The sequence below is a fragment of the Hordeum vulgare genome, chromosome 7H (assembly GCF_904849725.1).
Source record: "Hordeum vulgare subsp. vulgare chromosome 7H, MorexV3_pseudomolecules_assembly, whole genome shotgun sequence".
Lineage (NCBI taxonomy): Eukaryota > Viridiplantae > Streptophyta > Magnoliopsida > Poales > Poaceae > Hordeum > Hordeum vulgare.
Genome location: NC_058524.1, coordinates 1,972,982 through 2,117,160, shown reverse-complemented (window position 1 = coordinate 2,117,160; position 144,179 = coordinate 1,972,982).

Here is a 144,179-nt window from a genome sequence, read left to right as displayed (position 1 = left end):
TAACTTGACGCGCAACTGCGAGTGTTATAACTCGACATGCAACTGCAAGTGTTGTAACCCGACACGCAACTTCAAGAGTTGTAACCCGGCGCGCAACAGAAACTGATTTAATACGACTCCAAGTGCTATGCCCCAACGCGCAACTATAAGTGTTGGAACGTGACGCGCAACTGCAAGTTTGGTAACCTGACATGTAACTGCAGATGCTGTACCCTGATATGCAACTGCAAGTGTTGTAACCCGGCGCGCAACTGCAAGTGTTTTAACTTGACGCGCAACTGCGAGTGTTATAACTCGACAGGCAACTGCAAGTGTTGTAACCCGACACGCAACTTCAAGAGTTGTAACCCGACGCGCAACAGAAACTGATTTAATACGACTCCAAGTGCTATGCCCAACGCGCAACTATAATTGTTGTAACGTGACGCGCAACTGCAAGTTTGGTAACCTGACATGTAACTGCAGATGCTGTACCCTGATATGCAATTGCAAGTGTTGTAACCCGACGCGCAACTGCAGGTGTTTTAACTTGACGCGCAACTGCGAGTGTTATAACTCGACATGCAACTGCAAGTGTTGTAACCCGACACGCAACTTCAAGAGTTGTAACCCGACGCGTAACAGAAACTGATTTAATACGACTCCAAGTGTTATGCCCCAACGCGCAACTATAAGTGTTGTAACGTGACGCGCAACTGCAAGTTTGGTAACCTGACATGTAACTGCAGATGCTGTACCGTGATATGCAACTGCAAGTGTTGTATCCCGGCGCGCAACTGCAACTGTTTTAACTTGACGCGCAACTGCGAGTGTTATAACTCGACATGCAACTGCAAGTGTTGTAACCCGACACGCAACTTCAAGAGTTGTAACCCGACGCGCAACATAAACTAATTTAATACGACTCCAAGTGTTATGCCCCAACGCGCAACTATAACTGTTGCAACGTGACGCGCAACTGCAAGTTTGGTAACCTGACATGTAACTGCAGATGCTGTACCCTGATATGCAACTGCAAGTGTTGTATCCCGGCGCGCAACTTTAACTGTTTTAACTTGACGCGCAACTACGAGTGTTATAACTCGACATGCAACTGCAAGTGTTGTAACCCGACACGCAACTTCAAGAGTTGTAACCCGACGCGCAACAGAAACTGATTTAATACGACTCCAAGTGTTATGCCCCAACGCGCAACTATAAGTGTTGCAACGTGACGCGCAACTGCAAGTTTGGTAACCTGACATGTAACTGCAGATGCTGTACCCTGATATGCAACTGCAAGTGTTGTATCCCGGCGCGCAACTGCAGGTGTTTTAGCTTGACGCGCAACTGCGAGTGTTATAACTCGACATGCAACTGCAAGTGTTGTAACCCGACACGCAACTTCAAGAGTTGTAACCCGACGCGCAACAGAAACTGATTTAATACGACTCCAAGTGTTATGCCCCAACGCGCAACTATAAGTGTTGCAACGTGACGCGCAACTGCATGTTTGGTAACCTGACATGTAACTGCAGATGCTGTACCCTGATATGCAACTGCAAGTGTTGTAACCCGGGGCGCAACTGCAAGTGTTTTAACTTGACGCGCAACTGCGAGTGTTATAACTCGACATGCAACTGCAAGTGTTGTAACCCGACACGCAACTTCAAGAGTTGTAACCCGGCGCGCAACAGAAACTGATTTAATACGACTCCAAGTGTTATGCCCCAACGCGCAACTATAAGTGTTGCAACGTGACGCGCAACTGCAAGTTTGGTAACCTGACATGTAACTGCAGATGCTGTACCCTGATATGCAACTGCAAGTGTTGTAACCCGGCGCGCAACTGCAAGTGTTTTAACTTGACGCGCAACTGCGAGTGTTATAACTCGACAGGCAACTGCAAGTGTTGTAACCCGACACGCAACTTCAAGAGTTGTAACCCGACGCGCAACAGAAACTGATTTAATACGACTCCAAGTGCTATGCCCAACGCGCAACTATAATTGTTGTAACGTGACGCGCAACTGCAAGTTTGGTAACCTGACATGTAACTGCAGATGCTGTACCCTGATATGCAACTGCAAGTGTTGTAACCCGGCGCGCAACTGCTGGTGTTTTAACTTGACGCGCAACTGCGAGTGTTATAACTCGACATGCAACTGCAAGTGTTGTAACCTGACACGCAACTTCAAGAGTTGTAACCCGACGCGTAACAGAAACTGATTTAATACGACTCCAAGTGTTATGCCCCAACGCGCAACTATAAGTGTTGTAACGTGACGCGCAACTGCAAGTTTGGTAACCTGACATGTAACTGCAGATGCTGTACCCTGATATGCAACTGCAAGTGTTGTATCCCGGCGCGCAACTGCAACTGTTTTAACTTGACGCGCAACTGCGAGTGTTATAACTCAACATGCAACTGCAAGTGTTGTAACCCGACACGCAACTTCAAGAGTTGTAACCCGACGCGCAACATAAACTAATTTAATACGACTCCAAGTGTTATGCCCCAACGCGCAACTATAACTGTTGCAACGTGACGCGCAACTGCAAGTTTGGTAACCTGACATGTAACTGCAGATGCTGTACCCTGATATGCAACTGCAAGTGTTGTATCCCGGCGCGCAACTTTAACTGTTTTAACTTGACGCGCAACTACGAGTGTTATAACTCGACATGCAACTGCAAGTGTTGTAACCCGACACGCAACTTCAAGAGTTGTAACCCGACGCACAACAGAAACTGATTTAATACGACTCCAAGTGTTATGCCCCAATGCGCAACTATAAGTGTTGCAACGTGACGCGCAACTGCAAGTTTGGTAACCTGACATGTAACTGCAGATGCTGTACCCTGATATGCAACTGCATGTGTTGTAACCCGGCGCATAACTGCAGGTGTTTTAACTTGACGCGCAACTGCGAGTGTTATAACTCGACATGCAACTGCAAGTGTTGTAACCCGACACGCAACTTCAAGAGTTGTAACCCGACGCGCAACAGAAACTGATTTAATACGACTCCAAGTGTTATGCCCCAACGCGCAACTATAAGTGTTGCAACGTGACGCGCAACTGCATGTTTGGTAACCTGACATGTAACTGCAGATGCTGTACCCTGATATGCAACTGCAAGTGTTGTAACCCGGTGCGCAACTGCAAGTGTTTTAACTTGACGAGCAACTGCCAGTGTTATAACTCGACATGCAACTGCAAGTGTTGTAACCCGACACGCAACTTCAAGAGTTGTAACCCGGCGCGCAACAGAAACTGATTTAATACGACTCCAAGTGTTATGCCCCAACGCGCAACTATAAGTGTTGCAACGTGACGCGCAACTGCAAGTTTGCTAACCTGACATGTAACTGCAGATGCTGTACCCTGATATGCAACTGCAAGTGTTCTAACCCGGCGCGCAACTGCAAGTGTTTTAACTTGACGCGCAACTGCGAGTGTTATAACTCGACAGGCAACTGCAAGTGTTGTAACCCGACACGCAACTTCAAGAGTTGTAACCCGACGCGCAACAGAAACTGATTTAATACGACTCCAAGTGCTATGCCCAACGCGCAACTATAATTGTTGTAACGTGACGCGCAACTGCAAGTTTGGTAACCTGACATGTAACTGCAGATGCTGTACCCTGATATGCAACTGCAAGTGTTGTAACCCGGCGCGCAACTGCAGGTGTTTTAACTTGACGCGCAACTGCGAGTGTTATAACTCGACATGCAACTGCAAGTGTTGTAACCCGACACGCAACTTCAAGAGTTGTAACCCGACGCGTAACAGAAACTCATTTAATACGACTCCAAGTGTTATGCCCCAACGCGCAACTATAAGTGTTGTAACGTGACGCGCAACTGCAAGTTTGGTAACCTGACATGTAACTGCAGATGCTGTACCGTGATATGCAACTGCAAGTGTTGTATCCCGGCGCGCAACTGCAACTGTTTTAACTTGACGCGCAACTGCGAGTGTTATAACTCGACATGCAACTGCAAGTGTTGTAACCCGACACGCAACTTCAAGAGTTGTAACCCGACGCGCAACATAAACTAATTTAATACGACTCCAAGTGTTATGCCCCGACGCGCAACTATAACTGTTGCAACGTGACGCGCAACTGCAAGTTTGGTAACCTGACATGTAACTGCAGATGCTGTACCCTGATATGCAACTGCAAGTGTTGTATCCCGGCGCGCAACTTTAATTGTTTTAACTTGACGCGCAACTGCGACTGTTATAACTCGACATGCAACTACAAGTGCTGTAACCCGACACGCAACTTCAAGAGTTGTAAACCCGACGCGCAACACAAACTGATTTAATACGACTCCAAGTGTTATGCCCCAACGCGCAACTATAAGTGTTGCAACGTGACGCGCAACTGCAAGTTTGGTAACCTGACATGTAACTGCACATGCTGTACCCTGATATGCAACTGCAAGAGTTGTAACCCGTCACGCAACTTCAAGTGTTTTAACTTGACGCGCAACTACGAGTGTTATAACTCGACATGCAACTGCAAGTGTTGTAACCCGACACGCAACTTCAAGAGTTGTAACCCGACGCGCAACAGAAACTGATTTAATACGACTCCAAGTGTCATGCCCCAACGCGCAACTATAACTGTTGCAACGTGAAGCGCAACTGCAAGTTTGGTAACCTGACATGTAACTGCAGATGCTGTACCCTGATATGCAACTGCAAGTGTTGTAACCCGGCGCGCAACTGCAAGTGTTTTAACTTGACGCGCAACTGCGAGTGTTATAACTCGACATGCAACTGCAAGTGTTGTAACCCGACACGCAACTTCAAGAGTTGTAACCCGACGCGCAACAGAAACTGATTTAATACGACTCCAAGTGTTATGCCCCAACGCGCAACTATAAGTGTTGTAACGTGACGCGCAACTGCAAGTTTGGTAACCTGACATGTAACTGCAGATGCTGTACCCTGAAATGCAACTGCAAGTGTTGTATCCCGGCGCACAACTGCAACTGTTTTAACTTGACGCGCAACTGCGAGTGTTATAACTCGACATGCAACTGCAAGTGTTGTAACCCGACACGCAACTTCAAGAGTTGTAACCCGACGCGCAACATAAACTGATTTAATACGACTCCAAGTGTTATGCCCCAACGCGCAACTATAACTGTTGCAACGTGATGCGCAACTGCAAGTTTGGTAACGTGACATGTAACTGCAGATGCTGTACCCTGATATGCAACTGCAAGTGTTGTATCCCGGCGCGCAACTTTAACTGTTTTAACTTGACGCGCAACTGCGACTGTTATAACTCGACATGCAACTGCAAGTGTTGTAACCCGACACGCAACTTCAAGAGTTGTAACCCGACGTGCAACAGAAACTGATTTAATACGACTCCAAGTGTTATGCCCCAACGCGCAACTATAAGTGTTGCAACGTGACGCGCAACTGCAAGTTTGGTAACCTGACATGTAACTGCAGATGCTGTACCCTGATATGCAACTGCAAGTGTTGTATCCCGGCGCGCAACTGCAGGTGTTTTAGCTTGACGCGCAACTGCGAGTGTTATAACTCGACATGCAACTGCAAGTGTTGTAACCCGACACGCAACTTCAAGAGTTGTAACCCGACGCGCAACAGAAACTGATTTAATACGACTCCAAGTGTTATGCCCCAACGCGCAACTATAAGTGTTGCAACGTGACGCGCAACTGCATGTTTGGTAACCTGACATGTAACTGCAGATGCTGTACCCTGATATGCAACTGCAAGTGTTGTAACCCGGTGCGCACCTGCAAGTGTTTTAACTTGACGCGCAACTGCGAGTGTTATAACTCGACATGCAACTGCAAGTGTTGTAACCCGACACGCAACTTCAAGAGTTGTAACCCGGCGCGCAACAGAAACTGATTTAATACGACTCCAAGTGTTATGCCCCAACGCGCAACTATAAGTGTTGCAACGTGACGCGCAACTGCAAGTTTGGTAACCTGACATGTAACTGCAGATGCTGTACCCTGATATGCAACTGCAAGTGTTGTAACCCGGCGCGCAACTTCAAGTGTTTTAACTTGACGCGCAACTGCGAGTGTTATAACTCGACAGGCAACTGCAAGTGTTGTAACCCGACACGCAACTTCAAGAGTTGTAACCCGACGCGCAACAGAAACTGATTTAATACGACTCCAAGTGCTATGCCCAACGCGCAACTATAATTGTTGCAACGTGACGCGCAACTGCAAGTTTGGTAACCTGACATGTAACTGCAGATGCTGTACCCTGATATGCAACTGCAAGTGTTGTATCCCGGCGCGCAACTGCAGGTGTTTTAACTTGACGCGCAACTGCGAGTGTTATAACTCGACATGCAACTGCAAGTGTTGTAACCCGACACGCAACTTCAAGAGTTGTAACCCGACGCGCAACAGAAACTGATTTAATACGACTCCAAGTGTTATGCCCCAACGCGCAACTATAAGTGTTGCAACGTGACGCGCAACTGCAAGTTTGGTAACCTGACATGTAACTGCAGATGCTGTACCCTGATATGCAACTGCAAGTGTTGTATCCCGGCGCGCAACTGCAGGTGTTTTAGCTTGACGCGCAACTGCGAGTGTTATAACTCGACATGCAACTGCAAGTGTTGTAACCCGACACGCAACTTCAAGAGTTGTAACCCGACGCGCAACAGAAACTGATTTAATACGACTCCATGTGCTATGCCCAACGCGCAACTATAATTGTTGTAACGTGACGCGCAACTGCAAGTTTGGTAACCTGACATGTAACTGCAGATGCTGTACCCTGATATGCAACTGCAAGTGTTGTAACCCGGCGCGCAACTGCAGGTGTTTTAACTTGACGCGCAACTGCGAGTGTTATAACTCGACATGCAACTGCAAGTGTTGTAACCCGACACGCAACTTCAAGAGTTGTAACCCGACGCGTAACAGAAACTGATTTAATACGACTCCAAGTGTTATGCCCCAACGCGCAACTATAAGTGTTGTAACGTGACGCGCAACTGCAAGTTTGGTAACCTGACATGTAACTGCAGATGCTGTACCGTGATATGCAACTGCAAGTGTTGTATCCCGGCGCGCAACTGCAACTGTTTTAACTTGACGCGCAACTGCGAGTGTTATAACTCGACATGCAACTGCAAGTGTTGTAACCCGACACGCAACTTCAAGAGTTGTAACCCGACGCGCAACATAAACTAATTTAATACGACTCCAAGTGTTATGCCCCAACGCGCAACTATAACTGTTGCAACGTGACGTGCAACTGCAAGTTTGGTAACCTGACATGTAACTGCAGATGCTGTACCCTGATATGCAACTGCAAGTGTTGTATCCCGGCGCGCAACTTTAACTGTTTTAACTTGACGCGCAACTACGAGTGTTATAACTCGACATGCAACTGCAAGTGTTGTAACCCGACACGCAACTTCAAGAGTTGTAACCCGACGCGCAACAGAAACTGATTTAATACGACTCCAAGTGTTATGCCCCAATGCGCAACTATAAGTGTTGCAACGTGACGCGCAACTGCAAGTTTGGTAACCTGACATGTAACTGCAGATGTTGTACCCTGATATGCAACTGCATGTGTTGTAACCCGGCGCGTAACTGCAGGTGTTTTAACTTGACGCGCAACTGCGAGTGTTATAACTCGACATGCAACTGCAAGTGTTGTAACCCGACACGCAACTTCAAGAGTTGTAACCCGACGCGCAACAGAAACTGATTTAATACGACTCCAAGTGTTATGCCCCAACGCGCAACTATAAGTGTTGCAACATGACGCGCAACTGCATGTTTGGTAACCTGACATGTAACTGCAGATGCTGTACCCTGATATGCAACTGCAAGTGTTGTAACCCGGTGCGCAACTGCAAGTGTTTTAACTTGACGCGCAACTGCGAGTGTTATAACTCGACATGCAACTGCAAGTGTTGTAACCCGACACGCAACTTCAAGAGTTGTAACCCGGCGCGCAACAGAAACTGATTTAATACGACTCCAAGTGTTATGCCCCAACGCGCAACTATAAGTGTTGCAACGTGACGCGCAACTGCAAGTTTGCTAACCTGACATGTAACTGCAGATGCTGTACCCTGATATGCAACTGCAAGTGTTCTAACCCGGCGCGCAACTGCAAGTGTTTTAACTTGACGCGCAACTGCGAGTGTTATAACTCGACAGGCAACTGCAAGTGTTGTAACCCGACACGCAACTTCAAGAGTTGTAACCCGACGCGCAACAGAAACTGATTTAATACGACTCCAAGTGCTATGCCCAACGCGCAACTATAATTGTTGTAACGTGACGCGCAACTGCAAGTTTGGTAACCTGACATGTAACTGCAGATGCTGTACCCTGATATGCAACTGCAAGTGTTGTAACCCGGCGCGCAACTGCAGGTGTTTTAACTTGACGCGCAACTGCGAGTGTTATAACTCGACATGCAACTGCAAGTGTTGTAACCCGACACGCAACTTCAAGAGTTGTAACCCGACGCGTAACAGAAACTGATTTAATACGACTCCAAGTGTTATGCCCCAACGCGCAACTATAAGTGTTGTAACGTGACGCGCAACTACAAGTTTGGTAACCTGACATGTAACTGCAGATGCTGTACCGTGATATGCAACTGCAAGTGTTGTATCCCGGCGCGCAACTGCAACTGTTTTAACTTGACGCGCAACTGCGAGTGTTATAACTCGACATGCAACTGCAAGTGTTGTAACCCGACACGCAACTTCAAGAGTTGTAACCCGACGCGCAACATAAACTAATTTAATACGACTCCAAGTGTTATGCCCCGACGCGCAACTATAACTGTTGCAACGTGACGCGCAACTGCAAGTTTGGTACCCTGACATGTAACTGCAGATGCTGTACCCTGATATGCAACTGCAAGTGTTGTATCCCGGCGCGCAACTTTAATTGTTTTAACTTGACGCGCAACTGCGACTGTTATAACTCGACATGCAACTACAAGTGCTGTAACCCGACACGCAACTTCAAGAGTTGTAAACCCGACGCGCAACACAAACTGATTTAATACGACTCCAAGTGTTATGCCCCAACGCGCAACTATAAGTGTTGCAACGTGACGCGCAACTGCAAGTTTGGTAACCTGACATGTAACTGCACATGCTGTACCCTGATATGCAACTGCAAGAGTTGTAACCCGTCGCGCAACTTCAAGTGTTTTAACTTGACGCGCAACTACGAGTGTTATAACTCGACATGCAACTGCAAGTGTTGTAACCCGACACGCAACTTCAAGAGTTGTAACCCGACGCGCAACAGAAACTGATTTAATACGACTCCAAGTGTTATGCCCCAACGCGCAACTATAAGTGTTGTAACGTGACGCGCAACTGCAAGTTTGGTAACCTGACATGTAACTGCAGATGCTGTACCCTGATATGCAACTGCAAGTGTTGTAACCCGGCGCGCAACTGCAAGTGTTTTAACTTGACGCGCAACTGCGAGTGTTATAACTCGACATGCAACTGCAAGTGTTGTAACCCGACACGCAACTTCAAGAGTTGTAACCCGACACGCAGCAGAAACTGATTTAATACGACTCCAAGTGTTATGCCCCAACGCGCAACTATAAGTGTTGTAACGTGACGCGCAACTGCAAGTTTGGTAACCTGACATGTAACTGCAGATGCTGTACCCTGAAATGCAACTGCAAGTGTTGTATCCCGGCGCGCAACTGCAACTGTTTTAACTTGACGCGCAACTGCGAGTGTTATAACTCGACATGCAACTGCAAGTGTTGTAACCCGACACGCAACTTCAAGAGTTGTAACCCGACGCGCAACATAAACTGATTTAATACGACTCAAAGTGTTATGCCCCAACGCGCAACTATAACTGTTGCAACGTGACGCGCAACTGCAAGTTTGGTAACGTGACATGTAACTGCAGATGCTGTACCCTGATATGCAACTGCAAGTGTTGTATCCCGGCGCGCAACTTTAACTGTTTTAACTTGACGCGCAACTGCGACTGTTATAACTCGACATGCAACTGCAAGTGTTGTAACCCGACACGCAACTTCAAGAGTTGTAACCCGACGCGTAACAGAAACTGATTTAATACGACTCCAAGTGTTATGCCCCAACGCGCAACTATAAGTGTTGTAACGTGACGCGCAACTGCAAGTTTGGTAACCTGACATGTAACTGCAGATGCTGTACCGTGATATGCAACTGCAAGTGTTGTATCCCGGCGCGCAACTGCAACTGTTTTAACTTGACGCGCAACTGCGAGTGTTATAACTCGACATGCAACTGCAAGTGTTGTAACCCGACACGCAACTTCAAGAGTTGTAACCCGACGCGCAACATAAACTAATTTAATACGACTCCAAGTGTTATGCCCCAACGCGCAACTATAACTGTTGCAACGTGACGCGCAACTGCAAGTTTGGTAACCTGACATGTAACTGCAGATGCTGTACCCTGATATGCAACTGCAAGTGTTGTATCCCGGCGCGCAACTTTAACTGTTTTAACTTGACGCGCAACTACGAGTGTTATAACTCGACATGCAACTGCAAGTGTTGTAACCCGACACGCAACTTCAAGAGTTGTAACCCGACACGCAGCAGAAACTGATTTAATACGACTCCAAGTGTTATGCCCCAACGCGCAACTATAAGTGTTGTAACGTGACGCGCAACTGCAAGTTTGGTAACCTGACATGTAACTGCAGATGCTGTACCCTGAAATGCAACTGCAAGTGTTGTATCCCGGCGCGCAACTGCAACTGTTTTAACTTGACGCGCAACTGCGAGTGTTATAACTCGACATGCAACTGCAAGTGTTGTAACCCGACACGCAACTTCAAGAGTTGTAACCCGACGCGCAACATAAACTGATTTAATACGACTCAAAGTGTTATGCCCCAACGCGCAACTATAACTGTTGCAACGTGACGCGCAACTGCAAGTTTGGTAACGTGACATGTAACTGCAGATGCTGTACCCTGATATGCAACTGCAAGTGTTGTATCCCGGCGCGCAACTTTAACTGTTTTAACTTGACGCGCAACTGCGACTGTTATAACTCGACATGCAACTGCAAGTGTTGTAACCCGACACGCAACTTCAAGAGTTGTAACCCGACGCGTAACAGAAACTGATTTAATACGACTCCAAGTGTTATGCCCCAACGCGCAACTATAAGTGTTGTAACGTGACGCGCAACTGCAAGTTTGGTAACCTGACATGTAACTGCAGATGCTGTACCGTGATATGCAACTGCAAGTGTTGTATCCCGGCGCGCAACTGCAACTGTTTTAACTTGACGCGCAACTGCGAGTGTTATAACTCGACATGCAACTGCAAGTGTTGTAACCCGACACGCAACTTCAAGAGTTGTAACCCGACGCGCAACATAAACTAATTTAATACGACTCCAAGTGTTATGCCCCAACGCGCAACTATAACTGTTGCAACGTGACGCGCAACTGCAAGTTTGGTAACCTGACATGTAACTGCAGATGCTGTACCCTGATATGCAACTGCAAGTGTTGTATCCCGGCGCGCAACTTTAACTGTTTTAACTTGACGCGCAACTACGAGTGTTATAACTCGACATGCAACTGCAAGTGTTGTAACCCGACACGCAACTTCAAGAGTTGTAACCCGACGCGCAACAGAAACTGATTTAATACGACTCCAAGTGTTATGCCCCAATGCGCAACTATAAGTATTGCAACGTGACGCGCAACTGCAAGTTTGGTAACCTGACATGTAACTGCAGATGTTGTACCCTGATATGCAACTGCATGTGTTGTAACCCGGCGCGTAACTGCAGGTGTTTTAACTTGACGCGCAACTGCGAGTGTTATAACTCGACATGCAACTGCAAGTGTTGTAACCCGACACGCAACTTCAAGAGTTGTAACCCGACGCGCAACAGAAACTGATTTAATACGACTCCAAGTGTTATGCCCCAACGCGCAACTATAAGTGTTGCAACATGACGCGCAACTGCATGTTTGGTAACCTGACATGTAACTGCAGATGTTGTACCCTGATATGCAACTACAAGTGTTGTAACCCGGTGCGCAACTGCAAGTGTTTTAACTTGACGCGCAACTGCGAGTGTTATAACTCGACATGCAACTGCAAGTGTTGTAACCCGACACGCAACTTCAAGAGTTGTAACCCGGCGCGCAACAGAAACTGATTTAATACGACTCCAAGTGTTATGCCCCAACGCGCAACTATAAGTGTTGCAACGTGACGCGCAACTGCAAGTTTGCTAACCTGACATGTAACTGCAGATGCTGTACCCTGATATGCAACTGCAAGTGTTCTAACCCGGCGCGCAACTGCAAGTGTTTTAACTTGACGCGCAACTGCGAGTGTTATAACTCGACAGGCAACTGCAAGTGTTGTAACCCGACACGCAACTTCAAGAGTTGTAACCCGACGCGCAACAGAAACTGATTTAATACGACTCCAAGTGCTATGCCCAACGCGCAACTATAATTGTTGTAACGTGACGCGCAACTGCAAGTTTGGTAACCTGACATGTAACTGCAGATGCTGTACCCTGATATGCAACTGCAAGTGTTGTAACCCGGCGCGCAACTGCAGGTGTTTTAACTTGACGCGCAACTGCGAGTGTTATAACTCGACATGCAACTGCAAGTGTTGTAACCCGACACGCAACTTCAAGAGTTGTAACCCGACGCGTAACAGAAATTGATTTAATACGACTCCAAGTGTTATGCCCCAACGCGCAACTATAAGTGTTGTAACGTGACGCGCAACTACAAGTTTGGTAACCTGACATGTAACTGCAGATGCTGTACCGTGATATGCAACTGCAAGTGTTGTATCCCGGCGCGCAACTGCAACTGTTTTAACTTGACGCGCAACTGCGAGTGTTATAACTCGACATGCAACTGCAAGTGTTGTAACCCGACACGCAACTTCAAGAGTTGTAACCCGACGCGCAACATAAACTAATTTAATACGACTCCAAGTGTTATGCCCCGACGCGCAACTATAACTGTTGCAACGTGACGCGCAACTGCAAGTTTGGTACCCTGACATGTAACTGCAGATGCTGTACCCTGATATGCAACTGCAAGTGTTGTATCCCGGCGCGCAACTTTAATTGTTTTAACTTGACGCGCAACTGCGAGTGTTATAACTCGACATGCAACTGCAAGTGCTGTAACCCGACACGCAACTTCAAGAGTTGTAAACCCGACGCGCAACACAAACTGATTTAATACGACTCCAAGTGTTATGCCCCAACGCGCAACTATAAGTGTTGCAACGTGACGCGCAACTGCAAGTTTGGTAACCTGACATGTAACTGCACATGCTGTACCCTGATATGCAACTGCAAGAGTTGTAACCCGTCGCGCAACTTCAAGTGTTTTAACTTGACGCGCAACTACGAGTGTTATAACTCGACATGCAACTGCAAGTGTTGTAACCCGACACGCAACTTCAAGAGTTGTAACCCGACGCGCAACAGAAACTGATTTAATACGACTCCAAGTGTTATGCCCCAACGCGCAACTATAAGTGTTGTAACGTGACGCGCAACTGCAAGTTTGGTAACCTGACATGTAACTGCAGATGCTGTACCCTGATATGCAACTGCAAGTGTTGTAACCCGGCGCGCAACTGCAAGTGTTTTAACTTGACGCGCAACTGCGAGTGTTATAACTCGACATGCAACTGCAAGTGTTGTAACCCGACACGCAACTTCAAGAGTTGTAACCCGACACGCAGCAGAAACTGATTTAATACGACTCCAAGTGTTATGCCCCAACGCGCAACTATAAGTGTTGTAACGTGACGCGCAACTGCAAGTTTGGTAACCTGACATGTAACTGCAGATGCTGTACCCTGAAATGCAACTGCAAGTGTTGTATCCCGGCGCGCAACTGCAACTGTTTTAACTTGACGCGCAACTGCGAGTGTTATAACTCGACATGCAACTGCAAGTGTTGTAACCCGACACGCAACTTCAAGAGTTGTAACCCGACGCGCAACATAAACTGATTTAATACGACTCAAAGTGTTATGCCCCAACGCGCAACTATAACTGTTGCAACGTGACGCGCAACTGCAAGTTTGGTAACGTGACATGTAACTGCAGATGCTGTACCCTGATATGCAACTGCAAGTGTTGTATCCCGGCGCGCAACTTTAACTGTTTTAACTTGACGCGCAACTGCGACTGTTATAACTCGACATGCAACTGCAAGTGTTGTAACCCGACACGCAACTTCAAGAGTTGTAACCCGACGCGTAACAGAAACTGATTTAATACGACTCCAAGTGTTATGCCCCAACGCGCAACTATAAGTGTTGTAACGTGACGCGCAACTGCAAGTTTGGTAACCTGACATGTAACTGCAGATGCTGTACCGTGATATGCAACTGCAAGTGTTGTATCCCGGCGCGCAACTGCAACTGTTTTAACTTGACGCGCAACTGCGAGTGTTATAACTCGACATGCAACTGCAAGTGTTGTAACCCGACACGCAACTTCAAGAGTTGTAACCCGACGCGCAACATAAACTAATTTAATACGACTCCAAGTGTTATGCCCCAACGCGCAACTATAACTGTTGCAACGTGACGCGCAACTGCAAGTTTGGTAACCTGACATGTAACTGCAGATGCTGTACCCTGATATGCAACTGCAAGTGTTGTATCCCGGCGCGCAACTTTAACTGTTTTAACTTGACGCGCAACTACGAGTGTTATAACTCGACATGCAACTGCAAGTGTTGTAACCCGACACGCAACTTCAAGAGTTGTAACCCGACGCGCAACAGAAACTGATTTAATACGACTCCAAGTGTTATGCCCCAATGCGCAACTATAAGTGTTGCAACGTGACGCGCAACTGCAAGTTTGGTAACCTGACATGTAACTGCAGATGTTGTACCCTGATATGCAACTGCATGTGTTGTAACCCGGCGCGTAACTGCAGGTGTTTTAACTTGACGCGCAACTGCGAGTGTTATAACTCGACATGCAACTGCAAGTGTTGTAACCCGACACGCAACTTCAAGAGTTGTAACCCGACGCGCAACAGAAACTGATTTAATACGACTCCAAGTGTTATGCCCCAACGCGCAACTATAAGTGTTGCAACATGACGCGCAACTGCATGTTTGGTAACCTGACATGTAACTGCAGATGCTGTACCCTGATATGCAACTACAAGTGTTGTAACCCGGTGCGCAACTGCAAGTGTTTTAACTTGACGCGCAACTGCGAGTGTTATAACTCGACATGCAACTGCAAGTGTTGTAACCCGACACGCAACTTCAAGAGTTGTAACCCGGCGCGCAACAGAAACTGATTTAATACGACTCCAAGTGTTATGCCCCAACGCGCAACTATAAGTGTTGCAACGTGACGCGCAACTGCAAGTTTGCTAACCTGACATGTAACTGCAGATGCTGTACCCTGATATGCAACTGCAAGTGTTCTAACCCGGCGCGCAACTGCAAGTGTTTTAACTTGACGCGCAACTGCGAGTGTTATAACTCGACAGGCAACTGCAAGTGTTGTAACCCGACACGCAACTTCAAGAGTTGTAACCCGACGCGCAACAGAAACTGATTTAATACGACTCCAAGTGCTATGCCCAACGCGCAACTATAATTGTTGTAACGTGACGCGCAACTGCAAGTTTGGTAACCTGACATGTAACTGCAGATGCTGTACCCTGATATGCAACTGCAAGTGTTGTAACCCGGCGCGCAACTGCAGGTGTTTTAACTTGACGCGCAACTGCGAGTGTTATAACTCGACATGCAACTGCAAGTGTTGTAACCCGACACGCAACTTCAAGAGTTGTAACCCGACGCGTAACAGAAATTGATTTAATACGACTCCAAGTGTTATGCCCCAACGCGCAACTATAAGTGTTGTAACGTGACGCGCAACTACAAGTTTGGTAACCTGACATGTAACTGCAGATGCTGTACCGTGATATGCAACTGCAAGTGTTGTATCCCGGCGCGCAACTGCAACTGTTTTAACTTGACGCGCAACTGCGAGTGTTATAACTCGACATGCAACTGCAAGTGTTGTAACCCGACACGCAACTTCAAGAGTTGTAACCCGACGCGCAACATAAACTAATTTAATACGACTCCAAGTGTTATGCCCCGACGCGCAACTATAACTGTTGCAACGTGACGCGCAACTGCAAGTTTGGTACCCTGACATGTAACTGCAGATGCTGTACCCTGATATGCAACTGCAAGTGTTGTATCCCGGCGCGCAACTTTAATTGTTTTAACTTGACGCGCAACTGCGAGTGTTATAACTCGACATGCAACTGCAAGTGCTGTAACCCGACACGCAACTTCAAGAGTTGTAAACCCGACGCGCAACACAAACTGATTTAATACGACTCCAAGTGTTATGCCCCAACGCGCAACTATAAGTGTTGCAACGTGACGCGCAACTGCAAGTTTGGTAACCTGACATGTAACTGCACATGCTGTACCCTGATATGCAACTGCAAGAGTTGTAACCCGTCGCGCAACTTCAAGTGTTTTAACTTGACGCGCAACTACGAGTGTTATAACTCGACATGCAACTGCAAGTGTTGTAACCCGACACGCAACTTCAAGAGTTGTAACCCGACGCGCAACAGAAACTGATTTAATACGACTCCAAGTGTTATGCCCCAACGCGCAACTATAAGTGTTGTAACGTGACGCGCAACTGCAAGTTTGGTAACCTGACATGTAACTGCAGATGCTGTACCCTGATATGCAACTGCAAGTGTTGTAACCCGGCGCGCAACTGCAAGTGTTTTAACTTGACGCGCAACTGCGAGTGTTATAACTCGACATGCAACTGCAAGTGTTGTAACCCGACACGCAACTTCAAGAGTTGTAACCCGACACGCAGCAGAAACTGATTTAATACGACTCCAAGTGTTATGCCCCAACGCGCAACTATAAGTGTTGTAACGTGACGCGCAACTGCAAGTTTGGTAACCTGACATGTAACTGCAGATGCTGTACCCTGAAATGCAACTGCAAGTGTTGTATCCCGGCGCGCAACTGCAACTGTTTTAACTTGACGCGCAACTGCGAGTGTTATAACTCGACATGCAACTGCAAGTGTTGTAACCCGACACGCAACTTCAAGAGTTGTAACCCGACGCGCAACATAAACTGATTTAATACGACTCAAAGTATTATGCCCCAACGCGCAACTATAACTGTTGCAACGTGACGCGCAACTGCAAGTTTGGTAACGTGACATGTAACTGCAGATGCTGTACCCTGATATGCAACTGCAAGTGTTGTATCCCGGCGCGCAACTTTAACTGTTTTAACTTGACGCGCAACTGCGACTGTTATAACTCGACATGCAACTGCAAGTGTTGTAACCCGACACGCAACTTCAAGAGTTGTAACCCGACGCGCAACAGAAACTGATTTAATAAGACTCCAAGTGTTATGCCCCAACGCGCAACTATAAGTGTTGCAACGTGACGCGCAACTGCAAGTTTGGTAACCTGACATGTAACTGCAGATGCTGTACCCTGATATGCAACTGCAAGTGTTGTATCCCGGCGCGCAACTGCAGGTGTTTTAGCTTGATGCGCAACTGCGAGTGTTATAACTCGACATGCAACTGCAAGTGTTGTAACCCGACACGCAACTTCAAGAGTTGTAACCCGACGCGCAACAGAAACTGATTTAATACGACTCCAAGTGTTATGCCCCAACGCGCAACTATAAGTGTTGCAACGTGACGCGCAACTGCATGTTTGGTAACCTGACATGTAACTGCAGATGCTATACCCTGATATGCAACTGCAAGTGTTGTAACCCGGTGCGCACCTGCAAGTGTTTTAACTTGACGCGCAACTGCGAGTGTTATAACTCGACATGCAACTGCAAGTGTTGTAACCCGACACGCAACTTCAAGAGTTGTAACCCGGCGCGCAACAGAAACTGATTTAATACGACTCCAAGTGTTATGCCCCAACGCGCAACTATAAGTGTTGCAACGTGACGCGCAACTGCAAGTTTGGTAACCTGACATGTAACTGCAGATGCTGTACCCTGATATGCAACTGCAAGTGTTGTAACCCGGCGCGCAACTGCAAGTGTTTTAACTTGACGCGCAACTGCGAGTGTTATAACTCGACAGGCAACTGCAAGTGTTGTAACCCGACACGCAACTTCAAGAGTTGTAACCCGACGCGCAACAGAAACTGATTTAATACGACTCCAAGTGCTATGCCCAACGCGCAACTATAATTGTTGCAACGTGACGCGCAACTGCAAGTTTGGTAACCTGACATGTAACTGCAGATGCTGTACCCTGATATGCAACTGCAAGTGTTGTATCCCGGCGCGCAACTGCAGGTGTTTTAACTTGACGCGCAACTGCGAGTGTTATAACTCGACATGCAACTGCAAGTGTTGTAACCCGACACGCAACTTCAAGAGTTGTAACCCGACGCGCAACAGAAACTGATTTAATACGACTCCAAGTGTTATGCCCCAACGCGCAACTATAAGTGTTGCAACGTGACACGCAACTGCAAGTTTGGTAACCTGACATGTAACTGCAGATGCTGTACCCTGATATGCAACTGCAAGTGTTGTATCCCGGCGCGCAACTGCAGGTGTTTTAGCTTGACGCGCAACTGCGAGTGTTATAACTCGACATGCAACTGCAAGTGTTGTAACCCGACACGCAACTTCAAGAGTTGTAACCCGACGCGCAACAGAAACTGATTTAATACGACTCCAAGTGTTATGCCCCAACGCGCAACTATAAGTGTTGCAACGTGACGCGCAACTGCATGTTTGGTAACCTGACATGTAACTGCAGATGATGTACCTTGACATGCAACTGCAAGTGTTGTAACCCGGCGCGCAAGTGCAAGTGTTTTAACTTGACGCGCAACTGCGAGTGTTATAACTCGACAGGCAACTGCAAGTGTTGTAACCCGACACGCAACTTCAAGAGTTGTAACCCGACGCGCAACAGAAACTGATTTAATACGACTCCAAGTGCTATGCCCAACGCGCAACTATAATTGTTGTAACGTGACGCGCAACTGCAAGTTTGGTAACCTGACATGTAACTGCAGATGCTGTACCCTGATATGCAACTGCAAGTGTTGTAACCCGGCGCGCAACTGCAGGTGTTTTAACTTGACGCGCAACTGCGAGTGTTATAACTCGACATGCAACTGCAAGTGTTGTAACCCGACACGCAACTTCAAGAGTTGTAACCCGACGCGTAACAGAAACTGATTTAATACGACTCCAAGTGTTATGCCCCAACGCGCAACTATAAGTGTTGTAACGTGACGCGCAACTGCAAGTTTGGTAACCTGACATGTAACTGCAGATGCTGTACCGTGATATGCAACTGCAAGTGTTGTATCCCGGCGCGCAACTGCAACTGTTTTAACTTGACGCGCAACTGCGAGTGTTATAACTCGACATGCAACTGCAAGTGCTGTAACCCGACACGCAACTTCAAGAGTTGTAAACCCGACGCGCAACACAAACTGATTTAATACGACTCCAAGTATTATGCCCCAACGCGCAACTATAAGTGTTGCAACGTGACGCGCAACTGCAAGTTTGGTAACCTGACATGTAACTGCACATGCTGTACCCTGATATGCAACTGCAAGAGTTGTAACCCGTCGCGCAACTTCAAGTGTTTTAACTTGACGCGCAACTACGAGTGTTATAACTCGACATGCAACTGCAAGTGTTGTAACCCGACACGCAACTTCAAGAGTTGTAACCCGACGCGCAACAGAAACTGATTTAATACGACTCCAAGTGTTATGCCCCAACGCGCAACTATAAGTGTTGTAACATGACGCGCAACTGCAAGTTTGGTAACCTGACATGTAACTGCAGATGCTGTACCCTGATATGCAACTGCAAGTGTTGTAACCCGGCGCGCAACTGCAAGTGTTTTAACTTGACGCGCAACTGCGAGTGTTATAACTCGACATGCAACTGCAAGTGTTGTAACCCGACACGCAACTTCAAGAGTTGTAACCCGACGCGCAGCAGAAACTGATTTAATACGACTCCAAGTGTTATGCCCCAACGCGCAACTATAAGTGTTGTAACGTGACGCGCAACTGCAAGTTTGGTAACCTGACATGTAACTGCAGATGCTGTACCCTGAAATGCAACTGCAAGTGTTGTATCCCGGCGCGCAACTGCAGGTGTTTTAACTTGACGCGCAACTGCGAGTGTTATAACTCGACATGCAACTGCAAGTGTTGTAACCCGACACGCAACTTCAAGAGTTGTAACCCGACGCGCAACATAAACTGATTTAATACGACTCCAAGTGTTATGCCCCAACGCGCAACTATAACTGTTGCAACGTGACGCGCAACTGCAAGTTTGGTAACCTGACATGTAACTGCAGATGCTGTACCCTGATATGCAACTGCAAGTGTTGTATCCCGGCGCGCAACTTTAACTGTTTTAACTTGACGCGCAACTACGAGTGTTATAACTCGACATGCAACTGCAAGTGTTGTAACCCGACACGCAACTTCAAAAGTTGTAACCCGACGCGCAACAGAAACTGATTTAATATGACTCCAAGTGTTATGCCCCAACGCGCAACTATAAGTGTTGCAACGTGACTCGCAACTGCAAGTTTGGTAACCTGACATGTAACTGCAGATGCTGTACCCTGATATGCAACTGCATGTGTTGTAACCCGGCGCGTAACTGCAGGTGTTTTAACTTGACGCGCAACTGCGAGTGTTATAACTCGACATGCAACTGCAAGTGTTGTAACCCGACACGCAACTTCAAGAGTTGTAACCCGACGCGCAACAGAAACTGATTTAATACGACTCCAAGTGTTATGCCCCAACGCGCAACTATAAGTGTTGCAACGTGACGCGCAACTGCAAGTTTGGTAACCTGACATGTAACTGCAGATGCTGTACCCTGATATGCAACTGCAAGTGTTGTAACCCGGTGCGCAACTGCAAGTGTTTTAACTTGACGCGCAACTGCGAGTGTTATAACTCGACATGCAACTGCAAGTGTTGTAACCCGACACGCAACTTCAAGAGTTGTAACCCGGCGCGCAACAGAAACTGATTTAATACGACTCCAAGTGTTATGCCCCAACGCGCAACTATAAGTGTTGCAACGTGACGCGCAACTGCAAGTTTGCTAACCTGACATGTAACTGCAGATGCTGTACCCTGATATGCAACTGCAAGTGTTGTAACCCGGCGCGCAACTGCAAGTGTTTTAACTTGACGCGCAACTGCGAGTGTTATAACTCGACAGGCAACTGCAAGTGTTGTAACCCGACACGCAACTTCAAGAGTTGTAACCCGACGCGCAACAGAAACTGATTTAATACGACTCCAAGTGCTATGCCCAACGCGCAACTATAATTGTTGTAACGTGACGCGCAACTGCAAGTTTGGTAACCTGACATGTAACTGCAGATGCTGTACCCTGATATGCAACTGCAAGTGTTGTAACCCGGCGCGCAACTGCAGGTGTTTTAACTTGACGCGCAACTGCGAGTGTTATAACTCGACATGCAACTGCAAGTGTTGTAACCCGACACGCAACTTCAAGAGTTGTAACCCGACGCGTAACAGAAACTGATTTAATACGACTCCAGATGCTGTACCGTGATATGCAACTTCAAGTGTTGTATCCCGGCGCGCAACTGCAACTGTTTTAACTTGACGCGCAACTGCGAGTGTTATAACTCGACATGCAACTGCAAGTGTTGTAACCCGACACGCAACTTCAAGAGTTGTAACCCGACGCGCAACATAAACTAATTTAATACGACTCCAAGTGTTATGCCCCGACGCGCAACTATAACTGTTGCAACGTGACGCGCAACTGCAAGTTTGGTAACCTGACATGTAACTGCAGATGCTGTACCCTGATATGCAACTGCAAGTGTTGTATCCCGGCGCGCAACTGCAGGTGTTTTAGCTTGATGCGCAACTGCGAGTGTTATAACTCGACATGCAACTGCAAGTGTTGTAACCCGACACGCAACTTCAAGAGTTGTAACCCGACGCGCAACAGAAACTGATTTAATACGACTCCAAGTGTTATGCCCCAACGCGCAACTATAAGTGTTGCAACGTGACGCGCAACTGCATGTTTGGTAACCTGACATGTAACTGCAGATGCTGTACCCTGATATGCAACTGCAAGTGTTGTAACCCGGTGCGCACCTGCAAGTGTTTTAACTTGACGCGCAACTGCGAGTGTTATAACTCGACATGCAACTGCAAGTGTTGTAACCCGACACGCAACTTCAAGAGTTGTAACCCGGCGCGCAACAGAAACTGATTTAATACGACTCCAAGTGTTATGCCCCAACGCGCAACTATAAGTGTTGCAACGTGACGCGCAACTGCAAGTTTGGTAACCTGACATGTAACTGCAGATGCTGTACCCTGATATGCAACTGCAAGTGTTGTAACCCGGCGCGCAACTGCAAGTGTTTTAACTTGACGCGCAACTGCGAGTGTTATAACTCGACAGGCAACTGCAAGTGTTGTAACCCGACACGCAACTTCAAGAGTTGTAACCCGACGCGCAACAGAAACTGATTTAATACGACTCCAAGTGCTATGCCCAACGCGCAACTATAATTGTTGCAACGTGACGCGCAACTGCAAGTTTGGTAACCTGACATGTAACTGCAGATGCTGTACCCTGATATGCAACTGCAAGTGTTGTATCCCGGCGCGCAACTGCAACTGTTTTAACTTGACGCGCAACTGCGAGTGTTATAACTCGACATGCAACTGCAAGTGTTGTAACCCGACACGCAACTTCAAGAGTTGTAACCCGACGCGCAACATAAACTAATTTAATACGACTCCAAGTGTTATGCCCCGACGCGCAACTATAACTGTTGCAACGTGACGCGCAACTGCAAGTTTGGTAACCTGACATGTAACTGCAGATGCTGTACCCTGATATGCAACTGCAAGTGTTGTATCCCGGCGCGCAACTTTAATTGTTTTAACTTGACGCGCAACTGCGACTGTTATAACTCGACATGCAACTACAAGTGCTGTAACCCGACACGCAACTTCAAGAGTTGTAAACCCGACGCGCAACACAAACTGATTTAATACGACTCCAAGTGTTATGCCCCAACGCGCAACTATAAGTGTTGCAACGTGACGCGCAACTGCAAGTTTGGTAACCTGACATGTAACTGCACATGCTGTACCCTGATATGCAACTGCAAGAGTTGTAACCCGTCACGCAACTTCAAGTGTTTTAACTTGACGCGCAACTACGAGTGTTATAACTCGACATGCAACTTCAAGTGTTGTAACCCGACACGCAACTTCAAGAGTTGTAACCCGACGCGCAACAGAAACTGATTTAATACGACTCCAAGTGTTATGCCCCAACGCGCAACTATAAGTGTTGCAACGTGACGCGCAACTGCATGTTTGGTAACCTGACATGTAACTGCAGATGCTGTACCCTGATATGCAACTGCAAGTGTTGTAACCCGGTGCGCAACTGCAAGTGTTTTAACTTGACGCGCAACTGCGAGTGTTATAACTCGACATGCAACTGCAAGTGTTGTAACCCGACACGCAACTTCAAGAGTTGTAACCCGGCGCGCAACAGAAACTGATTTAATACGACTCCAAGTGTTATGCCCCAACGCGCAACTATAAGTGTTGCAACGTGACGCGCAACTGCAAGTTTGCTTACCTGACATGTAACTGCAGATGCTGTACCCTGATATGCAACTGCAAGTGTTGTAACCCGGCGCGCAACTGCAAGTGTTTTAACTTGACACGCAACTGCGAGTGTTATAACTCGACAGGCAACTGCAAGTGTTGTAACCCGACACGCAACTTCAAGAGTTGTAACCCGACGCGCAACAGAAACTGATTTAATACGACTCCAAGTGCTATGCCCAACGCGCAACTATAATTGTTGTAACGTGACGCGCAACTGCAAGTTTGGTAACCTGACATGTAACTGCAGATGCTGTACCCTGATATGCAACTGCAAGTGTTGTAACCCGGCGCGCAACTGCAGGTGTTTTAACTTGACGCGCAACTGCGAGTGTTATAACTCGACATGCAACTGCAAGTGTTGTAACCCGACACGCAACTTCAAGAGTTGTAACCCGACGCGTAACAGAAACTGATTTAATACGACTCCAAGTGTTATGCCCCAACGCGCAACTATAAGTGTTGTAACGTGACGCGCAACTGCAAGTTTGGTAACCTGACATGTAACTACAGATGCTGTACCGTGATATGCAACTGCAAGTGTTGTATCCCGGCGCGCAACTGCAACTGTTTTAACTTGACGCGCAACTGCGAGTGTTATAACTCGACATGCAACTGCAAGTGTTGTAACCCGACACGCAACTTCAAGAGTTGTAACCCGACGCGCAACATAAACTAATTTAATACGACTCCAAGTGTTATGCCCCGACGCGCAACTATAACTGTTGCAACGTGACGCGCAACTGCAAGTTTGGTAACCTGACATGTAACTGCAGATGCTCTACCCTGATATGCAACTGCAAGTGTTGTATCCCGGCGCGCAACTGCAGGTGTTTTAGCTTGATGCGCAACTGCGAGTGTTATAACTCGACATGCAACTGCAAGTGTTGTAACCCGACACGCAACTTCAAGAGTTGTAACCCGACGCGCAACAGAAACTGATTTAATACGACTCCAAGTGTTATGCCCCAACGCGCAACTATAAGTGTTGCAACGTGACGCGCAACTGCATGTTTGGTAACCTGACATGTAACTGCAGATGCTGTACCCTGATATGCAACTGCAAGTGTTGTAACCCGGTGCGCACCTGCAAGTGTTTTAACTTGACGCGCAACTGCGAGTGTTATAACTCGACATGCAACTGCAAGTGTTGTAACCCGACATGCAACTTCAAGAGTTGTAACCCGGCGCGCAACAGAAACTGATTTAATACGACTCCAAGTGTTATGCCCCAACGCGCAACTATAAGTGTTGCAACGTGACGCGCAACTGCAAGTTTGGTAACCTGACATGTAACTGCAGATGCTGTACCCTGATATGCAACTGCAAGTGTTGTAACCCGGCGCGCAACTGCAAGTGTTTTAACTTGACGCGCAACTGCGAGTGTTATAACTCGACAGGCAACTGCAAGTGTTGTAACCCGACACGCAACTTCAAGAGTTGTAACCCGACGCGCAACAGAAACTGATTTAATACGACTCCAAGTGCTATGCCCAACGCGCAACTATAATTGTTGCAACGTGACGCGCAACTGCAAGTTTGGTAACCTGACATGTAACTGCAGATGCTGTACCCTGATATGCAACTGCAAGTGTTGTATCCCGGCGCGCAACTGCAGGTGTTTTAACTTGACGCGCAACTGCGAGTGTTATAACTCGACATGCAACTGCAAGTGTTGTAACCCGACACGCAACTTCAAGAGTTGTAACCCGACGCGCAACATAAACTGACTTAATACGACTCCAAGTGTTATGCCCCAACGCGCAACTATAACTGTTGCAACGTGACGCGCAACTGCAAGTTTGGTAACCTGACATGTAACTGCAGATGCTGTACCCTGATATGCAACTGCAAGTGTTGTATCCCGGCGCGCAACTTTAACTGTTTTAACTTGACGCGCAACTGCGACTGTTATAACTCGACATGCAACTGCAAGTGTTGTAACCCGACACGCAACTTCAAGAGTTGTAACCCGACGCGCAACAGAAACTGATTTAATACGACTCCAAGTGTTATGCCCCAACGCGCAACTATAAGTGTTGCAACGTGACGCGCAACTGCAAGTTTGGTAACCTGACATGTAACTGCAGATGCTGTACCCTGATATGCAACTGCAAGTGTTGTATCCCGGCGCGCAACTGCAACTGTTTTAACTTGACGCGCAACTGCGAGTGTTATAACTCGACATGCAACTGCAAGTGTTGTAACCCGACACGCAACTTCAAGAGTTGTAACCCGACGCGCAACATAAACTGATTTAATACGACTCCAAGTGTTATGCCCCAACGCGCAACTATAACTGTTGCAACGTGACGCGCAACTGCAAGTTTGGTAACCTGACATGTAACTGCAGATGCTGTACCCTGATATGCAACTGCAAGTGTTGTATCCCGGCGCGCAACTGTACGTGTTTTAACTTGACGCGCAACTGCGAGTGTTATAACTCGACATGCAACTGCAAGTGTTGTAACCCGACACGCAACTTCAAGAGTTGTAACCCGACGCGCAACATAAACTGATTTAATACGACTCCAAGTGTTATGCCCCAACGCGCAACTATAACTGTTGCAACGTGACGCGCAACTGCAAGTTTGGTAACCTGACATGTAACTGCAGATGCTGTACCCTGATATGCAACTGCAAGTGTTGTATCCCGGCGCGCAACTGTACGTGTTTTAACTTGACGCGCAACTGCGAGTGTTATAACTCGACATGCAACTGCAAGTGTTGTAACCCGACACGCAACTTCAAGAGTTGTAACCCGACGCGCAACAGAAACTGATTTAATACGACTCCAAGTGTTATGCTCCAACACGCAACTATAAGTGTTGTAACGTGACGCGCAACTGCAAGTTTGGTAACCTCACATGTAACTGCAGATGATGTACCCTGATATGCAACTGCAAGTGTTGTATCCCGGCGCGCAACTGCAGGTGTTTTAACTTGACGCGCAACTGCGAGTGTTATAACTCGACATGCAACTGCAAGTGTTGTAACCCGACACGCAACTTCAAGAGTTGTAACCCGACGCGCAACATAAACTGATTTAATACGACTGCAAGTGTTATGCCCCAACGCGCAAGTATAACTGTTGCAACGTGACGCGCAACTGCAAGTTTGGTAACCTGACATGTAACTGCAGATGCTGTACCCTGATATGCAACTGCAAGTGTTGTATCCCGGCGCGCAACTGTACGTGTTTTAACTTGACGCGCAACTGCGAGTGTTATAACTCGACATGCAACTGCAAGTGTTGTAACCCGACACGCAACTTCAAGAGTTGTAACCCGACGCGCAACAGAAACTGCTTTAATACGACTCCAAGTGTTATGCTCCAACACGCAATTATAAGTGTTGCAACGTGACGCGCAACTGCATGTTTGGTAACCTGACATGTAACTGCAGATGCTGTACCCTGATATGCAACTGCAAGTGTTGTAACCCGGTGCGCAACTGCAAGTGTTTTAACTTGACGCGCAACTGCGAGTGTTATAACTCGACATGCAACTGCAAGTGTTGTAACCCGACACGCAACTTCAAGAGTTGTAACCCGGCGCGCAACAGAAACTGATTTAATACGACTCCAAGTGTTATGCCCCAACGCGCAACTATAAGTGTTGCAACGTGACGCGCAACTGCAAGTTTGCTAACCTGACATGTAACTGCAGATGCTGTACCCTGATATGCAACTGCAAGTGTTGTAACCCGGCGCGCAACTGCAAGTGTTTTAACTTGACGCGCAACTGCGAGTGTTATAACTCGACAGGCAACTGCAAGTGTTGTAACCCGACACGCAACTTCAAGAGTTGTAACCCGACGCGCAACAGAAACTGATTTAATACGACTCCAAGTGCTATGCCCAACGCGCAACTATAATTGTTGTAACGTGACGCGCAACTGCAAGTTTGGTAACCTGACATGTAACTGCAGATGCTGTACCCTGATATGCAACTGCAAGTGTTGTAACCCGGCGCGCAACTGCAGGTGTTTTAACTTGACGCGCAACTGCGAGTGTTATAACTCGACATGCAACTGCAAGTGTTGTAACCCGACACGCAACTTCAAGAGTTGTAACCCGACGCGTAACAGAAACTGATTTAATACGACTCCAAGTGTTATGCCCCAACGCGCAACTATAAGTGTTGTAACGTGACGCGCAACTGCAAGTTTGGTAACCTGACATGTAACTGCAGATGCTGTACCGTGATATGCAACTGCAAGTGTTGTATCCCGGCGCGCAACTGCAACTGTTTTAACTTGACGCGCAACTGCGAGTGTTATAACTCGACATGCAACTGCAAGTGTTGTAACCCGACACGCAACTTCAAGAGTTGTAACCCGACGCGCAACATAAACTAATTTAATACGACTCCAAGTGTTATGCCCCGACGCGCAACTATAACTGTTGCAACATGACGCGCAACTGCAAGTTTGTTACCTGACATGTAACTGCAGATGCTCTACCCTGATATGCAACTGCAAGTGTTGTATCCCGGCGCGCAACTGCAGGTGTTTTAGCTTGATGCGCAACTGCGAGTGTTATAACTCGACATGCAACTGCAAGTGTTGTAACCCGACACGCAACTTCAAGAGTTGTAACCCGACGCGCAACAGAAACTGATTTAATACGACTCCAAGTGTTATGCCCCAACGCGCAACTATAAGTGTTGCAACGTGACGCGCAACTGCATGTTTGGTAACCTGACATGTAACTGCAGATGCTGTACCCTGATATGCAACTGCAAGTGTTGTAACCCGGTGCGCAACTGCAAGTGTTTTAACTTGACGCGCAACTGCGAGTGTTATAACTCGACATGCAACTGCAAGTGTTGTAACCCGACACGCAACTTCAAGAGTTGTAACCCGGCGCGCAACAGAAACTGATTTAATACGACTCCAAGTGTTATGCCCCAACGCGCAACTATAAGTGTTGCAACGTGACGCGCAACTGCAAGTTTGCTAACCTGACATGTAACTGCAGATGCTGTACCCTGATATGCAACTGCAAGTGTTGTAACCCGGCGCGCAACTGCAAGTGTTTTAACTTGACGCGCAACTGCGAGTGTTATAACTCGACAGGCAACTGCAAGTGTTGTAACCCGACACGCAACTTCAAGAGTTGTAACCCGACGCGCAACAGAAACTGATTTAATACGACTCCAAGTGCTATGCCCAACGTGCAACTATAATTGTTGCAACGTGACGCGCAACTGCAAGTTTGGTAACCTGACATGTAACTGCAGATGCTGTACCCTGATATGCAACTGCAAGTGTTGTATCCCGGCGCGCAACTGCAGGTGTTTTAACTTGACGCGCAACTGCGAGTGTTATAACTCGACATGCAACTGCAAGTGTTGTAACCCGACACGCAACTTCAAGAGTTGTAACCCGACGCGCAACATAAACTGACTTAATACGACTCCAAGTGTTATGCCCCAACGCGCAACTATAACTGTTGCAACGTGACGCGCAACTGCAAGTTTGGTAACCTGACATGTAACTGCAGATGCTGTACCCTGATATGCAACTGCAAGTGTTGTATCCCGGCGCGCAACTTTAACTGTTTTAACTTGACGCGCAACTGCGACTGTTATAACTCGACATGCAACTGCAAGTGTTGTAACCCGACACGCAACTTCAAGAGTTGTAACCCGACGCGCAACAGAAACTGATTTAATACGACTCCAAGTGTTATGCCCCAACGCGCAACTATAAGTGTTGCAACGTGACGCGCAACTGCAAGTTTGGTAACCTGACATGTAACTGCAGATGCTGTACCCTGATATGCAACTGCAAGTGTTGTATCCCGGCGCGCAACTGCAGGTGTTTTAGCTTGATGCGCAACTGCGAGTGTTATAACTCGACATGCAACTGCAAGTGTTGTAACCCGACACGCAACTTCAAGAGTTGTAACCCGACGCGCAACAGAAACTGATTTAATACGACTCCAAGTGTTATGCCCCAACGCGCAACTATAAGTGTTGCAACGTGACGCGCAACTGCATGTTTGGTAACCTGACATGTAACTGCAGATGCTGTACCCTGATATGCAACTGCAAGTGTTGTAACCCGGTGCGCACCTGCAAGTGTTTTAACTTGACGCGCAACTGCGAGTGTTATAACTCGACATGCAACTGCAAGTGTTGTAACCCGACACGCAACTTCAAGAGTTGTAACCCGGCGCGCAACAGAAACTGATTTAATACGACTCCAAGTGTTATGCCCCAACGCGCAACTATAAGTGTTGCAACGTGACGCGCAACTGCAAGTTTGGTAACCTGACATGTAACTGCAGATGCTGTACCCTGATATGCAACTGCAAGTGTTGTAACCCGGCGCGCAACTGCAAGTGTTTTAACTTGACGCGCAACTGCGAGTGTTATAACTCGACAGGCAACTGCAAGTGTTGTAACCCGACACGCAACTTCAAGAGTTGTAACCCGACGCGCAACAGAAACTGATTTAATACGACTCCAAGTGCTATGCCCAACGCGCAACTATAATTGTTGCAACGTGACGCGCAACTGCAAGTTTGGTAACCTGACATGTAACTGCAGATGTTGTACCCTGATATGCAACTGCAAGTGTTGTATCCCGGCGCGCAACTGCAGGTGTTTTAACTTGACGCGCAACTGCGAGTGTTATAACTCGACATGCAACTGCAAGTGTTGTAACCCGACACGCAACTTCAAGAGTTGTAACCCGACGCGCAACAGAAACTGATTTAATACGACTCCAAGTGTTATGCCCCAACGCGCAACTATAACTGTTGCAACGTGACGCGCAACTGCAAGTTTGGTAACCTGACATGTAACTGCAGATGCTGTACCCTGATATGCAACTGCAAGTGTTGTATCCCGGCGCGCAACTTTAACTGTTTTAACTTGACGCGCAACTACGAGTGTTATAACTCGACATGCAACTGCAAGTGTTGTAACCCGACACGCAACTTCAAGAGTTGTAACCCGACGCGCAACAGAAACTGATTTAATACGACTCCAAGTGTTATGCCCCAACGCGCAACTATAAGTGTTGCAACGTGACTCGCAACTGCAAGTTTGGTAACCTGACATGTAACTGCAGATGCTGTACCCTGATATGCAACTGCATGTGTTGTAACCCGGCGCGTAACTGCAGGTGTTTTAACTTGACGCGCAACTGCGAGTGTTATAACTCGACATGCAACTGCAAGTGTTGTAACCCGACACGCAACTTCAAGAGTTGTAACCCGACGCGCAACAGAAACTGATTTAATACGACTCCAAGTGTTATGCCCCAACGCGCAACTATAAGTGTTGCAACGTGACGCGCAACTGCATGTTTGGTAACCTGACATGTAACTGCAGATGCTGTACCCTGATATGCAACTGCAAGTGTTGTAACCCGGTGCGCAACTGCAAGTGTTTTAACTTGACGCGCAACTGCGAGTGTTATAACTCGACATGCAACTGCAAGTGTTGTAACCCGACACGCAACTTCAAGAGTTGTAACCCGGCGCGCAACAGAAACTGATTTAATACGACTCCAAGTGTTATGCCCCAACGCGCAACTATAAGTGTTGCAACGTGACGCGCAACTGCAAGTTTGCTAACCTGACATGTAACTGCAGATGCTGTACCCTGATATGCAACTGCAAGTGTTGTAACCCGGCGCGCAACTGCAAGTGTTTTAACTTGACACGCAACTGCGAGTGTTATAACTCGACAGGCAACTGCAAGTGTTGTAACCCGACACGCAACTTCAAGAGTTGTAACCCGACGCGCAACAGAAACTGATTTAATACGACTCCAAGTGCTATGCCCAACGCGCAACTATAATTGTTGTAACGTGACGCGCAACTGCAAGTTTGGTAACCTGACATGTAACTGCAGATGCTGTACCCTGATATGCAACTGCAAGTGTTGTAACCCGGCGCGCAACTGCAGGTGTTTTAACTTGACGCGCAACTGCGAGTGTTATAACTCGACATGCAACTGCAAGTGTTGTAACCCGACACGCAACTTCAAGAGTTGTAACCCGACGCGTAACAGAAACTGATTTAATACGACTCCAACTGTTATGCCCCAACGCGCAACTATAAGTGTTGTAACGTGACGCGCAACTGCAAGTTTGGTAACCTGACATGTAACTACAGATGCTGTACCGTGATATGCAACTGCAAGTGTTGTATCCCGGCGCGCAACTGCAACTGTTTTAACTTGACGCGCAACTGCGAGTGTTATAACTCGACATGCAACTGCAAGTGTTGTAACCCGACACGCAACTTCAAGAGTTGTAACTCGACGCGCAACATAAACTAATTTAATACGACTCCAAGTGTTATGCCCCGACGCGCAACTATAACTGTTGCAACGTGACGCGCAACTGCAAGTTTGGTAACCTGACATGTAACTGCAGATGCTCTACCCTGATATGCAACTGCAAGTGTTGTATCCCGGCGCGCAACTTTAATTGTTTTAACTTGACGCGCAACTGCGACTGTTATAACTCGACATGCAACTACAAGTGTTGTAACCCGACACGCAACTTCAAGAGTTGTAAACCCGACGCGCAACACAAACTGATTTAATACGACTCCAAGTGTTATGCCCCAACGCGCAACTATAAGTGTTGCAACGTGACGCGCAACTGCAAGTTTGGTAACCTGACATGTAACTGCACATGCTGTACCCTCATATGCAACTGCAAGAGTTGTAACCCGTCGCGCAACTTCAAGTGTTTTAACTTGACGCGCAACTACGAGTGTTATAACTCGACATGCAACTGCAAGTGTTGTAACCCGACACGCAACTTCAAGAGTTGTAACCCGACGCGCAACAGAAACTGATTTAATACGACTCCAAGTGTTATGCCCCAACGCGCAACTATAAGTGTTACAACGTGACGCGCAACTGCAAGTTTGGTAACCTGACATGTAACTGCAAATGATGTACCTTGACATGCAACTGCAAGTGTTGTAACCCGGCGCGCAAGTGCAAGTGTTTTAACTTGACGCGCAACTGCGAGTGTTATAACTCGACATGCAACTGCAAGTGTTGTAACCCGACACGCAACTTCAAGAGTTGTAACCCGGCGCGCAACAGAAACTGATTTAATACGACTCCAAGTGTTATGCCCCAACGCGCAACTATAAGTGTTGCAACGTGACGCGCAACTACAAGTTTGCTAACCTGACATGTAACTGCAGATGCTGTACCCTGATATGCAACTGCAAGTGTTGTAACCCGGCGCGCAACTGCAAGTGTTTTAACTTGACGCGCAACTGCGAGTGTTATAACTCGACAGGCAACTGCAAGTGTTGTAACCCGACACGCAACTTCAAGAGTTGTAACCCGACGCGCAACAGAAACTGATTTAATACGACTCCAAGTGCTATGCCCAACGCGCAACTATAATTGTTGTAACGTGACGCGCAACTGCAAGTTTGGTAACCTGACATGTAACTGCAGATGCTGTACCCTGATATGCAACTGCAAGTGTTGTAACCCGGCGCGCAACTGCAGGTGTTTTAACTTGACGCGCAACTGCGAGTGTTATAACTCGACATGCAACTTCAAGTGTTGTAACCCGACACGCAACTTCAAGAGTTGTAACCCGACGCGTAACAGAAACTGATTTAATACGACTCCAAGTGTTATGCCCCAACGCGCAACTATAAGTGTTGTAACGTGACGCGCAACTACAAGTTTGGTAACCTGACATGTAACTGCAGATGCTGTACCGTGATATGCAACTGCAAGTGTTGTATCCCGGCGCGCAACTGCAACTGTTTTAAGTTGACGTGCAACTGCGAGTGTTATAACTCGACATGCAACTACAAGTGTTGTAACCCGACACGCAACTTCAAGAGTTGTAACCCGACGCGCAACATAAACTAATTTAATACGACTCCAAGTGTTATGCCCCGACGCGCAACTATAACTGTTGCAACGTGACGCGCAACTGCAAGTTTGGTAACCTGACATGTAACTTCAGATGCTGTACCCTGATATGCAACTGCAAGTGTTGTATCCCGGCGCGCAACTTTAATTGTTTTAACTTGACGCGCAACTGCGACTGTTATAACTCGACATGCAACTACAAGTGCTGTAACCCGACACGCAACTTCAAGAGTTGTAAACCCGACGCGCAACACAAACTGATTTAATACGACTCCAAGTGTTATGCCCCAACGCGCAACTATAAGTGTTGCAACGTGACGCGCAACTGCAAGTTTGGTAACCTGACATGTAACTGCACATGCTGTACCCTCATATGCAACTGCAAGAGTTGTAACCCGTCGCGCAACTTCAAGTGTTTTAACTTGACGCGCAACTACGAGTGTTATAACTCGACATGCAACTGCAAGTGTTGTAACCCGACACGCAACTTCAAGAGTTGTAACCCGACGCGCAACAGAAACTGATTTAATACGACTCCAAGTGTTATGCCCCAACGCGCAACTATAAGTGTTGTAACGTGACGCGCAACTGCAAGTTTGGTAACCTGACATGTAACTGCAGATGCTGTACCCTGATATGCAACTGCAAGTGTTGTATCCCGGCGCGCAACTGCAGGTGTTTTAGCTTGACGCGCAACTGCGAGTGTTATAACTCGACATGCAACTGCAAGTGTTGTAACCCGACACGCAACTTCAAGAGTTGTAACCCGACGCGCAGCAGAAACTGATTTAATACGACTCCAAGTGTTATGCCCCAACGCGCAACTATAAGTGTTGTAACATGACGCGCAACTGCAAGTTTGGTAACCTGACATGTAAGTGCAGATGCTGTACCCTGAAATGCAACTGCAAGTGTTGTATCCCGGCGCGCAACTGCAACTGTTTTAACTTGACGCGCAACTGCGAGTGTTATAACTCGACATGCAACTGCAAGTGTTGTAACCCGACACGCAACTTCAAGAGTTGTAACCCGACGCGCAACATAAACTGATTTAATACGACTCCAAGTGTTATGCCCCAACGCGCAACTATAACTGTTGCAACGTGACGCGCAACTGCAAGTTTGGTAACCTGACATGTAACTGCAGATGCTGTACCCTGATATGCAACTGCAAGTGTTGTATCCCGGCGCGCAACTTTAACTGTTTTAACTTGACGCGCAACTGCGACTGTTATAACTCGACATGCAACTGCAAGTGTTGTAACCCGACACGCAACTTCAAGAGTTGTAACCCGACGCGCAACAGAAACTGATTTAATACGACTCCAAGTGTTATGCCCCAACGCGCAACTATAAGTGTTGCAACGTGACGCGCAACTGCAAGTTTGGTAACCTGACATGTAACTGCAGATGCTGTACCCTGATATGCAACTGCAAGAGTTGTAACCCGGCGCGCAACTTCAAGTGTTTTAACTTGACGCGCAACTACGAGTGTTATAACTCGACATACAACTGCAAGTGTTGTAACCCGACACGCAACTTCAAGAGTTGTAACCCGACGCGCAACAGAAACTGATTAAATACGACTCCAAGTGTTATGCCCCAACACGCAACTATAAGTGTTGTAACGTGACGCGCAACTGCAAGTTTGTTAACCTGACATGTAACTGCAGATGATGTACCATGATATGCAACTGCAAGTTTTGTATCCCGGCGCGCAACTGCAGGTGTTTTAACTTGACGCGCAATTGCGAGTGTTATAACTCGACATGCAACTGCAAGTGTTGTAACCCGACACGCAACTTCAAGAGTTGTAACCCGACGCGCAACATAAACTAACTTAATACGACTCCAAGTGTTATGCCCCAACGCGCAACTATAACTGTTGCAACGTGACGCGCAACTACAAGTTTGGTAACCTGACATGTAACTGCAGATGCTGTACCCTGATATGCAACTGCAAGTGTTGTATCCCGGCGCGCAACTTTAACTGTTTTAACTTGATGCGCAACTGCGACTGTTATAACTCGACATGCAACTGCAAGTGTTGTAACCCGACACGCAACTTCAAGAGTTGTAACCCGACGCGCAACAGAAACTGATTTAATACGACTCCAAGTGTTATGCCCAACGCGCAACTATAAGTGTTGCAACATGACGCGCAACTGCAAGTTTGGTAACCTGACATGTAACTGCAGATGCTGTACCCTGATATGCAACTGCAAGTGTTGTATCCCGGCGCGCAACTGCAGGTGTTTTAACTTGACGCGCAACTGCGAGTGTTATAACTCGACATGCAACTGCAAGTGTTGTAACCCGACACGCAACTTCAAGAGTTGTAACCCGACGCGCAACAGAAACTGATTTAATACGACTCCAAGTGTTATGCCCCAACGCGCAACTATAAGTGTTGCAACGTGACGCGCAACTGCAAGTTTGGTAACCTGACATGTAACTGCAGATGCTGTACCCTGATATGCAACTGCAAGTGTTGTATCCCGGCGCGCAACTGCAGGTGTTTTAGCTTGACGCGCAACTGCGAGTGTTATAACTCGACATGCAACTGCAAGTGTTGTAACCCGACACGCAACTTCAAGAGTTGTAACCCGACGCGCAACAGAAACTGATTTAATACGACTCCAAGTGTTATGCCCCAACGCGCAACTATAAGTGTTGCAACGTGACGCGCAACTGCATGTTTGGTAACCTGACATGTAACTGCAGATGCTGTACCCTGATATGCAACTGCAAGTGTTGTAACCCGGCGTGCAACTGCAAGAGTTTTAACTTGACGCGCAACTGCGAGTGTTATAACTCGACATGCAACTGCAAGTGTTGTAACCCGACACGCAACTTCAAGAGTTGTAACCCGGCGCGCAACAGAAACTGATTTAATACGACTCCAAGTGTTATGCCCCAACGCGCAACTATAAGTGTTGCAACGTGACGCGCAACTTCAAGTTTGCTAACCTGACATGTAACTGCAGATGCTGTACCCTGATATGCAACTGCAAGTGTTGTAACCCGGCGCGCAACTGCAAGTGTTTTAACTTGACGTGCAACTGCGAGTGTTATAACTCGACAGGCAACTGCAAGTGTTGTAACCCGACACGCAACTTCAAGAGTTGTAACCCGACGCGCAACAGAAACTGATTTAATACGACTCCAAGTGTTATGCCCAACGCGCAACTATAATTGTTGTAACGTGACGCGCAACTGCAAGTTTGGTAACCTGACATGTAACTGCAGATGCTGTACCCTGATATGCAACTGCAAGTGTTGTAACCCGGCGCACAACTGCAGGTGTTTTAACTTGACGCACAACTGCGAGTGTTATAACTCGACATGCAACTGCAAGTGTTGTAACCCGACACGCAACTTCAAGAGTTGTAACCCGACGCGCAGCAGAAACTGATTTAATACGACTCCAAGTGTTATGCCCCAACGCGCAACTATAAGTGTTGCAACGTGACGCGCAACTGCAAGTTTGGTAACCTGACATGTAACTGCAGATGCTGTACCCTGATATGCAACTGAAAGTGTTGTATCCCGGCGCGCAACTGCAACTGTTTTAACTTGACGCGCAACTGCGAGTGTTATAACTCGACATGCAACTGCAAGTGTTGTAACCCGACACGCAACTTCAAGAGTTGTAACCCGACGCGCAACATAAACTGATTTAATACGACTCCAAGTGTTATGCCCCAACGCGCAACTATAACTGTTGCAACGTGACGCGCAACTGCAAGTTTGGTAACCTGACATGTAACTGCAGATGCTGTAACCTGATATGCAACTGCAAGTGTTGTATCCCGGCGCGCAACTTTAACTGTTTTAACTTGACGCGCAACTGCGACTGTTATAACTCGACATGCAACTGCAAGTGTTGTAACCCGACACGCAACTTCAAGAGTTGTAACCCGACGCGCAACAGAAACCGATTTAATACGACTCCAAGTGTTATGCCCCAACGCGCAACTATAACTGTTGCAACGTGACGCGCAACTACAAGTTTGGTAACCTGACATGTAACTGCAGATGCTGTACCCTGATATGCAACTGCAAGTGTTGTAACGCGGCGCACAACTGCAAGTGTTTTAACTTGACGCACAACTGCGAGTGTTATAACTCGACATGCAACTGCAAGTGTTGTAACCCGACACGCAACTTCAAGAGTTGTAACCCGACGCGCAACAGAAACTGATTTAATACGACTCCAAGTGTTATGCCCAACGCGCAACTATAAGTGTTGCAACGTGACGCGCAACTGCAAGTTTGGTAACCTGACATGTAACTCCAGATGATGTACCCTGATATGCAACTGCAAGTGTTGTAACCCGGCGCGCAACTGCAGGTGTTTTAACTTGACGCGCAACTGCGAGTGTTATAACTCGACATGCAACTGCAAGCGTTGTAACTCGACACGCAACTTCAAGAGTTGTAACCCGACGCGCAAGAGAAACTGATTTAATACGACTCCAAGTGTTATGCCCCAACGCGCAACTATAAGTGTTGTAACGTGACGCGCAACTGCACGTTTGGTAACCTGACATGTAACTGCAGATGCTGTACCCTGATATGCAACTGCAAGTGTTGTAACCCGGCGCGCAACTTCAAGTGTTTTAACTTGATGTACAACTGCGAGTGTTGTAACTCGACATGCAACTGCAAGTGTTGTAACCCGACACGCAACTTCAAGAGTTGTAACCCGACGCGCAACAGAAACTGATTTAATACGACTCCAAGTGTAATGCCCCAACGCGCAACTATAACTGTTGCAACGTGACGCGCAACTGCAAGTTTGGTAACCTGACATGTAACTACAGATGCTGTACCCTGATATGCAACTGCAAGAGTTGTAACCCGGCGCGCAACTTCAAGTGTTTTAACTTGACGCGCAACTGCGAGTGTTATAACTCGACATGCAACTGCAAGTGTTGTAACCCGACACGCAACTTCAAGAGTTGTAACCCGACGCGCAACAGAAACTGATTAAATACGACTCCAAGTGTTATGCCCCAACACGCAACTATAAGTGTTGTAACGTGACGCGCAGCTGCAAGTTTGGTAACCTGACATGTAACTACAGATGCTGTACCCTGATATGCAACTACAACTGTTGTATCCCGGCGCACAACTGCAGGTGTTTTAACTTGACGCGCTACTGCGAGTGTTATAACTCGACATGCAACTACAAGTGTTGTAACCCGACACGCAACTTCAAGAGTTGTAACCCGACGCGCAACAGAAACTGATTTAATACGACTCCAAGTGTTATGCCCCAACGCGCAACTATAAGTGTTGTAACGTGACGCGCAACTGCAAGTTTGGTAACCTGACATGTAACTGCAAATGTTGTACCCTGATATGCAACTGCAAGTGTTGTAACCCGGCGCGCAACTGCAAGTGTTTTAACTTGACTCGCAACTGCGAGTGTTATAACTCGACATGCAACTTCAAGTGTTGTAACCCGATACGCAAGTTCAAGAGTTGTAACCCGACGCGCAACAGAAACTGATTTAATACGACTCCAAGTGTTATGCCCCAACGCGCAACTATAAGTGTTGTAACGTGACGCGCAACTGCAAGTTTGGTAACCTGACATGTAACTGCAGATGCTGTACCCTGATATGCAACTGCAAGTGTTGTATCTCGGCGCGCAACTGCAGGTGTTTTAGCTTGACGCGCAACTGCGAGTGTTATAACTCGACATGCAACTGCAAGTGTTGTAACCCGACACGCAACTTCAAGAGTTGTAACCCGACGCGCAACAGAAACTGATTTAATACGACTCCAAGTGTTATGCCCCAACGCGCAACTATAAGTGTTGCAACGTGACGCGCAACTGCATGTTTGGTAGCCTGACATGTAACTGCAGATGCTGTACCCTGATATGCAACTGCAAGTGTTGTAACCCGGCGTGCAACTGCAAGTGTTTTAACTTGACGCGCAACTGCGAGTGTTATAACTCGACATGCAACTGCAAGTGTTGTAACCCGACACGCAACTTCAAGAGTTGTAACCCGGCGCGCAACAGAAACTGATTTAATACGACTCCAAGTGTTATGCCCCAACGCGCAACTATAAGTGTTGCAACGTGACGCGCAACTTCAAGTTTGCTAACCTGACATGTAACTGCAGATGCTGTACCCTGATATGCAACTGCAAGTGTTGTAACCCGGCGCGCAACTGCAAGTGTTTTAACTTGACGCGCAACTGCGAGTGTTATAACTCGACAGGCAACTGCAAGTGTTGTAACCCGACACGCAACTTCAAGAGTTGTAACCCGACGCGCAACAGAAACTGATTTAATACGACTCCAAGTGTTATGCCCAACGCGCAACTATAATTGTTGTAACGTGACGCGCAACTGCAAGTTTGGTAACCTGACATGTAACTGCAGATGCTGTACCCTGATATGCAACTGCAAGTGTTGTAACCCGGCGCGCAACTGCAGGTGTTTTAACTTGACGCGCAACTGCGAGTGTTATAACTCGACATGCAACTGCAAGTGTTGTAACCCGACACGCAACTTCAAGAGTTGTAACCCGACGCGCAGCAGAAACTGATTTAATACGACTCCAAGTGTTATGCCCCAACGCGCAACTATAAGTGTTGTAACGTGACGCGCAACTGCAAGTTTGGTAACCTGACATGTAACTGCAGATGCTGTACCCTGAAATGCAACTGAAAGTGTTGTATCCCGGCGCGCAACTGCAACTGTTTTAACTTGACGCGCAACTGCGAGTGTTATAACTCGACATGCAACTGCAAGTGTTGTAACCCGACACACAACTTCAAGAGTTGTAACCCGACGCGCAACATAAACTGATTTAATACGACTCCAAGTGTTATGCCCCAACGCGCAACTATAACTGTTGCAACGTGACGCGCAACTGCAAGTTTGGTAACCTGACATGTAACTGCAGATGCTGTAACCTGATATGCAACTGCAAGTGTTGTATCCCGGCGCGCAACTTTAACTGTTTTAACTTGACGCGCAACTGCGACTGTTATAACTCGACATGCAACTGCAAGTGTTGTAACCCGACACGCAACTTCAAGAGTTGTAACCCGACGCGCAACAGAAACCGATTTAATACGACTCCAAGTGTTATGCCCCAACGCGCAACTATAACTGTTGCAACGTGACGCGCAACTGCAAGTTTGGTAACCTGACATGTAACTGCAGATGCTGTACCCTGATATGCAACTGCAAGTGTTGTAACGCGGCGCACAACTGCAAGTGTTTTAACTTGACGCACAACTGCGAGTGTTATAACTCGAAATGCAACTGCAAGTGTTGTAACCCGACACGCAACTTCAAGAGTTGTAACCCGACGCGCAACAGAAACTGATTTAATACGACTCCAAGTGTTATGCCCAACGCGCAACTATAAGTGTTGCAACGTGACGCGCAACTGCAAGTTTGGTAACCTGACATGTAACTGCAGATGATGTACCCTGATATGCAACTGCAAGTGTTGTAACCCGGCGCGCAACTGCAGGTGTTTTAACTTGACGCGCAACTGCGAGTGTTATAACTCGACATGCAACTGCAAGCGTTGTAACTCGACACGCAACTTCAAGAGTTGTAACCCGACGCGCAAGAGAAACTGATTTAATACGACTCCAAGTGTTATGCCCCAACGCGCAACTATAAGTGTTGTAACGTGACGCGCAACTGCACGTTTGGTAACCTGACATGTAACTGCAGATGCTGTACCCTGATATGCAACTGCAAGTGTTGTAACCCGGCGCGCAACTGCAAGTGTTTTAACTTGATGTACAACTGCGAGTGTTGTAACTCGACATGCAACTGCAAGTGTTGTAACCCGACACGCAACTTCAAGAGTTGTAACCCGACGCGCAACAGAAACTGATTTAATACGACTCCAAGTGTTATGCCCCAACGCGCAACTATAAGTGTTGCAACGTGACGCGCAACTGCAAGTTTGGTAACCTGACATGTAACTGCAGATGCTGTACCCTGATATGCAACTGCAAGAGTTGTAACCCGGCGCGCAACTTCAAGTGTTTTAACTTGACGCGCAACTGCGAGTGTTATAACTCGACATGCAACTGCAAGTGTTGTAACCCGACACGCAACTTCAAGAGTTGTAACCCGACGCGCAACAGAAACTGATTAAATACGACTCCAAGTGTTATGCCCCAACACGCAACTATAAGTGTTGTAACGTGACGCGCAGCTGCAAGTTTGGTAACCTGACATGTAACTGCAGATGCTGTACCGTGATATGCAACTACAACTGTTGTATCCCGGCGCGCAACTGCAGGTGTTTTAACTTGACGCGCTACTGCGAGTGTTATAACTCGACATGCAACTACAAGTGTTGTAACCCGACACGCAACTTCAAGAGTTGTAACCCGACGCGCAACAGAAACTGATTTAATACGACTCCAAGTGTTATGCCCCAACGCGCAACTATAAGTGTTGTAACGTGACGCGCAACTGCAAGTTTGGTAACCTAACATGTAACTGCAAATGCTGTACCCTGATATGCAACTGCAAGTGTTGTAACCCGGCGCGCAACTGCAAGTGTTTTAACTTGACGCGCAACTGCGAGTGTTATGACTCGACATGCAACTGCATGTGTTGTAACCCGACACGCAACTTCAAGAGTTGTAACCCGACGCGCAACATAAACTGATTTAATACGACTCCAAGTGTTATGCCCCAACGCGCAACTATAACTGTTGCAACGTGACGCGCAACTGCAAGTTTGGTAACCTGACATGTAACTGCAGATGCTGTAACCTGATATGCAACTGCAAGTGTTGTATCCCGGCTCGCAACTTTAACTGTTTTAACTTGACGCGCAACTGCGACTGTTATAACTCGACATGCAACTGCAAGTGTTGTAACCCGACACGCAACTTCAAGAGTTGTAACCCGACGCGCAACAGAAACCGATTTAATACGACTCCAAGTGTTATGCCCCAACGCGCAACTATAACTGTTGCAACGTGACGCGCAACTGCAAGTTTGGTAACCTGACATGTAACTGCAGATGCTGTACCCTGATATGCAACTGCAAGTGTTGTAACGCGGCGCACAACTGCAAGTGTTTTAACTTGACGCACAACTGCGAGTGTTATAACTCGAAATGCAACTGCAAGTGTTGTAACCCGACACGCAACTTCAAGAGTTGTAACCCGACGCGCAACAGAAACTGATTTAATACGACTCCAAGTGTTATGCCCAACGCGCAACTATAAGTGTTGCAACGTGACGCGCAACTGCAAGTTTGGTAACCTGACATGTAACTGCAGATGATGTACCCTGATATGCAACTGCAAGTGTTGTAACCCGGCGCGCAACTGCAGGTGTTTTAACTTGACGCGCAACTGCGAGTGTTATAACTCGACATGCAACTGCAAGCGTTGTAACTCGACACGCAACTTCAAGAGTTGTAACCCGACGCGCAAGAGAAACTGATTTAATACGACTCCAAGTGTTATGCCCCAACGCGCAACTATAAGTGTTGTAACGTGACGCGCAACTGCACGTTTGGTAACCTGACATGTAACTGCAGATGCTGTACCCTGATATGCAACTGCAAGTGTTGTAACCCGGCGCGCAACTGCAAGTGTTTTAACTTGATGTACAACTGCGAGTGTTGTAACTCGACATGCAACTGCAAGTGTTGTAACCCGACACGCAACTTCAAGAGTTGTAACCCGACGCGCAACAGAAACTGATTTAATACGACTCCAAGTGTTATGCCCCAACGCGCAACTATAAGTGTTGCAACGTGACGCGCAACTGCAAGTTTGGTAACCTGACATGTAACTGCAGATGCTGTACCCTGATATGCAACTGCAAGAGTTGTAACCCGGCGCGCAACTTCAAGTGTTTTAACTTGACGCGCAACTGCGAGTGTTATAACTCGACATGCAACTGCAAGTGTTGTAACCCGACACGCAACTTCAAGAGTTGTAACCCGACGCGCAACAGAAACTGATTAAATACGACTCCAAGTGTTATGCCCCAACACGCAACTATAAGTGTTGTAACGTGACGCGCAGCTGCAAGTTTGGTAACCTGACATGTAACTGCAGATGCTGTACCGTGATATGCAACTACAACTGTTGTATCCCGGCGCGCAACTGCAGGTGTTTTAAGTTGACGCGCTACTGCGAGTGTTATAACTCGACATGCAACTACAAGTGTTGTAACCCGACACGCAACTTCAAGAGTTGTAACCCGACGCGCAACAGAAACTGATTTAATACGACTCCAAGTGTTATGCCCCAACGCGCAACTATAAGTGTTGTAACGTGACGCGCAACTGCAAGTTTGGTAACCTAACATGTAACTGCAAATGCTGTACCCTGATATGCAACTGCAAGTGTTGTAACCCGGCGCGCAACTGCAAGTGTTTTAACTTGACGCGCAACTGCGAGTGTTATAACTCGACATGCAACTGCATGTGTTGTAACCCGACACGCAACTTCAAGAGTTGTAACCCGACGCGCAACAGAAACTGATTTAATACGACTCCAAGTGTTATGCCCCAACGCGCAACTATAAGTGTTGTAACGTGACGCGCAACTGCAAGTTTGGTAACCTGACATGTAACTGCAGATGCTGTACCCTGATATGCAACTGCAAGTGTTGTAACCCGGCGCGCAACTGCAAGTGTTTTAACTTGACGCGCAACTGCGAGTGTTGTAACTCGACATGCAACTGCAAAGGTTGTAACCCGACACGCAACTTCAAGAGTTGTAACCCGACGCGCAACAGAAACTGATTTAATACGACTCCAAGTGTTATGCCCCAACGCGCAACTATAAGTGTTGTAACATGACGCGCAACTGCAAGTTTGGTAACCTGACATGTAACTGCAGATGCTGTACCCTGATATGCAACTGCTCTTCTTCTCCTCGCCCCGCCCTCGCGCCGCCCCGCCCTCGCGCCGCCCAGCGCTGCGCCGCCCCGCCCTCGCGCCGCCCCTCGCGCCTCCCAGCGCTGCGCCGCCCCGCCCTCGCGCCGCCCCTCGCGCCGCCCAGCGCTGCGCCGCCCCCTCCGCCCGACGTCGGCCCCGGCCCCCGCCGCCCCCCGCCAGGCGCCGCCGGCCCCGGCCCCCGCCGCCCCCCCGCCCGACGCCGCCGGCCCCGGCCCCTCCTCCTCCTCTCCTCCGCGGCCCCGGCCCCTCCTCCTCCTCTCGTCCGCGCCAGGTTCGGCCTCCCAACTGCTTCTTCCTCCAGCTCTCCACAGAGCTACTGCTATCAGATATTTGGGATATCTGAAATCGTCAGCTTGGGTGTTGGATGCTGTGATAAACATAAAAGTATTTATTTCTCTTTGGTAGCTGAGTGCTGTCATCTGTGTTTGATCTTTTGTGCGGTGTGGTTGGGAGAAACTGAAAACCACGACCATTCTTTGCTGTGCAATCAACTACACTTTGGGCCAAATTAAGTTGTCCCTGAATTTTCAGAGACTTGTGTTCCTTGGAAAAGAAGTAGTACCCCGTACTTTACGGTATGTATGTATGTACAAATGTCACTTTTGGACCTGGTCATTGGACTGGTTTGTGAAAGTAACCTGACTGCTGAAATGGGTCCAGGAAAAAAGACTTGACTGTTGAACTGGTTCTTCATAACCTTTTTTTTCTTTCTGGATCGTCAATTTCGACATGCTGACTGGCCTAACATCCCTTGGCTCCTTGTCTCCTCCCCTGTGGTACAAAACAGGTGGTCTAAATTAGAATGAACTCTGGTAAGCAATTGCATACTAGTAAACACTACTGACTACATTCCATTCTGGCCAACATTGACAATGAAACTTTTGTGTTGCTGTTGCTTTTGTCATGCCAGCTACAGCCCTATTATTGTTTTCACCTGGACATCTGAACATCCTAGGATGAATTGAGTCAGTCATGAATATTCAAAAAACAAAATTATACATATGTTGAGGAAAAAATGGCTACGAAGCTTACAACTATAACATTGGAAGAACCCTACTGAATCCAACTTTTAAGTGTTTAGTCGAGAGGAACCTAGAAATCATGAAGCATGCAATTTCAGTAAATCAATAATCTGGGAAGCATGAACCTATGAAGCAAATCTCAGTAGCAATTGAGATAATTTTTCGTTTCCACGAAACATTGTTTTGCTGCGTTGAAAATAAACCATTGCACTAAAATAATTTTCAGATTGAAGAAAATTTAAATCGCAATGGAAGCAAATTTCATATCCTTGGAAAAACAGTTCGTTGTCTCGGAAACAAACTGTTATATTTCAAAAAACAAATCCTATCCAGTTTCGAAGCACAAAGTCTATAGCAGATTGTATATGTTTAAAAAAATATTGTACGCGCTTCATGGAAGTTTTTACAACAAACAAAATCTCAATTAGTGGAGCCCCTTGCACGTAGCTAACAATCCTAGGACTCGACCACGCTGTGTGCATACGTGATTTTAGGGACATAAGATATATGGAAGGAATTGACAATAAAGGATTCGTTTCAACAATTACCAAGGCAGGTGCCGGCGCTGTTACAGGAATGCATCCAACGCTCCAGATGTTTTGATCCAATGGCCTGGTTTGATGGGAAGCTATGCATTGGTAGTCTGATGCCTAGCGGTTCCCCTTATATAATGAGAGGATAGACACGCGATGTAAATTATGCCAATATAAATGCATTGGTAGTCTGATGCCTAGAGAGAGAGAGATACGTTAGAGATATTATTTTTTGAGATAGAGATACGTGAGGGATGCGTAACTGACAAAAACGGATATGTGAGAGATTGAATTGGAAATATCTGGTATTTCCATAGTATAAAAATAACATAATATATATTGCAAACTTCATATTATATAGAGTAATCTACACCGTAATAACTTGGTCCCACCAGATTAACGGCTCCTAATTTCTAATTAATGTAGGAATTTCTTGTGTTGATTGAGTGCATTTAAATGTGCAGTAGCTTCTCCGCGAGGGATTGGTTTTCGACGACCTCCCCTGCATTCGAAAGTGAGCACATTTGTTAACTCCTCCTCCACCCCCTTTATTTTGCTCTGTTCCGGCCTTCGTGCTGATGACACTATCTAGCTACGTATTTTTAGTATTAAAATGCAAAGGTGTTGCGTAACCAATATGCGTCTCCCGTTCGAAAGGGTTCCTGTCATAAATATGCATGCATTTGCATATTTATAACGGTGATTCTTTCGAATTGTCCAACGTTATCCATGGACAGCCCGGGTATGTGTAGATTGGGTCGTTTCCCACGCTTTGCTCCGGATCCCATGCAGAGTTTCGACAGCTCCTCCTTGTTGTTCTCCAGATACACATCCTCTCGGTTAGTTGCCGAGACGTGTATCAGGAGAACAGCGGGGAGGTGCTGCCGAAATTTTGCGTTGGGTCGGGAGCAGAGCAGTGGGAAATGACCCAATCTACACATACTCGGGTGGGATTAGGACCCATCTTTACCTAGTAGCTGGTAGGTGTGCATGCCGTGCATCCCAATGTATTAACCATGATTAAAAAATGGCCATAATTAATTTAACATACTTGATGAATTGATATTTTATATTGTTTTATATGTGGATACTATGTAGCTAGCTTGCCAGAATGACTGATCGTGAATGGATGTACACCGGTCACCATAGTCAGAGAGATATGACCGATGAATGGTTGAGCGAAACCTATGAATTCGTGGAAACGGCGTTTTCTAAAGGCCAGCCAAAAACATGGTGCCCCTGCACTAAGTGCAAGAATTATTCGCGACAGACAAAGGATGTAATGGGTAAACACCTGCAGATGCGTGGTTTTACTCCCGGCTATACCTTGTGGACATTTCATGGTGAGTCGGCCCAACGTAACAGAGACGAGGTGTTGCGTCGGCGCACCGATGATCATGGTACAGGGATTGAAGACATGGTGAATGACTTTGATGATGCTCGGAACAAGGACGAAGAGATGGAGGAATCCGCGAAAGCCTTCTATGCCATGTTGGAGTCTTCAAAACGTCCTCTTCACGAGCACACTAAGATTTCTCAGCTAGATGCCATCGCACAAGTACTGGCTCTGAAAGCCCAGTTCAACATTGGAAGAGATCTGTTTGACTCAGTGATGACCCTATTTGGGCGCTTTTTACCAGAAGGTCATATTATGCCTTCAAACCTATATGAGTCAGACAAAATCCTTAGTGCACTCAAGATGCCGTATGAGCAGATACATGCTTGTGAGAAGGGTTGTGCCTTATTTAGGAAAGAGTATGCGGAGGAAACATATTGTCCATTTTGCAAGTCCTCCAGATATGTTGAGGTAGAAAACGGTGAAGGTGAGAAGAAGCAGAGCAAAATCCCCGTGAGTGTCCTACGGTATCTGCCGATCCTACCAAGACTTCAACGACTTTACATGCTCGAAGAAACAGCAAAACAGATGACATGGCACAAACATGGAATTAGGAAAGAATTAGATGAACACGGAGTTCCGATGTTGGTACACCCTTCAGATGGTGACGCATGGAAGGCATTCGATAGGATACATAAGGAAAAAGCTAAAGAACCAAGGAATTGTCGAATCGCCATCAGCCTCGATGGGTTCAATCCTTTTGGTATGACGGCTACCCAATATAGTTGCTGGCCTGTATTTGTCATTCCCCTCAATCTTCCACCATCATCCATTATGCAAAGAAAGCACATATTTCTGACGTTGATAGTTCTAGGGCCAAAATACCCGGGGAAGAATATGAGTGTGTACATGCAACCGCTGATGGATGACTTGAAAGAAGCTTGGGTGAATGGGGTCAACACATACGACGCAGCTAAGAAAGAGAACTTTCAAATGTATGTTTGGTACCAATACTCGTTGCATGATCTGCCAGCATTTGCGCTTTTCGTTGCCTGGTGTGTGCATGGAAGGTTCCCATGCCCACAATGCAAGGCAGCTCTTAAGTTTCATTGGTTGCCGGCGGGTGGGAAGTATTCCTGCTTTGACTTGCATAGACAGTTCTTGCCTATGGACCATCCATTCAGAAAAGACAAGAAGAATTTCATGAAAGGTAAAGTTGTCAAACACTCTGCACCACCTGCGTTGACGGGGGCACAAATTAATGAACAGTTAAAATCTATGGAGCCTGATCCAAACCGTCCAGGGTATTTCTTGGGTTATAATGAGGAACACGCCTGGACCCACAAGCCATGCATCTGGGATCTCCCCTACTTCGAAGACCTCTTACTTCCACACAACATTGACATGATGCACACTGAAAAGAATATCGCTGAGGCCCTTCTTGGCACATTTTTTGGCACTGATAAGGGCAAAGATAATACAAAGGCTAGAGTTGACCAGGAGACTCTGTGTGATAGGCCATCACTAAACATGCGAGAACCGAAAGGAAGAAAAAATTGGTCCAAACCACCTGCCTGGTACAATCTTGAGAAGGGAGCAATAAGGGAAATCCTCTTGTGGGTGCAAAAAAAGTTGTTGTTCCCCGATGGGTATGCTGCGAATCTAGCGAGGGGAGCGAGCATTGAAAAAATGAAAAATTTTGGGCTCAAGAGTCATGATTGGCACATATGGCTTGAGCGGATAATGCCGGTGATGTTGCGTGGCTATATCCCCGAGGCTGAATGGCTAGTATTGGCCGAGTTGAGCTATTTCTTCCGTGTTCTTTGTGCTAAAGAGTTGTCGCGTGCCTTGATAGATGACATGGAAGAGTTGGCGCCTGAGTTGCTCTACAAGTTAGAGAAGATTTTTCCACCGGGCTTCTTTAATCCGATGCAACACATGATTTTGCATCTCCCAACCGAGGCAAGATTGGGTGGCCCTGTGCAAAATCGTTGGTGCTACGCAACTGAAAGAATGCAGAAGACACTTCGAGGAAAATGTAAAAATAAACGTAGAATTGAAGCATCGATGGCCGAGGCGTTCATTACCGAGGAGGCGGCAAATTTCGTAACAGCACACTATGATACCACTATGCACAGCTTGCATAATCCAAAGCCTCGGTACAATCTGGGCTACCCCAAACGACGTGAATCCAATCTCAGCCTTTTCAAAGGGAAGCTCGCACCTTCTGGTGTGGGAAAACCAAAGTTGCTGTGCGTCGAGGAGTGGCGCACACTAACGATGTATATATTGAACAATTTAACAGAAGTTCGGCCATACATCAAGTAAGTGCTCTGTACATTGTTTCGCAACTTTTAACAAGTTTTGTGTCTAACAACTATTATTAATTGATACAGTCGATACGTTGAACAATTCTCGAATGGTGTTGCAATCGAGAAAGAATCCATTCTCGAGTATGAACTTCTTGAAAAGACAGGAGGCGGCTATCCCGGTTTCATCTCTTGGTTCAAAAAAACGGTACCTCCCTTATATATAATAAGTGATTTCCTTTGTTGCTATTACTCATGAGTAACACACCAAACTCTATCTTTTCTTAACTTCTAGGCTAATTCAGATGAGCAAGTCGACCATGAATTGAGACAAATAGCTAATGGTTTTGACTTTAAGGTCCGTACATTTCAGAAGTACGACATCAACGGGTATCGCTTTCGTACTGCTAGCAAAGAGCTTTCAATGCCCGGTCGAAAAACAAACAATTCCGGTGTCTCTGCTATAGGCGAGGGAGGTGTCGAGTATTATGGAAGACTTGAAGAAGTCTACGAACTTCATTATTATGGTGAAAATCCTCCGAACGTTGTTGTGTTCAATTGTCATTGGTTCGATCCTACTAAGACAAGACGGACTCATGAACATCTTGGGATTGTCGAAATTCGACAAGACAGGCAGTTAAGCGGTGCCGATGTCTATATTGTGGCTCAACAGGCCACCCAAGTTTTCTATCTGCCATACTGTTGTCAAAGTGTTAAGAACCTAGAAGGTTGGTATGTCGTGTTCGATGTGCCGCCACATCTTAGACCACCTCCCCCAAATGAAGACGATTATGAACCTCAAATTGACCCAATAACATATGATGGAGAATTTTTCCAAGAATCACGTGGTGTCAGACGTCGTACCCGAAACTGCTCTACGTCCACCCTGAACACGGAGGAACAAGACTCACGTGATGATGAGGAAGAAGTGGAAGTAGAAGAAGTTACCAATGCCGATGAGCTATCAATGCTTAATCGGTTACAAAAAGGCCTTCCACATGATGTCCTTGAACCCGATGACGATATCAGTCATGACGACACGTGTGATACTGATGATGATTTTGCTTCAATTGACCATGGAGAAGAGACAGATGATCCAGACTATTAGTACTTTGTATGCATCCAAACAATTGTGGAATTATTCATGTATTTATTATTGTTCATTTAATTATTGTCCTTGAATTTGTACTAATTATTTAACTATTTATCGTTACAGGTGGTGAGACATGGCAGGCGGGGATAAGTTGAGGATAGCACCTGGGCAGCTACGGAGAACTTTGTTGCAGAGCTTTGCCGAGGAGCCCCGTGGGAGAGGCGTAGGAAAGAAGAGAGGCAGAGGACGTGGTCGTGGGAGAGGGAGGCTGTATGATAGGAGCCAGTCGCCACCACCCTCGGCTACTTCTGTCTCAGCCACTTCACCCTTGCAGACACCGATGCAGGGGGCTGAGGCGGAGGCTGAGGCGGAGGGTGCTGAGGTGGAGGCTGAGGCGGAGGGTGCTGAGGCGGAGGGTGCTGAGGCGGAGGCTGAGGCGGAGGGTGCTGAGGCGGAGGCTGAGGCGGAGGGTGCTGAAGCGGAGGCTGAGGGGGCTGCCAGCAAGTCGGTCTACCAACGTGGTATGACACGAGTTCCAGACCGATTGGACTTGCAGCACAGGCCGTTAATTAAGCCAGAAGGCGAGAAGTAAGTTGATATATATTGTGTACCTTATATCATTATATTTCACCAAGTAGCTAATGTCTTTGCCTTATCATTATGTAGGGGATGGGATTACCCGCAGAATACCCGGAATCCAAACTGCCTCCTTGGTGCTTTACTTAGGGAGCACTTCCCCGGGATAGTGCAGTTGCCCGGTGAGGGTATGGTTCCCGAGCCAGGACTCAAGTGGGAGCACTACCAAGCCGCTCTGCTCCCGGAAAACACACATGTCAATGGTGTTGTTTGCGTGAGCGTGGCCGACAAGGTGTTGGCTGATTTTTGGGTAACTATTATTTTACCCAATAAAAAGTATACAATGTTATATATTGTTATTTCCTTCCAAATCATTTCACTATTCATCTGTGCATCTATTTGGTATAATTGCAGAGTTACTTTAGGGTCGAGGAGGGGACGGAGGAGGCGGCCAAGAAGAACCTCGTGAAAGAGTGCAAGAGTTTATTGAATAACACGAGGCACGAGCTGCGTGTTCAGGCTGTTCGAGATTGGTACGCCAAGCAAGGGGAGCCGAAGACAAAGACTGAATGTCGAAAGATTTTCCTTGATAAGACCGAGTACATGGAGGTATGTACATTCCAAAGATCAATTCTTAGGGCTAGTTAGGTCTATTTAGTTATAATACATAGTTTCATTCTTCATTAACTTACATTCATAGGTGCCCCCGAGATGGTTGGCCGATAAGATGGATTGTTGGGAGATGATAGTGGACAGGTGGTGCACAGAGGCTTGGTTGAGCACCCACACTATGGCCAAGGACCGTCGTGCCCAATTGGTTGGTGTGCCACACCACCAAGGCAATGCCAACATCAAGCAATACGCCAAAAAATGGGTATGTGTGCCTTGTTTTGTTTCATCAATAATTCGTTCGTTCATGATTTTTGTTGTACTAATTCTTTGTCTTTTCGTGTAGGCCAAACACAATAACCAGCCCGAGCCTGAGGGATACGCCGCGTTTAGCATGGCCCATAAGGGCTCGTACAAGACGGCGAAGGCATATTCTGAGGGGGACGGGCCGTCGGCGTACACAAGCCTGTCCGCCTACAGCAAGATGACGTCTTATTCTGAGGTGGTCAAACAGCTGCGCGGGCCTGACTTTGACCCGAGCCAGAATCCTATCGATCCAGAGGCGTTAATGATCTCTGGTGGCGGTAAGAGTCATGGCACGCTGGCCATGTGTGATGGCTTCGTCCCTATCACTGAGACTCTATCTCAGATCAAGTCGAGGCAAACGAGCTCCGCTCCTGCAATACGGCAACGCGCGAGGCCAGTTGATCTTGCCATCGAGGTTAGTTTTCTTCATTATTTCTTTCGTTCTTTTGTCCCTGGATGGATGATGAAAATTCCTTTTGAGGAGGGGTTGCAGGCCGCACTTATGAAGGAGAGGGAGGCCACCAGGCTCTTGTTGGAGGAGAGGGACCGGAATACGCAGAGGTTGCTTGATGAGGAGAGGGCACGCAATAATGCCCATGCAAAGGCCATGCACGACTTCGTTACGGTAAGTCAGTTGTGTGAGAAGCAAGGCTATGTGAGACGCAACAAGGCTATTTCTTTGACTCCTCGAAAACTAATTTGCAGGCTATGTGTGAGAAGCAAGGTTTGCCGCCCCCTCCGCCGATGCCTTCTCCGGTGGGAACGGTGAGTTCCCTTTCAATGACCAACCTTGCACGGTCTTATACCATTGTCTGTTGCCGTGCTAACCACATATTTTAACTCTTGCCTTGTTGCAGCATCATTCAAGAGTTGAATCCCACGATCCCTTTACTTCTCCTGGTGAGAGCCCTAGCAACCCAGCGACCAACGGAGATGCAGCTTCTCCTTCGTTTCCTGGCATTTGGTAAGTTATTCCTCTCCTTCTTATTCTTCTTATTGTTTAGATCAACTTAGATTACTAGATGATGCCCCGCGCGTTGCTGTGCAAAGGAAGAAAAGCAAGCCAGGGAAACAAAAACACACCTGGGCACCTGGCTGTAGAATTCTAGGCAGCAATTTGTCATGATATTATTCTCAACCATCAATACAAGAGGATGGATCTTGTTTGGTATCACTAATCAGGAAAATAAACCGAACTTGAACATTACATGTAATTGTCAAAATGTCATAGCTGATAGTAGTCGGCCTCGGTAGTTTTCCTAGATCAAACAAATATGAATTACAATGGCACCACTTCTAACCCGCTGAAGTCTGATTCCAGTTTTCCTAAACAAAAAAAAGTAATATAGAAAAGCTAGATGTAAAGGTCAAAGGTTACTTCATATGCAATCATCTAAGCTCAACTTTCCATTGGACTCTAGTATTGAGACTGAATCTTAATCTCAAAATGAAGAAAAAAATATATTTTTTGCATATCTGTGCAAATTTGGTGATGGATAAAATCATCCATGAGATCATAACCAACAAATAAAGGGTGATGTGCATGGAAACACGGTTAATGTGAAACTTAGAAAGTAATGCATGGTTTGGCCACTAAGTAAGCAACCTAGCTGAGATTACATATGTCATATTGCTGCTGCTAAAAAGTATTTTTTTTAGTGTAATGTGCAGAACAGATATTGGCCCATGAGCTTAATTCAGGGAATATATATATAAGACAAAAAATGTAATAAAAGGAATATCAAATTAATTATACTTTCTGTTCACCTAGATAATAGCATTAAACTACATGTTCATCATATAAAGACAAGAAGCACGGACCATCTTCCATGAAAACTATGTGCAGACCTGTGTGGATACTCACAAAACCTTTTGCTCAAAAGGAAGCTAAGTTGGCATAGTACTTTACTAATTCAATACGACTTTATCTAAGTTTATTTTGTTGAAACATCCTCCACTATGCTTCGCTACTGCTGCTCACCCTTGTAATTAGGAACTACAATTAGAAATGACACAAGTATGGACTGTTGAGTACGATTCAAACTCCATCAATCCAAGGGGCGTCGAATTACAGTAAACAGGTTATTAGCATGCTCACCTCTGTGTCCATCCAGATCTCCTCTCAGCCAATACCCCAAGACCACCACGTCACCAGATTCAAACTCATCCTCTTGGCACATGTTGTTCACACTGATATGATTCTTCGGCATCATTGCATCCATTGCCTGAGGAAATGTTGTTGGAAGCAGCAGCCATAGACGCACACAAATGGATACAGATCAGCAGCAGATTCAGATCACTAAAAAGCCAATTCACAAATTCGTTCAGGAGAAAACGTATGACCAAAACATTTTTGCACAAGTCTAAATGGTACCTAGGAACAAAAGAATCATAAGCGCACACAAGTGAAACCAAAGTCTAGAAATGTAACCACATTACAGAAAAAGAAATAAGAGAAGAAGAAAGAGGAGAAAAAGATAACTTCTCTTCTTTCTTTTTCTCTATCTTCTTCTTCTTCTTCTTCCACTTCTTCTTCTTCTTCTTCTTCTTCCACTTCTTCTTCTAATTGCTTAGCTTAATTTAGATAACTTCTTTCTTATTGTATTCTTCTTCTAAATTCTTTCTCATTATGCAGATTTTGATAAAGCAGCATGGCATATGGATGGATGCTCGAGACTTTGTAATGCACTTGTGTAGTCCTAGATGAACTTTGTAATGCAATTGTATTTGTGGATGCACTTGTGATGCTTTGTAATACTTTGTGATCTTGTTTGCACTTTAATGACATATATTCGTGCTGTTTGCACTTGTGTTGTGCTGTTTGCACTTTGTGATGCACTTGTGGTGCTGTTTAGGGGCAGATTCAATATATATATGTTGCTGTTTGTATCTATGTTTTTCAAATGCAGGGAATTAACAGAAAACAAATATAAAAAAAAAGCAGAGAGGGTCTTTTCCTACAGCTCACTGACGGCAAAGGCTTAGGCAAAGAAGACACGTGGCGGCAGCCTGTGTATCCTGGCAATACCAAATTCTTGGCTTTGCCATCAGCTGGGCTTCAGCTGTCGGCAAAGAGGCGGCCAAGGGGGCTTTGCCGTCAGCTCTAATACGGCTGTGGGCAAAGAGGGGACCTAGGGCGCCTAGGGGTTTCGGCTTTGCCATCAGCTTTGCTACGGCTGTGGGCAAAGAGGAGAGGCTTTGCCGTCAGCTTTTCTACGGCTGTGGGCAAAGAGGAGAGGCTTTGCCGTCAGCTTTTCTACGGCTGTGGCAAAGCCTGCCGTTAACCTTCTAACGGAGCTCGGCCTGCGCCGTTGCCGCCACTGCTCTTTGCCGTCAGCCCGTGCTACAAAGCTGATGGCAAAGTCTTTGCCGTCGGTGGAGCTCCAGCTGTCGGCAAAGAAGGTGATTGCCGATAAAATCTTGGCCGGTACCTTTGCCGAAAGCTCACTGATGGCAAAGCCTTTGCCATCAGCTAAACTGTCCTTTGCCGTCAGCTCTGGCTGTGGGCAAACCAACAGATTCCAGTAGTGAAGTGTTGTAACCCGACACGCAACTTCAAGAGTTGTAACCCGACGCGCAACAGAAACTGATTTAATACGACTCCAAGTGTTATGCCCAAACGCGCAACTATAAGTGTTGCAACGTGACGTGCAACTGCATGTTTGGTAACCTGACATGTAACTGCAGATGCTGTACCCTGATATGCAACTGCAAGTGTTGTAACCCGGCGCGCAACTGCAAGTGTTTTAACTTGACGCGCAACTGCGAGTGTTATAACTCGACATGCAACTGCAAGTGTTGTAACCCGACACGCAACTTCAAGACTTGTAACCCGACGCGCAACAGAAACTGATTTAATACAACTCCAAGTGTTATGCCCCAACGCGCAACTATAAGTGTTGCAACGTGACGCGCAACTGCAAGTTTGGTAACCTGAGATGTAACTGCAGATGCTGTACCCTGATATGCAACTGTAAGTGTTGTATCCCGGCGCGCAACTTCAACTGTTTTAACTTGACGCGCAACTGCGAGTGTTATAACTCGACATGCAACTGCAAGTGTTGTAACCCGACACGCAACTTCAAGAGTTGTAACCCGACGCGCAACAGAAACTGATTTAATACGACTCCAAGTGTTATGCCCCAACGCGCAACTATAAGTGTTGCAACGTGACGCGCAACTGCAAGTTTGGTAACCTGACATGTAACTGCAGATGCTGTACCCTGATATGCAACTGCAAGTGTTGTATCCCGGCGCGCAACTGCAGGTGTTTTAACTTGACGCGCAACTGCGAGTGTTATAACTCGACATGCAACTGCAAGTATTGTAACCCGACACGCAACTTCAAGAGTTGTAACCCGACGCGCAACAGAAACTGATTTAATACGACTCCAAGTGTTATGCCCCAACGCGCAACTACAAGTGTTGCAATGTGACGCGCAACTGCATGTTTGGTAACCTGACATGTAACTGCAGATGCTGTACCCTGATATGCAACTGCAAGTGTTGTATCCCGGCGCGCAACTGCAACTGTTTTAACTTGACGCGCAACTGCGAGCGTTATAACTCGACATGCAACTGCAAGTGTTGTAACCCGACACGCAACTTCAAGAGTTGTAACCCGACGCGCAACAGAAACTGATTTAATACGACTCCAAGTGTTATGCCCCAACGCGCAACTATAAGTGTTGCAACATGACGCGCAACTGCAAGTTTGGTAACCTGACATGTAACTGCAGATGCTGTACCCTGATATGCAACTGCAAGTGTTGTAACCCGGCGCGCAACTTCAACTGTTTTAACTTGACGCGCAACTGCGAGTGTTATAACTCGACATGCAACTGCAAGTGTTGTAACCCGACACGCAACTTCAAGAGTTGTAACCCGACGCGCAACAGAAACTGATTTAATACGACTCCAAGTGTTATGCCCCAACGCGCAACTATAAGTGTTGCAACGTGACGCGCAACTGCAAGTTTGGTAACCTGACATGTAACTGCAGATGATGTACCCTGATATGCAACTGCAAGAGTTGTAACCCAGCGCGCAACTTCAAGTGTTTTAACTTGACGCGCAACTACGAGTGTTATAACTCGACATGCAAGTGCAAGTGTTGTAACCCGACACGCAACTTCAAGATTTGTAACCCGACGCGCATCAGAAATTGATTAAATACGACTCCAAGTGTTATGCCCCAACACGCAACTATAAGTGTTGCAACATGACGCGCAACTGCAAGTTTGGTAACCTGACATGTAACTGCAGATGCTGTACCCTGATATGCAACTGCAAGTGTTGTAACCCGGCGCGCAACTGCAATTGTTTTAACTTGACGCGCAACTGCGAGTGTTATAACTCGACATGCAACTGCAAGTGTTGTAACCCGACACGCAACTTCAAGAGTTGTAACCCGACGCGCAACAGAAACTGATTTAATACGACTCCAAGTGTTATGCCCCAACGCGCAACTATAAGTGTTGCAACGTGACGCGCAACTGCATGTTTGGTAACCTGACATGTAACTGCAGATGCTGTACCCTGATATGCAACTGCAAGTGTTGTATCCCGGCGCACAACTGCCAGTGTTTTAACTTGACGCGCAACTGCGAGTGTTATAACTCGACATGCAACTGCAAGTGTTGTAACCCGACACGAAAATTCAAGAGTTGTAACCCGACGCGCAACAGAAACTGATTTAATACGACTCCAAGTGTTATGCCCCAACGCGCAACTATAAGTGTTGCAACATGACGCGCAACTGCAAGTTTGGTAACCTGACATGTAACTGCAGATGCTGTACCCTGATATGCAACTGCAAGTGTTGTAACCCGGCGCGCAACTGCGAGTGTTTTAACTTGACGCGCAACTGCGAGTGTTATAACTCGACATGCAACTGCAAGTGTTGTAACCCGACACGCAACTTCAAGAGTTGTAACCCGACGCGCAACAGAAACTGATTTAATACGACTCCAAGTGTTATGCCCCAACGCGCAACTATAAGTGTTGCAACGTGACGCGCAACTGCAAGTTTGGTAACCTGACATGTAACTGCAGATGCTGTACCCTGATATGCAACTTCAAGTGTTGTATCCCGGCGCGCAACTGTACGTGTTTTAACTTGACGCGCAACTGCGAGTGTTATAACTCGACATGCAACTGCAAGTGTTGTAACCCGACACGCAACTTCAAGAGTTGTAACCCGATGCGCAACAGAAACTGATTTAATACGACTCCAAGTGTTATGCTCCAACGCGCAATTATAAGTGTTGTAACGTGACGCGCAACTGCATGTTTGTTAACCTGACATGTAACTGCAGATGATGTACCCTGATATGCAACTCCAAGTGTTGTATCCCGGCGCAACTGCAAGTGTTTTAACTTGACGCGCAACTGCGAGTGTTATAACTCGACATGCAACTTCAAGTGTTGTAACCCGACACGCAACTTCAAGAGTTGTAACCCGACGCGCAACAAAAACTGATTTAATACGACTCCAAGTGTTATGCCCCAACGCGCAACTATAAGTGTTGCAACGTGACGCGTAACTGCAAGTTTGGTAACCTGACATGTAACTGCAGATGCTGTATCCTGATATGCAACTGCAAGTGTTGTATCCCAGCGCGCAACTTCAACTGTTTTAACTTGACGCGCAACTGCGAGTGTTATAACTCGACATGCAACTGCAAGTGTTGTAACCCGACACGCAACTTCAAGAGTTGTAACCCGACGCGCAACAGAAACTGATTTAATACGACTCCAAGTGTTATGCCCCAACGCGCAACTATAAGTGTTGCAACGTGACGCGCAACTGCAAGTTTGGTAACCTGACATGTAACTGCAGATGATGTACCCTGATATGCAACTGCAAGAGTTGTAACCCGGCGCGCAACTTCAAGTGTTTTAACTTGACGCGCAACTACGAGTGTTATAACTCGACATGCAAGTGCAAGTGTTGTAACCCGACACGCAACTTCAAGATTTGTAACCCGACGCGCATCAGAAACTGATTAAATACGACTCCAAGTGTTATGCCCCAACACGCAACTATAAGTGTTGCAACATGACGCGCAACTGCAAGTTTGGTAACCTGACATGTAACTGCAGATGCTGTACCCTGATATGCAACTGCAAGTGTTGTAACCCGGCGCGCAACTGCAATTGTTTTAACTTGACGCGCAACTACGAGTGTTATAACTCGACATGCAACTTCAAGTGTTGTAACCCGACACGCAACTTCAAGAGTTGTAACCCGACGCGCAACAGAAACTGATTTAATACGACTCCAAGTGTTATGCCCCAACGTGCAACTATAAGTGTTGCAACGTGACGCGCAACTGCAAGTTTGGTAACCTGACATGTAACTGCAGATGCTGTACCCTGATATGCAACTGCAAGTGTTGTAACCCGGCGCGCAACTTCAACTGTTTTAACTTGACGCGCAACTGCGAGTGTTATAACGCGACATGCAACTGCAAGTGTTGTAACCCGACATGCAACTTCAAGAGTTGTAACCCGACGCGCAACAGAAACTGATTTAATACGACTCCAAGTGTTATGCCCCAACGCGCAACTATAAGTGTTGCAACGTGACGCGCAACTGCATGTTTGGTAACCTGACATGTAACTGCAGATGCTGTACCCTGATATGCAACTGCAAGTGTTGTATCCCGGCGCACAACTGCCAGTGTTTTAACTTGACGCGCAACTGCGAGTGTTATAACTCGACATGCAACTGCAAGTGTTGTAACCCGACACGAAACTTCAAGAGTTGTAACCCGACGCGCAACAGAAATTGATTTAATACGACTCCAAGTGTTATGCCCCAACGCGCAACTATAAGTGTTGTAACGTGACGCGCAACTGCAAGTTTGGTAACCTGACATGTAACTGCAGATGCTGTACCCTGATATGCAACTGCAAGTGTTGTAACCCGGCGCGCAACTGCGAGTGTTTTAACTTGACGCGCAACTGCGAGTGTTATAACTCGACATGCAACTGCAAGTGTTGTAACCTGACATGCAACTTCAAGAGTTGTAACCCGACGCGCAACAGAAACTGATTTAATACGACTCCAAGTGTTATGCCCCAACGCGCAACTATAAGTGTTGCAACGTGACGCGCAACTGCAAGTTTGGTAACCTGACATGTAATTGCAGATGCTGTACCCTGATATGCAACTGCAAGTGTTGTATCCCGGCGCGCAACTGTACGTGTTTTAACTTGACGCGCAACTGCGAGTGTTATAACTCGACATGCAACTGCAAGTGTTGTAACCCGACACGCAACTTCAAGAGTTGTAACCCGACGCGCAACAGAAACTGCTTTAATACGACTCCAAGTGTTATGCTCCAACACGCAATTATAAGTGTTGTAACGTGACGCGCAACTGCATGTTTGTTAACCTGACATGTAACTGCAGATGATGTACCCTGATATGCAACTCCAAGTGTTGTATCCCGGCGCAACTGCAAGTGTTTTAACTTGACGCGCAACTACGAGTGTTATAACTCGACATGCAACTTCAAGTGTTGTAACCCGACACGCAACTTCAAGAGTTGTAACCCGACGCGCAACAAAAACTGATTTAATACGACTCCAAGTGTTATGCCCCAACGCGCAACTATAAGTGTTGCAACGTGACGCGCAACTGCAAGTTTGGTAACCTGACATGTAACTGCAGATGCTGTATCCTGATATGCAACTGCAAGTGTTGTATCCCAGCGCGCAACTTCAACTGTTTTAACTTGACGCGCAACTGCGAGTGTTATAACTCGACATGCAACTGCAAGTGTTGTAACCCGACACGCAACTTCAAGAGTTGTAACCCGACGCGCAACAGAAACTGATTTAATACGACTCCAAGTGTTATGCCCCAACGCGCAACTATAAGTGTTGAACCGTGACGCGCAACTGCATGTTTGGTAACATGACATGTAACTGCAGATGCTGTACCCTGATATGCAACTGCAAGTGTTGTATCCCGGCGCGCAACTGCAAGTGTTTTAACTTGACGCGCAACTGCGAGTGTTATAACTCGACATGCAACTTCAAGTGTTGTAACCCGACACGCAACTTCAAGAGTTGTAACCCGGCGCGCAACAGAAACTGATTTAATACGACTCCAAGTGTTATGCCCCAACGCGCAACTATAAGTGTTGCAACGTGACGCGCAACTGCAAGTTTGGTAACCTGACATGTAAATGCAGATGCTGTACCCTGATATGCAACTGCAAGTGTTGTATCCCGGCACGCAACTGCAAGTGTTTTAACTTGACGCGCAACTGCGAGTGTTATAACTCGACATGCAACTTCAAGTGTTGTAACCCGACACGCAACTTCAAGAGTTGTAACCCGACGCGCAACAGAAACTGATTTAATACGACTCCAAGTGTTATGCCCCAACGCGCAACTATAAGTGTTGCAACGTGACGCGCAACTGCATGATTGGTAACATGACATGTAACTGCAGATGTTGTACCCTGATATGCAACTGCAAGTGTTGTATCCCGGCGCGCAACTGCAAGTGTTTTAACTTGACGCGCAACTGCGAGTGTTATAACTCGACACGCAACTGCAAGTGTTGTAACCCGACACGCAACGTTAAGAGTTGTAACCCGACGCGCAACAGAAACTGATTTAATACGACTCCAAGTGTTATGCGCAATGCGCAACTATAATTGTTGTAACGTGACGCGCAACTGCAAGTTTGGTAACCTGACATGTAACTGCAGACGCTGTACCCTGATATGCAACTGCAAGTGTTGTAACCCGGCGCGCAACTGCAAGTGTTTTAACTTGACGCGCAACTGCGAGTGTTATAACTCGACACGCAACTGCAAGTGTTGTAACCCGACACGCAACGTTAAGAGTTGTAACCCGACGCGCAACAGAAACTGATTTAATACGACTCCAAGTGTTATGCGCAATGCGCAACTATAATTGTTGTAACGTGACGCGCAACTGCAAGTTTGGTAACCTGACATGTAACTGCAGACGCTGTACCCTGATATGCAACTGCAAGTGTTGTAACCCGGCGCGCAACTGCAAGTGTTTTAACTTGACGCGCAACTGCGAGTGTTATAACTCGACAGGCAACTGCAAGTGTTGTAACCCGACACGCAACTTCAAGAGTTGTAACCCGGCGCGCAACAGAAACTGATTTAATACGACTCCAAGTGTTATGCCCCAACGCGCAACTATAAGTGTTGCAACGTGACGCGCAACTGCAAGTTTGGTAACCTGACATGTAAATGCAGATGCTGTACCCTGATATGCAACTGCAAGTGTTGTATCCCGGCACGCAACTGCAAGTGTTTTAACTTGACGCGCAACTTCGAGTGTTATAACTCGACATGCAACTTCAAGTGTTGTAACCCGACACGCAACTTCAAGAGTTGTAACCCGACGCGCAACAGAAACTGATTTAATACGACTCCAAGTGTTATGCCCCAACGCGCAACTATAAGTGTTGCAACGTGACGCGCAACTGCATGATTGGTAACATGACATGTAACTGCAGATGTTGTACCCTGATATGCAACTGCAAGTGTTGTATCCCGGCGCGCAACTGCAAGTGTTTTAACTTGACGCGCAACTTCGAGTGTTATAACTCGACATGCAACTGCAAGTGTTGTAACCCGACACGCAACTTCAAGAGTTGTAACCCGGCGCGCAACAGAAACTGATTTAATACGACTCCAAGTGTTATGCCCCAACGCGCAACTATAAGTGTTGCAACGTGACGCGCAACTGCAAATTTGGTAACCTGACATGTAAATGCAGATGCTGTACCCTGATATGCAACTGCAAGTGTTGTAACCCGGCGCGCAACTGCAAGTGTTTTAACTTGACGCGCAACTGCGAGTGTTATAACTCGACACGCAACTGCAAGTGTTGTAACCCGACACGCAACGTTAAGAGTTGTAACCCGACGCGCAACAGAAACTGATTTAATACGACTCCAAGTGTTATGCGCAATGCGCAACTATAATTGTTGTAACGTGACGCGCAACTGCAAGTTTGGTAACCTGACATGTAACTGCAGACGCTGTACCCTGATATGCAACTGCAAGTGTTGTAACCCGGCGCGCAACTGCAAGTGTTTTAACTTGACGCGCAACTGCGAGTGTTATAACTCGACAGGCAACTGCAAGTGTTGTAACCCGACACGCAACTTCAAGACATGTAACCCGACGCGCAACAGAAACTGATTTAATACGACTCCAAGTGTTATGCCCAACGCGCAACTATAATTGTTGTAACGTGACGCGCAACTGCAAGTTTGGTAACCTGACATGTAACTGCAGATGCTGTACCCTGATATGCAACTGCAAGTGTTGTAACCCGGCGCGCAACTGCAAGTGTTTTAACTTGACGCGCAACTGCGAGTGTTATAACTCGACATGCAACTGCAAGTGTTGTAACCCGACACGCAACTTCAAGAGTTGTAACCCGACGCGGAACAGAAACTGATTTAATACGACTCCAAGTGTTATGCTCCAACACGCAATTATAAGTGTTGTAACGTGACGCGCAACTGCATGTTTGTCAACCTGACATGTAACTGCAGATGATGTACCCTGATATGCAACTGCAAGTGTTGTATCCCGGCGCAACTGCAAGTGTTTTAACTTGACGCGCAACTACGAGTGTTATAACTCGACAGGCAACTGCAAGTGTTGTAACCCGACACGCAACTTCAAGAGTTGTAACCCGGCGCGCAACAGAAACTGATTTAATACGACTCCAAGTGTTATGCCCCAACGCGCAACTATAAGTGTTGCAACGTGACGCGCAACTGCAAGTTTGGTAACCTGACATGTAAATGCAGATGCTGTACCCTGATATGCAACTGCAAGTGTTGTATCCCGGCACGCAACTGCAAGTGTTTTAACTTGACGCGCAACTTCGAGTGTTATAACTCGACATGCAACTTCAAGTGTTGTAACCCGACACGCAACTTCAAGAGTTGTAACCCGACGCGCAACAGAAACTGATTTAATACGACTCCAAGTGTTATGCCCCAACGCGCAACTATAAGTGTTGCAACGTGACGCGCAACTGCATGATTGGTAACATGACATGTAACTGCAGATGTTGTACCCTGATATGCAACTGCAAGTGTTGTATCCCGGCGCGCAACTGCAAGTGTTTTAACTTGACGCGCAACTTCGAGTGTTATAACTCGACATGCAACTGCAAGTGTTGTAACCCGACACGCAACTTCAAGAGTTGTAACCCGGCGCGCAACAGAAACTGATTTAATACGACTCCAAGTGTTATGCCCCAACGCGCAACTATAAGTGTTGCAACGTGACGCGCAACTGCAAATTTGGTAACCTGACATGTAAATGCAGATGCTGTACCCTGATATGCAACTGCAAGTGTTGTAACCCGGCGCGCAACTGCAAGTGTTTTAACTTGACGCGCAACTGCGAGTGTTATAACTCGACACGCAACTGCAAGTGTTGTAACCCGACACGCAACGTTAAGAGTTGTAACCCGACGCGCAACAGAAACTGATTTAATACGACTCCAAGTGTTATGCGCAATGCGCAACTATAATTGTTGTAACGTGACGCGCAACTGCAAGTTTGGTAACCTGACATGTAACTGCAGACGCTGTACCCTGATATGCAACTGCAAGTGTTGTAACCCGGCGCGCAACTGCAAGTGTTTTAACTTGACGCGCAACTGCGAGTGTTATAACTCGACAGGCAACTGCAAGTGTTGTAACCCGACACGCAACTTCAAGACATGTAACCCGACGCGCAACAGAAACTGATTTAATACGACTCCAAGTGTTATGCCCAACGCGCAACTATAATTGTTGTAACGTGACGCGCAACTGCAAGTTTGGTAACCTGACATGTAACTGCAGATGCTGTACCCTGATATGCAACTGCAAGTGTTGTAACCCGGCGCGCAACTGCAAGTGTTTTAACTTGACGCGCAACTGCGAGTGTTATAACTCGACATGCAACTGCAAGTGTTGTAACCCGACACGCAACTTCAAGAGTTGTAACCCGACGCGGAACAGAAACTGATTTAATACGACTCCAAGTGTTATGCTCCAACACGCAATTATAAGTGTTGTAACGTGACGCGCAACTGCATGTTTGTCAACCTGACATGTAACTGCAGATGATGTACCCTGATATGCAACTGCAAGTGTTGTATCCCGGCGCAACTGCAAGTGTTTTAACTTGACGCGCAACTACGAGTGTTATAACTCGACATGCAACTTCAAGTGTTGTAACCCGACACGCAACTTCAAGAGTTGTAACCCGACGCGCAACAAAAACTGATTTAATACGACTCCAAGTGTTATGCCCCAACGCGCAACTATAAGTGTTGCAACGTGACGCGCAACTGCAAGTTTGGTAACCTGACATGTAACTGCAGATGCTGTATCCTGATATGCAACTACAAGTGTTGTATCCCAGCGCGCAACTTCAACTGTTTTAACTTGACGCGCAACTGCGAGTGTTATAACTCGACATGCAACTGCAAGTGTTGTAACCCGACACGCAACTTCAAGAGTTGTAACCCGACGCGCAACAGAAACTGATTTAATATGACTCCAAGTGTTATGCCCCAACGCGCAACTATAAGTGTTGAACCGTGACGCGCAACTGCATGTTTGGTAACATGACATGTAACTGCAGATGCTGTACCCTGATATGCAACTGCAAGTGTTGTATCCCGGCGCGCAACTGCAAGTGTTTTAACTTGACGCGCACCTGCGAGTGTTATAACTCGACATGCAACTTCAAGTGTTGTAACCCGACACGCAACTTCAAGAGTTGTAACCCGGCGCGCAACAGAAACTGATTTAATACGACTCCAAGTGTTATGCCCCAACGCGCAACTATAAGTGTTGCAACGTGACGCGCAACTGCAAGTTTGGTAACCTGACATGTAAATGCAGATGCTGTACCCTGATATGCAACTGCAAGTGTTGTATCCCGGCACGCAACTGCAAGTGTTTTAACTTGACGCGCAACTGCGAGTGTTATAACTCGACATGCAACTTCAAGTGTTGTAACCCGACACGCAACTTCAAGAGTTGTAACCCGACGCGCAACAGAAACTGATTTAATACGACTCCAAGTGTTATGCCCCAACGCGCAACTATAAGTGTTGCAACGTGACGCGCAACTGCATGATTGGTAACATGACATGTAACTGCAGATGCTGTACCCTGATATGCAACTTCAAGTGTTGTATCCCGGCGCGCAACTGCAAGTGTTTTAACTTGACGCGCAACTTCGAGTGTTATAACTCGACATGCAACTGCAAGTGTTGTAACCCGACACGCAACTTCAAGAGTTGTAACCCGGCGCGCAACAGAAACTGATTTAATACGACTCCAAGTGTTATGCCCCAACGCGCAACTATAAGTGTTGCAACGTGACGCGCAACTGCAAATTTGGTAACCTGACATGTAAATGCAGATGCTGTACCCTGATATGCAACTGAAAGTGTTGTAACCCGGCGCGCAACTGCAAGTGTTTTAACTTGACGCGCAACTGCGAGTGTTATAACTCGACACGCAACTGCAAGTGTTGTAACCCGACACGCAACTTTAAGAGTTGTAACCCGACGCGCAACAGAAACTGATTTAATACGACTCCAAGTGTTATGCGCAACGCGCAACTATAATTGTTGTAACGTGACGCGCAACTGCAAGTTTGGTAACCTGACATGTAACTGCAGACGCTGTACCCTGATATGCAACTGCAAGTGTTGTAACCCGGCGCGCAACTGCAAGTGTTTTAACTTGACGCGCAACTGCGAGTGTTATAACTCGACAGGCAACTGCAAGTGTTGTAACCCGACACGCAACTTCAAGAGTTGTAACCCGACGCGCAACAGAAACTGATTTAATACGACTCCAAGTGTTATGCCCAACGCGCAACTATAATTGTTGTAACGTGACGCGCAACTGCAAGTTCGGTAACCTGACATGTAACTGCAGATGCTGTACCCTGATATGCAACTGCAAGTGTTGTAACCCGGCGCGCAACTGCAAGTGTTTTAACTTGACGCGCAACTGCGAGTGTTATAACTCGACATGCAACTGCAAGTGTTGTAACCCGACACGCAACTTCAAGAGTTGTAACCCGACGCGCAACAGAAACTGATTTAATACGACTCCAAGTGTTATGCCCCAACGTGCAACTATAAGTGTTGTAATGTGACGCGCAACTGCAAGTTTGGTAACCTGACATGTAACTGCAGATGGTGTACCCTGATATGCAACTGCAAGTGTTGTAACCCGGCGTGCAACTTCAACTGTTTTAACTTGACGCGCAACTGCGAGTGTTATAACTCGACATGCAACTGCAAGTGTTGTAACCCGACACGCAACTTCAAGAGTTGTAACCCGACGCGCAACAGAAACTGATTTAATACGACTCCAAGTGTTATGCCCCAACGCGCAACTATAAGTGTTGTAACGTGACGCGCAACTGCAAGTTTGGTAACCTGACATGTAACTGCAGATGCTGTACCCTGATATGCAACTGCAAGTGTTGTATCCCGGCGCGCAACTGCAACTGTTTTATCTTGACGCGCAACTGCGAGTGTTATAACTCGACATGCAACTGCAAGTGTTGTAACCCGACACGCAACTTCAAGAGTTGTAACCCGACGCGCAACATAAATTGATTTAATACGACTCCTAGTGTTACGTCCCAACGCGCAACTATAACTGTTGCAACGTGACGCGCAACTGCAAGTTTGGTAACCTGACATGTAACTGCAGATGTTGTACCCTGATATGCAACTGCAAGTGTTGTATCCCGGCGCGCAACTGCAACTGTTTTAACTTAACGCGCAACTGCGAGTGTTATAACTCGACATGCAACTGCAAGTGTTGTAACCCGACACGCAACTTCAAGAGTTGTAACCCGACGCGCAACAGAAACTGATTTAATACGACTCCAAGTGTTATGCCCCAACGCGCAACTATAAGTGTTGTAACGTGACGCGCAACTGCAAGTTTGGTAACCTGACATGTAACTGCAGATGCTGTACCCTGATATGCAACTGCAAGTGTTGTAACCCGGCGCGCAACTGCAAGTGTTTTAACTTGACGCGCAACTGTGAGTGTTGTAACTCGACAGGCAACTGCAAGTGTTGTAACCCGACACGCAACTTCAAGAGTTGTAACCCGACGCGCAACAGAAACTGATTTAATACGACTCCAAGTGTTATGCCCCAACGCGCAACTATAAGTGTTGTAACGTGACGCGCAACTGCAAGTTTGGTAACCTGACATGTAACTGCAGATGCTGTACCCTGATATGCAACTGCAAGTGTTGTAACCCGGCGCGCAACTGCAAGTGTTTTAACTTGACGCGCAACTGTGAGTGTTGTAACTCGACAGGCAACTGCAAGTGTTGTAACCCGACACGCAACTTCAAGAGTTGTAACCCGACGCGCAACAGAAACTGATTTAATACGACTCCAAGTGTTATGCCCCAATGCGCAACTATAAGTGTTGTAACGTGACGCGCAACTGCAAGTTTGGTAACCTGACATGTAACTGCAGATGCTGTACCCTGATATGCAACTGCAAGTGTTGTATCCCGGCGCGCAACTGCAACTGTTTTAACTTGACGCGCAACTGCGAGTGTTATAACTCGACATGCAACTGCAAGTGTTGTAACCCGACACGCAACTTCAAGAGTTGTAACCCGACGCGCAACAGAAACTGATTTAATACGACTCCAAGTGTTATGCCCCAACGCGCAACTATAAGTGTTGCAACGTGACGCGCAACTGCAAGTTTGGTAACCTGACATGTAACTGCAGATGCTGTACTCTGATATGCAACTGCAAGTGTTGTAACCCGGCGCGCAACTGCAAGTGTTTTAAGTTGACGCGCAACTGCGAGTGTTATAACTCGACAGGCAACTGCAAGTGTTGTAACCCGACACGCAACTTCAAGAGTTGTAACCCGACGCGCAACAGAAACTGATTTAATACGACTCCAAGTGTTATGCCCAATGCGCAACTATAATTGTTGTAACGTGACGCGCAACTGCAAGTTTGGTAACCTGACATGTAACTGCAGATGCTGTACCCTGATATGCAACTGCAAGTGTTGTAACCCGGCGCGCAACTGCAAGTGTTTTAACTTGACGCGCAACTGCGAGTATTATAACTCGACATGCAACTGCAAGTGTTGTAACCCGACACGCAACTTCAAGAGTTGTAACCCGACGCGCAACAGAAACTGATTTAATACGACTCCAAGTGTTATGCCCCAACGCGCAACTATAAGTGTTGTAACGTGACGCGCAACTGCAAGTTTGGTAACCTGACATGTAACTGCAGATGCTGTACCCTGATATGCAACTGCAAGTGTTGTATCCCGGCGCACAACTGCAAGTGTTTTAACTTGACGCGCAACTGCGAGTGTTATAACTCGACATGCAACTGCAAGTGTTGTAACCGACACGCAACTTCAAGAGTTGTAACCCGACGCGCAACAGAAACTGATTTAATACGACTCCAAGTGTTATGCCCAACGTGCAACTATAATTGTTGTAACGTGACGCGCAACTGCAAGTTTGGTAACCTGACATGTAACTGCAGATGCTGTACCCTGATATGCAACTGCAAGTGTTGTAACCCGGCGCGCAACTGCAAGTGTTTTAACTTGACGCGCAACTGCGAGTGTTATAACTCGACATGCAACTGCAAGTGTTGTAACCCGACACGCAACTTCAAGAGTTGTAACCCGACGCGCACCAGAAACTGATTTAATACGACTCCAAGTGTTATGCCCCAACGTGCAACTATAAGTGTTGTAATGTGACGCGCAACTGCAAGTTTGGTAACCTGACATGTAACTGCAGATGTTGTACCCTGATATGCAACTGCAAGTGTTGTAACCCGGCGTGCAACTTCAACTGTTTTAACTTGACGCGCAACTGCGAGTGTTATAACTCGACATGCAACTGCAAGTGTTGTAACCCGACACGCAACTTCAAGAGTTGTAACCCGACGCGCAACAGAAACTGATTTAATACGACTCCAAGTGTTATGCCCCAACGCGCAACTATAAGTGTTGTAACGTGACGCGCAACTGCAAGTTTGGTAACCTGACATGTAACTGCAGATGTTGTACCCTGATATGCAACTGCAAGTGTTGTATCCCGGCGCGCAACTGCAACTGTTTTATCTTGACGCGCAACTGCGAGTGTTATAACTCGACATGCAACTGCAAGTGTTGTAACCCGACACGCAACTTCAAGAGTTGTAACCCGACGCGCAACATAAACTGATTTAATACGACTCCTAGTGTTATGTCCCAACGCGCAACTATAACTGTTGCAACGTGACGCGCAACTGCAAGTTTGGTAACCTGACATGTAACTGCAGATGTTGTACCCTGATATGCAACTGCAAGTGTTGTATCCCGGCGCGCAACTTTAACTGTTTTAACTTGACGCGCAACTGCGAGTGTTATAACTCGACATGCAACTGCAAGTGTTGTAACCCGACACGCAACTTCAAGAGTTGTAACCCGACGCGCAAAAGAAACTGATTTAATACGACTCCAAGTGTTATGCCCCAACGCGCAACTATAAGTGTTGCAACGTGACGCGCAACTGCAAGTTTGGTAACCTGACATGTAACTGCAGATGTTGTACCCTGATATGCAACTGCAAGTGTTGTAACCCGGCGCGCAACTGCAAGTGTTTTAACTTGACGCGCAACTGCGAGTGTTATAACTCGACATGCAACTGCAAGTGTTGTAACCCGACACGCAACTTCAAGAGTTGTAACCCGACGCGCAACAGAAACTGATTTAATACGACTCCAAGTGTTATGCCCCAATGCGCAACTATAAGTGTTGTAACGTGACGCGCAACTGCAAGTTTGGTAACCTGACATGTAACTGCAGATGCTGTACCCTGATATGCAACTGCAAGTGTTGTAACCCGGCGCGCAACTTCAAGTGTTTTAACTTGACGCGCAACTGTGAGTGTTGTAACTCGACAGGCAACTGCAAGTGTTGTAACCCGACACGCAACTTCAAGAGTTGTAACCCGACGCGCAACAGAAACTGATTTAATACGACTACAAGTGTTATGCCCCAATGCGCAACTATAAGTGTTGTAACGTGACGCGCAACTGCAAGTTTGGTAACCTGACATGTAACTGCAGATGCTGTACCCTGATATGCAACTGCAAGTGTTGTATCCCGGCGCGCAACTGCAACTGTTTTAACTTGACGCGCAACTGCGAGTGTTATAACTCGACATGCAACTGCAAGTGTTGTAACCCGACACGCAACTTCAAGAGTTGTAACCCGACGCGCAACAGAAACTGATTTAATACGACTCCAAGTGTTATGCCCCAATGCGCAACTATAAGTGTTGCAACGTGACGCGCAACTGCAAGTTTGGTAACCTGACATGTAACTGCAGATGCTGTACCCTGATATGCAACTGCAAGTGTTGTAACCCGGCGCGCAACTGCAAGTGTTTTAAGTTGACGCGCAACTGCGAGTGTTATAACTCGACAGGCAACTGCAAGTGTTGTAACCCGACACGCAACTTCAAGAGTTGTAACCCGACGCGCAACAGAAACTGATTTAATACGACTCCAAGTGTTATGCCCAACGCGCAACTATAATTGTTGTAACGTGACGCGCAACTGCAAGTTTGGTAACCTGACATGTAACTGCAGATGCTGTACCCTGATATGCAACTGCAAGTGTTGTAACCCGGCGCGCAACTGCAAGTGTTTTAACTTGACGCGCAACTGCGAGTGTTATAACTCGACATGCAACTGCAAGTGTTGTAACCCGACACGCAACTTCAAGAGTTGTAACCCGACGCGCAACAGAAACTGATTTAATACGACTCCAAGTGTTATGCCCCAACGCGCAACTATAAGTGTTGTAACGTGACGCGCAACTGCAAGTTTGGTAACCTGACATGTAACTGCAGATGCTGTACCCTGATATGCAACTGCAAGTGTTGTAACCCGGCGCACAACTGCAAGTGTTTTAACTTGACGCGCAACTGCGAGTGTTATAACTCGACATGCAACTACAAGTGTTTTAACCCGACACGCAACTTCAAGAGTTGTAACCCGACGCGCAACAGAAACTGATTTAATACGACTCCAAGTGTTATGCCCAACGCGCAACTATAATTGTTGTAACGTGACGCGCAACTGCAAGTTTGGTAACCTGACATGTAACTGCAGATGCTGTACCCTGATATGCAACTGCAAGTGTTGTAACCCGGCGCGCAACTGCAAGTGTTTTAACTTGACGCGCAACTGTGAGTGTTGTAACTCGACAGGCAACTGCATGTGTTGTAACCCGACACGCAACTTCAAGAGTTGTAACCCGACGCGCAACAGAAACTGATTTAATACGACTCCAAGTGTTATGCCCCAATGCGCAACTATAAGTGTTGTAACGTGACGCGCAACTGCAAGTTTGGTAACCTGACATGTAACTGCAGATGCTGTACCCTGATATGCAACTGCAAGTGTTGTATCCCGGCGCGCAACTGCAACTGTTTTAACTTGACGCGCAACTGCGAGTGTTATAACTCGACATGCAACTGCAAGTGTTGTAACCCGACACGCAACTTCAAGAGTTGTAACCCGACGCGCAACAGAAACTGATTTAATACGACTCCAAGTGTTATGCCCCAACGCGCAACTATAAGTGTTGTAACGTGACGCGCAACTGCAAGTTTGGTAACCTGACATGTAACTGCAGATGCTGTACCCTGATATGCAACTGCAAGTGTTGTAACCCGGCGCACAACTGCAAGTGTTTTAACTTGACGCGCAACTGCGAGTGTTATAACTCGACATGCAACTACAAGTGTTGTAACCCGACACGCAACTTCAAGAGTTGTAACCCGACGCGCAACAGAAACTGATTTAATACGACTCCAAGTGTTATGCCCAACGCGCAACTATAATTGTTGTAACGTGACGCGCAACTGCAAGTTTGGTAACCTGACATGTAACTGCAGATGCTGTACCCTGATATGCAACTGCAAGTGTTGTAACCCGGCGCGCAACTGCAAGTGTTTTAACTTGACGCGCAACTGCGAGTGTTATAACTCGACATGCAACTGCAAGTGTTGTAACCCGACACGCAACTTCAAGAGTTGTAACCCGACGCGCAAGAGAAACTGATTTAATACGACTCCAAGTGTTATGCCCCAACGTGCAACTATAAGTGTTGTAATGTGACGCGCAACTGCAAGTTTGGTAACCTGACATGTAACTGCAGATGCTGTACCCTGATATGCAACTGCAAGTGTTGTAACCCGGCGTGCAACTTCAACTGTTTTAACTTGACGCGCAACTGCGAGTGTTATAACTCGACATGCAACTGCAAGTGTTGTAACCCGACACGCAACTTCAAGAGTTGTAACCCGACGCGCAACAGAAACTGATTTAATACGACTCCAAGTGTTATGCCCCAACGCGCAACTATAAGTGTTGTAACGTGACGCGCAACTGCAAGTTTGGTAACCTGACATGTAACTGCAGATGCTGTACCCTGATATGCAACTGCAAGTGTTGTATCCCGGCGCGCAACTGCAACTGTTTTATCTTGACGCGCAACTGCGAGTGTTATAACTCGACATGCAACTGCAAGTGTTGTAACCCGACACGCAACTTCAAGAGTTGTAACCCGACGCGCAACATAAACTGATTTAATACGACTCCTAGTGTTATGTCCCAACGCGCAACTATAACTGTTGCAACGTGACGCGCAACTGCAAGTTTGGTAACCTGACATGTAACTGCAGATGTTGTACCCTGATATGCAACTGCAAGTGTTGTATCCCGGCGCGCAACTTTAACTGTTTTAACTTGACGCGCAACTGCGAGTGTTATAACTCGACATGCAACTACAAGTGTTGTAACCCGACACGCAACTTCAAGAGTTGTAACCCGACGCGCAAAAGAAACTGATTTAATACGACTCCAAGTGTTATGCCCCAACGCGCAACTATAAGTGTTGCAACGTGACGCGCAACTGCAAGTTTGGTAACCTGACATGTAACTGCAGATGTTGTACCCTGATATGCAACTGCAAGTGTTGTAACCCGGCGCGCAACTGCAAGTGTTTTAACTTGACGCGCAACTGCGAGTGTTATAACTCGACATGCAACTGCAAGTGTTGTAACCCGTCACGCAACTTCAAGAGTTGTAACCCGACGCGCAACAGAAACTGATTTAATACGACTCCAAGTGTTATGCCCCAACACGCAACTATAAGTGTTGTAACGTGACGCGCAACTGCAAGTTTGGTAACCTGACATGTAACTGCAGATGCTGTACCCTGATATGCAACTGCAAGTGTTGTAACCCGGCGCGCAACTGCAAGTGTTTTAACTTGACGCGCAACTGTGAGTGTTGTAACTCGACAGGCAACTGCAAGTGTTGTAACCCGACACGCAACTTCAAGAGTTGTAACCCGACGCGCAACAGAAACTGATTTAATACGACTCCAAGTGTTATGCCCCAATGCGCAACTATAAGTGTTGTAACGTGACGCGCAACTGCAAGTTTGGTAACCTGACATGTAACTGCAGATGCTGTACCCTGATATGCAACTGCAAGTGTTGTATCCCGGCGCGCAACTGCAACTGTTTTAACTTGACGCGCAACTGCGAGTGTTATAACTCGACATGCAACTGCAAGTGTTGTAACCCGACACGCAACTTCAAGAGTTGTAACCCGACGCGCAACAGAAACTGATTTAATACGACTCCAAGTGTTATGCCCCAACGCGCAACTATAAGTGTTGCAACGTGACGCGCAACTGCAAGTTTGGTAACCTGACATGTAACTGCAGATGCTGTACCCTGATATGCAACTGCAAGTGTTGTAACCCGGCGCGCAACTTCAAGTGTTTTAAGTTGACGCGCAACTGCGAGTGTTATAACTCGACAGGCAACTGCAAGTGTTGTAACCCGACACGCAACTTCAAGAGTTGTAACCCGACGCGCAACAGAAACTGATTTAATACGACTCCAAGTGTTATGCCCAACGCGCAACTATAATTGTTGTAACGTGACGCGCAACTGCAAGTTTGGTAACCTGACATGTAACTGCAGATGCTGTACCCTGATATGCAACTGCAAGTGTTGTAACCCGGCGCGCAACTGCAAGTGTTTTAACTTGACGCGCAACTGCGAGTGTTATAACTCGACATGCAACTGCAAGTGTTGTAACCCGACACGCAACTTCAAGAGTTGTAACCCGACGCGCAACAGAAACTGATTTAATACGACTCCAAGTGTTATGCCCCAACGCGCAACTATAAGTGTTGCAACGTGACGCGCAACTGCAAGTTTGGTAACCTGACATGTAACTGCAGATGCTGTACCCTGATATGCAACTGCAAGTGTTGTAACCCGGCGCACAACTGCAAGTGTTTTAACTTGACGCGCAACTGCGAGTGTTATAACTCGACATGCAACTGCAAGTGTTGTAACCCGACACGCAACTTCAAGAGTTGTAACCCGACGCGCAACAGAAACTGATTTAATACGACTCCAAGTGTTATGCCCCAACGCGCAAGTATAAGTGTTGCAACGTGACGCGCAACTGCATGTTTGGTAACCTGACATGTAACTGCAGATGCTGTACCCTGATATGCAACTGCAAGTGTTGTATCCCGGCGCGCAACTGCAAGTGTTTTAACTTGACGCGCAACTGCGAGTGTTATAACTCGACATGCAACTTCAAGTGTTGTAACCCGACACGCAACTTCAAGAGTTGTAACCCGACGCGCAACAAAAACTGATTTAATACGACTCCAAGTGTTATGCCCCAACGCGCAACTATAAGTGTTGCAACGTGACGCGCAACTGCAAGTTTGGTAACCTGACATGTAAGTGCAGATGCTGTATCCTGATATGCAACTGCAAGTGTTGTATCCCAGCGTGCAACTTCAACTGTTTTAACTTGATGCGCAACTACGAGTGTTATAACTCGACATGCAACTGCAAGTGTTGTAACCCGACACGCAACTTCAAGAGTTGTAACCCGACGCGCAACAGAAACTGATTTAATACGACTCCAAGTGTTATGCCCCAACGCGCAACTATAATTGTTGTAACGTGACGCGCAACTGCATGTTTGGTAACATGACATGTAACTGCAGATGCTGTACCCTGATATGCAACTGCAAGTGTTGTATCCCGGCGCGCAACTGCAAGTGTTTTAACTTGACGCGCAACTGCGAGTGTTATAACTCGACATGCAACTGCAAGTGTTGTAACCCGACACGCAACTTCAAGAGTTGTAACCCGGCGCGCAACAGAAACTGATTTAATACGACTCCAAGTGTTATGCCCCAACGCGCAACTATAAGTGTTGCAACGTGACGCGCAACTGCAAATTTGGTAACCTGACATGTAAATGCAGATGCTGTACCCTGATATGCAACTGCAAGTGTTGTAACCCGGCCCGCAACTGCAAGTGTTTTAACTTGACGCGCAACTGCGAGTGTTATAACTCGACACGCAACTGCAAGTGTTGTAACCCGACACGCAACTTTAAGAGTTCTAACCCGACGCGCAACAGAAACTGATTTAATACGACTCCAAGTGTTATGCGCAACGCGCAACTATAATTGTTGTAACGTGACGCGCAACTTCAAGTTTGGTAACCTGACATGTAACTGCAGATGCTGTACCCTGATATGCAACTGCAAGTGTTGTAACCCGGCGCGCAACTGCAAGTGTTTTAACTTGACGCGCAACTGCGAGTGTTATAACTCGACAGGCAACTGCAAGTGTTGTAACCCGACACGCAACTTCAAGAGTTGTAACCCGACGCGCAACAGAAACTGATTTAATACGACTCCAAGTGTTATGCCCAACGCGCAACTATAATTGTTGTAACGTGACGCGCAACTACAAGTTTGGTAACCTGACATGTAACTGCAGATGCTGTACCCTGATATGCAACTGCAAGTGTTGTAACCCGGCGCGCAACTGCAAGTGTTTTAACTTGACGCGCAACTGCGAGTGTTATAACTCGACATGCAACTGCAAGTGTTGTAACCCGACACGCAACTTCAACAGTTGTAACCCGACGCGCAACAGAAACTGATTTAATACGACTCCAAGTGTTATGCCCCAACGTGCAACTATAAGTGTTGTAATGTGACGCGCAACTGCAAGTTTGGTAACCTGACATGTAACTGCAGATGCTGTACCCTGATATGCAACTGCAAGTGTTGTAACCCGGCGCGCAACTTCAACTGTTTTAACTTGACGCGCAACTGCGAGTGTTATAACTCGACATGCAACTGCAAGTGTTGTAACCCGACACGCAACTTCAAGAGTTGTAACCCGACGCGCAACAGAAACTGATTTAATACGACTCCAAGTGTTATGCCCCAACGCGCAACTATAAGTGTTGTAACGTGACGCGCAACTGCAAGTTTGGTAACCTGACGTGTAACTGCAGATGTTGTACCCTGATATGCAACTGCAAGTGTTGTATCCCGGCGCGCAACTGCAACTGTTTTATCTTGACGCGCAACTGCGAGTGTTATAACTCAACATGCAACTGCAAGTGTTGTAACCCGACACGCAACTTCAAGAGTTGTAACCCGACGCGCAACATAAACTGATTTAATACGACTCCTAGTGTTATGTCCCAACGCGCAACTATAACTGTTGCAACGTGACGCGCAACTGCAAGTTTGGTTACCTGACATGTAACTGCAGATGTTGTACCCTGATATGCAACTGCAAGTGTTGTATCCCGGCGCGCAACTTTAACTGTTTTAACTTGACGCGCAACTGCGAGTGTTATAACTCGACATGCAACTGCAAGTGTTGTAACCCGACACGCAACTTCAAGAGTTGTAACCCGACGCGCAAAAGAAACTGATTTAATACGACTCCAAGTGTTATGCCCCAACGCGCAACTATAAGTGTTGCAACGTGACGCGCAACTACAAGTTTGGTAACCTGACATGTAACTGCAGATGTTGTACCCTGATATGCAACTGCAAGTGTTGTAACCCGGCGCGCAACTGCAAGTGTTTTAACTTGACGCGCAACTGCGAGTGTTATAACTCGACATGCAACTGCAAGTGTTGTAACCCGACACGCAACTTCATGAGTTGTAACCCGACGCGCAACAGAAACTGATTTAATACGACTCCAAGTGTTATGCCCCAACGCGCAACTATAAGTGTTGTAACGTGACGCGCAACTTCAAGTTTGGTAACCTGACATGTAACTACAGATGATGTACCCTGATATGCAACTGCAAGTGTTGTAACCCGGCGCGCAACTGCAAGTGTTTTAACTTGACGCGCAACTATGAGTGTTGTAACTCGACAGGCAACTGCAAGTGTTGTAACCCGACACGCAACTTCAAGAGTTGTAACCCGACGCGCAACAGAAACTGATTTAATACGACTCCAAGTGTTATGCCCCAATGCGCAACTATAAGTGTTGTAACGTGACGCGCAACTGCAAGTTTGGTAACCTGACATGTAACTGCAGATGCTGTACCCTGATATGCAACTGCAAGTGTTGTATCCCGGCGCGCAACTGCAACTGCTTTAACTTGACGCGCAACTGCGAGTGTTATAACTCGACATGCAACTGCAAGTGTTGTAACCCGACACGCAACTTCAAGAGTTGTAACCCGACGCGCAACAGAAACTGATTTAATACGACTCCAAGTGTTATGCCCCAACGCGCAACTATAAGTGTTGCAACGTGACGCGCAACTGCAAGTTTGGTAACCTGACATGTAACTGCAGATGCTGTACCCTGATATGCAACTGCAAGTGTTGTAACCCGGCGTGCAACTGCAAGTGTTTGAAGTTGACGCGCAACTGCGAGTGTTATAACTCGACAGGCAACTGCAAGTGTTGTAACCCGACACGCAACTTCAAGAGTTGTAACCCGACGCGCAACAGAAACTGATTTAATACGACTCCAAGTGTTATGCCCAACGCGCAACTATAATTGTTGTAACGTGACGCGCAACTGCAAGTTTGGTAACCTGACATGTAACTGCAGATGCTGTACCCTGATATGCAACTGCAAGTGTTGTAACCCGGCGCCCAACTGCAAGTGTTTTAACTTGACGCGCAACTGCGAGTGTTATAACTCGACATGCAACTGCAAGTGTTGTAACCCGACACGCAACTTCAAGAGTTGTAACCCGACGCGCAACAGAAACTGATTTAATACGACTCCAAGTGTTATGCCCCAACGCGCAACTATAAGTGTTGTAACGTGACGCGCAACTGCAAGTTTGGTAACCTGACATGTAACTGCAGATGCTGTACCCTGATATGCAACTGCAAGTGTTGTAACCCGACGCACAACTGCAAGTGTTTTAACTTGACGCGCAACTGCGAGTGTTATAACTCGACATGCAACTGCAAGTGTTGTAACCCGACACGCAACTTCAAGAGTTGTAACCCGACGCGCAACAGAAACTGATTTAATACGACTCCAAGTGTTATGCCCCAACGCGCAACTATAAGTGTTGCAACGTGACGCGCAACTGCAAGTTTGGTAACCTGACATGTAACTGCAGATGCTGTACCCTGATATGCAACTGCAAGTGTTGTATCCCGGCGCGCAACTTTAACTGTTTTAACTTGACGCGCAACTGCGACTGTTATAACTCGACATGCAACTGCAAGTGTTGTAACCCGACACGCAACTTCAAGAGTTGTAACCCGACGCGCAACAAAAACTGATTTAATACGACTCCAAGTGTTATGCCCCAACGCGCAACTATAAGTGTTGCAACGTGACGCGCAACTGCAAGTTTGGTAACCTGACATTTAACTGCAGATGCTGTATCCTGATATGCAACTGCAAGTGTTGTATCCCAGCGCGCAACTTCAACTGTTTTAACTTGATGCGCAACTGCGAGTGTTATAACTCGACATGCAACTGCAAGTGTTGTAACCCGACACGCAACTTCAAGAGTTGTAACCCGACGCGCAACAGAAACTGATTTAATACGACTCCAAGTGTTATGCCCCAACGCGCAACTATAAGTGTTGAACCGTGACGCGCAACTGCATGTTTGGTAACATGACATGTAACTGCAGATGCTGTACCCTGATATGCAACTGCAAGTGTTGTATCCCGGCGCAACTGCAAGTGTTTTAACTTGACGCGCAACTGCGAGTGTTATAACTCGACATGCAACTGCAAGTGTTGTATCCCGGCGCGCAACTGCAAGTGTTTTAACTTGACGCGCAACTGCGAGTGTTATAACTCGACATGCAACTTCAAGTGTTGTAACCCAACACGCAACTTCAAGAGTTGTAACCCGGCGCGCAACAGAAACTGATTTAATACGACTCCAAGTGTTATGCCCCAACGCGCAAATATAAGTGTTGCAACGTGACGCGCAACTGCAAGTTTGGTAACCTGACATGTAAATGCAGATGCTGTACCCTGATATGCAACTACAAGTGTTGTATCCCGGCACGCAACTGCAAGTGTTTTAACTTGACGCGCAACTGCGAGTGTTATAACTCGACATGCAACTGCAAGTGTTGTAACCCGACACGCAACTTCAAGAGTTGTAACCCGACGCGCAACAGAAACTGATTTAATGCGACTCCAAGTGTTATGCCCCAACGCGCAACTATAAGTGTTGCAACGTGACGCGCAACTGCATGTTTGGTAACATGACATGTAACTGCAGATGCTGTACCCTGATATGCAACTGCAAGTGTTGTATCCCGGCGCAACTGCAAGTGTTTTAACTTGACGCGCAACTGCGAGTGTTATAACTCGACATGCAACTGCAAGTGTTGTAACCCGACACACAACTTCAAGAGTTGTAACCCGGCGCGCAACAGAAACAAATTTAATACGACTCCAAGTGTTATGCCCCAACGCGCAACTATAAGTGTTGCAACGTGACGCGCAACTGCAAATTTGGTAACCTGACATGTAAATGCAGATGCTGTACCCTGATATGCAACTGCAAGTGTTGTAACCCGGCGCGCAACTGCAAGTGTTTTAACTTGACGCGCAACTGCGAGTGTTATAACTCGACACGCAACTGCAAGTGTTGTAACCCGACACGCAACTTTAAGAGTTCTAACCCGACGCGCAACAGAAACCGATTTAATACGACTCCAAGTGTTATGCGCAACGCGCAACTATAATTGTTGTAACGTGACGCGCAACTGCAAGTTTGGTAACCTGACATGTAACTGCAGATGTTGTACCCTGATATGCAACTGCAAGTGTTGTAACCCGGCGCGCAACTGCAAGTGTTTTAACTTGACGCGCAACTGCGAGTGTTATAACTCGACAGGCAACTGCAAGTGTTGTAACCCGACACGCAACTTCAAGAGTTGTAACCCGACGCGCAACAGAAACTGATTTCATACGACTCCAAGTGTTATGCCCAACGCGCAACTATAATTGTTGTAACGTGACGCGCAACTACAAGTTTGGTAACCTGACATGTAACTGCAGATGCTGTACCCTGATATGCAACTGCAAGTGTTGTAACCCGGCGCGCAACTGCAAGTGTTTTAACTTGACGCGCAACTGCGAGTGTTATAACTCGACATGCAACTGCAAGTGTTGTAACCCGACACGCAACTTCAAGAGTTGTAACCCGACGCGCAACAGAAACTGATTTAAGACGACTCCAAGTGTTATGCCCCAACGTGCAACTATAAGTGTTGTAATGTGACGCGCAACTGCAAGTTTGGTAACCTGACATGTAACTGCAGATGCTGTACCCTGATATGCAACTGCAAGTGTTGTAACCCGGCGCGCAACTTCAACTGTTTTAACTTGACGCGCAACTGCGAGTGTTATAACTCGACATGCAACTGCAAGTGTTGTAACCCGACACACAACTTCAAGAGTTGTAACCCGACGCGCAACAGAAACTGATTTAATACGACTCCAAGTGTTATGCCCCAACGCGCAACTATAAGTGTTGTAACGTGACGCGCAACTGCAAGTTTGGTAACCTGACATGTAACTGCAGATGTTGTACCCTGATATGCAACTGCAAGTGTTGTATCCCGGCGCGCAACTGCAACTGTTTTATCTTGACGCGCAACTGCGAGTGTTATAACTCGACATGCAACTGCAAGTGTTGTAACCCGACACGCAACTTCAAGAGTTGTAACCCGACGCGCAACATAAACTGATTTAATACGACTCCTAGTGTTATGTCCCAACGCGCAACTATAACTGTTGCAACGTGACGCGCAACTGCAAGTTTGGTAACCTGACATGTAACTGCAGATGTTGTACCCTGATATGCAACTGCAAGTGTTGTATCCCGGCGCGCAACTTTAACTGTTTTAACTTGACGCGCAACTGCGAGTGTTATAACTCGACATGCAACTGCAAGTGTTGTAACCCGACACGCAACTTCAAGAGTTGTAACCCGACGCGCAACAGAAACTGATTTAATACGACTCCAAGTGTTATGCCCCAACGCGCAACTATAAGTGTTGCAACGTGACGCGCAACTGCAAGTTTGGTAACCTGACATGTAACTGCAGATGTTGTACCCTGATATGCAACTGCAAGTGTTGTAACCCAGCGCGCAACTGCAAGTGTTTTAACTTGACGCGCAACTGCGAGTGTTATAACTCGACATGCAACTGCAAGTGTTGTAACCCGACACGCAACTTCAAGAGTTGTAACCTGAAGCGCAACAGAAACTGATTTAATACGACTCCAAGTGTTATGCCCCAACGCGCAACTATAAGTGTTGTAACGTGACGCGCAACTGCAAGTTTGGTAACCTGACATGTAACTGCAGATGCTGTACCCTGATATGCAACTACAAGTGTTGTAACCCGGCGCGCAACTGCAAGTGTTTTAACTTGACGCGCAACTGTGAGTGTTGTAACTCGACAGGCAACTGCAAGTGTTGTAACCCGACACGCAACTTCAAGAGTTGTAACCCGACGCGCAACAGAAACTGATTTAATACGACTCCAAGTGTTATGCCCCAACGCGCAACTATAAGTGTTGTAACGTGACGCGCAACTGCAAGTTTGGTAACCTGACATGTAACTGCAGATGCTGTACCCTGATATGCAACTGCAAGTGTTGTATCCCGGCGCGCAACAGCAACTGTTTTAACTTGACGCGCAACTGCGAGTGTTATAACTCGACATGCAACTGCAAGTGTTGTAACCCGACACGCAACTTCAAGAGTTGTAACCCGACGCGCAACAGAAACTGATTTAATACAACTCCAAGTGTTATGCCCCAACGCGCAACTATAAGTGTTGCAACGTGACGCGCAACTGCAAGTTTGGTAACCTGACATGTAACTGCAGATGTTGTACCCTGATATGCAACTGCAAGTGTTGTAACCCGGCGCGCAACTGCAAGTGTTTTAAGTTGACGCGCAACTGCGAGTGTTATAACCCGACAGGCAACTGCAAGTGTTGTAACCCGACACGCAACTTCAAGAGTTGTAACCCGACGCGCAACAGAAACTGATTTAATACGACTCCAAGTGTTATGCCCAACGCGCAACTATAATTGTTGTAACGTGACGCGCAACTGCAAGTTTGGTAACCTGACATGTAACTGCAGATGCTGTACCCTGATATGCAACTGCAAGTGTTGTAACCCGGCGCGCAACTGCAAGTGTTTTAACTTGACGCGCAACTGCGAGTGTTATAACTCGACATGCAACTGCAAGTGTTGTAACCCGACACGCAACTTCAAGAGTTGTAACCCGACGCGCAACAGAAACTGATTTAATACGACTCCAAGTGTTATGCCCCAACGCGCAACTATAAGTGTTTTAACGTGACGCGCAACTGCAAGTTTGGTAACCTGACATGTAACTGCAGATGTTGTACCCTGATATGCAACTGCAAGTGTTGTAACCCGGCGCACAACTGCAAGTGTTTTAACTTGACGCGCAACTGCGAGTGTTATAACTCGACATGCAACTGCAAGTGTTGTAACCCGACACGCAACTTCAAGAGTTGTAACCCGACGCGCAACAGAAACTGATTTAATACGACTCCAAGTGTTATGCCCCAACGCGCAACTATAAGTGTTGCAACGTGACGCGCAACTGCATGTTTGGTAACCTGACATGTAACTGCAGGTGCTGTACCCTGATATGCAACTGCAAGTGTTGTATCCCGGCGCGCAACTGTAAGTGTTTTAACTTGACGCGCAACTGCGAGTGTTATAACTCGACATGCAACTTCAAGTGTTGTAACCCGACACGCAACTTCAAGAGTTGTAACCCGACGCGCAACAAAAACTGATTTAATACGATTCCAAGTGTTATGCCCCAACGCGCAACTATAAGTGTTGCAACGTGACGCGCAACTGCAAGTTTGGTAACCTGACATGTAACTGCGGATGTTGTATCCTGATATGCAACTGCAAGTGTTGTATCCCAGCGTGCAACTTCACTTGTTTTAACTTGACGCGCAACTGCGAGTGTTATAACTCGACATGCAACTGCAAGTGTTGTAACCCGACACGCAACTTCAAGAGTTGTAACCCGACGCGCAACAGAAACTGATTTAATACGACTCCAAGTGTTATGCCCCAACGCGCAACTATAATTGTTGTAACGTGACGCGCAACTGCAAGTTTGGTAACCTGACATGTAACTGCAGATGCTGTACCCTGATATGCAACTGCAAGTGTTGTAACCCGGCGCGCAACTGCAAGTGTTTTAACTTGACGCGCAACTGCGAGTGTTATAACTCGACATGCAACTGCAAGTGTTGTAACCCGACACGCAACTTCAAGAGTTGTAACCCGACGCGCAACAGAAACTGATTTAATACGACTCCAAGTGTTATGCCCCAACGCGCAACTATAAGTGTTGTAACGTGACGCGCAACTGCAAGTTTGGTAACCTGACATGTAACTGCAGATGCTGTACCCTGATATGCAACTACAAGTGTTGTAACCCGGCGCGCAACTGCAAGTGTTTTAACTTGACGCGCAACTGTGAGTGTTGTAACTCGACAGGCAACTGCAAGTGTTGTAACCCGACACGCAACTTCAAGAGTTGTAACCCGACGCGCAACAGAAACTGATTTAATACGACTCCAAGTGTTATGCCCCAACGCGCAACTATAAGTGTTGTAACGTGACGCGCAACTGCAAGTTTGGTAACCTGACATGTAACTGCAGATGCTGTACCCTGATATGCAACTGCAAGTGTTGTATCCCGGCGCGCAACAGCAACTGTTTTAACTTGACGCGCAACTGCGAGTGTTATAACTCGACATGCAACTGCAAGTGTTGTAACCCGACACGCAACTTCAAGAGTTGTAACCCGACGCGCAACAGAAACTGATTTAATACAACTCCAAGTGTTATGCCCCAACGCGCAACTATAAGTGTTGCAACGTGACGCGCAACTGCAAGTTTGGTAACCTGACATGTAACTGCAGATGTTGTACCCTGATATGCAACTGCAAGTGTTGTAACCCGGCGCGCAACTGCAAGTGTTTTAAGTTGACGCGCAACTGCGAGTGTTATAACCCGACAGGCAACTGCAAGTGTTGTAACCCGACACGCAACTTCAAGAGTTGTAACCCGACGCGCAACAGAAACTGATTTAATACGACTCCAAGTGTTATGCCCAACGCGCAACTATAATTGTTGTAACGTGACGCGCAACTGCAAGTTTGGTAACCTGACATGTAACTGCAGATGCTGTACCCTGATATGCAACTGCAAGTGTTGTAACCCGGCGCGCAACTGCAAGTGTTTTAACTTGACGCGCAACTGCGAGTGTTATAACTCGACATGCAACTGCAAGTGTTGTAACCCGACACGCAACTTCAAGAGTTGTAACCCGACGCGCAACAGAAACTGATTTAATACGACTCCAAGTGTTATGCCCCAACGCGCAACTATAAGTGTTTTAACGTGACGCGCAACTGCAAGTTTGGTAACCTGACATGTAACTGCAGATGTTGTACCCTGATATGCAACTGCAAGTGTTGTAACCCGGCGCACAACTGCAAGTGTTTTAACTTGACGCGCAACTGCGAGTGTTATAACTCGACATGCAACTGCAAGTGTTGTAACCCGACACGCAACTTCAAGAGTTGTAACCCGACGCGCAACAGAAACTGATTTAATACGACTCCAAGTGTTATGCCCCAACGCGCAACTATAAGTGTTGCAACGTGACGCGCAACTGGATGTTTGGTAACCTGACATGTAACTGCAGATGCTGTACCCTGATATGCAACTGCAAGTGTTGTATCCCGGCGCGCAACTGTAGGTGTTTTAACTTGACGCGCAACTGCGAGTGTTATAAATCGACATGCAACTTCAAGTGTTGTAACCCGACACGCAACTTCAAGAGTTGTAACCCGACGCGCAACAAAAACTGATTTAATACGATTCCAAGTGTTATGCCCCAACGCGCAACTATAAGTGTTGCAACGTGACGCGCAACTGCAAGTTTGGTAACCTGACATGTAACTGCGGATGTTGTATCCTGATATGCAACTGCAAGTGTTGTATCCCAGCGTGCAACTTCAACTGTTTTAACTTGACGCGCAACTGCGAGTGTTATAACTCGACATGCAACTGCAAGTGTTGTAACCCGACACGCAACTTCAAGAGTTGTAACCCGACGCGCAACAGAAACTGATTTAATACGACTCCAAGTGTTATGCCCCAACGCGCAACTATAATTGTTGTAACGTGACGCGCAACTGCAAGTTTGGTAACCTGACATGTAACTACAGATGCTGTACCCTGATATGCAACTGCAAGTGTTGTAACCCGGCGCGCAACTGCAAGTGTTTTAACTTGACGCGCAACTGCGAGTGTTATAACTCGACATGCAACTGCAAGTGTTGTAACCCGACACGCAACTTCAAGAGTTGTAACCCGGCGCGCAACAGAAACTGATTTAATACGACTCCAAGTGTTATGCCCCAACGCGCAACTATAAGTGTTGCAACGTGACGCGCAACTGCAAGTTTGGTAACCTGACATGTAAATGCAGATGCTGTACCCTGATATGCAACTGCAAGTGTTGTATCCCCGCACGCAACTGCAAGTGTTTTAACTTGACGCGCAACTGCGAGTGTTATAACTCGACATGCAACTGCAAGTGTTGTAACCCGACACGCAACTTCAAGAGTTGTAACCCGACGCGCAACAGAAACTGATTTAATACGACTCCAAGTGTTATTCCCCAACGCGCAACTATAAGTGTTGCAACGTGACGCGCAACTGCATGTTTGGTAACATGACATGTAACTGCAGATGCTGTACCCTGATATGCAACTGCAAGTGTTGTATCCCGGCGCGCAACTGCAAGTGTTTTAACTTGACGCGCAACTGCGAGTGTTATAACTCGACATGCAACTGCAAGTGTTGTAACCCGACACGCAACTTCAAGAGTTGTAACCCGGCGCGCAACAGAAACTGATTTAATACGACTCCAAGTGTTATGCCCCAACGCGCAACTATAAGTGTTGCAACGTGACGCGCAACTGCAAATTTGGTAACCTGACATGTAAATGCAGATGTTGTACCCTGATATGCAACTGCAAGTGTTGTAACCCGGCGCGCAACTGCAAGTGTTTTAACTTGACGCGCAACTGCGAGTGTTATAACTCGACACGCAATTGCAAGTGTTGTAACCCGACACGCAACTTTAAGAGTTGTAACCCGACGCGCAACAGAAACTGATTTAATACGACTCCAAGAGTTATGCGCAACGCGCAACTATAATTGTTGTAACGTGACGCGCAACTGCAAGTTTGGTAACCTGACATGTAACTGCAGATGCTGTACCCTGATATGCAACTGCAAGTGTTGTAACCCGGCGCGCAACTGCAAGTGTTTTAACTTGACGCGCAACTGTGAGTGTTGTAACTCGACAGGCAACTGCAAGTGTTGTAACCCGACACGCAACTTCAAGAGTTGTAACCCGACGCGCAACAGAAACTGATTTAATACGACTCCAAGTGTTATGCCCCAACGCGCAACTATAAGTGTTGTAACGTGACGCGCAACTGCAAGTTTGGTAACCTGACATGTAACTGCAGATGCTGTACCCTGATATGCAACTGCAAGTGTTGTATCCCGGCGCGCAACAGCAACTGTTTTAACTTGACGCGCAACTGCGAGTGTTATAACTCGACATGCAACTGCAAGTGTTGTAACCCGACACGCAACTTCAAGAGTTGTAACCCGACGCGCAACAGAAACTGATTTAATACAACTCCAAGTGTTATGCCCCAACGCGCAACTATAAGTGTTGCAACGTGACGCGCAACTGCAAGTTTGGTAACCTGACATGTAACTGCAGATGTTGTACCCTGATATGCAACTGCAAGTGTTGTAACCCGGCGCGCAACTGCAAGTGTTTTAAGTTGACGCGCAACTGCGAGTGTTATAACCCGACAGGCAACTGCAAGTGTTGTAACCCGACACGCAACTTCAAGAGTTGTAACCCGACGCGCAACAGAAACTGATTTAATACGACTCCAAGTGTTATGCCCAACGCGCAACTATAATTGTTGTAACGTGACGCGCAACTGCAAGTTTGGTAACCTGACATGTAACTTCAGATGCTGTACCCTGATATGCAACTGCAAGTGTTGTAACCCGGCGCGCAACTGCAAGTGTTTTAACTTGACGCGCAACTGCGAGTGTTATAACTCGACATGCAACTGCAAGTGTTGTAACCCGACACGCAACTTCAAGAGTTGTAACCCGACGCGCAACAGAAACTGATTTAATACGACTCCAAGTGTTATGCCCCAACGCGCAACTATAAGTGTTTTAACGTGACGCGCAACTGCAAGTTTGGTAACCTGACATGTAACTGCAGATGTTGTACCCTGATATGCAACTCCAAGTGTTGTAACCCGGCGCACAACTGCAAGTGTTTTAACTTGACGCGCAACTGCGAGTGTTATAACTCGACATGCAACTGCAAGTGTTGTAACCCGACACGCAACTTCAAGAGTTGTAACCCGACGCGCAACAGAAACTGATTTAATACGACTCCAAGTGTTATGCCCCAACGCGCAACTATAAGTGTTGCAACGTGACGCGCAACTGCATGTTTGGTAACCTGACATGTAACTGCAGATGCTGTACCCTGATATGCAACTGCAAGTGTTGTATCCCGGCGCGCAACTGTAGGTGTTTTAACTTGACGCGCAACTGCGAGTGTTATAAATCGACATGCAACTTCAAGTGTTGTAACCCGACACGCAACTTCAAGAGTTGTAACCCGACGCGCAACAAAAACTGATTTAATACGATTCCAAGTGTTATGCCCCAACGCGCAACTATAAGTGTTGCAACGTGACGCGCAACTGCAAGTTTGGTAACCTGACATGTAACTGCGGATGTTGTATCCTGATATGCAACTGCAAGTGTTGTATCCCAGCGTGCAACTTCAACTGTTTTAACTTGACGCGCAACTGCGAGTGTTATAACTCGACATGCAACTGCAAGTGTTGTAACCCGACACGCAACTTCAAGAGTTGTAACCCGACGCGCAACAGAAACTGATTTAATACGACTCCAAGTGTTATGCCCCAACGCGCAACTATAATTGTTGTAACGTGACGCGCAACTGCAAGTTTGGTAACCTGACATGTAACTACAGATGCTGTACCCTGATATGCAACTGCAAGTGTTGTAACCCAGCGCGCAACTGCAAGTGTTTTAACTTGACGCGCAACTGCGAGTGTTATAACTCGACATGCAACTGCAAGTGTTGTAACCCGACACGCAACTTCAAGAGTTGTAACCCGGCGCGCAACAGAAACTGATTTAATACGACTCCAAGTGTTATGCCCCAACGCGCAACTATAAGTGTTGCAACGTGACGCGCAACTGCAAGTTTGGTAACCTGACATGTAAATGCAGATGCTGTACCCTGATATGCAACTGCAAGTGTTGTATCCCCGCACGCAACTGCAAGTGTTTTAACTTGACGCGCAACTGCGAGTGTTATAACTCGACATGCAACTGCAAGTGTTGTAACCCGACACGCAACTTCAAGAGTTGTAACCCGACGCGCAACAGAAACTGATTTAATACGACTCCAAGTGTTATTCCCCAACGCGCAACTATAAGTGTTGCAACGTGACGCGCAACTGCATGTTTGGTAACATGACATGTAACTGCAGATGCTGTACCCTGATATGCAACTGCAAGTGTTGTATCCCGGCGCGCAACTGCAAGTGTTTTAACTTGACGCGCAACTGCGAGTGTTATAACTCGACATGCAACTGCAAGTGTTGTAACCCGACACGCAACTTCAAGAGTTGTAACCCGGCGCGCAACAGAAACTGATTTAATACGACTCCAAGTGTTATGCCCCAACGCGCAACTATAAGTGTTGCAACGTGACGCGCAACTGCAAATTTGGTAACCTGACATGTAAATGCAGATGTTGTACCCTGATATGCAACTGCAAGTGTTGTAACCCGGCGCGCAACTGCAAGTGTTTTAACTTGACGCGCAACTGCGAGTGTTATAACTCGACACGCAACTGCAAGTGTTGTAACCCGACACGCAACTTTAAGAGTTGTAACCCGACGCGCAACAGAAACTGATTTAATACGACTCCAAGAGTTATGCGCAACGCGCAACTATAATTGTTGTAACGTGACGCGCAACTGCAAGTTTGGTAACCTGACATGTAACTGCAGATGCTGTACCCTGATATGCAACTGCAAGTGTTGTAACCCGGCGCGCAACTGCAAGTGTTTTAACTTGACGCGCAACTGTGAGTGTTGTAACTCGACAGGCAACTGCAAGTGTTGTAACCCGACACGCAACTTCAAGAGTTGTAACCCGACGCGCAACAGAAACTGATTTAATACGACTCCAAGTGTTATGCCCCAACGCTCAACTATAAGTGTTGTAACGTGACGCGCAACTGCAAGTTTGGTAACCTGACATGTAACTGCAGATGCTGTACCCTGATATGCAACTACAAGTGTTGTATCCCGGCCCGCAACTGCAACTGTTTTAACTTGACGCGCAACTGCGAGTGTTATAACTCGACATGCAATTTCAAGTGTTGTAACCCGACACGCAACTTCAAGAGTTGTAACCCGACGCGCAACAGAAACTGATTTAATACGACTCCAAGTGTTATGCCCAACGCGCAACTATAATTGTTGTAACGTGACGCGCAACTGCAAGTTTGGTAACCTGACATGTAACTGCAGATGCTGTATCCTGATATGCAACTGCAAGTGTTGTAACCCGGCGCGCAACTGCAAGTGTTTTAACTTGACGCGCAACTGCGAGTGTTATAACTCGACATGTAACTGCAAGTGTTGTAACCCGACACGCAACTTCAAGAGTTGTAACCCGACGCGCAACAGAAACTGATTTAATACGACTCCAAGTGTTATGCCCCAACGCGCAACTATAAGTGTTGTAACGTGACGCGCAACTGCAAGTTTGGTAACCTGACATGTAACTGCAGATGCTGTACCCTGATATGCAACTGCAAGTGTTGTAACCCGGCGCACAACTGCAAGTGTTTTAACTTGACGCGCAACTGCGAGTGTTATAACTCGACATGCAACTGCAAGTGTTGTAACCCGACACGCAACTTCAAGAGTTGTAACCCGACGCGCAACAGAAACTGATTTAATACGACTCCAAGTGTTATGCCCCAACGCGCAACTATAAGTGTTGCAACGTGACGCGCAACTGCATGTTTGGTAACCTGACATGTAACTGCAGATGCTGTACCCTGATATGCAACTGCAAGTGTTGTATCCCGGCGCGCAACTGCAAGTGTTTTAACTTGACGCGCAACTGCGAGTGTTATAACTCGACATGCAACTTCAAGTGTTGTAACCCGACACGCAACTTCAAGAGTTGTAACCCGACGCGCAACAAAAACTGATTTAATACGACTCCAAGTGTTATGCCCCAACGCGCAACTATAAGTGTTGCAACGTGACGCGCAACTGCAAGTTTGGTAACCTGACATGTAACTGCAGATGCTGTATCCTGATATGCAACTGCAAGTGTTGTATCCCAGCGCGCAACTTCAACTGTTTTAACTTGACGCGCAACTGCGAGTGTTATAACTCGACATGCAACTGCAAGTGTTGTAACCCGACACGCAACTTCAAGAGTTGTAACCCGACGCGCAACAGAAACTGATTTAATACGACTCCAAGTGTTATGCCCCAACGCGCAACTATAAGTGTTGAACCGTGACGCGCAACTGCATGTTTGGTAACATGACATGTAACTGCAGATGCTGTACCCTGATATGCAACTGCAAGTGTTGTATCCCGGCGCGCAACTACAAGTGTTTTAACTTGACGCGCAACTGCGAGTGTTATAACTCGACATGCAACTTCAAGTGTTGTAACCCGACACGCAACTTCAAGAGTTGTAACCCGGCGCGCAACAGAAACTGATTTAATACGACTCCAAGTGTTATGCCCCAACGCGCAACTATAAGTGTTGCAACGTGACGCGCAACTGCAAGTTTGGTAACCTGACATGTAAATGCAGATGCTGTACCCTGATATGCAACTGCAAGTGTTGTATCCCGGCACGCAACTGCAAGTGTTTTAACTTGACGCGCAACTGCGAGTGTTATAACTCGACGTGCAACTGCAAGTGTTGTAACCCGACACGCAACTTCAAGAGTTGTAACCCGACGCGCAACAGAAACTGATTTAATACGACTCCAAGTGTTATTCCCCAACGCGCAACTATAAGTGTTGCAACGTGACGCGCAACTGCATGTTTGGTAACATGACATGTAACTGCAGATGCTGTACCCTGATATGCAACTGCAAGTGTTGTATCCCGGCGCGCAACTGCAAGTGTTTTAACTTGACGCGCAACTGCGAGTGTTATAACTCGACATGCAACTGCAAGTGTTGTAACCCGACACGCAACTTCAAGAGTGTTATGCCCCAACGCGCAACTATAAGTGTTGCAACGTGACGCGCAACTGCAAGTTTGGTAACCTGACATGTAACTGCAGATGCTGTATCCTGATATGCAACTGCAAGTGTTGTATCCCAGCGCGCAACTTCAACTGTTTTAACTTGACGCGCAACTGCGAGTGTTATAACTCGACATGCAACTGCAAGTGTTGTAACCCGACACGCAACTTCAAGAGTTGTAACCCGACGCGCAACAGAAACTGATTTAATACGACTCCAAGTGTTATGCCCCAACGCGCAACTATAAGTGTTGAACCGTGACGCGCAACTGCATGTTTGGTAACATGACATGTAACTGCAGATGCTGTACCCTGATATGCAACTGCAAGTGTTGTATCCCAGCGCGCAACTACAAGTGTTTTAACTTGACGCGCAACTGCGAGTGTTATAACTCGACATGCAACTTCAAGTGTTGTAACCCGACACGCAACTTCAAGAGTTGTAACCCGGCGCGCAACAGAAACTGATTTAATACGACTCCAAGTGTTATGCCCCAACGCGCAACTATAAGTGTTGCAACGTGACGCGCAACTGCAAGTTTGGTAACCTGACATGTAAATGCAGATGCTGTACCCTGATATGCAACTGCAAGTGTTGTATCCCGGCACGCAACTGCAAGTGTTTTAACTTGACGCGCAACTGCGAGTGTTATATCTCGACATGCAACTGCAAGTGTTGTAACCCGACACGCAACTTAAAGAGTTGTAACCCGACGCGCAACAGAAACTGATTTAATACGACTCCAAGTGTTATTCCCCAACGCGCAACTATAAGTGTTGCAACGTGACGCGCAACTGCATGTTTGGTAACATGACATGTAACTGCAGATGCTGTACCCTGATATGCAACTGCAAGTGTTGTATCCCGGCGCGCAACTGCAAGTGTTTTAACTTGACGCGCAACTGCGAGTGTTATAACTCGACATGCAACTGCAAGTGTTGTAACCCGACACGCAACTTCAAGAGTTGTAACCCGGCGCGCAACAGAAACTGATTTAATACGACTCCAAGTGTTATGCCCCAACGCGCAACTATAAGTGTTGCAACGTGACGCGCAACTGCAAATTTGGTAACCTGACATGTAAATGCAGATGCTGTACCCTGATATGCAACTGCAAGTGTTGTAACCCGGCGCGCAACTGCAAGTGTTTTAACTTGACGCGCAACTGCGAGTGTTATAACTCGACACGCAACTGCAAGTGTTGTAACCCGACACGCAACTTTAAGAGTTGTAACCCGACGCGCAACAGAAACTGATTTAATACGACTCCAAGAGTTATGCGCAACGCGCAACTATAATTGTTGTAACGTGACGCGCAACTGCAAGTTTGGTAACCTGACATGTAACTGCAGACGCTGTACCCTGATATGCAACTGCAAGTGTTGTAACCCGGCGCGCAACTGCAAGTGTTTTAACTTGACGCGCAACTGCGAGTGTTATAACTCGACAGGCAACTGCAAGTGTTGTAACCCGACACGCAACTTCAAGAGTTGTAACCCGACGCGCAACAGAAACTGATTTAATACGACTCCAAGTGTTATGCCCAACGCGCAACTATAATTGTTGTAACGTGACGCGCAACTGCAAGTTTGGTAACCTGACATGTAAATGCAGATGCTGTACCCTGATATGCAACTGCAAGTGTTGTATCCTGGCACGCAACTGCAAGTGTTTTAACTTGACGCGCAACTGCGAGTGTTATAACTCGACATGCAACTGCAAGTGTTGTAACCCGACACGCAACTTCAAGAGTTGTAACCCGACGCGCAACAGAAACTGATTTAATACGACTCCAAGTGTTATTCCCCAACGCGCAACTATAAGTGTTGCAACGTGACGCGCAACTGCATGTTTGGTAACATGACATGTAACTGCAGATGCTGTACCCTGATATGCAACTGCAAGTGTTGTATCCCGGCGCGCAACTGCAAGTGTTTTAACTTGACGCGCAACTGCGAGTGTTATAACTCGACATGCAACTGCAAGTGTTGTAACCCGACACGCAACTTCAAGAGTTGTAACCCGGCGCGCAACAGAAACTGATTTAATACGACTCCAAGTGTTATGCCCCAACGCGCAACTATAAGTGTTGCAACGTGACGCGCAACTGCAAATTTGGTAACCTGACATGTAAATGCAGATGTTGTACCCTGATATGCAACTGCAAGTGTTGTAACCCGGCGCGCAACTGCAAGTGTTTTAACTTGACGCGCAACTGCGAGTGTTATAACTCGACACGCAACTGCAAGTGTTGTAACCCGACACGCAACTTTAAGAGTTGTAACCCGACGCGCAACAGAAACTGATTTAATACGACTCCAAGAGTTATGCGCAACGCGCAACTATAATTGTTGTAACGTGACGCGCAACTGCAAGTTTGGTAACCTGACATGTAACTGCAGATGCTGTACCCTGATATGCAACTGCAAGTGTTGTAACCCGGCGCGCAACTGCAAGTGTTTTAACTTGACGCGCAACTGCGAGTGTTATAACTCGACATGCAACTGCAAGTGTTGTAACCCGACACGCAACTTCAAGAGTTGTAACCGGACGCGCAACAGAAACTGATTTAATACGACTCCAAGTGTTATGCCCCAACGTGCAACTATAAGTGTTGTAATGTGACGCGCAACTGCAAGTTTGGTAACCTGACATGTAACTGCAGATGTTGTACCCTGATATGCAACTGCAAGTGTTGTAACCCGGCGCGCAACTTCAACTGTTTTAACTTGACGCGCAACTGCGAGTGTTATAACTCGACATGCAACTGCAAGTGATGTAACCCGACACGCAACTTCAAGAGTTGTAACCCGACGCGCAACAGAAACTGATTTAATACGACTCCAAGTGTTATGCCCCAACGCGCAACTATAAGTGTTGCAACGTGACGCGCAACTCCAAGTTTGGTAACCTGACATGTAACTGCAGATGCTGTACCCTGATATGCAACTGCAAGTGTTGTATCCCGGCGCGCAACTGCAACTGTTTTAACTTGACGCGCAACTGCAAGTGTTGTAACTCGACATGCAACTTCAAGTGTTGTAACCCGACACGCAACTTCAAGAGTTGTAACCCGACGCGCAACAGAAACTGATTTAATACGACTCCAAGTGTTATGCCCCAACGCGCTACTACAAGTGTTGCAACGTGACGCGCAACTGCAAGTTTGGTAACCTGACATGTAACTGCAGATGTTGTACCCTGATATGCAACTGCAAGTGTTGTAACCCGACACGCAACTTCAAGAGTTGTAACCCGACGCGCAACAGAAACTGATTTAATACGACTCCAAGTGTTATGCCCCAACGCGCAACTATAAGTGTTGCAACGTGACGCGCAACTGCAAGTTTGGTAACCTGACATGTAACTGCAGATGCTGTACCCTGATATGCAACTGCAAGTGTTGTAACCCGGCGCGCAACTGCAAGTGTTTTAAGTTGACGCGCAACTGCGAGTGTTATAACTCGACAGGCAACTGCAAGTGTTGTAACCCGACACGCAACTTCAAGAGTTGTAACCCGACGCGCAACAGAAACTGATTTAATACGACTCCAAGTGTTATGCCCAACGCGCAACTATAATTGTTGTAACGTGACGCGCAACTGCAAGTTTGGTAACCTGACATGTAACTGCAGATGCTGTACCCTGATATGCAACTGCAAGTGTTGTAACCCGGCGCGCAACTGCAAGTGTTTTAACTTGACGCGCAACTGCGAGTGTTATAACTCGACATGCAACTGCAAGTGTTGTAACCCGACACGCAACTTCAAGAGTTGTAACCCGACGCGCAACAGAAACTGATTTAATACGACTCCAAGTGTTATGCCCCAACGCGCAACTATAAGTGTTGTAACGTGACGCGCAACTGCAAGTTTGGTAACCTGACATGTAACTGCAGATGCTGTTGTTGGAAATATGCCCTAGAGGCAATAATAAATTAGTTATTATTATATTTCTTAGTTCATGATAATCGTTTATTATCCATGCTATAATTGTATTGATTGGAAACACAATACTTGTGTGGATACATAGACAAAACACTGTCCCTAGTAAGCCTCTAGTTGACTAGCTCGTTGATCAAAGATGGTCAAGGTTTCCTGGCCATAGGCAAGTGTTGTCACTTGATAACGGGATCACATCATTAGGAGAATCATGTGATGGACTAGACCCAAACTAATAGACGTAGCATGTTGATCGTGTCATTTTGTTGCTACTGTTTTCTGCGTGTCAAGTATTTATTCCTATGACCATGAGATCATATAACTCACTGACACCGGAGGAATGCTTTGTGTGTATCAAACGTCGCAACGTAACTGGGTGACTATAAAGATGCTCTACAGGTATCTCCGAAGGTGTTAGTTGAGATAGTATGGATCAAGACTGGGATTTGTCACTCCGTGTGAACGGAGAGGTATCTCGGGGCCCACTCGGTAATACAACATCATACATAAGCCTTGCAAGCAATGTAACTTAGTGTAAGTTGCGGGATCTTGTATTACGGAACGAGTAAAGAGACTTGCCAGTAAACGAGATTGAAATAGGTATACGGATACTGACGATCGAATCTCGGGCAAGTAACATACCGAAGGACAAAGGGAATGACATACGGGATTATACGAATCCTTGGCACTGAGGTTCAAACGATAAGATCTTCGTAGAATATGTAGGATCCAATATGGGCATCCAGGTCCCGCTGTTGGATATTGACCGAGGAGTCTCTCGGGTCATGTCTACATAGTTCTCGAACCCGCAGGGTCTGCACACTTAAGGTTCGACGTTGTTTTATGCGTATTTGAGTTATATGGTTGGTTACCGAATGTTGTTCGGAGTCCCGGATGAGATCACGGACGTCACGAGGGTTTCCGGAATGGTCCGGAAACGAAGATTGATATATAGGATGACCTCATTTGGTTACCGGAAGGTTTTCGTGCATTACCGGAAAAGTTTCGGGCTCATCGGTAGTGTACCGGGAGTGCCGGGAGGGGTGCCGGGGACCATCGGGAGGGGTGTCACGCCCCAAGGGGTCTCATGGGCTATGGGAAGAGATAAACCAGCCCCTAGTGGGCTGGAATAAGTTCCCACTAAGGCCCATAAGGTTTGAGAAGGAAAAAACACAAGGTGGAAAGAGTTTCCAAGTGGGAAGGTGGAATCCTACTCCAAGTAGGATTGGAGTAGGACTCCTCCACCTCCAATTTCGGCCAAACCTTTGGGTTTTGAGGCTGCCTCCTCCCCTCCCTCCCACCTATATATACGGAGGTTTTAGGGCTGATTTGAGACGACTTTCTCACGGCTGCCCGACCACATACCTCCATAGTTTTTCCTCTAGATCGCGTTTCTGCGGAGCTCGGGCGGAGCCCTGCTGAGACAAGATCATCACCAACCTCCGGAGCGCCGTCACGCTGCCGGAGAACTCTTCTACCTCTCCGTCTCTCTTGCTGGATCAAGAAGGCCGAGATCATCGTCGAGTTGTACGTGTGCTGAACGCGGAGGTGCCGTCCGTTCGGTACTAGATCGTGGGACTGATCGCGGGATTGTTCGCGGGGCGGATCGAGGGACGTGAGGACGTTCCACTACATCAACCGCGTTCACTAACGCTTCTGCTGTACGATCTACAAGGGTACGTAGATCACTCATCCCCTCTCGTAGATGGACATCACCATGATAGGTCTTCGTGCGCGTAGGAAATTTTTTGTTTCCCATGCGACGTTCCCCAACAGTGGCATCATGAGCTAGGTTCATGCGTAGATGTCTTCTCGAGTAGAACACAAAAGTTTTTGTGGGCGGTGATGTGCGTTTTGCTGCCCTCCTTAGTCTTTTCTTGATTCCGCGGTATTGTTGGATTGAAGCGGCTTGGACCGACATTACTCGTACGCTTACGAGAGACTGGTTTCATCGTTACGAGTAACCCCCTTTGCTCAAAGATGACTGGCAAGTGACTGTTTCTCCAACTTTAGTTGAATCGGATTTGACCGAGGAGGTCCTTGGATGAGGTTAAATAGCAACTCATATATCTCCGCTGTGGTGTTTGCGTAAGTAAGATGCGATCCTACTAGATACCCTCGGTCACCACGTAAAACATGCAACAACAAAATTAGAGGACGTCTAACTTGTTTTTGCAGGGTATGATTGTGATGTGATATGGCCAACGATGTGATGTGATATATTGGATGTATGAGATGATCATGTTGTAATAGAAATATCGACTTGCACGTCGATGGTACGGCAACCGGCAGGAGCCATAGGGTTGTCTTTATACTAACGTTTGTGCTTGCAGATGCGTTTACTATTTTGCTAGGATGTAGCTTTAGTGGTAATGGCATAAGTAGCACGACAACCCCGATGGCAACACGTTGATGGATGATCATGGTGTGGCGCCGGTGACAAGAAGATCGTGCCGGTGCTTTGGTGATGGAGATCAAGAAGCACGTGATGATGGCCATATCATGTCACTTATGAATTGCATGTGATGTTAATCCTTTTATGCACCTTATTTTGCTTAGAACGACGGTAGCATTATGAGGTGATCTCTCACTAAAATTTCAAGACGAAATTGTGTTCTCCCCGACTGTGCACCGTTGCGACAGTTCTTCGTTTCGAGACACCACGTGATGATCGGGTGTGATAGACTCAACGTTCACATACAACGGGTGCAAAACAGTTGCACACGCAGAACACTCGGGTTAAGCTTGACGAGCCTAGCATGTGCAGACATGGCCTCGGAACACGTGAGACCGAAAGGTCGAGCATGAATCGTATAGTTGATATGATTAGCATAGGGATGCTTACCACTGAAACTATTCTCGACTCACGTGATGATCGGACTTGAGATAGTGGATTTGGATCATGTACCACTCAAATGACTAGAGAGATGTACTTTTTGAGTGGGAGTTCTTAAGTAATATGATTAATTGAACTAATTGTCATGAACATAGTCTAATGGTCTTTGCGAATTACGATGTAGCTTGCGCTATAGCTCTACTGTTTTTTTATGTTCCTAGAGAAAATTTAGTTGAAAATTGATAGTAGCAAACTTTGCAGACTGAGTCTGTAAAACCGAGGATTGTCCTCGTTGCTGCGCAGAAGGCTTATGTCCTTAATGCACCACTCGGTGTGCTGCACCTCGAGCGTCGTCTGTGGATGCTGTGAACATCCGACATACACGTTTCTGATGACTACACGATAGTTCAGTGCAAAGTACTTAATGGCTTAGAAGCAAGGCACCGAAAACGTTTTAAACGTCACGGAACATAAGTGATGTTCTAAAGAGATGAAATTGTGATTTCATGCTTGTGCCCTTGTTAAGAGGTACGAGACCTCCAACAAAATTCTTTGACCACAAAGTAAAGGAGAAAAGCTCAATCGTTGAGCGTGTGCTCAGATTGTCTGAGTACGACAATCACTTGAATCAAGTGGGAGCTAATCTTCCAGATGAGATAGTGATGGTTCTCCAAAAGTCACTGCCACCAAGCTTTGAGAGCTTCGTGATGAACTATAACATATCAAGGATAGATACAATGATCTTTGAGCGATTCGCGACGTTTGACACTGCGAAAGTAGAAATCAAGAAGGAGCATCAATAGTTGATGGTTTGAAAAACCACTAAGTTTCAAGAAAGGCGAGGGCTAGAAGGGATACTTCGTGAAACGGCAAAACATTTGCTGCACTAATGAAGAGACCCAAGATTAAACCCAAACCCGAGACTAAGTGCTTCTGTAATAAGGGGAACAGTCACTGAGGCGGAGCAACTCTACATACTTGGTAGATAAGAAGGCTGGCAAAAGTCGAGAGAGGTATATTTGATATACATAATGTTGATGTGTACTTTACTAGTACTCCTAGTAGCACGAGGGTATTGGATACCGGTTCGGTTGCTAAGTGATTAGTAACGCGAAATGAAAGCTACGACATAAACGGAGACTAGCTAAAGGCGAGGTGACGATACGTGTTGGAAGTGTTTCCAAGGTTGATATGATCAAACGTCACACGCCCCCTTTACCATCGGGATTGGTGTTGAACCTAAATAATTGTTATTTGGTGCTTGCGTTAAGCATGAACATGATTGGATCGTGTTTATTGCAATACGATTATTCATTCAAAAGGAATAATGGTTACTCTATTTGCTTGAATAATCACCTTCAATGGTTTATTGAATCTCGATTGTAGTGTTACACATTGGTGCCAAAAGATACGAGTTAAATGATGATAGTACCACTTACTTGTGGCACTGCCGCTTGAGTCATGTTAGTATAAATTGCATGAAGAGGCTCCATGCTGATGGATCTTTACTCACCTGATTTCGAATCACTAGTGACATGCAAATCATACCACATGAGCAAGGCCTTGTTTTCATTGAGATGAAACAAGATAGTAACTTGTTGGAAGTGATACATTTTGATGTATGCAGTCCAGTGAGTGCTGAGGCACGCAGTGGATATCATTATGTTCTTACTTCACTGACGACTTGAGTAGATACAGGAGTATTTACTTAATGAATCACAAGTCTGAAATATTGAAAAGTTCAATTCTGTTTCAGAGTGAAGTTCGTCGTAACAAGAGGATGAACTGTCTACGATATGATCATAGAAATGAATATCTGAGTTGCGAGTTTTTGGTACACAGTTAAGACAATGTGGAAATTGTTTCACAGTTCGTGCCACCTAGGAACATCATGGTGTGATGATGTGTCTGAACGTCATAGCCACGCACTATTTAGTATGGTGCATGCTGTGATGTCTCTTATCGAATTACCACTATCGTTTATGGGTTATGCATTAGAGACAACCACATTCACTTTAAATAGGGCACCGCGTATTTCCGTTGAGATGACACAGTATAGACTGAGGTTTAGAGAAATCTAAACTGTCGTTTCTTGAAAGTTTGGGGCTTCGAAACTTATGTGAAAAGGTTTCAGTCTGATAAGCTCGAACCCAAAGCGGATAAATGCATCTTCATAGGATATCCAAAACAGTTGGGTACATCTCCTATCTCAGGTCCAAAAGCAAAGTGTTTGCTTCTAGAAACGGATCCTTTCTCGAGAAAAGGTTTCTCTCGAAAGAATTGAGTGGGAGGGTAGTAGAACTTGATGAGGTTATTAAAACCATCACTTCAACCAGTGTGTAGCAGGGCATAGGAAGTTGTTCCTGTGGCGCCTACACTAATTGAAGTGGAAGCTGATGATGGTGATCATTGAGCTTCGAATCAAGTTACTACAAACCTCGTAGGTCGACAAGGTCGCGTACTGCTGCAGAGTAGTACGGTAACCCTGTCTTGGAGGTCATGTTGTTGAGCAACAGTGAACCTACGAGTTATGGAGAAAGCGATGGTGGGCCCAGATTCCGACAAATGGCTGGAAGCCATGAAATCCGAGAGAGGATCCATGTGTGAAAACAAAGTGTAGACTTTGGTAGAACTACTTGATGGTCATGGGACTATTGGGTAAAATGGATCTTTAAAAGAAGACAGACGATGATGGTGATAAGTCACTATTAAGAAAAGCTCGACTTGTCGCAAAGATGTTTTCGACAAGATCAAACAGTTGACTATGATGAGTCTTTCTCACTCGTAGCGATGCTAAAGGTCTGTTAGAATTGTGTTAGTAGTTGCTGCATTATTTATGAAATATTGCACGTAGGATGTCAAAACGTTGTTTCCTCGACGGTTTCCTTGAGCAAACATTGTATGTGATACAACCAGAAGGTTTTGTCGATCCTAAAGATACTAGCAAGTATGCAAGCTCCAGTGATCCTTCAATGGACTGGTGCAAGCATCTCGGAGTTGGAATAAGCACTTTGATGAGATGATCAAAGATTTTGGGTGTGTACAAGGTTTATGAGAAACTTGTATTTCCAAAGAAGTGAGTGGGAGCACTATAGAATTTCTGATAGGTATATGTGGTTGACATATTGTGGATCAAAAGTAATGTAGAATTTCTGTAAAGCATACAAGGTTGTTTGAAAGAAGTTTTCAAAGGAGTACCTGGATTACGCTACTTGAAGGTTGAGCATCAAAGATCTATGGAGATAGATCGAAAGCGCTTAATAGAAGTTTCAACAAGATGCATGCCTTGACAAGTTTTTGAAAGAGTTCAAAATAGACCATCAAAGAAGGAGTTCTTGGTTGCGTTGTGAGGTGTGAATTTGAGTAAGACTCAAAACCCGACCACGGCAGAATAAAGAGAATAGACGAAGGTCGTCTTCTATGCCTTAGCCGTAGAATCTAAAGTATGCCATGCTGTGTACCGCACCTGAAGTGTGCCTTGACTCAAAGTATGTTGAGAGGTACAGAGAGTGATCCATGATTGAATCACTAGCAGCGGTCGAAATTTATCCTTAGTAACTAATGGACTAAGGAATTTTTCTCGATTATAGAGGTGGTTAAAGAGTTCGTCGTAAAGGGTTACGTCGATGCAAGCTTTGACACTAATCTGAATAACTATGAGTAGTGAAACGGATTCATATAGTAGAGTGGATATTTGGAGCATTTCCGAATAGCACGTAGTAGCAGCATCTATAAGATGACATAAAGATTTGTAAAGAACGCACGGATCTGAAAGTTTCAGAACCGTTGACTAAAACCTCTCTCACAAGCAAGACATGATCAGACCCCATAACTATATGGGTGTTGGATTCGTTGGAATCACATGGTGATGTGAACTAGATTATTGACTCTAGTGCAAGTGGGAGACTGTTGGAAATATGCCCTAGAGGCAATAATAAATTAGTTATTATTATATTTCTTAGTTCATGATAATCGTTTATTATCCATGCTATAAGTGTATTGATTGGAAACACAATACTTGTGTGGATACATAGACAAAACACTGTCCCTAGTAAGCCTCTAGTTGACTAGCTCGTTGATCAAAGATGGTCAAGGTTTCCTGGCCATAGGCAAGTGTTGTCACTTGATAACGGGATCACATCATTAGGAGAATCATGTGATGGACTAGACCCAAACTAATAGACGTAGCATGTTGATCGTGTCATTTTGTTGCTACTGTTTTCTGCGTGTCAAGTATTTATTCCTATGACCATGAGATCATATAACTCACTGACACCGGAGGAATGCTTTGTGTGTATCAAACGTCGCAACGTAACTGGGTGACTATAAAGATGCTCTACAGGTATCTCCGAAGGTGTTAGTTGAGTTAGTATGGATCAAGACTGGGATTTGTCACTCCGTGTGAACGGAGAGGTATCTCGGGGCCCACTCGGTAATACAACATCATACATAAGCCTTGCAAGCAATGTAACTTAGTGTAAGTTGCGGGATCTTGTATTACAGAACGAGTAAAGAGACTTGCCAGTAAACGAGATTGAAATAGGTATACGGATACTGACGATCGAATCTCGGGCAAGTAACATACCGAAGGACAAAGGGAATGACATACGGGATTATACGAATCCTTGGCACTGAGGTTCAAACGATAAGATCTTCGTAGAATATGTAGGATCCAATATGGGCATCCAGGTCCCGCTGTTGGATATTGACCGAGGAGTCTCTCGGGTCATGTCTACATAGTTCTCGAACCCGCAGGGTCTGCACACTTAAGGTTCGACGTTGTTTTATGCGTATTTGAGTTATATGGTTGGTTACCGAATGTTGTTCGGAGTCCCGGATGAGATCACGGACGTCACGAGGGTTTCCGGAATGGTCCGGAAACGAAGATTGATATATAGGATGACCTCATTTGGTTACCGGAAGGTTTTCGTGCATTACCGGAAAAGTTTCGGGCTCATCGGTAGTGTACCGGGAGTGCCGGGAGGGGTGCCGGGGACCATCGGGAGGGGTGTCACGCCCCAAGGGGTCTCATGGGCTATGGGAAGAGATAAACCAGCCCCTAGTGGGCTGGAATAAGTTCCCACTAAGGCCCATAAGGTTTGAGAAGGAAAAAACACAAGGTGGAAAGAGTTTCCAAGTGGGAAGGTGGAATCCTACTCCAAGTAGGATTGGAGTAGGACTCCTCCACCTCCAATTTCGGCCAAACCTTTGGGTTTTGAGGCTGCCTCCTCCCCTCCCTCCCACCTATATATACGGAGGTTTTAGGGCTGATTTGAGACGACTTTCTCACGGCTGCCCGACCACATACCTCCATAGTTTTTCCTCTAGATCGCGTTTCTGCGGAGCTCGGGCGGAGCCCTGCTGAGACAAGATCATCACCAACCTCCGGAGCGCCGTCACGCTGCCGGAGAACTCTTCTACCTCTCCGTCTCTCTTGCTGGATCAAGAAGGCCGAGATCATCGTCGAGTTGTACGTGTGCTGAACGCGGAGGTGCCGTCCGTTCGGTACTAGATCGTGGGACTGATCGCGGGATTGTTCGCGGGGCGGATCGAGGGACGTGAGGACGTTCCACTACATCAACCGCGTTCACTAACGCTTCTGCTGTACGATCTACAAGGGTACGTAGATCACTCATCCCCTCTCGTAGATGGACATCACCATGATAGGTCTTCGTGCGCGTAGGAAATTTTTTGTTTCCCATGGGACGTTCCCCAACAGCTGTACCCTGATATGCAACTGCAAGTGTTGTAACCCGGCGCGCAACTGCAAGTGTTTTAACTTGACGCGCAACTGCGAGTGTTATAACTCGACATGCAACTGCAAGTGTTGTAACCCGACACGCAACTTCAAGAGTTTAACCCGACGCGCAACAGAAACTGATTTAATACGACTCCAAGTGTTATGCCCCAACGCGCAACTATAAGTGTTGCAACGTGACGCGCAACTGCAAGTATGGTAACCTGACATGTAACTGCAGATGTTGTACCCTGATATGCAACTGCAAGTGTTGTATCCCGGCGCGCAACTGCAAGTGTTTTAACTTGACGCGCAACTGCGAGTGTTATAACTCGACATGCAACTTCAAGTGTTGTAACCCGACACGCAACTTCAAGAGTTGTAACCCGACGCGCAACATAAACTGATTTAATACGACTCCAAGTGTTATGTCCCAACGCGCAACTATAACTGTTGCAACGTGACGCGCAACTGCAAGTTTGGTAACCTGACATGTAACTGCAGATGTTGTACCCTGATATGCAACTGCAAGTGTTGTATCCCGGCGCGAAACTTTAACTGTTTTAACTTGACGCGCAACTGCGAGTGTTATAACTCGACATGCAACTGCAAGTGTTGTAACCCGACACGCAACTTCAAGAGTTGTAACCCGACGCGCAACAGAAACTGATTTAATACGACTCCAAGTGTTATGCCCCAACGCGCAACTATAAGTGTTGCAACGTGACGCGCAACTGCAAGTTTGGTAACCTGACATGTAACTGCAGATGTTGTACCTTGATATGCAACTGCAAGTGTTGTAACCCGGCGCGCAACTGCAAGTGTTTTAACTTGACGCGCAACTGCGAGTGTTATAACTCGACATGCAACTGCAAGTGTTGTAACCCGACACGCAACTTCAAGAGTTGTAACCCGACGCGCAACAGAAACTGATTTAATACGACTCCAAGTGTTATGCCCCAACGCGCAACTATAAGTGTTGTAACGTGACGCGCAACTGCAAGTTTGGTAACCTGACATGTAACTGCAGATGCTGTACCCTGATATGCAACTGCAAGTGTTGTATCCCGGCGCGCAACTGCAACTGTTTTAACTTGACGCGCAACTGCGAGTGTTATAACTCGACATGCAACTGCAAGTGTTGTAACCCGACACGCAACTTCAAGAGTTGTAACCCGACGCGCAACATAAACTGATTTAATACGACTCCAAGTGTTATGTCCCAACGCGCAACTATAACTGTTGCAACGTGACGCGCAACTGCAAGTTTGGTAACCTGACATGTAACTGCAGATGTTGTACCCTGATATGCAACTGCAAGTGTTGTATCCCGGCGCGAAACTTTAACTGTTTTAACTTGACGCGCAACTGCGAGTGTTATAACTCGACATGCAACTGCAATTGTTGTAACCCGACACGCAACTTCAAGAGTTGTAACCCGACGCGCAACAGAAACTGATTTAATACGACTCCAAGTGTTATGCCCCAACGCGCAACTATAAGTGTTGCAACGTGACGCGCAACTGCAAGTTTGGTAACCTGACATGTAACTGCAGATGCTGTACCCTGATATGCAACTGCAAGTGTTGTAACCCGGCGCGCAACTTCAAGTGTTTTAACTTGACGCGCAACTGCGAGTGTTATAACTCGACATGCAACTGCAAGTGTTGTAACCCGACACGCAACTTCAAGAGTTGTAACCCGACGCGCAACAGAAACTGATTTAATACGACTCCAAGTGTTATGCCCCAACGCGCAACTATAAGTGTTGCAACGTGACGCGCAACTGCAAGTTTGGTAACCTGACATGTAACTGCAGATGCTGTACCTTGATATGCAACTGCAAGTGTTGTAACCCGGCGCGCAACTTCAACTGTTTTAACTTGACGCGCAACTGCGAGTGTTATAACTCGACATGCAACTGCAAGTGTTGTAACCCGACACGCAACTTCAAGAGTTGTAACCCGACGCGCAACAGAAACTGATTTAATACGACTCCAAGTGTTATGCCCCAACGCGCAACTATAAGTGTTGCAACGTGACGCGCAACTGCATGTTTGGTAACCTAACATGTAACTGCAGATGCTGTACCCTGATATGCAACTGCAAGTGTTGTATCCCGGCGCGCAACTGCAAGTGTTTTAACTTGACGCGCAACTGCGAGTGTTATAACTCGACATGCAACTTCAAGTGTTGTAACCCGACACGCAACTTCAAGAGTTGTAACCCGACGCGCAACAGAAACTGATTTAATACGACTCCAAGTGTTATGCCCCAACGTGCAACTATAAGTGTTGCAACGTGACGCGCAACTGCATGTTTGGTAACTTGACATGTAACTGCAGATGCTGTACCCTGATATGCAACTGCAAGTGTTGTATCCCGGCGCGCAACTGCAAGTGTTTTAACTTGACGCGCAACTGCGAGTGTTATAACTCGACATGCAACTGCAAGTGTTGTAACCCGACACGCAACCTCAAGAGTTGTAACCCGGCGCGCAACATAAACTGATTTAATACGACTCCAAGTGTTATGTCCCAACGCGCAACTATAACTGTTGCAACGTGACGCGCAACTGCAAGTTTGGTAACCTGACATGTAACTGCAGATGTTGTACCCTGATATGCAACTGCAAGTGTTGTATCCCGGCGCGAAACTTTAACTGTTTTAACTTGACGCGCAACTGCGAGTGTTATAACTCGACATGCAACTGCAAGTGTTGTAACCCGACACGCAACTTCAAGAGTTGTAACCCGACGCGCAACAGAAACTGATTTAACACGACTCCAAGTGTTATGCCCCAACGCGCAACTATAAGTGTTGCAACGTGACGCGCAACTGCAAGTTTGGTAACCTGACATGTAACTGCAGATGTTGTACCTTGATATGCAACTGCAAGTGTTGTAACCCGGCACGCAACTGCAAGTGTTTTAACTTGACGCGCAACTGCGAGTGTTATAACTCGACATGCAACTGCAAGTGTTGTAACCCGACACGCAACTTCAAGAGTTGTAACCCGACGCGCAACAGAAACTGATTTAATACGACTCCAAGTGTTATGCCCCAACGCGCAACTATAAGTGTTGTAACGTGACGCGCAACTGCAAGTTTGGTAACCTGACATGTAACTGCAGATGCTGTACCCTGATATGCAACTGCAAGTGTTGTATCCCGGCGCGCAACTGCAACTGTTTTAACTTGACGCGCAACTGCGAGTGTTATAACTCGACATGCAACTGCAAGTGTTGTAACCCGACACGCAACCTCAAGAGTTGTAACCCGGCGCGCAACATAAACTGATTTAATACGACTCCAAGTGTTATGTCCCAACGCGCAACTATAACTGTTGCAACGTGACGCGCAACTGCAAGTTTGGTAAACTGACATGTAACTGCAGATGTTGTACCCTGATATGCAACTGCAAGTGTTGTATCCCGGCGCGAAACTTTAACTGTTTTAACTTGACGCGCAACTGCGAGTGTTATAACTCGACATGCAACTGCAAGTGTTGTAACCCGACACGCAACTTCAAGAGTTGTAACCCGACGCGCAACAGAAACTGATTTAACACGACTCCAAGTGTTATGCCCCAACGCGCAACTATAAGTGTTGCAACGTGACGCGCAACTGCAAGTTTGGTAACCTGACATGTAACTGCAGATGTTGTACCTTGATATGCAACTGCAAGTGTTGTAACCCGGCGCGCAACTGCAAGTGTTTTAACTTGACGCGCAACTGCGAGTGTTATAACTCGACATGCAACTGCAAGTGTTGTAACCCGACACGCAACTTCAAGAGTTGTAACCCGACGCGCAACAGAAACTGATTTAATACGACTCCAAGTGTTATGCCCCAACGCGCAACTATAAGTGTTGTAACGTGACGCGCAACTGCAAGTTTGGTAACCTGACATGTAACTGCAGATGCTGTACCCTGATATGCAACTGCAAGTGTTGTATCCCGGCGCGCAACTGCAACTGTTTTAACTTGACGCGCAACTGCGAGTGTTATAACTCGACATGCAACTGCAAGTGTTGTAACCCGACACGCAACCTCATGAGTTGTAACCCGGCGCGCAACATAAACTGATTTAATACGACTCCAAGTGTTATGTCCCAACGCGCAACTATAACTGTTGCAACGTGACGCGCAACTGCAAGTTTGGTAACCTGACATGTAACTGCAGATGTTGTACCCTGATATGCAACTGCAAGTGTTGTATCCCGGCGCGAAACTTTAACTGTTTTAACTTGACGCGCAACTGCGAGTGTTATAACTCGACATGCAACTGCAAGTGTTGTAACCCGACACGCAACTTCAAGAGTTGTAACCCGACGCGCAACAGAAACTGATTTAACACGACTCCAAGTGTTATGCCCCAACGCGCAACTATAAGTGTTGCAACGTGACGCGCAACTGCAAGTTTGGTAACCTGACATGTAACTGCAGATGTTGTACCTTGATATGCAACTGCAAGTGTTGTAACCCGGCGCGCAACTGCAAGTGTTTTAACTTGACGCGCAACTGCGAGTGTTATAACTCGACATGCAACTGCAAGTGTTGTAACCCGACACGCAACTTCAAGAGTTGTAACCCGACGCGCAACAGAAACTGATTTAATACGACTCCAAGTGTTATGCCCCAACGCGCAACTATAAGTGTTGTAACGTGACGCGCAACTGCAAGTTTGGTAACCTGACATGTAACTGCAGATGCTGTACCCTGATATGCAACTGCAAGTGTTGTATCCCGGCGCGCAACTGCAACTGTTTTAACTTGACGCGCAACTGCGAGTGTTATAACTCGACATGCAACTGCAAGTGTTGTAACCCGACACGCAACTTCAAGAGTTGTAACCCGACGCGCAACATAAACTGATTTGATACGACTCCAAGTGTTATGTCCCAACGCGCAACTATAACTGTTGCAACGTGACGCGCAACTGCAAGTTTGGTAACCTGACATGTAACTGCAGATGTTGTACCCTGATATGCAACTGCATGTGTTGTATCCCGGCGCGAAACTTTAACTGTTTTAACTTGACGCGCAGCTACGAGTGTTATAACTCGACATGCAACTGCAAGTGTTGTAACCCGACACGCAACTTCAAGAGTTGTAACCCGACGCGCAACAGAAACTGATTTAATACGACTCCAAGTGTTATGCCCCAACGCGCAACTATAAGTGTTGCAACGTGACGCGCAACTGCAAGTTTGGTAACCTGACATGTAACTGCAGATGCTGTACCCTGATATGCAACTGCAAGTGTTGTAACCCGGCGCGCAACTGCAAGTGTTTTAACTTGACGCGCAACTGCGAGTGTTATAACTCGACATGCAACTTCAAGTGTTGTAACCCGACACGCAACTTCAAGAGTTGTAACCCGACGCGCAACAGAAACTGATTTAATACGACTCCAAGTGTTATGCCCCAACGCGCAACTATAAGTGTTGCAACGTGACGCGCAACTGCAAGTTTGGTAACCTGACATGTAACTGCAGATGCTGTACCCTGATATGCAACTGCAAGTGTTGTAACCCGGCGCGCAACTGCAAGTGTTTTAACTTGACGCGCAACTGCGAGTGTTATAACTCGACATGCAACTGCAAGTGTTGTAACCCGACACGCAACTTCAAGAGTTGTAACCCGACGCGCAACAGAAACTGATTTAATACGACTCCAAGTGTTATGCCCCAACGCGCAACTATAAGTGTTGCAACGTGACGCGCAACTACAAGTTTGGTAACCTGACATGTAACTGCAGATGCTGTACCCTGATATGCAACTGCAAGTGTTGTAACCCGGCGCGCAACTGCAAGTGTTTTAACTTGACGCGCAACTGCGAGTGTTATAACTCGACATGCAACTTGAAGTGTTGTAACCCGACACGCAACTTCAAGAGTTGTAACCCGACGCGCAACAGAAACTGATTTAATACGACTCCAAGTGTTATGCCCCAACGCGCAACTATAAGTGTTGCAACGTGACGCGCAACTGCATGTTTGGTAACTTGACATGTAACTGCAGATGCTGTACCCTGATATGCAACTGCAAGTGTTGTATCCCGGCGCGCAACTGCAAGTGTTTTAACTTGACGCGCAACTGCGAGTGTTATAACTCGACATGCAACTGCAAGTGTTGTAACCCGACACGCAACTTCAAGAGTTGTAACCCGACGCGCAACATAAACTGATTTAATACGACTCCAAGTGTTATGTCCCAACGCGCAACTATAACTGTTGCAACGTGACGCGCAACTGCAAGTTTGGTAACCTGACATGTAACTGCAGATGTTGTACCCTGATATGCAACTGCAAGTGTTGTATCCCGGCGCGAAACTTTAACTGTTTTAACTTGACGCGCAACTGCGAGTGTTATAACTCGACATGCAACTGCAAGTGTTGTAACCCGACACGCAACTTCAAGAGTTGTAACCCGACGCGCAACAGAAACTGATTTAATACGACTCCAAGTGTTATGCCCCAACGCGCAACTATAAGTGTTGCAACGTGACGCGCAACTGCAAGTTTGGTAACCTGACATGTAACTGCAGATGTTGTACCTTGATATGCAACTGCAAGTGTTGTAACCCGGCGCGCAACTGCAAGTGTTTTAACTTGACGTGCAACTGCGAGTGTTATAACTCGACATGCAACTGCAAGTGTTGTAACCCGACACGCAACTTCAAGAGTTGTAACCCGACGCGCAACAGAAACTGATTTAATACGACTCCAAGTGTTATGCCCCAACGCGCAACTATAAGTGTTGTAACGTGACGCGCAACTGCAAGTTTGGTAACCTGACATGTAACTGCAGATGCTGTACCCTGATATGCAACTGCAAGTGTTGTATCCCGGCGCGCAACTGCAACTGTTTTAACTTGACGCGCAACTGCGAGTGTTATAACTCGACATGCAACTGCAAGTGTTGTAACCCGACACGCAACTTCAAGAGTTGTAACCCGACGCGCAACATAAACTGATTTAATACGACTCCAAGTTTTATGTCCCAACGCGCAACTATAACTGTTGCAACGTGACGCGCAACTGCAAGTTTGGTAACCTGACATGTAACTGCAGATGTTGTACCCTGATATGCAACTGCAAGTGTTGTATCCCGGCGCGCAACTGCAACTGTTTTAACTTGACGCGCAACTGCGAGTGTTATAACTCGACATGCAACTGCAAGTGTTGTAACCCGACACGCAACTTCAAGAGTTGTAACCCGACGCGCAACAGAAACTGATTTAATACGACTCCAAGTGTTATGCCCCAACGCGCAACTATAAGTGTTGCAACGTGACGCGCAACTGCAAGTTTGGTAACCTGACATGTAACTGCAGATGCTGTACCCTGATATGCAACTGCAAGTGTTGTAACCCGGCGCGCAACTGCAAGTGTTTTAACTTGACGCGCAACTGCGAGTGTTATAACTCGACATGCAACTGCAAGTGTTGTAACCCGACACGCAACTTCAAGAGTTGTAACCCGACGCGCAACAGAAACTGATTTAATACGACTCCAAGTGTTATGCCCCAACGCGCAACTATAAGTGTTGCAACATGACGCGCAACTACAAGTTTGGTAACCTGACATGTAACTGCAGATGCTGTACCTTGATATGCAACTGCAAGTGTTGTAACCCGGCGCGCAACTGCAAGTGTTTTAACTTGACGCGCAACTGCGAGTGTTATAACTCGACATGCAACTGCAAGTGTTGTAACCGGACACGCAACTTCAAGAGTTGTAACCCGACGCGCAACAGAAACTGATTTAATACGACTCCAAGTGTTATGCCCCAACGCGCAACTATAAGTGTTGCAACGTGACGCGCAACTGCATGTTTGGTAACCTGACATGTAACTGCAGATGCTGTACCCTGATATGCAACTGCAAGTGTTGTATCCCGGCGCGCAACTGCAAGTGTTTTAACTTGACGCGCAACTGCGAGTGTTATAACTCGACATGCAACTTCAAGTGTTGTAACCCGACACGCAACTTCAAGAGTTGTAACCCGACGCGCAACAGAAACTGATTTAATACGACTCCAAGTGTTATGCCCCAACGCGCAACTATAAGTGTTGCAACGTGACGCGCAACTGCATGTTTGGTAACTTGACATGTAACTGCAGATGCTGTACCCTCATATGCAACTGCAATAGTTGTATCCCGGCGCGCAACTGCAAGTGTTTTAACTTGACGCGCAACTGCGAGTGTTATAACTCGACATGCAACTGCAAGTGTTGTAACCCGACACGCAACCTCAAGAGTTGTAACCCGACGCGCAACATAAACTGATTTAATACGACTCCAAGTGTTATGTCCCAACGCGCAACTATAACTGTTGCAACGTGACGCGCAACTGCAAGTTTGGTAACCTGACATCTAACTGCAGATGTTGTACCCTGATATGCAACTGCAAGTGTTGTATCCCGGCGCGAAACTTTAACTGTTTTAACTTGACGCGCAACTTCGAGTGTTATAACTCGACATGCAACTGCAAGTGTTGTAACCCGACACGCAACTTCAAGAGTTGTAACCCGACGCGCAACAGAAACTGATTTAATACGACTCCAAGTATTATGCCCCAACGCGGAACTATAAGTGTTGCAACGTGACGCGCAACTGCAAGTTTGGTAACCTGACATGTAACTGCAGATGCTGTACCCTGATATGCAACTGCAAGTGTTGTAACCCGGCGCGCAACTGCAAGTGTTTTAGCTTGACGCGCAACTGCGAGTGTTATAACTCGACATGCAACTGCAATTGTTGTAACCCGACACGCAACTTCAAGAGTTGTAACCCGACGCGCAACAGAAACTGATTTAATACGACTCCAAGTGTTATGCCCCAACGCGCAACTATAAGTGTTGTAACGTGACGCGCAACTGCAAGTTTGGTAACCTGACATGTAACTGCAGATGCTGTACCCTGATATGCAACTGCAAGTGTTGTATCCCGGCGCGCAACTGCAACTGTTTTAACTTGACGCGCAACTGCGAGTGTTATAACTCGACATGCAACTGCAAGTGTTGTAACCCGACACGCAACTTCAAGAGTTGTAACCCGACGCGCAACATAAACTGATTTAATACGACTCCAAGTGTTATGTCCCAACGCGCAACTATAACTGTTGCAACGTGACGCGCAACTGCAAGTTTGGTAACCTGACATGTAACTGCAGATGCTGTACCCTGATATGCAACTGCAAGTGTTGTATCCCGGCGCGAAACTTTAACTGTTTTAACTTGACGCGCAACTGCGAGTGTTATAACTCGACATGCAACTGCAAGTGTTGTAACCCGACACGCAACTTCAAGAGTTGTAACCCGACGCGCAACAGAAACTGATTTAATACGACTCCAAGTGTTATGCCCCAACGCGCAACTATAAGTGTTGCAACGTGACGCGCAACTGCAAGTTTGGTAACCTGACATGTAACTGCAGATGCTGTACCCTGATATGCAACTGCAAGTGTTGTAACCCGGCGCGCAACTGCAAGTGTTTTAACTTGACGCGCAACTGCGAGTGTTATAACTCGACATGCAACTGCAAGTGTTGTAACCCGACACGCAACTTCAAGAGTTGTAACCCGACGCGCAACAGAAACTGATTTAATACGACTCCAAGTGTTATGCCCCAACGCGCAACTATAAGTGTTGCAACGTGACGCGCAACTGCAAGTTTGGTAACCTGACATGTAACTGCAGATGTTGTACCCTGATATGCAACTGCAAGTGTTGTAACCCGGCGCGCAACTGCAAGTGTTTTAACTTGACGCGCAACTGCGAGTGTTATAACTCGACATGCAACTTCAAGTGTTGTAACCCGACACGCAACTTCAAGAGTTGTAACCCGACGCGCAACAGAAACTGATTTAATACAACTCCAAGTGTTATGCCCCAACGCGCAACTATAAGTGTTGCAACGTGACGCGCAACTGCAAGTTTGGTAACCTGACATGTAACTGCAGATGCTGTACCCTGATATGCAACTGCAAGTGTTGTAACCCGGCGCGCAACTGCAACTGTTTTAACTTGACGCGCAACTGCGAGTGTTATAACTCGACATGCAACTTGAAGTGTTGTAACCCGACACGCAACTTCAAGAGTTGTAACCCGACGCGCAACAGAAACTGATTTAATACGACTCCAAGTGTTATGCCCCAACGCGCAACTATAAGTGTTGCAACGTGACGCGCAACTGCATGTTTGGTAACTTGACATGTAACTGCAGATGCTGTACCCTGATATGCAACTGCAAGTGTTGTATCCCGGAGCGCAACTGCAAGTGTTTTAACTTGACGCGCAACTGCGAGTGTTATAACTCGACATGCAACTGCAAGTGTTGTAACCCGACACGCAACTTCAAGAGTTGTAACCCGACGCGCAACAGAAACTGATTTAATACGACTCCAAGTGTTATGCCCCAACGCGCAACTATAAGTGTTGCAACGTGACGCGCAACTGCAAGTTTGGTAACCTGACATGTAACTGCAGATGCTGTACCTTGATATGCAACTGCAAGTGTTGTAACCCGGCGCGCAACTGCAAGTGTTTTAACTTGACGCGCAACTGCGAGTGTTATAACTCGACATGCAACTGCAAGTGTTGTAACCGGACACGCAACTTCAAGAGTTGTAACCCGACGCGCAACAGAAACTGATTTAATACGACTCCAAGTGTTATGCCCCAACGCGCAACTATAAGTGTTGCAACGTGACGCGCAACTGCATGTTTGGTAACCTGACATGTAACTGCAGATGCTGTACCCTGATATGCAACTGCAAGTGTTGTATCCCGGCGCGCAACTGCAAGTGTTTTAACTTGACGCGCAACTGCGAGTGTTATAACTCGACATGCAACTTCAAGTGTTGTAACCCGACACGCAACTTCAAGAGTTGTAACCCGACGCGCAACAGAAACTGATTTAATACGACTCCAAGTGTTATGCCCCAACGCGCAACTATAAGTGTTGCAACGTGACGCGCAACTGCATGTTTGGTAACTTGACATGTAACTGCAGATGCTGTACCCTGATATGCAACTGCAATAGTTGTATCCCGGCGCGCAACTGCAAGTGTTTTAACTTGACGCGCAACTGCGAGTGTTATAACTCGACATGCAACTGCAAGTGTTGTAACCCGACACGCAACCTCAAGAGTTGTAACCCGACGCGCAACATAAACTGATTTAATACGACTCCAAGTGTTATGTCCCAACGCGCAACTATAACTGTTGCAACGTGACGCGCAACTGCAAGTTTGGTAACCTGACATGTAACTGCAGATGTTGTACCCTGATATGCAACTGCAAGTGTTGTATCCCGGCGCGAAACTTTAACTGTTTTAACTTGACGCGCAACTTCGAGTGTTATAACTCGACATGCAACTGCAAGTGTTGTAACCCGACACGCAACTTCAAGAGTTGTAACCCGACGCGCAACAGAAACTGATTTAATACGACTCCAAGTGTTATGCCCCAACGCGGAACTATAAGTGTTGCAACGTGACGCGCAACTGCAAGTTTGGTAACCTGACATGTAACTGCAGATGCTGTACCCTGATATGCAACTGCAAGTGTTGTAACCCGGCGCGCAACTGCAACTGTTTTAACTTGACGCGCAACTGCGAGTGTTATAACTCGACATGCAACTGCAAGTGTTGTAACCCGACACGCAACTTCAAGAGTTGTAACCCGACGCGCAACAGAAACTGATTTAATACGACTCCAAGTGTTATGCCCCAACGCGCAACTATAAGTGTTGTAACGTGACGCGCAACTGCAAGTTTGGTAACCTGACATGTAACTGCAGATGCTGTACCCTGATATGCAACTGCAAGTGTTGTATCCCGGCGCGCAACTGCAACTGTTTTAACTTGACGCGCAACTGCGAGTGTTATAACTCGACATGCAACTGCAAGTGTTGTAACCCGACACGCAACTTCAAGAGTTGTAACCCGACGCGCAACATAAACTGATTTAATACGACTCCAAGTGTTATGTCCCAACGCGCAACTATAACTGTTGCAACGTGACGCGCAACTGCAAGTTTGGTAACCTGACATGTAACTGCAGATGCTGTACCCTGATATGCAACTGCAAGTGTTGTATCCCGGCGCGAAACTTTAACTGTTTTAACTTGACGCGCAACTGCGAGTGTTATAACTCGACATGCAACTGCAAGTGTTGTAACCCGACACGCAACTTCAAGAGTTGTAACCCGACGCGCAACAGAAACTGATTTAATACGACTCCAAGTGTTATGCCCCAACGCGCAACTATAAGTGTTGCAACGTGACGCGCAACTGCAAGTTTGGTAACCTGACATGTAACTGCAGATGCTGTACCCTGATATGCAACTGCAAGTGTTGTAACCCGGCGCGCAACTGCAAGTGTTTTAACTTGACGCGCAACTGCGAGTGTTATAACTCGACATGCAACTGCAAGTGTTGTAACCCGACACGCAACTTCAAGAGTTGTAACCCGACGCGCAACAGAAACTGATTTAATACGACTCCAAGTGTTATGCCCCAACGCGCAACTATAAGTGTTGCAACGTGACGCGCAACTGCAAGTTTGGTAACCTGACATGTAACTGCAGATGCTGTACCCTGATATGCAACTGCAAGTGTTGTAACCCGGCGCGCAACTGCAAGTGTTTTAACTTGACGCGCAACTGCGAGTGTTATAACTCGACATGCAACTGCAAGTGTTGTAACCCGACACGCAACTTCAAGAGTTGTAACCCGACGCGCAACAGAAACTGATTTAATACGACTCCAAGTGTTATGCCCCAACGCGCAACTATAAGTGTTGCAACGTGACGCGCAACTGCAAGTTTGGTAACCTGACATGTAACTGCAGATGCTGTACCCTGATATGCAACTGCAAGTGTTGTAACCCGGCGCGCAACTGCAACTGTTTTAACTTGACGCGCAACTGCGAGTGTTATAACTCGACATGCAACTTGAAGTGTTGTAACCCGACACGCAACTTCAAGAGTTGTAACCCGACGCGCAACAGAAACTGATTTAATACGACTCCAAGTGTTATGCCCCAACGCGCAACTATAAGTGTTGCAACGTGACGCGCAACTGCATGTTTGGTAACCTGACATGTAACTGCAGATGCTGTACCCTGATATGCAACTGCAAGTGTTGTATCCCGGCGCGCAACTGCAAGTGTTTTAACTTGACGCGCAACTGCGAGTGTTATAACTCGACATGCAACTTCAAGTGTTGTAACCCGACACGCAACTTCAAGAGTTGTAACCCGACGCGCAACAGAAACTGATTTAATACGACTCCAAGTGTTATGCCCCAACGCGCAACTATAAGTGTTGCAACGTGACGCGCAACTGCATGTTTGGTAACTTGACATGTAACTGCAGATGCTGTACCCTGATATGCAACTGCAATAGTTGTATCCCGGCGCGCAACTGCAAGTGTTTTAACTTGACGCGCAACTGCGAGTGTTATAACTCGACATGCAACTGCAAGTGTTGTAACCCGACACGCAACCTCAAGAGTTGTAACCCGACGCGCAACATAAACTGATTTAATACGACTCCAAGTGTTATGTCCCAACGCGCAACTATAACTGTTGCAACGTGACGCGCAACTGCAAGTTTGGTAACCTGACATGTAACTGCAGATGTTGTACCCTGATATGCAACTGCAAGTGTTGTATCCCGGCGCGAAACTTTAACTGTTTTAACTTGACGCGCAACTTCGAGTGTTATAACTCGACATGCAACTGCAAGTGTTGTAACCCGACACGCAACTTCAAGAGTTGTAACCCGACGCGCAACAGAAACTGATTTAATACGACTCCAAGTGTTATGCCCCAACGCGGAACTATAAGTGTTGCAACGTGACGCGCAACTGCAAGTTTGGTAACCTGACATGTAACTGCAGATGCTGTACCCTGATATGCAACTGCAAGTGTTGTAACCCGGCGCGCAACTGCAACTGTTTTAACTTGACGCGCAACTGCGAGTGTTATAACTCGACATGCAACTGCAAGTGTTGTAACCCGACACGCAACTTCAAGAGTTGTAACCCGACGCGCAACAGAAACTGATTTAATACGACTCCAAGTGTTATGCCCCAACGCGCAACTATAAGTGTTGTAACGTGACGCGCAACTGCAAGTTTGGTAACCTGACATGTAACTGCAGATGCTGTACCCTGATATGCAACTGCAAGTGTTGTATCCCGGCGCGCAACTGCAACTGTTTTAACTTGACGCGCAACTGCGAGTGTTATAACTCGACATGCAACTGCAAGTGTTGTAACCCGACACGCAACTTCAAGAGTTGTAACCCGACGCGCAACATAAACTGATTTAATACGACTCCAAGTGTTATGTCCCAACGCGCAACTATAACTGTTGCAACGTGACGCGCAACTGCAAGTTTGGTAACCTGACATGTAACTGCAGATGCTGTACCCTGATATGCAACTGCAAGTGTTGTATCCCGGCGCGAAACTTTAACTGTTTTAACTTGACGCGCAACTGCGAGTGTTATAACTCGACATGCAACTGCAAGTGTTGTAACCCGACACGCAACTTCAAGAGTTGTAACCCGACGCGCAACAGAAACTGATTTAATACGACTCCAAGTGTTATGCCCCAACGCGCAACTATAAGTGTTGCAACGTGACGCGCAACTGCAAGTTTGGTAACCTGACATGTAACTGCAGATGCTGTACCCTGATATGCAACTGCAAGTGTTGTAACCCGGCGCGCAACTGCAAGTGTTTTAACTTGACGCGCAACTGCGAGTGTTATAACTCGACATGCAACTGCAAGTGTTGTAACCCGACACGCAACTTCAAGAGTTGTAACCCGACGCGCAACAGAAACTGATTTAATACGACTCCAAGTGTTATGCCCCAACGCGCAACTATAAGTGTTGCAACGTGACGCGCAACTGCAAGTTTGGTAACCTGACATGTAACTGCAGATGCTGTACCCTGATATGCAACTGCAAGTGTTGTAACCCGGCGCGCAACTGCAAGTGTTTTAACTTGACGCGCAACTGCGAGTGTTATAACTCGACATGCAACTGCAAGTGTTGTAACCCGACACGCAACTTCAAGAGTTGTAACCCGACGCGCAACAGAAACTGATTTAATACGACTCCAAGTGTTATGCCCCAACGCGCAACTATAAGTGTTGCAACGTGACGCGCAACTGCAAGTTTGGTAACCTGACATGTAACTGCAGATGCTGTACCCTGATATGCAACTGCAAGTGTTGTAACCCGGCGCGCAACTGCAACTGTTTTAACTTGACGCGCAACTGCGAGTGTTATAACTCGACATGCAACTTGAAGTGTTGTAACCCGACACGCAACTTCAAGAGTTGTAACCCGACGCGCAACAGAAACTGATTTAATACGACTCCAAGTGTTATGCCCCAACGCGCAACTATAAGTGTTGCAACGTGACGCGCAACTGCATGTTTGGTAACTTGACATGTAACTGCAGATGCTGTACCCTGATATGCAACTGCAAGTGTTGTATCCCGGAGCGCAACTGCAAGTGTTTTAACTTGGCGCGCAACTGCGAGTGTTATAACTCGACATGCAACTGCAAGTGTTGTAACCCGACACGCAACTTCAAGAGTTGTAACCCGACGCGCAACATAAACTGATTTAATACGACTCCAAGTGTTATGTCCCAACGCGCAACTATAACTGTTGCAACGTGACGCGCAACTGCAAGTTTGGTAACCTGACATGTAACTGCAGATGTTGTACCCTGATATGCAACTGCAAGTGTTGTATCCCGGCGCGAAACTTTAACTGATTTAACTTGACGCGCAACTGCGAGTGTTATAACTCGACATGCAACTGCAAGTGTTGTAACCCGACACGCAACTTCAAGAGTTGTAACCCGACGCGCAACAGAAACTGATTTAATACGACTCCAAGTGTTATGCCCCAACGCGCAACTATAAGTGTTGCAACGTGACGCGCAACTGCAAGTTTGGTAACCTGACATGTAACTGCAGATGTTGTACCTTGATATGCAACTGCAAGTGTTGTAACCCGGCGCGCAACTGCAAGTGTTCTAACTTGACGCGCAACTGCGAGTGTTATAACTCGACATGCAACTGCAAGTGTTGTAACCCGACATGCAACTTCAAGAGTTGTAACCCGACGCGCAACAGAAACTGATTTAATACGACTCCAAGTGTTATGCCCCAACGCGCAACTATAAGTGTTGTAACGTGACGCGCAACTGCAAGTTTGGTAACCTGACATGTAACTGCAGATGCTGTACCCTGATATGCAACTGCAAGTGTTGTATCCCGGCGCGCAACTGCAACTGTTTTAACTTGACGCGCAACTGCGAGTGTTATAACTCGACATGCAACTGCAAGTGTTGTAACCCGACACGCAACTTCAAGAGTTGTAACCCGACGCGCAACATAAACTGATTTAATACGACTCCAAGTGTTATGTCCCAACGCGCAACTATAACTGTTGCAACGTGACGCGCAACTGCAAGTTTGGTAACCTGACATGTAACTGCAGATGTTGTACCCTGATATGCAACTGCAAGTGTTGTATCCCGGCGCGAAACTTTAACTGTTTTAACTTGACGCGCAACTGCGAGTGTTATAACTCGACATGCAACTGCAAGTGTTGTAACCCGACACGCAACTTCAAGAGTTGTAACCCGACGCGCAACAGAAACTGATTTAATACGACTCCAAGTGTTATGCCCCAACGCGCAACTATAAGTGTTGCAACGTGACGCGCAACTGCAAGTTTGGTAACCTGAGATGTAACTGCAGATGCTGTACCCTGATATGCAACTGCAAGTGTTGTAACCCGGCGCGCAACTGCAAGTGTTTTAACTTGACGCGCAACTGCGAGTGTTATAACTCGACATGCAACTGCAAGTGTTGTAACCCGACACGCAACTTCAAGAGTTGTAACCCGACGCGCAACAGAAACTGATTTAATACGACTCCAAGTGTTATGCCCCAACGCGCAACTATAAGTGTTGCAACGTGACGCGCAACTGCAAGTTTGGTAACTTGACATGTAACTGCAGATGCTGTACCTTGATATGCAACTGCAAGTGTTGTAACCCGGCGCGCAACTGCAAGTGTTTTAACTTGACGCGCAACTGCGAGTGTTATAACTCGACATGCAACTGCAAGTGTTGTAACCGGACACGCAACTTCAAGAGTTGTAACCCGACGCGCAACAGAAACTGATTTAATACGACTCCAAGTGTTATGCCCCAACGCGCAACTATAAGTGTTGCAACGTGACGCGCAACTGCATGTTTGGTAACCTGACATGTAACTGCAGATGCTGTACCCTGATATGCAACTGCAAGTGTTGTAACCCGGCGCGCAACTGCAAGTGTTTTAACTTGACGCGCAACTGCGAGTGTTATAACTCGACATGCAACTGCAAGTGTTGTAACCCGACACGCAACTTCAAGAGTTGTAACCCGACGCGCAACAGAAACTGATTTAATACGACTCCAAGTGTTATGCCCCAACGCGCAACTATAAGTGTTGCAACGTGACGCGCAACTGCAAGTTTGGTAACCTGACATGTAACTGCAGATGCTGTACCCTGATATGCAACTGCAAGTGTTGTAACCCGGCGCGCAACTGCAACTGTTTTAACTTGACGCGCAACTGCGAGTGTTATAACTCGACATGCAACTTGAAGTGTTGTAACCCGACATGCAACTTCAAGAGTTGTAACCCGACGCGCAACAGAAACTGATTTAATACGACTCCAAGTGTTATGCCCCAATGCGCAACTATAAGTGTTGCAACGTGACGCGCAACTTCATGTTTGGTAACTTGACATGTAACTGCAGATGCTGTACCCTGATATGCAACTGCAAGTGTTGTATCCCGGCGCGCAACTGCAAGTGTTTTAACTTGACGCGCAACTGCGAGTGTTATAACTCGACATGCAACTGCAAGTGTTGTAACCCGACACGCAACTTCAAGAGTTGTAACCCGACGCGCAACATAAACTGATTTAATACGACTCCAAGTGTTATGTCCCAACGCGCAACTATAACTGTTGCAACGTGACGCGCAACTGCAAGTTTGGTAACCTGACATGTAACTGCAGATGCTGTACCCTGATATGCAACTGCAAGTGTTGTAACCCGGCGCGCAACTGCAAGTGTTTTAACTTGACGCGCAACTGCGAGTGTTATAACTCGACATGCAACTGCAAGTGTTGTAACCCGACACGCAACTTCAAGAGTTGTAACCCGACGCGCAACAGAAACTGATTTAATACGACTCCAAGTGTTATGCCCCAACGCGCAACTATAAGTGTTGCAACGTGACGCGCAACTGCAAGTTTGGTAACCTGACATGTAACTGCAGATGCTGTACCCTGATATGCAACTGCAAGTGTTGTAACCCGGCGCGCAACTGCAAGTGTTTTAACTTGACGCGCAACTGCGAGTGTTATAACTCGACATGCAACTGCAAGTGTTGTAACCCGACACGCAACTTCAAGAGTTGTAACCCGACGCGCAACAGAAACTGATTTAATACAACTCCAAGTGTTATGCCCCAACGCGCAACTATAAGTGTTGCAACGTGACGCGCAACTGCAAGTTTGGTAACCTGACATGTAACTGCAGATGCTGTACCCTGATATGCAACTGCAAGTGTTGTATCCCGGTGCGCAACTGCAACTGTTTTAACTTGACGCGCAACTGCGAGTGTTATAACTCGACATGCAACTGCAAGTGTTGTAACCCGACACACAACTTCAAGAGTTGTAACCCGACGCGCAACATAAACTGATTTAATACGACTCCAAGTGTTATGTCCCAACGCGCAACTATAACTGTTGCAACGTGACGCGCAACTGCAAGTTTGGTAACCTGACATGTAACTGCAGATGTTGTACCCTGATATGCAACTGCAAGTGTTGTATCCCGGCGCGAAACTTTAACTGTTTTAACTTGACGCGCAACTGCGAGTGTTATAACTCGACATGCAACTGCAAGTGTTGTAACCCGACATGCAACTTCAAGAGTTGTAACCCGACGCGCAACAGAAACTGATTTAATACGACTCCAAGTGTTATGCCCCAACGCGCAACTATAAGTGTTGCAACGTGACGCGCAACTGCAAGTTTGGTAACCTGACATGTAACTGCAGATGTTGTACCCTGATATGCAACTGCAAGTGTTGTAACCCGGCGCGCAACTGCAAGTGTTTTAACTTGACGCGCAACTGCGAGTGTTATAACTCGACATGCAACTGCAAGTGTTGTAACCCGACACGCAACTTCAAGAGTTGTAACCCGACGCGCAACAGAAACTGATTTAATACGACTCCAAGTGTTATGCCCCAACGCGCAACTATAAGTGTTGCAACGTGACGCGCAACTGCAAGTTTGGTAACCTGACATGTAACTGCAGATGTTGTACCTTGATATGCAACTGCAAGTGTTGTAACCCGGCGCGCAACTGCAAGTGTTTTAACTTGACGCGCAACTGCGAGTGTTATAACTCGACATGCAACTGCAAGTGTTGTAACCGGACACGCAACTTCAAGAGTTGTAACCCGACGCGCAACAGAAACTGATTTAATACGACTCCAAGTGTTATGCCCCAACGCGCAACTATAAGTGTTGCAACGTGACGCGCAACTGCATGTTTGGTAACTTGACATGTAACTGCAGATGCTGTACCCTGATATGCAACTGCAAGTGTTGTATCCCGGTGCGCAACTGCAACTGTTTTAACTTGACGCGCAACTGCGAGTGTTATAACTCGACATGCAACTGCAAGTGTTGTAACCCGACACACAACTTCAAGAGTTGTAACCCGACGCGCAACATAAACTGATTTAATACGACTCCAAGTGTTATGTCCCAACGCGCAACTATAACTGTTGCAACGTGACGCGCAACTGCAAGTTTGGTAACCTGACATGTAACTGCAGATGTTGTACCCTGATATGCAACTGCAAGTGTTGTATCCCGGCGCGAAACTTTAACTGTTTTAACTTGACGCGCAACTGCGAGTGTTATAACTCGACATGCAACTGCAAGTGTTGTAACCCGACATGCAACTTCAAGAGTTGTAACCCGACGCGCAACAGAAACTGATTTAATACGACTCCAAGTGTTATGCCCCAACGCGCAACTATAAGTGTTGCAACGTGACGCGCAACTGCAAGTTTGGTAACCTGACATGTAACTGCAGATGTTGTACCCTGATATGCAACTGCAAGTGTTGTAACCCGGCGCGCAACTGCAAGTGTTTTAACTTGACGCGCAACTGCGAGTGTTATAACTCGACATGCAACTGCAAGTGTTGTAACCCGACACGCAACTTCAAGAGTTGTAACCCGACGCGCAACAGAAACTGATTTAATACGACTCCAAGTGTTATGCCCCAACGCGCAACTATAAGTGTTGCAACGTGACGCGCAACTGCAAGTTTGGTAACCTGACATGTAACTGCAGATGCTGTACCTTGATATGCAACTGCAAGTGTTGTAACCCAGCGCGCAACTGCAAGTGTTTTAACTTGACGCGCAACTGCGAGTGTTATAACTCGACATGCAACTGCAAGTGTTGTAACCGGACACGCAACTTCAAGAGTTGTAACCCGACGCGCAACAGAAACTGATTTAATACGACTCCAAGTGTTATGCCCCAACGCGCAACTATAAGTGTTGCAACGTGACGCGCAACTGCATGTTTGGTAACCTGACATGTAACTGCAGATGCTGTACCCTGATATGCAACTGCAAGTGTTGTATCCCGGCGCGCAACTGCAAGTGTTTTAACTTGACGCGCAACTGCGAGTGTTATAACTCGACATGCAACTTCAAGTGTTGTAACCCGACACGCAACTTCAAGAGTTGTAACCCGACGCGCAACAGAAACTGATTTAATACCACTCCAAGTGTTATGCCCCAACGCGCAACTATAAGTGTTGCAACGTGACGCGCAACTGCATGTTTGGTAACTTGACATGTAACTGCAGATGCTGTACCCTGATATGCAACTGCAAGTGTTGTATCCCGGCGCGCAACTGCAAGTGTTTTAACTTGACGCGCAACTGCGAGTGTTATAACTCGACATGCAACTGCAAGTGTTGTAACCCGACACGCAACTTCAAGAGTTGTAACCCGACGCGCAACAGAAACTGATTTAATACGACTCCAAGTGTTATGCCCCAACGCGCAACTATAAGTGTTGCAACGTGACGCACAACTGCAAGTTTGGTAACCTGACATGTAACTGCAGATGCTGTACCCTGATATGCAACTGCAAGTGTTGTAACCCGGCGCGCAACTGCAAGTGTTTTAACTTGACGCGCAACTGCGAGTGTTATAACTCGACATGCAACTGCAAGTGTTGTAACCCGACACGCAACTTCAAGAGTTGTAACCCGACGCGCAACAGAAACTGATTTAATACGACTCCAAGTGTTATGCCCCAACGCGCAACTATAAGTGTTGCAACGTGACGCGCAACTGCAAGTTTGGTAACCTGACATGTAACTGCAGATGCTGTACCCTGATATGCAACTGCAAGTGTTGTAACCCGGCGCGCAACTGCAAGTGTTTTAACTTGACGCGCAACTGCGAGTGTTATAACTCGACATGCAACTGCAAGTGTTGTAACCCGACACGCAACTTCAAGAGTTGTAACCCGACGCGCAACAGAAACTGATTTAATACGACTCCAAGTGTTATGCCCCAACGCGCAACTATAAGTGTTGCAACGTGACGCGCAACTGCAAGTTTGGTAACCTGACATGTAACTGCAGATGCTGTACCCTGATATGCAACTGCAAGTGTTGTAACCCGGCGCGCAACTGCAACTGTTTTAACTTGACGCGCAACTGCGAGTGTTATAACTCGACATGCAACTTGAAGTGTTGTAACCCGACACGCAACTTCAAGAGTTGTAACCCGACGCGCAACAGAAACTGATTTAATACGACTCCAAGTGTTATGCCCCAACGCGCAACTATAAGTGTTGCAACGTGACGCGCAACTGCATGTTTGGTAACTTGACATGTAACTGCAGATGCTGTACCCTGATATGCAAGTGCAAGTGTTGTATCCCGGAGCGCAACTGCAAGTGTTTTAACTTGGCGCGCAACTGCGAGTGTTATAACTCGACATGCAACTGCAAGTGTTGTAACCCGACACGCAACTTCAAGAGTTGTAACCCGACGCGCAACATAAACTGATTTAATACGACTCCAAGTGTTATGTCCCAACGCGCAACTATAACTGTTGCAACGTGACGCGCAACTGCAAGTTTGGTAACCTGACATGTAACTGCAGATGTTGTACCCTGATATGCAACTGCAAGTGTTGTATCCCGGCGCGAAACTTTAACTGATTTAACTTGACGCGCAACTGCGAGTGTTATAACTCGACATGCAACTGCAAGTGTTGTAACCCGACACGCAACTTCAAGAGTTGTAACCCGACACGCAACAGAAACTGATTTAATACGACTCCAAGTGTTATGCCCCAACGCGCAACTATAAGTGTTGCAACGTGACGCGCAACTGCAAGTTTGGTAACCTGACATGTAACTGCAGATGTTGTACCTTGATATGCAACTGCAAGTGTTGTAACCCGGCGCGCAACTGCAAGTGTTCTAACTTGACGCGCAACTACGAGTGTTATAACTCGACATGCAACTGCAAGTGTTGTAACCCGACATGCAACTTCAAGAGTTGTAACCCGACGCGCAACAGAAACTGATTTAATACGACTCCAAGTGTTATGCCCCAACGCGCAACTATAAGTGTTGTAACGTGACGCGCAACTGCAAGTTTGGTAACCTGACATGTAACTGCAGATGCTGTACCCTGATATGCAACTGCAAGTGTTGTATCCCGGCGCGCAACTGCAACTGTTTTAACTTGACGCGCAACTGCGAGTGTTATAACTCGACATGCAACTGCAAGTGTTGTAACCCGACACGCAACTTCAAGAGTTGTAACCCGACGCGCAACATAAACTGATTTAATACGACTCCAAGTGTTATGTCCCAACGCGCAACTATAACTGTTGCAACGTGACGCGCAACTGCAAGTTTGGTAACCTGACATGTAACTGCAGATGTTGTACCCTGATATGCAACTGCAAGTGTTGTATCCCGGCGCGAAACTTTAACTGTTTTAACTTGACGCGCAACTGCGAGTGTTATAACTCGACATGCAACTGCAAGTGTTGTAACCCGACACGCAACTTCAAGAGTTGTAACCCGACGCGCAACAGAAACTGATTTAATACGACTCCAAGTGTTATGCCCCAACGCGCAACTATAAGTGTTGCAACGTGACGCGCAACTGCAAGTTTGGTAACCTGAGATGTAACTGCAGATGCTGTACCCTGATATGCAACTGCAAGTGTTGTAACCCGGCGCGCAACTGCAAGTGTTTTAACTTGACGCGCAACTGCGAGTGTTATAACTCGACATGCAACTGCAAGTGTTGTAACCCGACACGCAACTTCAAGAGTTGTAACCCGACGCGCAACAGAAACTGATTTAATACGACTCCAAGTGTTATGCCCCAACGCGCAACTATAAGTGTTGCAACGTGACGCGCAACTGCAAGTTTGGTAACTTGACATGTAACTGCAGATGCTGTACCTTGATATGCAACTGCAAGTGTTGTAACCCGGCGCGCAACTGCAAGTGTTTTAACTTGACGCGCAACTGCGAGTGTTATAACTCGACATGCAACTGCAAGTGTTGTAACCGGACACGCAACTTCAAGAGTTGTAACCCGACGCGCAACAGAAACTGATTTAATACGACTCCAAGTGTTATGCCCCAACGCGCAACTATAAGTGTTGCAACGTGACGCGCAACTGCATGTTTGGTAACCTGACATGTAACTGCAGATGCTGTACCCTGATATGCAACTGCAAGTGTTGTAACCCGGCGCGCAACTGCAAGTGTTTTAACTTGACGCGCAACTGCGAGTGTTATAACTCGACATGCAACTGCAAGTGTTGTAACCCGACACGCAACTTCAAGAGTTGTAACCCGACGCGCAACAGAAACTGATTTAATACGACTCCAAGTGTTATGCCCCAACGCGCAACTATAAGTGTTGCAACGTGACGCGCAACTGCAAGTTTGGTAACCTGACATGTAACTGCAGATGCTGTACCCTGATATGCAACTGCAAGTGTTGTAACCCGGCGCGCAACTGCAACTGTTTTAACTTGACGCGCAACTGCGAGTGTTATAACTCGACATGCAACTTGAAGTGTTGTAACCCGACATGCAACTTCAAGAGTTGTAACCCGACGCGCAACAGAAACTGATTTAATACGACTCCAAGTGTTATGCCCCAATGCGCAACTATAAGTGTTGCAACGTGACGCGCAACTTCATGTTTGGTAACTTGACATGTAACTGCAGATGCTGTACCCTGATATGCAACTGCAAGTGTTGTATCCCGGCGCGCAACTGCAAGTGTTTTAACTTGACGCGCAACTGCGAGTGTTATAACTCGACATGCAACTGCAAGTGTTGTAACCCGACACGCAACTTCAAGAGTTGTAACCCGACGCGCAACATAAACTGATTTAATACGACTCCAAGTGTTATGTCCCAACGCGCAACTATAACTGTTGCAACGTGACGCGCAACTGCAAGTTTGGTAACCTGACATGTAACTGCAGATGCTGTACCCTGATATGCAACTGCAAGTGTTGTAACCCGGCGCGCAACTGCAAGTGTTTTAACTTGACGCGCAACTGCGAGTGTTATAACTCGACATGCAACTGCAAGTGTTGTAACCCGACACGCAACTTCAAGAGTTGTAACCCGACGCGCAACAGAAACTGATTTAATACGACTCCAAGTGTTATGCCCCAACGCGCAACTATAAGTGTTGCAACGTGACGCGCAACTGCAAGTTTGGTAACCTGACATGTAACTGCAGATGCTGTACCCTGATATGCAACTGCAAGTGTTGTAACCCGGCGCGCAACTGCAAGTGTTTTAACTTGACGCGCAACTGCGAGTGTTATAACTCGACATGCAACTGCAAGTGTTGTAACCCGACACGCAACTTCAAGAGTTGTAACCCGACGCGCAACAGAAACTGATTTAATACAACTCCAAGTGTTATGCCCCAACGCGCAACTATAAGTGTTGCAACGTGACGCGCAACTGCAAGTTTGGTAACCTGACATGTAACTGCAGATGCTGTACCCTGATATGCAACTGCAAGTGTTGTATCCCGGTGCGCAACTGCAACTGTTTTAACTTGACGCGCAACTGCGAGTGTTATAACTCGACATGCAACTGCAAGTGTTGTAACCCGACACACAACTTCAAGAGTTGTAACCCGACGCGCAACATAAACTGATTTAATACGACTCCAAGTGTTATGTCCCAACGCGCAACTATAACTGTTGCAACGTGACGCGCAACTGCAAGTTTGGTAACCTGACATGTAACTGCAGATGTTGTACCCTGATATGCAACTGCAAGTGTTGTATCCCGGCGCGAAACTTTAACTGTTTTAACTTGACGCGCAACTGCGAGTGTTATAACTCGACATGCAACTGCAAGTGTTGTAACCCGACATGCAACTTCAAGAGTTGTAACCCGACGCGCAACAGAAACTGATTTAATACGACTCCAAGTGTTATGCCCCAACGCGCAACTATAAGTGTTGCAACGTGACGCGCAACTGCAAGTTTGGTAACCTGACATGTAACTGCAGATGTTGTACCCTGATATGCAACTGCAAGTGTTGTAACCCGGCGCGCAACTGCAAGTGTTTTAACTTGACGCGCAACTGCGAGTGTTATAACTCGACATGCAACTGCAAGTGTTGTAACCCGACACGCAACTTCAAGAGTTGTAACCCGACGCGCAACAGAAACTGATTTAATACGACTCCAAGTGTTATGCCCCAACGCGCAACTATAAGTGTTGCAACGTGACGCGCAACTGCAAGTTTGGTAACCTGACATGTAACTGCAGATGTTGTACCTTGATATGCAACTGCAAGTGTTGTAACCCGGCGCGCAACTGCAAGTGTTTTAACTTGACGCGCAACTGCGAGTGTTATAACTCGACATGCAACTGCAAGTGTTGTAACCCGACACGCAACTTCAAGAGTTGTAACCCGACGCGCAACAGAAACTGATTTAATACGACTCCAAGTGTTATGCCCCAACGCGCAACTATAAGTGTTGTAACGTGACGCGCAACTGCAAGTTTGGTAACCTGACATGTAACTGCAGATGCTGTACCCTGATATGCAACTGCAAGTGTTGTATCCCGGTGCGCAACTGCAACTGTTTTAACTTGACGCGCAACTGCGAGTGTTATAACTCGACATGCAACTGCAAGTGTTGTAACCCGACACACAACTTCAAGAGTTGTAACCCGACGCGCAACATAAACTGATTTAATACGACTCCAAGTGTTATGTCCCAACGCGCAACTATAACTGTTGCAACGTGACGCGCAACTGCAAGTTTGGTAACCTGACATGTAACTGCAGATGTTGTACCCTGATATGCAACTGCAAGTGTTGTATCCCGGCGCGAAACTTTAACTGTTTTAACTTGACGCGCAACTGCGAGTGTTATAACTCGACATGCAACTGCAAGTGTTGTAACCCGACATGCAACTTCAAGAGTTGTAACCCGACGCGCAACAGAAACTGATTTAATACGACTCCAAGTGTTATGCCCCAACGCGCAACTATAAGTGTTGCAACGTGACGCGCAACTGCAAGTTTGGTAACCTGACATGTAACTGCAGATGTTGTACCCTGATATGCAACTGCAAGTGTTGTAACCCGGCGCGCAACTGCAAGTGTTTTAACTTGACGCGCAACTGCGAGTGTTATAACTCGACATGCAACTGCAAGTGTTGTAACCCGACACGCAACTTCAAGAGTTGTAACCCGACGCGCAACAGAAACTGATTTAATACGACTCCAAGTGTTATGCCCCAACGCGCAACTATAAGTGTTGCAACGTGACGCGCAACTGCAAGTTTGGTAACCTGACATGTAACTGCAGATGTTGTACCCTGATATGCAACTGCAAGTGTTGTAACCCGGCGCGCAACTGCAAGTGTTTTAACTTGACGCGCAACTGCGAGTGTTATAACTCGACATGCAACTGCAAGTGTTGTAACCCGACACGCAACTTCAAGAGTTGTAACCCGACGCGCAACAGAAACTGATTTAATACGACTCCAAGTGTTATGCCCCAACGCGCAACTATAAGTGTTGCAACGTGACGCGCAACTGCAAGTTTGGTAACCTGACATGTAACTGCAGATGTTGTACCTTGATATGCAACTGCAAGTGTTGTAACCCGGCGCGCAACTGCAAGTGTTTTAACTTGACGCGCAACTGCGAGTGTTATAACTCGACATGCAACTGCAAGTGTTGTAACCCGACACGCAACTTCAAGAGTTGTAACCCGACGCGCAACAGAAACTGATTTAATACGACTCCAAGTGTTATGCCCCAACGCGCAACTATAAGTGTTGCAACGTGACGCGCAACTGCAAGTTTGGTAACCTGACATGTAACTGCAGATGCTGTACCCTGATATGCAACTGCAAGTGTTGTATCCCGGTGCGCAACTGCAACTGTTTTAACTTGACGCGCAACTGCGAGTGTTATAACTCGACATGCAACTGCAAGTGTTGTAACCCGACACACAACTTCAAGAGTTGTAACCCGACGCGCAACATAAACTGATTTAATACGACTCCAAGTGTTATGTCCCAACGCGCAACTATAACTGTTGCAACGTGACGCGCAACTGCAAGTTTGGTAACCTGACATGTAACTGCAGATGTTGTACCCTGATATGCAACTGCAAGTGTTGTATCCCGGCGCGAAACTTTAACTGTTTTAACTTGACGCGCAACTGCGAGTGTTATAACTCGACATGCAACTGCAAGTGTTGTAACCCGACATGCAACTTCAAGAGTTGTAACCCGACGCGCAACAGAAACTGATTTAATACGACTCCAAGTGTTATGCCCCAACGCGCAACTATAAGTGTTGCAACGTGACGCGCAACTGCAAGTTTGGTAACCTGACATGTAACTGCAGATGTTGTACCCTGATATGCAACTGCAAGTGTTGTAACCCGGCGCGCAACTGCAAGTGTTTTAACTTGACGCGCAACTGCGAGTGTTATAACTCGACATGCAACTGCAAGTGTTGTAACCCGACACGCAACTTCAAGAGTTGTAACCCGACGCGCAACAGAAACTGATTTAATACGACTCCAAGTGTTATGCCCCAACGCGCAACTATAAGTGTTGCAACGTGACGCGCAACTGCAAGTTTGGTAACCTGACATGTAACTGCAGATGCTGTACCTTGATATGCAACTGCAAGTGTTGTAACCCAGCGCGCAACTGCAAGTGTTTTAACTTGACGCGCAACTGCGAGTGTTATAACTCGACATGCAACTGCAAGTGTTGTAACCGGACACGCAACTTCAAGAGTTGTAACCCGACGCGCAACAGAAACTGATTTAATACGACTCCAAGTGTTATGCCCCAACGCGCAACTATAAGTGTTGCAACGTGACGCGCAACTGCATGTTTGGTAACCTGACATGTAACTGCAGATGCTGTACCCTGATATGCAACTGCAAGTGTTGTATCCCGGCGCGCAACTGCAAGTGTTTTAACTTGACGCGCAACTGCGAGTGTTATAACTCGACATGCAACTTCAAGTGTTGTAACCCGACACGCAACTTCAAGAGTTGTAACCCGACGCGCAACAGAAACTGATTTAATACCACTCCAAGTGTTATGCCCCAACGCGCAACTATAAGTGTTGCAACGTGACGCGCAACTGCATGTTTGGTAACTTGACATGTAACTGCAGATGCTGTACCCTGATATGCAACTGCAAGTGTTGTATCCCGGCGCGCAACTGCAAGTGTTTTAACTTGACGCGCAACTGCGAGTGTTATAACTCGACATGCAACTGCAAGTGTTGTAACCCGACACGCAACCTCAAGAGTTGTAACCCGACGCGCAACATAAACTGATTTAATACGACTCCAAGTGTTATGTCCCAACGCGCAACTATAACTGTTGCAACGTGACGCGCAACTGCAAGTTTGGTAACCTGACATGTAACTGCAGATGTTGTACCCTGATATGCAACTGCAAGTGTTGTATCCCGGCGCGAAACTTTAACTGTTTTAACTTGACGCGCAACTTCGAGTGTTATAACTCGACATGCAACTGCAAGTGTTGTAACCCGACACGCAACTTCAAGAGTTGTAACCCGACGCGCAACAGAAACTGATTTAATACGACTCCAAGTGTTATGCCCCAACGCGCAACTATAAGTGTTGCAACGTGACGCGCAACTGCAAGTTTGGTAACCTGACATGTAACTGCAGATGTTGTACCCTGATATGCAACTGCAAGTGTTGTAACCCGGCGCGCAACTGCAAGTGTTTTAACTTGACGCGCAACTGCGAGTGTTATAACTCGACATGCAACTGCAAGTGTTGTAACCCGACACGCAACTTCAAGAGTTGTAACCCGACGCGCAACAGAAACTGATTTAATACGACTCCAAGTGTTATGCCCCAACGCGCAACTATAAGTGTTGTAACGTGACGCGCAACTGCAAGTTTGGTAACCTGACATGTAACTGCAGATGCTGTACCCTGATATGCAGCTGCAAGTGTTGTATCCCGGCGCGCAACTGCAACTGTTTTAACTTCACGCGCAACTGCGAGTGTTATAACTCGACATGCAACTGCAAGTGTTGTAACCCGACACGCAACTTCAAGAGTTGTAACCCGACGCGCAACATAAACTGATTTAATACGACTCCAAGTGTTATGTCCCAACGCGCAACTATAACTGTTGCAACGTGACGCGCAACTGCAAGTTTGGTAACCTCACATGTAACTGCAGATGCTGTACCCTGATATGCAACTGCAAGTGTTGTATCCCGGCGCGAAACTTTAACTGTTTTAACTTGACGCGCAACTGCGAGTGTTATAACTCGACATGCAACTACAAGTGTTGTAACCCGACACGCAACTTCAAGAGTTGTAACCCGACGCGCAACAGAAACTGATTTAATACGACTCCAAGTGTTATGCCCCAACGCGCAACTATAAGTGTTGCAACGTGACGCGCAACTGCAAGTTTGGTAACCTGACATGTAACTGCAGATGCTGTACCCTGATATGCAACTGCAAGTGTTGTAACCCGGCGCGCAACTGCAAGTGTTTTAACTTGACGCGCAACTGCGAGTGTTATAACTCGACATGCAACTGCAAGTGTTGTAACCCGACACGCAACTTCAAGAGTTGTAACCCGACGCGCAACAGAAACTGATTTAATACGACTCCAAGTGTTATGCCCCAACGCGCAACTATAAGTGTTGCAACGTGACGCGCAACTGCAAGTTTGGTAACCTGACATGTAACTGCAGATGCTGTACCCTGATATGCAACTGCAAGTGTTGTAACCCGGCGCGCAACTGCAAGTGTTTTAACTTGACGCGCAACTGCGAGTGTTATAACTCGACATGCAACTGCAAGTGTTGTAACCCGACACGCAACTTCAAGAGTTGTAACCCGACGCGCAACAGAAACTGATTTAATACGACTCCAAGTGTTATGCCCCAACGCGCAACTATAAGTGTTGCAACGTGACGCGCAACTGCAAGTTTGGTAACCTGACATGTAACTGCAGATGCTGTACCCTGATATGCAACTGCAAGTGTTGTAACCCGGCGCGCAACTGCAACTGTTTTAACTTGACGTGCAACTGCGAGTGTTATAACTCGACATGCAACTTGAAGTGTTGTAACCCGACACGCAACTTCAAGAGTTGTAACCCGACGCGCAACAGAAACTGATTTAATACGACTCCAAGTGTTATGCCCCAACGCGCAACTATAAGTGTTGCAACGTGACGCGCAACTGCATGTTTGGTAACTTGACATGTAACTGCAGATGTTGTACCCTGATATGCAACTGCAAGTGTTGTATCCCGGCGCGCAACTGCAAGTGTTTTAACTTGACGCGCAACTGCGAGTGTTATAACTCGACATGCAACTGCAAGTGTTGTAACCCGACACGCAACTTCAAGAGTTGTAACCCGACGCGCAACATAAACTGATTTAATACGACTCCAAGTGTTATGTCCCAACGCGCAACTATAACTGTTGCAACGTGACGCGCAACTGCAAGTTTGGTAACCTGACATGTAACTGCAGATGTTGTACCCTGATATGCAACTGCAAGTGTTGTATCCCGGCGCGAAACTTTAACTGTTTTAACTTGACGCGCAACTGCGAGTGTTATAACTCGACATGCAACTGCAAGTGTTGTAACCCGACACGCAACTTCAAGAGTTGTAACCCGACGCGCAACAGAAACTGATTTAATACGACTCCAAGTGTTATGCCCCAACGCGCAACTATAAGTGTTGCAACGTGACGCGCAACTGCAAGTTTGGTAACCTGACATGTAACTGCAGATGTTGTACCTTGATATGCAACTGCAAGTGTTGTAACCCGGCGCGCAACTGCAAGTGTTTTAACTTGACGCGCAACTGCGAGTGTTATAACTCGACATGCAACTGCAAGTGTTGTAACCCGACACGCAACTTCAAGAGTTGTAACCCGACGCGCAACAGAAACTGATTTAATACGACTCCAAGTGTTATGCCCCAACGCGCAACTATAAGTGTTGTAACGTGACGCGCAACTGCAAGTTTGGTAACCTGACATGTAACTGTAGATGCTGTACCCTGATATGCAACTGCAAGTGTTGTATCCCGGCGCGCAACTGCAACTGTTTTAACTTGACGCGCAACTGCGAGTGTTATAACTCGACATGCAACTGCAAGTGTTGTAACCCGACACGCAACTTCAAGAGTTGTAACCCGACGCGCAACATAAACTGATTTAATACGACTCCAAGTGTTATGTCCCAACGCGCAACTATAACTGTTGCAACGTGACGCGCAACTGCAAGTTTGGTAACCTGACATGTAACTGCAAATGTTGTACCCTGATATGCAACTGCAAGTGTTGTATCCCGGCGCGAAACTTTAACTGTTTTAACTTGACGCGCAACTGCGAGTGTTATAACTCGACATGCAACTGCAAGTGTTGTAACCCGACACGCAACTTCAAGAGTTGTAACCCGACGCGCAACAGAAACTGATTTAATACGACTCCAAGTGTTATGCCCCAACGCGCAACTATAAGTGTTGCAACGTGACGCGCAACTGCAAGTTTGGTAACCTGACATGTAACTGCAGATGCTGTACCCTGATATGCAACTGCAAGTGTTGTAACCCGGCGCGCAACTGCAAGTGTTTTAACTTGACGCGCAACTGCGAGTGTTATAACTCGACATGCAACTGCAAGTGTTGTAACCCGACACGCAACTTCAAGAGTTGTAACCCGACGCGCAACAGAAACTGATTTAATACGACTCCAAGTGTTATGCCCCAACGCGCAACTATAAGTGTTGCAACGTGACGCGCAACTGCAAGTTTGGTAACCTGACATGTAACTGCAGATGCTGTACCTTGATATGCAACTGCAAGTGTTGTAACCCGGCGCGCAACTGCAAGTGTTTTAACTTGACGCGCAACTGCGAGTGTTATAACTCGACATGCAACTGCAAGTGTTGTAACCGGACACGCAACTTCAAGAGTTGTAACCCGACGCGCAACAGAAACTGATTTAATACGACTCCAAGTGTTATGCCCCAACGCGCAACTATAAGTGTTGCAACGTGACGCGCAACTGCAAGTTTGGTAACCTGACATGTAACTGCAGATGCTGTACCTTGATATGCAACTGCAAGTGTTGTAACCCGGCGCGCAACTGCAAGTGTTTTAACTTGACGCGCAACTGCGAGTGTTATAACTCGACATGCAACTGCAAGTGTTGTAACCGGACACGCAACTTCAAGAGTTGTAACCCGACGCGCAACAGAAACTGATTTAATACGACTCCAAGTGTTATGCCCCAACGCGCAACTATAAGTGTTGCAACGTGACGCGCAACTGCATGTTTGGTAACCTGACATGTAACTGCAGATGCTGTACCCTGATATGCAACTGCAAGTGTTGTATCCCGGCGCGCAACTGCAAGTATTTTAACTTGACGCGCAACTGCGAGTGTTATAACTCGACATGCAACTTCAAGTGTTGTAACCCGACACGCAACTTCAAGAGTTGTAACCCGACGCGCAACAGAAACTGATTTAATACGACTCCAAGTGTTATGCCCCAACGCGCAACTATAAGTGTTGCAACGTGACGCGCAACTGCATGTTTGGTAACCTGACATGTAACTGCAGATGCTGTACCCTGATATGCAACTGCAAGTGTTGTATCCCGGCGCGCAACTGCAAGTGTTTTAACTTGACGCGCAACTGCGAGTGTTATAACTCGACATGCAACTTGAAGTGTTGTAACCCGACACGCAACCTCAAGAGTTGTAACCCGACGCGCAACAGAAACTGATTTAATACGACTCCAAGTGTTATGCCCCAACGCGCAACTATAAGTGTTGCAACGTGACGCGCAACTGCATGTTTGGTAACTTGACATGTAACTGCAGATGCTGTACCCTGATATGCAACTGCAAGTGTTGTATCCCGGCGCGCAACTGCAAGTGTTTTAACTTGACGCGCAACTGCGAGTGTTATAACTCGACATGCAACTGCAAGTGTTGTAACCCGACACGCAACCTCAAGAGTTGTAACCCGACGCGCAACATAAACTGATTTAATACGACTCCAAGTGTTATGTCCCAACGCGCAACAATAACTGTTGCAACGTGACGCGCAACTGCAAGTTTGGTAACCTGACATGTAACTGCAGATGTTGTACCCTGATATGCAACTGCAAGTGTTGTATCCCGGCGCGAAACTTTAACTGTTTTAACTTGACGCGCAACTTCGAGTGTTATAACTCGACATGCAACTGCAAGTGTTGTAACCCGACACGCAACTTCAAGAGTTGTAACCCGACGCGCAACAGAAACTGATTTAATACGACTCCAAGTGTTATGCCCCAACGCGCAACTATAAGTGTTGCAACGTGACGCGCAACTGCAAGTTTGGTAACCTGACATGTAACTGCAGATGCTGTACCCTGATATGCAACTGCAAGTGTTGTAACCCGGCGCGCAACTGCAAGTGTTTTAACTTGACGCGCAACTGCGAGTGTTATAACTCGACATGCAACTGCAAGTGTTGTAACCCGACACGCAACTTCAAGAGTTGTAACCCGACGCGCAACATAAACTGATTTAATACGACTCCAAGTGTTATGTCCCAACGCGCAACTATAACTGTTGCAACGTGACGCGCAACTGCAAGTTTGGTAACCTGACATGTAACTGCAGATGCTGTACCCTGATATGCAACTGCAAGTGTTGTATCCCGGCGCGAAACTTTAACTGTTTTAACTTGACGCGCAACTGCGAGTGTTATAACTCGACATGCAACTACAAGTGTTGTAACCCGACACGCAACTTCAAGAGTTGTAACCCGACGCGCAACAGAAACTGATTTAATACGACTCCAAGTGTTATGCCCCAACGCGCAACTATAAGTGTTGCAACGTGACGCGCAACTGCAAGTTTGGTAACCTGACATGTAACTGCAGATGCTGTACCCTGATATGCAACTGCAAGTGTTGTAACCCGGCGCGCAACTGCAAGTGTTTTAACTTGACGCGCAACTGCGAGTGTTATAACTCGACATGCAACTGCAAGTGTTGTAACCCGACACGCAACTTCAAGAGTTGTAACCCGACGCGCAACAGAAACTGATTTAATACGACTCCAAGTGTTATGCCCCAACGCGCAACTATAAGTGTTGCAACGTGACGCGCAACTGCAAGTTTGGTAACCTGACATGTAACTGCAGATGCTGTACCCTGATATGCAACTGCAAGTGTTGTAACCCGGCGCGCAACTGCAAGTGTTTTAACTTGACGCGCAACTGCGAGTGTTATAACTCGACATGCAACTGCAAGTGTTGTAACCCGACACGCAACTTCAAGAGTTGTAACCCGACGCGCAACAGAAACTGATTTAATGAGACTCCAAGTGTTATGCCCCAACGCGCAACTATAAGTGTTGCAACGTGACGCGCAACTGCAAGTTTGGTAACCTGACATGTAACTGCAGATGCTGTACCCTGATATGCAACTGCAAGTGTTGTAACCCGGCGCGCAACTGCAAGTGTTTTAACTTGACGCGCAACTGCGAGTGTTATAACTCGACATGCAACTGCAAGTGTTGTAACCCGACACGCAACTTCAAGAGTTGTAACCCGACGCGCAACAGAAACTGATTTAATACGACTCCAAGTGTTATGCCCCAACGCGCAACTATAAGTGTTGCAACGTGACGCGCAACTGCAAGTTTGGTAACCTGACATGTAACTGCAGATGCTGTACCCTGATATGCAACTGCAAGTGTTGTAACCCGGCGCGCAACTGCAACTGTTTTAACTTGACGTGCAACTGCGAGTGTTATAACTCGACATGCAACTTGAAGTGTTGTAACCCGACACGCAACTTCAAGAGTTGTAACCCGACGCGCAACAGAATCTGATTTAATACGACTCCAAGTGTTATGCCCCAACGCGCAACTATAAGTGTTGCAACGTGACGCGCAACTGCATGTTTGGTAACTTGACATGTAACTGCAGATGCTGTACCCTGATATGCAACTGCAAGTGTTGTATCCCGGCGCGCAACTGCAAGTGTTTTAACTTGACGCGCAACTGCGAGTGTTATAACTCGACATGCAACTGCAAGTGTTGTAACCCGACACGCAACTTCAAGAGTTGTAACCCGACGCGCAACATAAACTGATTTAATACGACTCCAAGTGTTATGTCCCAACGTGCAACTATAACTGTTGCAACGTGACGCGCAACTGCAAGTTTGGTAACCTGACATGTAACTGCAGATGTTGTACCCTGATATGCAACTGCAAGTGTTGTATCCCGGCGCGAAACTTTAACTGTTTTAACTTGACGCGCAACTGCGAGTGTTATAACTCGACATGCAACTGCAAGTGTTGTAACCGGACACGCAACTTCAAGAGTTGTAACCCGACGCGCAACAGAAACTGATTTAATACGACTCCAAGTGTTATGCCCCAACGCGCAACTATAAATGTTGCAACGTGACGCGCAACTGCAAGTTTGGTAACCTGACATGTAACTGCAGATGTTGTACCTTGATATGCAACTGCAAGTGTTGTAACCCGGCGCGCAACTGCAAGTATTTTAACTTGACGCGCAACTGCGAGTGTTATAACTCGACATGCAACTGCAAGTGTTGTAACCCGACACGCAACTTCAAGAGTTGTAACCCGACGCGCAACAGAAACTGATTTAATACGACTCCAAGTGTTATGCCCCAACGCGCAACTATAAGTGTTGTAACGTCACGCGCAACTGCAAGTTTGGTAACCTGACATGTAACTGCAGATGCTGTACCCTGATATGCAACTGCAAGTGTTGTATCCCGGCGCGCAACTGCAACTGTTTTAACTTGACGCGCAACTGCGAGTGTTATAACTCGACATGCAACTGCAAGTGTTGTAACCCGACACGCAACTTCAAGAGTTGTAACCCGACGCGCAACATAAACTGATTTAATACGACTCCAAGTGTTATGTCCCAACGCGCAACTATAACTGTTGCAACGTGACGCGCAACTGCAAGTTTGGTAACCTGACATGTAACTGCAGATGTTGTACCCTGATATGCAACTGCAAGTGTTGTATCCCGGCGCGAAACTTTAACTGTTTTAACTTGACGCGCAACTGCGAGTGTTATAACTCGACATGCAACTGCAAGTGTTGTAACCCGACACGCAACTTCAAGAGTTGTAACCCGACGCGCAACAGAAACTGATTTAATACGACACCAAGTGTTATGCCCCAACGCGCAACTATAAGTGTTGCAACGTGACGCGCAACTTCAAGTTTGGTAACCTGACATGTAACTGCAGATGCTGTACCCTGATATGCAACTGCAAGTGTTGTAACCCGGCGCGCAACTGCAAGTGTTTTAACTTGACGCGCAACTGCGAGTGTTATAACTCGACATGCAACTGCAAGTGTTGTAACCCGACACGCAACTTCAAGAGTTGTAACCCGACGCGCAACAGAAACGGATTTAATACGACTCCAAGTGTTATGCCCCAACGCGCAACTATAAGTGTTGCAACGTGACGCGCAACTGCAAGTTTGGTAACCTGAAATGTAACTGCAGATGCTGTACCTTGATATGCAACTGCAAGTGTTGTAACCCGGCGCGCAACTGCAAGTGTTTTAACTTGACGCGCAACTGCGAGTGTTATAACTCGACATGCAACTGCAAGTGTTGTAACCGGACACGCAACTTCAAGAGTTGTAACCCGACGCGCAACAGAAACTGATTTAATACGACTCCAAGTGTTATGCCCCAACGCGCAACTATAAGTGTTGCAACGTGACGCGCAACTGCATGTTTGGTAACCTGACATGTAACTGCAGATGCTGTACCCTGATATGCAACTGCAAGTGTTGTATCCCGGCGCGCAACTGCAAGTGTTTTAACTTGACGCGCAACTGCGAGTGTTATAACTCGACATGCAACTTCAAGTGTTGTAACCCGACACGCAACTTCAAGAGTTGTAACCCGACGCGCAACAGAAACTGATTTAATACGACTCCAAGTGTTATGCCCCAACGCGCAACTATAAGTGTTGCAACGTGACGCGCAACTGCATGTTTGGTAACTTGACATGTAACTGCAGATGCTGTACCCTGATATGCAACTGCAAGTGTTGTATCCCGGCGCGCAACTGCAAGTGTTTTAACTTGACGCGCAACTGCGAGTGTTATAACTCGACATGCAACTGCAAGTGTTGTAACCCGACACGCAACCTCAAGAGTTGTAACCCGACGCGCAACATAAACTGATTTAATACGACTCCAAGTGTTATGCCCCAACGCGCAACTATAAGTGTTGTAACGTGACGCGCAACTGCAAGTTTGGTAACCTGACATGTAACTGCAGATGCTGTACCCTGATATGCAACTGCAAGTGTTGTATCCCGGCGCGCAACTGCAACTGTTTTAACTTGACGCGCAACTGCGAGTGTTATAACTCGACATGCAACTGCAAGTGTTGTAACCCGACACGCAACTTCAAGAGTTGTAACCCGACGCGCAACAGAAACTG